At 41.7% G+C, this 144,179-nt stretch overlaps 1 protein-coding gene across 1 annotated transcript; it reads left to right on the top strand.

Moving 5' to 3' along the window:
- The first annotated feature begins 38,679 nt into the window (after window positions 1-38,679).
- Window positions 38,680-123,139, top strand: LOC126335614 (farnesol dehydrogenase-like). Its single transcript, XM_049999067.1, has 4 exons — window positions 38,680-38,816; window positions 67,343-67,525; window positions 106,879-107,031; window positions 121,299-123,139. Exons 1-4 carry the CDS (start codon window positions 38,685-38,687, stop codon window positions 121,341-121,343), a joined length of 513 nt encoding a protein of 170 aa, XP_049855024.1. The 5' UTR covers window positions 38,680-38,684; the 3' UTR covers window positions 121,344-123,139.
- Window positions 123,140-144,179: the final 21,040 nt, after the last annotated feature.

Genomic DNA, 144,179 nt, shown 5'->3' with positions numbered 1-144,179 from the left:
TGACAGCCCGCATCCCGTGGTCGTGCGCTAGCGTTCTCGCTTACCACGCCCGGGTTCCCGGGTTCGTTTCCCGGCGGGGTCAGGGACTTTCTCTGCCTCGTGATGGCTGGGTGTTTTGTGCTGTCCTTAGGTTAGTTAGTCAAAGACTCCCAACGACTGTATGGGCTCCACGGATATTATTGCTCATCACCACAAATGTATTGACTTGCAATGACAGCCCGCATCCCGTGGTCGTGCGCTAGCGTTCTCGCTTACCACGCCCGGGTTCCCGGGTTCGTTTTCCGGCGGGGTCAGGGACTTTCTCTGCCTCGTGATGGCTGGGTGTTTTGTGCTGTCCTTAGGTTAGTTAGTCAAAGACTCCCAACGACTGTATGGGCTCCACGGATATTATTGCTCATCAGCACAAATGTATTGACATGCAATGACAGCCCGCATCCCGTGGTCGTGCGCTAGCGTTCTCGCTTACCACGCCCGGGTTCCCGGGTACGTTTCCCGGCGGGGTCAGGGACTTTCTCTGCCTCGTGATGGCTGGGTGTTTTGTGCTGTCCTTAGGTTAGTTAGTCAAAGACTCCCAACGACTGTATGGGCTCCACGGATATTATTGCTCATCAGCACAAATGTATTGACATTCAATGACAGTCCGCATCCCGTGGTCGTGCGCTAGCGTTCTCGCTTACCACGCCCTTGTTCCCGGGTTCGTTTCCCGGCGGGGTCAGGGACTTTCTCTGCCTCGTGATGGCTGGGTGTTTTGTGCTGTCCTTAGGTTAGTTAGGTTTAAGTAGTTCTAAGTTCTAGGGGACTGATGACCATAGATGTTAAGCCCCATAATGCTCAGAGCCATTTGAACCTTTTGAACATGCAATGACAAATTACCAGCAGAATTAACTGTTTAATTTGCAGTTCACTTCAGACATCAATAGATCATCTGTAAAAGAGACTATGGCAGCGTGTTACCTGTGTTATGGAGTATGAAAACACACACCAGTGCTAGTGACATACACACCTAACTTGGGGGAGCTGAATTTATGCGCTTGCTTACTTTTTTTTTTTTAAGATGTAAGGACGTCTTAACAGAGTTTCCACTAATGCTTTCCTTTTACCTATGATTTCCTATAGATACTGGCACACCTTCCAATTAATGTCACCATTAATCGCAATTTACGGGAAGAAGTGATTCTTGCGTCAGCTTCAAACTGTTACCCAGGCTGGAGAAGGCGTTTGGGTTGGTGCATTTCAAGGAAGGCCTTAGACACAAGGCCTGTTGTAAGAACCAGGAGAGTAATTTTATCAGTAAATAATTTACGGTGTCGACCTTTTGGTTCTTAGTGGACTTGTTGGTCAGGGGTGTTTTCGGCTTCAATCATAGTATTACATCATTCCAATTCAGTCCTTATTACTTTCACATTTGTAATCACAGACACGCTATCTTTATTGAGATCGCTTCAAATTTTGGGACTGTGCGTCGCAACTGGTCGACAAACGCAGCAGCAGTACTTCAAGTACGTAGCCTCTCATCCTCTACTGAAAAAGAATACCATTCCACGATGTTGGGAGCCTTACTGCTGACTATACGCTTGTTGAAGGCAGTTGTAGTCTTCGCCACTTCTGATGAAATGTCTGATGGAATATCTTCGTGCCATACGGTAATATGCATTGTGTACTTCGACTGTTTGATGACACTGCCATTTGCTTATGCTGGAACTCGAGCTATGGGCGAGACTGCTCTTCGTACATTCCCACTTTCTTAATCTAGTCACAGCGCGCCTCACATCAGTCTCGCTGGGTCGGCTTATGACCTCACAGCTACCCCTTCCAGGCAGACTTCGCGACCAGTTGGTGGCGTATGTGTCACAGCACCACGCTGCACAGCTGCTGCAGCACCACTCTGGAGCCCCAGAGGCTGGCGTATCGCTGGCTGCGTGTGCTCACGCTGACACAGACGTGTGTAGCATTGTAGTCGCTGCTACCACTGAAGACCTGAGGCCTCCTTCTCAACTGAGGCCCCGCGAGGACATAACTTTCATGCCGCTTGTCACACACGGTCCGACATTACGCTTTTCGTCGCTGGATTCTTCATCGTCGATCGCCAGCTGGCAGTGTCTACATTAGCTACTGTCTTCACTTATTTTACTATCTTGGCAGAAATTACCCCTGAACAGCAAGTTCATGTGTGCAACGTATATAGTGATCTAAACGACAGGAATTTAGTTGTGCTGGACATTCATACTTATGTGTGGCCATCCTTTTTACTGTAGGTTTTCGAGGAATAATTCTGTTCCATCTGTGGCCACCATAACTGATTTAAGCAGTCTAACAGTAACTCTGGATGCTTGGAGTGCTGATACGACAGTTACAGTCTTTGTAAACCAGTTATGCTGGCCATTGATGCTGTGTATACATGGAACTTGAAATCCTCCTCAGCATCAACTACGGCGTGGAGATGGTGCACTAAAGCACCGAAACTGGTAGATACATAATAAATAAAACCATAAGGACGCCTTTAAGCGTTTCATTTTGTTACGTTAATACTCAAGTATTTCTTATGTAATGTAACCTTTGCCAGTCAGATTAATTAAGAAACAGAAAAAATTCGAGCCCTCATGATGATGAGTTAAAATGTCATAAAAATTTGTTGCTGCCTCTACGTGACCGTAGACGTGAATGTAAAAGCCAGTAAAAATCAACTTTCAAATGTTATCTAGCGATTTCAACTAACTGATCTAGGTAAGACACTCCATTCCACTGATCTCTGTAGATGATGGCAGTAACTGATAAGTAACAATGGTAGATGAAAATCTTCCCAAAAACCCATCTTGCTCGCAGTTATTATTGCAATAATGGTTAGAAATTTCAGATTAATCGCTGAAATGTAATAAACAGAAAGTAAGAGTTGTAACAAGAAGCAGCATTCGTCACTGGATGAAGAAACCACCGCCAGACCTTTTTCTCGTGAAGAATGTTATAAGCAGAAATAAAAAGTTACTGTAATAGTAGAAGAATCTCAGTCTTAGTTTAGATGTTTTCGTAGCCAGGTCGCGAATTTTTTTCCACACAAGCTACTTATCAATTTTCGTCCCCTTCCTCCATTTTTCCACACAAGCAACGTCTCAGTAGGCGCCCATGTTTCCAATGCCTCACATACTTTCACCTGCTTCAGTTTCCGCTACTGTTAATGATACATCGTCTACACAAGCTATGCGCTCTGAGACCTCTGGCGCCCCCCTCAATTTGGCTGTCCAAGCAGCTGCTTTTGTTAAACGGAGCTTAAACCGGTCCTGAATGTTAAACTTGTTTCAGTTCTGCTGCTCCAAAGAAGGTATTTTGAGGCCAACGTAATTTTTTTGCCGTAGTTTCTTAATTCAGATCGTGTTCCAGAAAGATACAAAGGAAATCATGCTTAATGAATTGTGTAAATTAGAAATAGCACTTATTTTCTTACTAAATCCTCTTTACGTTACTGTCAATCATCGAATTTCACACGTATTAATGGTCTGATCCCTATGTGATATTGCTGTCATTTTATCAAAGAAATGTTTCATAGGTAGTTAACGGACTACAATGGAAGAATACAAGTTAGTGAACAGTAAAGTCAATCTGATGCTTATGATCGTGTTGCTGACATAACAAATTTAAAAATGAGATTGGTGTTGGTTCACTGATTAAACCAAATGTCGAAAAGTAAATCTTCAATGATTTATAAATGATCTGTACATCATTCAGTAGGACATGTTCTAATGTTTGTCGAGAAGTGTAATAATCAATGAATAAAGTCAAGTAACGTTAAATCAACACACAGGGTTTAGCATTATACACATGGCAGTGTGAATATTTCAGAAATTTCTGGGCATTTGAAAGAGATTGCAGTTTTTTATTTGAACACAATTCTTAGTTTTGGCAATTATCTTAACGATTAAACACATACCTACACTGTGAGAACAATACTGTAAGTCTGTACGTAAATCACGTCACACGAAAACTATTGAGGTCTCATGCGGCTGTAATACATAATCAATGAAAACTTGTTTGAATTGCGTCAGAAAATGTAAGAAATTCACGAGAGTGTAAATTCTGAACTATTACGCAAACATTTAATAATTTTACTTTTATTCAGGGTACCTGTTACTCCTCACTAAGGATAGTTAAATTTTTTAAAATTTTTTGTTGAGTCATCAGTCTTCTGACTTGTTTGGTGCGGCCTGCCACGTATTCCTCTCCTGTGCCAACCTCTTCATTTCAGAGTGCCATTGCAGCCTACCTCCTTCATTATTTACTGGATGTATAACAATCTCTCTCTTCCTCTACAGGTTTTGTCCTCTACAGCGCCCACTCGCAAAAAGGAGTTAATTCCCTGATGTCTTATTACATGTCCTATCATCCTGTCCCTTCTCCTTGTCAGTGTATTCTCATTCCTTACCTCATCAGCCCATCAAATTTTCAAAAAATCCTCAGTAGCACCACATCTCAAATCCTTCAGTTCTCTTCTGCTCTGATTTTCCCACAGTCCATGTTCCACCAACATACAAAGCTGTGCTCCAAACATGTATTTTCAGAAATTTCTTTCTCAAACTAAGGCCAATGTTTGATACCAGTAGACTTCACTTGGCCGGGAATGCCCTTTTTGCCAATGCTAGTTTGCTTTTTACGTCCTCCTTGCTCAGTCCGTCATTGGTTATTTTGCTGCTTAGGTAGTATGTTTCCTTAACTTTATCTACTTCTTTTTCGCCGATTGCGATTTAAGTTTCTTGTTATTATCATTTCCGCTACTTCTTATTCCTTTCGTTTCTCTTCGATTTTTCGATAGTTATGTAATTGAGAGAAATTCCGTACATACCTAATGCCTGGTAGCCATTCATTGACGCTTAGTTTTTCTATTGTAGTACCGTCTCAACTTATCATACCGTCTCATTTCTCATAGAGATTACATCTCATTTCAATAATTGTCGTATTTTATAATCGTATGTATATATTTTACTTCGTTACTTTGACTACGAAGGCAGAACGTGAACCATTGCATGAATGACGTAAAGGGCCCAGAGATTATTCCAGACGGCGCTCAACATCACTGTTTATTTTATAGATACCAGAGACTCACAAATATGCTCAGCGAACTGCAGTTAAAACCCGTAACAGAAGATCGCTTTCAGCACATATCAAAATCCTGAGAAGACAGCTTCCTATAAGATTTGAGAACTAATAAGTTCCACCAACGTTGGTTTCTCGTATTGAGCATGTTTGTGAAGTTACAGAAACGTAGCCTTTACTGCGGAATATAGACCGACTCTCCTACTATGACTCAGCCAAAGTGGAATGGGCTCCACGAACTGTGAGAGATGTAACTGTAGAGTGCTGTTCAGAACGTAGTTTCCGTTTCCATTGAAAAAGATGACTTGTAATAATATCTGATCTGCATTAGTACAATATGTGGCTTTGGCTAGAGCGAGGTGCAATTTGACTCCACTGTTGTATTTTGTATAATAAACGTTAGGAAATGTCTGTTTTATTGACGTGATGACAAAACCACACGCCACATGTTGTTCACATGTATAAAGAACTTAGTATTCCAGTTTAAGCAGTTATAATGAAGACAGTTGGCTGACTGTGATCTTCGAAACAAATATACATACATTCGCGTCTATTATGGCTTGCACCAGTTCAAGGTTTCCCTCTATGATACACACACTCATCAGAGTTATGTTTTCTAATAAATATGATTTAGGATGGATAACAGTATAATATTATTACCAGACACCTGGTTCAGTACTTCATGATTACTGTAGCCTTTCTTGTAGGAGTTGAGCATTCAGTGCCAAGATGGTTTCTTTGTATACCAAAACCACCCGAACACCCGTTTGAATTTCCCTCATATTCTGCATTTTCTAGCATCAGAATACATGATCGAGAAAGAATCTTCCACTCTAGAGAGGAATATTTTATGTTATGAAGCTCCTTGAGACATTAAAACTGTGTGCCAGACGCAGACCCAGGCCATTCCCGTTGTAGGAGGCAGGAGTGCCACTCTCGCAAGGTATGCAGGAGGAATTCTGTGACGCTTTGAAAGTATTAGTGGCGAACTGCGGAAGTGTAGCTTTGACGGCGGGCCGTGGAACGTGTTTTCAGAGCTCACTTAGTGTCCACGAAAGGCCATGTTCTGGGTTGGAATCCCTGTCTAACACACAGTTTTAGTTTCCCAGTAGTACTTCCTTTCATAGCGTTGTTGGAGAGTTGTTGGTGTAGATATTTGTCTCCGCTAGAAAATTGATTGAACAGTAGAGCATCCTGAAAACCTCAGAATGTGAAGATTCTGGGAAGAAAAAAGCTGTTCATCCTGAGTTTAGAAAATGTAAAGAGGCTTTGGCATTATCTTTAGCAAAGCAAGAGCAAAAAAGGGGCTACCATATTTTTTTCTAGAAAACCTTCCATTTTGTGCAGCGCTATGTAGAACAAGCTGACTAAAATTATGTGAATAACTCGAATAACATAAAGAAACAATCGCATAACATAAATAAACCAAATTCGAGTAAGGTAAATGAAAAATTAAAAGATGAAACGGTATTATGAATGATTTAAGATTTACTTCCCACTCATCAAAGCTGTTGTTAATTTTATTCTGCACAACGCTACAACTGAGGTGAAAAATTTGTCAGGTCTGAAATAGTAATATAATGGAGACTGATTATATTGCTAAATTTATAGCTGATATACCTTGTGGTCTACAATGAAAAATAATTTGATGAATTCTGCGAAGTGGACTAAAACTGAGTGCCACACTGGGACTCGAATCCAGAACCTGAACAACATGCTCACTAGGTGCGCTTTGGAAGCACAACTCAGGCCCGTCTTCAAAGTTATACTTACGCCAGTTCTTCTCTACTACTTTCGTAGCGTTAACTTTGTTAAGTCACAATTTAAATCAACTGCAAGCAAATAAAAAAATATGTACTGCGAACTAATGGAAAAGAGATACACAAAGAACAGATGACAGATGGGATATTAAGGAATTCAAAACAACATATACTGTGCGAGGGATACATCAGTACTGTGTTACCGAAGACGGATTTTTCCAACCAAGTAAATATATTTCTGTTAAATGATGACATAAAGCTCAGAAAAATATGTTATGAAACTCTTCACTGCTATAGAGTACTTAATGACCATGAATTTAAAGTCTTAATTTTATTGAGTACTAAACAAGTGTATGTATTTAATAAATGTTTCAGAAGAAAAAGTGTGAAGAAATAAATCTGTAGATAAAACAAGAAATTTCCTGGTGTTACGAAAATTAGGAGTGACAAGGATGAAATAGAAAGTTCCTAGCAAACATTGAGGCAGATCTGATCATCATGTGGTACGTCATAGAATTATCAATATATGTTATAAAGTATAAAGCCAACCGGATCCATAAATTTAATGTAAAAACCTTGATCGGGTTCAATATCGCTGACTACATCTTCTCCAGAACGAAAGTCATCTGTGTTTAATATTTTTCTTCCGACCTCTTTGAATGTTGTAACAGCCTTGGATACTTGGCCAAGAAGAGATTTCACAATTTTAACAATGGCTGACAGCAGCAATCGTAAATAATGTTTCGATTCATAAACTATTCCGCCAGCCATTTCCATAAGCTTATTGTTAAAATCTTGACCAGGTTTCAATACCGCCAAGGATATCTTCTTCAGAAGAAAAGTTACCTATGGTAAGTGTTCTTCTTCCGATGTTTTAGTATTTGGTATCAGCCTTGTATACTTGGGCAGGTATAAATGTCACAATTTCCAATATATACAGTATCCAAGGCTGTTACCAAATCCAAAGATAGCACAAGATAAATACTTAACACGAGTGACTTTGCTTCTGAACAAGATACTTTCAGTATTCAAACGTGGTCAGGGCTTCTACATTAATTTTACGCAACAGGTTGGCTGTATATTTTAAACATTTTACGGTTGCTGCACTCAGCCATCTTAAGAACTGTGTCACCTAATGATATTTCCTGGCCAACGACATCAGCAGCAAAAAGTAAGCTGTGTACTGTCTGCCATCAAACTAAAGATTGGTTTGTAGCAGTCCGCCATGACTCCCTCTCCTGTACCGCCATCTTCATCTCAGAGTGGCACTTGCACCAAAAGTTTTCAATTACTTGTTGCTACATTCTAACGTATGTCGTTACGTATAGTTGTTACCTTCAACTGGTCCCTCTGGCATCTTGAAAGTTACTCTTAGATGTCTTAAAACATAACTCATCACTCAATTCCTTGTTCTCAGTGTTAATGCTTCCCATATGTTACTATCCTAGCCGACTCTACTAAGAACGTCATCGTCCTTCTCTAATCAGTGTACCAATTTTCAGCATACTACTATTGCACCACATCAAAAACGCTTGTACTTTCCTCTTTCCCATTTTCCCAGCAGTATTATTTGCTTCCATAAATATTGTGCTCGATACGTACGTTCTCGGAAACGTCTTCCTCAAATTACTGCCTGTGTTTCATACTTGTGCATTTTTAGCGCCTGTGCTGTTCTGATTTTCTCGTCCTCCTTGCTTTGTTTGTCACGTGTAATTGTACTTTGAAGGTAGCATAATTTCATATCTTCCTAAGTTACCGTAGGCAAACAAGTACTATAATATGCAAAATATATGATCGGTATGCATGCGACACAATTCGCTAGCAATATCTTACAATACGTCACGAATATAAAATATGATTTTTTTTTTCAGGGCTGGTACATCGGGTTTTATTGGTGATAGAATGGTACTGTGAAGTGTTTTGAATAGTCCGTGACCCAGGGACCATTTTTATGTCAAGCATATATAGAAGTAGAGATCAGAAGGAAGATCCAGCCATTTCATGACACACTTGAATACCCAACCACACAGCTGTTCGCACCGGGTCTGTTCATGCTCGGCGACACGCCTAGGGCGTGCATTTCTTTCGGTCGGTGATATCTGCTCCACTGCGACACAAGGAGTGTTGACAGAGCAATGGGTGGTCGTCAGTATGAAACAGGAGCTGCCACATCAACTTGTGCCAGCAGCAGAGGTCTCTGTGGGCAGTGGTGGACAACCTTTGGTATCATCATGTTGGTCGGGTTTGTCTTGGTTATCGGCATGGCTGTCCAAGGAGTTGGCCGAAGTTATTAGCATAGTGTTTAACAGCGAAGCGGTTACGCAATATGTTGACGCCAGATAAAGCTGACAGGCCCTGAAGATACAGAGCTCCACGGGACCACGAACAGTGCGGAGGGAGCAAGCAGCTGCAAGCAGTCTGACTGCAATGGTCCTCAGTCGGGTGACGAGCCGTAGCACAGACCTCGTTTAGCTGTGGTAGCAGAAGGTGTTTTTATTCCGCCATGAAGAATAGACTACTCAAAATCGTTCAAATGGCTCTGAGCACAGTGGGACATAACATCTGAGGTCATCAGTTCCCTACAACTTAAACCTAACTAACCTAAGGACATCACACACATCCATGCTCGAGGCAGAATTCGAACCTGCCACCGTAGCGGTCGCGCGGTTCCAGACTGTAGCACCTAGAGCCGCTCGGCCACTCCAGCCGGCCAAGGTGACCTTGTTCCCATTTCCCAACACACCAGCCCCGAATCCAATATCACTCCCAATGTCGTCCTTGCCTCCCCTAACCTCCTTGGCCGCAAAACAGTGGACGTCCTCGACCCTATTGGCAGTGACCATCTCCATGTCCTCGCCGTATCAGACGGTCGTCGCCCCCGTCTAGACCCTCGCATCCACATTCTCTGAAATATGTCCATGACTATTCCTTTGCAAACTGGAATGCCGACTGGGATACCCTCACTACCCAGATCGATAGCGACCCCCTCGCCTACCACCAACCTGATGACATTACCCATGCCACCTCCTCCCTACAGCAGGCCTTGTCTGAGGTAGAGGGTCACATCCCTACCATTGCCATCCACCCGCACTGTCCCACTTTCCCCCACAGGCCGTCCACCTCCTCCTGTAATCTCACCATCTATACCGTTCCTTCCTTCACACAGGTGACCGGGACACAGTATGACGCCACCAGCACCTCCGTCAAAACGTCTGTAACTTGCTCACAATCAAGACATGCGACAGACATGCACCCATCTTAATCCTACTCTACCTATCAACACATTTAAGTACTGGTCAGCCTTTCACTGCCTCTCCAGGCCCCCCCCCCTCCGCCCCCCGTACTACTCTCTCCTTCATGATGAGCACCTCTTTCCTGACAATCTTAGTAAGGCAAACCATTTTGCCTCTTACCTCTCCGATATCTTTTCCCTCCCTGACGATCCCCATTTTGATTACTCCCTCTTCCCTGATGTCATCGATCGAACTGACACCTCTACCCCTCCACTCGCTCCTGGCTTCCAGTATTTGGACAGCATTACACACACCAAACTCAATGCCCCGATCACTACTCAAGATATCAAATCTACACTCCACACAAAACGCAACACCATTCCTGGTCACGACCGTGATACCTATCGTCACCTCCGTGAAGCTCCTGCCTCCTTCCTCTCCACCCTGGCTAGACTATATAATGTGGTCTTGTCCACCGGCTTCTACCCAGACCTGTAGAAAACCTCCTGGATCCAAATGTTCCTCAAACCCAACAAACCGCTATCCGCTGTCTCCTCCTACTGTCCCATCAGCCTTACCTCGGTCTTAGCAAGATGCTGGAATTCATCCTCAACCAACGCATCCATCAGCATCTCCACCAGTACCGCCTCCTTCCCACTAACCAATGCGGCTTTCAGCCAGCCTTCTCTGCTGCTGACCTTCTCTTTCACCTCACTCACCTCCTCTCTGAACAACTCAACTCCCATTGCTCCGCCGTCTTCCTCTCCCTCGACCTTGAACGTGCCTACGTCTGTGTATGGCGTTCTGGTCTCCTCTTCAAGTTCCAAGCCTTCGCCCTTCCTATTAACTACTTGTGTCTGATCACCTACTTTCTTTCCCACCGCTCTTCCTATGTTACCATTCATGACACAGATTCGTACATCTTCTACCCCTCCACCTGTGTGCCCCAAGGTTCTGTCCTCTCGCCTCTTTTCTACCTTCTTTACATGGTGGACGTGCCATCACCTTCAACCCCCTTACACCTTCTCCAGTACGCCGAAGACACTTGCCCTCGCCCCCACCCTGCAACACTCCAATCCCATCTTGACCATTTCACCACGGTGTAACCAGTGGCTGCTGTAGGTCTCTCCTTCCAAGACCCAGGCGATCATTGTAGGCAAAACCACCCCTTCCTTCTGTCTCCTCGATTTCTCTCTCACTATCTACAGCCGTCCCCTCAATCTCATCCCCACCCTCAAGTACCTTGGCGACACTCCTGGCTGTTGCCTCTCCTGGACCCCCACCTCCGGGCAATCCAAGCCAAGGCATGCTCCTCACTCTGCCATCTCAAGCTCCTTTCTGACCACACATGGGGTCTGGACCGCTCCACCGTCCTCCATACCTATAAATCCCTCATTACCCTATCCTCTTTCATGCTCATCCCGCCTGCATCGCCTCTCCTCCTACCTTTTACTAATCCCTTCAAATACTGGAATGCCACGTGTTCCGCCTTGGCTATCACATCCGCCTCCCCTCTTCCATGTGGATACTCTACGACTTAATTCTGTTCCCACACCTCTTCCTTTCCCTCAAACGAATACGGATCCTTTACACATCCCACAAACTTGGTCCCCCTTACCTGCTTGTCTCCCCCATCTCCCCCCCCCCCACACACTGTCTGCTGCCACGCTTGTACTCCTATATCCCAACCGCTCCCACATCCCAACCACTCTCGCCCAAGGTGGCTTCCGCCGACTCCTCCTCCGTAATGATGCCCTCATCCCCTCCATCTACCCCTCCTACCAACCTTGAACCTCCCCTTCCTCCCCCTATGTTTATCCTCCAGGGCACTCTCTTTCCCTTCTCTCCCTCCTCCCTTTCACCCCCTCCTACCCTCTCCCCTCCCCCTCCTTTCTCCTCTCCCACTGGCATCAAAACCCTCCCCTCTCCTTCCTACCCTCACCTCTTCCCTCTGGCAGGCTCCCAGCTTTATCATGTGAACGGTGCATCTTCGTGCGCCGGAGATCGTCGCCAGTGCTCATGTTTGTCTTCGTATCGGTGCTTCAGTGTCTCTCCGTTTGTGCTTCTCCATTCACGTGTGTATACACTGTCTTCTCTGTCGTGTACAGTGATGAACTTTTTTATCCACACATTGCGCCCGTGAACGGTTTCATTTATTTTACTATGTCTGTCTCTCATTTTTATCCACCATGTTTGGGTGTCTTTCTGTCTTTCTGTTTACTGTATGTGTTCTCTATGGCTGAAGAGTGTAAAGGTTTCAAAATATCACTAAATAAAAAAATTACACCAGACTAGCTTCAGATGAAAATATTTCCACCATGATATCAGCCACAAGGGATTTGTCATTTATTTACCTACAAAAATTACGATAAAATTCCTGTTGTTACAAATACAGTGTGACCACAAGTAATATCGAAAACTGGCCGATGTGGAAGTAGACGATAACAAAATGGAAATGGTCCCGTCCGCGTTTGCGATATATAAGGAGTAGTCAAATGAAAACCGAATAACCGCAACAGCGGGACAATGGAATGGTTCCGTTCAAAAGTAATTATCATACGCGTTAAGATGTTTATCCCTCTGGGCGTCGAAACGATCAGTTCCCGTTCCGTAGAAGCTGTCGGCCTCTAGAGGATCCACAACCGCACCCACTATTGCAGTCACTCATCCGACTGAAGTCGATATCCACGCATGTCTTGCCGGCCGTAGTGGCCGTGCGGTTCTAGGCGCTGCAGTCTGGAACCGCGAGACCGCTACGGTCGCAGGTTCGAATCCTGCTTCGGGCATGGATGTGTGTGATGTCCTTAGGTTAGTTAGGTTTAACTAGTTCTAAGTTCTAGGGGACTAATTACCTCATAAGTTGAGTCCCATAGTGCTCAGAGCCATTTGAACCATGTCTTGCTTCAGATCTCCAAAGAAGTGAAAATCGCACGGTGACAGATCCGGGCACTACGGAGGATGTTGCAGTGTTTCTCAGCCAAATCGTAGAAGCGCAGCCTTCGTCCGATTGTGGTTCCGTGTAATCGTCAGAAGCAATACAGGCCACATCTGCTACGCAGCTGTTTGAAGCATAGGCGGACCATAGGCGCTAGCCGTTTGATACTACGACGGCTGGACGACCACACTAGACCAGTCACCAACAATTAGGTTCATAACCCAACTGTGATGTGGCACTATGCGGTTCCCCTACCACAGCGGTGACAATATCGAAAGAACGGTGGCCACACCCGACGCGCCAACAGAGTGCTGCGGCAGGTGTCCGCTTTTCATTTGAGTAATCCTACTAGCTACGAAATACTTGTGTTGTTAGTACAAATGTCTTTGAAATGTTACCTGTTCGAATAGATTCCCATAGCACTTGGCTCAAATTTAACCATGGCCTAGCTCTAGCACCAATCTCAGTACGTCTCAAGCGTCCTCTTCTGTTTCTTGCGCCTTAAACCTGAGTGTGCATAAATTATAGCAAAGTACAGTCTCACCTACAGTTTGATGTAACATGTGAACAGTTTATTACAATGGAGCCCTTAGTTGGTGTAAATTCTGGGCAGCGTTGAGGTGCGTATAAGAAAAAAAAGCAGTGTATAAGTTGACACACCGGAAGTTCTGTATTTATTCTAGTAAAAGTCAGTGTTAAATAACACATGGAAATCGACGTTTCTTGAATATTTCGCAAAAACAAAGATTACGGTTCTCCTGTGATATCCGGTAGATACTCCAAAATCATTTCTCCAGCAAGCATATTTCTATTTCAGAGCATCCACTTTCAGTAGAGGAAACGTTGAATTAGCACTCGGTGAACATTAAGTGTGTGTCCGACTTTCTTGGACGTGTGGTGGGAGAAACGTGGTTGACTTCAGGTAACTGGTAACAACATTTACAGAAGAATTTGTGTTAATGAATAGCAATTTTTTTCGTGTTTTCAAGCACAAAATGCAGAAAAGACGCCACTTTGTTTAATACTAATATTTGGAATGAAGCAATACTTATTCGCTGCTGCCATTACGTACTTATGGTTAATGGAGATCTGTAGTGAATTTTATAATTCTCTTCAAAGTTTATCTACCTAATTGTTCAGTTTGTATGCTTTTGGCACATAGACACAGGTAGCTTACTAAAGCAAAAATATTCCTTATGCATACTTGTGTGCCATGTTGTAAGTAGAAATGGTGTCTATCATTGTTGGTCATTGTGTATAGTGTGTGGTTCAGTTTAATGTCATGTATTTCTGTCAAAATATAAATCATGCACTATTATAAGGACGAACAAATTCGTGGACACACAATTCCAAAGCCAAAATAGGTAGGTAGAAATGGTGATTGCCAATATCGACAGATACACGACTGTTAAGGTACAGTGACGTCACATGTACACGTATTCGGTAATGGGACTCGTGTAGATAATAATTAGATTATTCTTCAAAAATGCTATCATTAGGACGCCATACACTGGAATAACTTTCCACTAATTGTCTGACTCGGTTATAATAATCTAAACTGCCTGCCGCATACCAAAATAAGAATATTTCTTGTTGATAATTCTTACTACCACACAAATACATTTAAATTCAAGTTATGATATATACAGGGTAAAAGGTTGACAGTCGTAAATATTGTTCTATAACTATCGCCGTTTTATATCACTGTATGTGTGTATCTGTCAGTGGACGGCACGCTGATTTGTCATTGACAGTTTGTTAACTAAGCTGTGTTACGTGTCAGAATTCTAAAAGGACTTCATAAATCCCGATTTGTATAATGTGCTATGAAACAGTTAAGATGAACGGAGGATACACCATACTTTACAGAAGCCTTGAGGTCAAAACTTTTTTTGAATGTAATGAAGCCGTGCTAGATCTAGGCGGTAAGTTCAGACAACGTACTTCATCTTCTGCAGCGCTTAATTTGCACATAACAAGTAAGTAAACTGTTAGTCACATTTCTTTTTTTAAAGTTATTTATCGATTTGTTTAATATTTCAAGATTAAATCTGTTACATTGAAACAGCCTTCTACATGTTTTGAACTACGTTCTTAATTATAAATTTGTTACGAGATGTACAGAAAGAAGAGAAAGATACATTTTACAACAAGAAAGACAAATTACGCAAAGGCATATTTAAACTAGGGGCTCTGACAGCAGTGGACATACAAAAGGGTTGGAAAAGGGAGAAAAATAGGAATGTGATAAAACACTATTAATGTCGACAGGGGAAAATAAGGTGACTGCCTGGGAAATGACAAAAAGAATGAAATGTAACTGGGTGAAGAAAAGACCATTTGCTTTACTTATCGAAACTGAACACACAGTGTGTTTCTAAAATCAATTTAAAAAAGAGAGAGCCTTTAGACTGGGCCATAACAAGAAACTTTCATGTATCCACCTATGTGCGCATCTCTTAGCATTCGGCGATAGCCGTCATTTTACAGTGTCGAGCTCCGCTGGGAAGGTACGCATACAGCTCGTCATCGGAGTCGAAACGGTAGCAGGTATTCAAGGCGGGAGAACGCCACCGAGTTTCTTCCGGCACGCGCTGTGGAGTGAACGCGTTGCGTCTGTCAGCGCAAATGCCTGTTTATTTCAGCGATTTAGGTCTTGCGCAACTCCTGCAGGCCTGAACGTGACTGACCGGCTTGGACATGTATCAGATGAAGTGCGGATTTTCCCGTACGAAAACTTCACGAGTGTATTGGTGAATATCAGCAATCCGGTGAAACATCAAATTTCGAACATCGCTGAGGCCGGAATAAGATCGCGCAAGAACGCGGCCAACGAAGACTGAAGAGAATCTTTCAACATGACGGAAGTGCAACCCTTCCGTAAACTGCTCCAGGTTGCTATGCTGGGCCATCAGCGTCAGCTTGCGAACCATTCAACGAAACATCATCGATGTGGGCTTTCGGAACCGAAGGCCCAGTCGTGTAACCTTGATGACTCCACGACACAAAGCTTCATGCTTCGCCTGGGCCCAACACCGACAATAGACTGTTGATGACTGGAACCATTTTGCCTGGTCAGACGACTCTCGTTTCATATTCTACCGATTGTATGGACATATACGGGTATGGAGACAACCTCAGGAATCCATGGACTCTGCATATCAGCAGTGGACAGTTCAAGTTGATGGAGGCTATATAATGGTGTGGGGCTTATCTAGTTGGAGTGACATGTGACCTCTGATATGTCTAGGCACGACTCTGATAGGTGACACGAACATAAACGTCCTGTCTGATTACCTGCATCCATTCGTGTCCACTGCGCATTCCGACGGATTTGTACAATTCTGGCAGGACAATGTGACACCCCACATGTCCAGATTTGCTATAGACATGCTCCAGGAACACTCTTCCATGTTTCAACACTTCAGCTGACTACCTAACTCCCCAGACATGAACATTATTCAGCATATCTGGGATGCCTTGGAACGCTCTGTTTAGAAGAGATCGCCACCCCCTCGTACCCTTACGGATTTATGGACACTCCTGCAGGATTCATTGTTGAGTTCCATCCAGCTCTACATCAGACATTAGTAGGGTCCATGCCACGTCGTGTTGCGGCACTTCTCCGTGTTCTCGGGGGCCCTACATAATATTAAGTAGGTGTGCCAGTTTCTTTGGCTCTTCATGCGTAATATATCTACAATACAGTGATGTAAACAGCGGTAGAAGATAAAAAATAGTACCACTGACAATTGGCACTTACGCAAGTCTTCCAGGCGTTCATAACGAAACAAATGAGATGCTATGATTTGTCTCGTTGTATTAGTGCTGCCACCTCCCCACTGGACATACACAATCCACTTGTCAATAGTGCTGTACCTGAGTATAATATGAACTGTCCACAGCTCGACAGATTTCGGGTTCACTAGCGCTTTCGGTCACCGCAGAGTAAGTGAGTTCTTTTGTTACTATCTACATTGCGTGTCATAGTATTATCAATATACTATGGATTTTAATGATAAAAACTACCATTAAATACGTACATCCGTGTTTATAGAGCGCAAGTCATATATAAACACATCAAGTAGTAAGTAAGTGAATGACCAAAACCACGATTCAGTATAATTCTCAAGCTTTAGCTCGTTCTGTGGTACTATCTCCACAAAGGTCTCGTAATGGTATGTTATCGCTATCGCAATTACAGTCAGTTTAATATAATTTGTTTCATTTTTTAGGTATTCAGTTTGCAGTTAATTTTCTTTCTTGCTTGATTTGAATGTTCGCATCTTCTTTTGAAATTTATTGAAAGCCGAAAACTTTTTTCAACGTTATTCTAATATGTGAACATGTATCGAAACGCTCATTTCTAGCTCACTTGGCACAATTACTATGGTCTCCAACAACCAAATAAAACGTTGTAGTGATTTGTGATGTGCGAACAATGCTTTCACCTTTGACTGTTAGCTTTATTCTATGAGAAATCCACTTGCAACAGGAGTTTGTATGCTAGTAGGAATTTTAGGATTTCCACCGGTGATTCCCTCAACTGTCAGGTTTTAAGCAGTACTACCGCTTGTTGATGCAACAGTCCTAGCGAGTTTCGTTTGCTCGGCCCTACGTTGGCATTGTTTCGACAGACTAACCACAACTACCCACCTATAACTGATATAGCTGCTTTTATTCTGGCGTCTTGTGAGCTCGCTCCCATGACGACGACAGGTTATACTTCATAATTAAGAGTTTTTTAACAAGTCACCTTATGATTTGCGTACGTTTAAGACAAGCAGATGGCCATTTGTGTGGATAGTTCAGTGTGTATAAATAACATCTGGAATCAGTCACTAATAGCCGGTTTTGTTATGTATTTGCTGAACTCGATTCAAAGAGCGCTGTAAAAGCAAAAAATATACAAAAATATTTTCTGAATAATTCAGTGATTTGCCGGTTATTTTAATCAAAAAATGGTGTTTATAATATAATGATTGAACTAGTTTGAAACGGATTTGGGAAAGTAAATAACATACTAACGCCTACATAATGTCATGTGTTCTATTATATTGTACTATGATGTTGAACCCCCATATACATGAATCATCTACATCTACCATTAGTCACTGCATGCATTGTTCAAGAGTGTGGTGTCATAAGACCACTGTAAGTAGAACTTACTTATTTATGCAAGATATTTTGTTGTAATTCTATTGCGAAACATGCAAATGCAACGAAAACATTACTTTTCTTTGCTAAACTGTGTGCTAGAATAGTTCTTGTTACAAATGACATTGGAATGCTAGCTGTGCTGTTTTTTATTTTTATTAATCTACTTACAAAATTATAAAATTTGCTAAATGCATGTAGGGTCAATTGCAGTAAAGTAGATTTATGGGAAGGGGTGGAGGAGGGAGGGAGAGGTACACACAACTTCAGCAGTTATGCCAAGGGCACATAAACGCTCCAGTATGAAACTGCTTTAGTTATTCATATCTTATGTCCTTTGATCAATGTACCGTGCACCAAAATTTAGGCTTTATAAATCAATACCAACGCTTGGGACGACATTGTCATAAATTAATAAAACTCAGTTGAAATAGACACTTCTGTATTTGTTAGAAGCACTTAAGCAAAGAAAAAGTATTTAGCTACTGACAGTCGATTTTCAGTTGGTAACGTGCTGTCGGCCGTGTACCAGCGCTGTATGAAAATTATTCCTCAACCAGTGATTATTCGTGCAACTCAATGATTCCTTTTTCCAAATATATTATGTACGTATCGTTCAATGGCTGTCCCTCGAACGACAGCACGTGAAGCACAAAATTGAGAAGCAAACATCAAATATGCATAACGATACTGCATTAATTATCAAACCTTCTGAAATTAATTTGCAAGTGCAGTACGTAGTATGCAGATGTCATTATAATTCTTCATTTTTTCCCCTTTTCTTCAGGCCACAAAGCTACGAGGGCTGTCTGAAATGTACGTGACCTCAAGCACAGATAGCGGTAGTCGTATCAAAAGAAGGAATGTTGTAGAAAGTTCCATCTCTTTGAAGCTTAAGTCTGAAGTTTGTGCATGCTTTAGTATCTTATAGTGAACGCGCTGAGTCATTTTGTGTACATGGACAAAATTGGTCTTCGTTATATGATATATTTCCTTTCTCTTGAAATGTCTTAATTCGATTAATAATCAAGCTTAGCAAGAATCTGCTCTGTGGGAGACTGATCCTTGTTTTGCAACAGTAAAATATTTCGTGAAAGACTTTTAATGAGGCCACCTTTAGAGAAGGAGATTTGACAAAAAAATATACCAGTTCACACATTCATTACAACCGTGGCCAAAATCAATGAGTTAAAATTTCCATTTGCTTTCTCATGCAACCTTTTTACTAGATTTAGCCTTCTCATTATATTTTATGTTACGTAGTTCATGAAATGTCTTGGAGGTAAAAGGTTTGACAAATATTAAACGATAGGACTTGCGGTTGATGACGTTTTGTAGAGCTCGACGATTGTCACATATGCGGAGCTCTGAAGCTGTTGAACTGCGCTTGGAAAACCATATCTAGCGCTAAGAAGACATTGTAGAGGAATAAAGAGTTCGTTCCCAAAATTTTTATGTTTTACGTTGTTAGCTCGGGGCTTCTGAGACCACCCTCCTATGTCACTGCCTCAGTAACTGTCTGTTGCAGCTACTACTCTGAATAACTATCAATAAACTTACACGGCACTCACTGTGGTTCACAGAAATGACATGTGTAATTACTAGCTAAATATATCGATTATTGTAGCTTTATATGATTACAGTCTTGAACAATAAGTTACGTCTGTTAGGCTCAGATGACTGCAATTACACATGCCCACATTTTAAAGTTATGCTCCAGACAGACCAACGTAACTAAGATATCTTTACCCCAACCGGAAGTTACATTTTAGTCTATACTAAGACACATCACACTTGACAAGAGCGACATCATTATATTTACGTAATATGCTGCTGATATTATCCCATAATCAACTGACAGTATATCATTGTCTCTTCCCCATTTCAGTTGACCGACATCCACTATACCTAGATTGAGCCTTAGCATTTCCATTTTCAGAGTTTCTAGCTTCCCTATCACTTTCAAACTTGTGGGTTTCACGACTCGCAGAACATTAACCTTTCACTTGTTATTTTGTCTTTTTCTCACAGTCACCTCCCCCTTGACAATAACCTGCCAGAGATACGAATGGAGGACTATTCCGGAATCTTTTGTTAATAGAGAGGCCACCATGACACTTTTCAATAACAGGCCACTTGTCCAATGGATACACATTAGGTGTCTTTAATGCAGCTGTTTATACTGTCTTCTACACCCTCATGTCGTTGATCACTGATGATCACTCCCCTTTAGTCATAGTACCCCAAGGGCAAGAGCGTACCCTGAAACTCCTATCCCTACACCTTATTCGTGGAGGGATGGAGACTGAGCTCTAATGCCATCGACTGATGCGTCAATGGTCTGGGGGCCCACGCCGACTGTCTGAGAACATGAAGACATTACTTATTGTCACAGACAGGTGCGAATGAAGGATGGACGAAGGGGGGAATTCTGGTGTATGATGGAGGGAGCCGAATTCAAGCGAATGGGAGACATGCAAGTAATTTCCAGAATCTTGATGCTTATGTCATCGATTCCAGGAATTCTGATACTGGCACCAGCAAGTTATGGTCTGAGACCTACAGCGGCCTACTATCCTCCACCCATCAAAGAATTTAAAACATCCACAGAAGCTATTACCCACTTCTGTAAAATTCTCATACACTGCATGTAGTTCCACACTATCGGAATGGTCAAATGTGGCAAATCTCTCCGGTATTCTTCTAGACGAGAGGTTCATATACTTCTCCTCTGACGAATCACTTTGAGAGTCCTGGTACTTTGATGGAACACCTTGTTTATTTTGAAGGTTGGTGAAATTTTAAAAAATTAGAAGAACTTATTTGTTCAGTGGTCACATTAACTTTGACTCACACCTAATAACACAGAAATCATAATAACATTTTAAAAAATAGCTAGTATCGTCAAAATGTCGAGAAAATGCTTCCTGTTGTTAACAGTGTCTCTCAGAGCACTTATTTGCTTTCCTAGCTAGTTTCTAACCACACAAAAAAGTGTTTCATAGTATGCGCTTCCGTCAGAGCGTGATTTGCCAACCTCTCTTCCCAGTGACTGTGTTTCCAAAATAGAATCTGGGCCACACTTCCAGTTACTCTGAAACTACGAACAGGACGCTTTCAAGCAGCGGAACCATGTTACAATATTCACCATGGTAAATAAAAAATAATAACAACACTCATTAAAAACTGCCAATTTTTAGTCATTTCTTTGATCGACTCGATCCTTTACGTATTTATAGAGTTTTAAATTGAGAGGTTGCAAGCCAGTCTCTCATTTTAACAACACCATCAGTTAAATTCATATTAATATTTTAGATCATGATCTCGCTGTTCCCCACTACTAAACATGGAATGTGTGGTTTACCACATTTTACGTAAGGAAACTATGGGTAGAATGGTCATATAAATGCTTGTGTTGCCTGTAGAGAACTTATACCTGAGGGGCCATAATGGAGATGATGAAGAACATTGAGATAAACTGCTAGCGAGCCATAAATGCTGGGTCGAGCGACTTGGCTGTGTGAGTGATTCTGGGAAGCAGCGCTCTGTGGACTGTACGTGCAGAAGGACTTTGGGCCGTGGCACTACTTTCTTCCCATTTGGGATTGGAGCAGAAGTGCGCTGGTTCACAGAAGATTTTGTCTGGACCAAGTGATAGATCTTCGTGAAGGTGACCAGTGGGTGGAGGAAGCCATTTAAGAGAGACTGCTGCAATCTGAGCTTTTATGCAAACAGTGGGACAATCATAAAACTTCAAGCACTCTCATGTTAGAAACTGGGATGACATAGACAGAGCCGGTGGTGCATGTGTTTAGTGAAGGCAAGACTGTAACTCTCTGGCGCCAGGAAGTGGCCAGGTTCTTTCAGTGAGGGACAAAAACATATGTTTCACAGGCACGAATGTCTGGTAAGTTTAACAGCCTTCTTTCAGAAATTGATCGGCCTGGAAAGATTAGATCCCTCTTTACATGAGGGACTGTGGTCCCGTCTAGGTAGACGTTTTCTGCTGATACATAGCCACGGTCACCTTGACAACGACGCCGCCCTAGTCTAAAATCTTTCTTCAGACAAGAGAGATTTTAGGTCGCAGACTCCATTCGTTCAGAATATGCAAAGCAGACACTTTCTCCCCCGGTGTGGGAACCCTGACGCTGTGTCTGGATTGGCTACTAGGCTAATAGAACAGTCAAGAGGGGATTCAGGGTGTAGAGGGTACTTTGATTGATACTTACAACGTAGAGGTGGTTTTTTTGATAATTCGGCTCCCGTGCCTAGGCTTGGTGGAATGTGGTTGTGATTCTTTGCTGATTCGTCTTCTGGTCCTTCCCTGGTGGAGAACCTCAGATCTATCGCTAGTGGGTGAGACTTGCAGTCTGGAATTGTCGTCGGACTGAGATCCAGTCTTAGTTTCCAACTGTACTGACATTGGATCTGCGTATAATCTCAGACACATCGTGTCTCACAAGGGTGAACTTATTCATCCTGAGTAGGCCATATAACGATTAACAATTCCAGCACGCACCGTCGTGCCTGTGAATCATATTGGTTAGGTTGGACAAGCGAAAGGGTGCACTTCACACTGAAATCTGCCTGGATTTCAGAGCTCTGATAGCTAAGTTTTCTGTTTGCCAGTAATCGGAACGCCAGACCGCTTAGTTTGAAAACTTTCATGGACTTGTCAGAACATTACAGCTTCCGCAGCGTGCCGTTTTCTGCTGCCGCTTGAATTAAGGTGAAAGAGTAAAGTATTTCTGTACCAGCATAGGGTTGTTAAATGATATTCACAGCCCCCTGTTCTCCAGTGAACCATAGTTTGGGGTGTATCTGATCGTCGTTCATTCCATTTTAACAACATCGTGCCCCACAACGGATTCATGCAAACGAAGTCAGATTGCGTTGTAAAAAGGATTAATTCAGGGAGTGTCTGTTTTGTTTCCACTGCAATTAATTCTTTGTCAACTAAACACCATCGCTTTTCTGAGTTGTTATTATCATTTTCCCTGTAAGTGTTATCAGTTCGTAGAGTTATAAATAGATGAATAAAAACGCCTCATTATCTTCGTAAACTTTACTACGCCCCTATTCTCATTCAGACTCTCGCAACTACTCACAGTTTTCATTTTTTGTCGTAATACCTGGGTACATGAGCAATCCAAGGTATAATATTACTAAATTAATTAATTTGATTATAAACTGAGTTCTGAAAGTGACCGCAGACATAGGCAGCAAAAGTGCCATGAACAAATTTATTAATTTCATATATAAAAAATTCTAGATGTAGCTCACGTTTTGCAGGTTACAGACAGCATACTTCTCTTTGTGTAAAGATAATAACATTTAGCATCTTTCTGAGATATATTTGTGATTAAAGCAAGCGACAGCTTGGAATTAACGCTCCGTGGCCTGGATCTCGAATGATGGCACTTTGGTGAGTTGGTTAGTGCGTTAAGTTACGTAACAGGGTCGGGTTTTTTGTTCAATGTGACACTATGGTACAGCGATGACATGTAGACTCGGTTTTGGCGCTATGCGTTGTACCTCACAAACTGGTAGAATGTTATAGTGTATGTTATTCCAGTGTATGTATTGTCTTTGTCATCAATTTTTGTTTCTTATGGTGTCTTGTCAATGACTTCTGCGTCATTTACTGTCTGTTGCGTCGTTGCTAAAAGCCTCTTGCAACCTTCTGTGGAGCTAATTTTTTTATATTTATGTGTACGGTATTTTAGAGTAGGTTTTGTTTTAAGGGCTTAGGCACAAATATGTACATTGTTTGAAAAAAAAAAGTCTGAGTAGAGTTGTGGCGCGCGCTGTCTGTATTGGAGCCGGAAGCTTGCAGCAGCAGCAACTGATTTGAATGCTTGCGACAAGCAAAGCCCGTGGGCGTAGTGAGAAATGCTGCTCACTATTACTGTCCAAAAGGTACACGAGCCAGTCATTGATTCAGAATAAGACAGGACGGTGGAAGGAGGTAATTTAAATCACTCTGGAAGCGGGGCACAAATGAGAAGTGCAGAGCACTCCGATGATGGGGGTTCAGTTCAGTTAGGAAAACGATGCCGGGTTGGCAGATCACGTAGGTTCTGTAATTACAGAAATAGGTACAGTCTTGCAAAGTAACAGTCCTATATCGCGGGAAATGCGTCATAGAGCAGCTGATCGCGTGCGTCCAGTCCAGGACACATTACTGAAAGTATGCAGTTAGAATCCATCATTCGGCAAGAGGCAGAAAAGAGAAGACGACAGGAAAAAGACCAAAGATAGGAGATCATCACTATCGAAATTACGGAAATTCACAAGCTACAAGACAAGGAGGAAAAGAGACAGAACGAAGTAATGAAAGGAATTAAGGAAACTCAAATGAGGGCTGATGAGATTGTCGAAAACGGAATTCAGGTTAAGAATGAAGTTAAGGGTGTAAAATCAGAGGCTCAAGACTGTAGGCAAACGTCAGATCAGACGCGACATATAGCGATAGATTCCAATCTTGAGACTGGGACAGCCAGATCAGTAGCACGAGAGACGCAGAAAAATGGCCAAATTGCGCAAGACCAGGCAGCGCTGGTGAAGGTCGAAGAAGGCTATTTCTGCTCTTAAAAATGTGGAAAGCTGAAAAGACACAGGAAGAAATGTTAGAACTCAAAGACGAGCAAACACGTCTCACTACTCAGCAGAATAAGCTGGCGGTTGGGATGGGATGAAACAAATATGTGAGCGGGTCGCTCGAGTAGGAAATCAGCAAGAAGCAAAGGCTCGTCGCAGTGAGCTCATTGGTCACCAGCAACGTCAAAGACGAAATAGTGAAACCTAACCAGGAGCCACACTCACGGCTCACGCCGATGTACGGCGGAAACGTTCGCCTAAGGGGGCACGACGGTCTGCCCAGTGTGCGCTGTCAATGGCACGCAGTACACAAAGTACTGAGCCGGATCACAATTGCACGCGACTCAAACGTACGGAAACATTTCTGTATCACTCTGATGACACGAGACAAGGGTACAGCAGCATTCACGGATCGGTTGGCCAAGAAATTCAGGGAGCACGCGTGTCAGAATTTAGAGAAAATTATGAATATTTCGACTTAAGGCATTTTCCCGCAATTAAAAATTTTCGGGTTTACAAACAAAACCACAATTCATAACATCCCACGTCATGGATTGACCAGTATGAGCCATGGCCTCTAGTATACAAAATGGAATTTGTCTGTGGATACCAGGAAGGTTTAATAGCAGGACTCATCCGTAGCGTCGCAGCAAACTGCCGCTGTTACGGCGAATTCTGAGAGGCTTTCCTGAATACCTGCTGGTCACAGGACATCCAAGAAACGATTAAACATGAGATAATGTTAGGGAAGGATTACGAAGCATCGGGGTACCGCAGTCCCGTAAAGTTTTTCGAGATGCCTGTCGGCAGAAACCGTTACATGGAGCACCAATATAGTAATAAGGAGATAATGCGACGCAGCTACATGAAACTGCCATTGAGGTACGAGAAGCTGATCAGTCGCAAATGTAATGATACAACAGAGTCACTCAAAGGCGCTCTACGAGAATTAAACATTGTCAAGAAAGCATAGAATGCGAGGGATCGAAAGAAACATAATGAACGAAATTCGCAAGGCGCATTTAGAGGAAATAATGACGGTCAAAATACAAACAGATAAAGGCCAACAAGCAATCAGTATCAAGGCCAAAGTTTTAATAGTGAGCCTCAGTGGAATGATAAAAGCAGACGGGGAACGTATGAGAGTATCTTTCACGAAAACGGAAAAGTAACAGCACGGAAATGCAAAATTCTAAACACATAGTGCTGCCAGTCTTGAAGTGACGGCTAACGAAGAATAATGGAGGGATTGGTAGGGGAAGTCCGCAATGTGATCCCCACACCAGCTAACCTCACAAATAGAAATTGCCCTTAGGAATTGACAGTTGGCCGCTGCGGCCTCGTTATATCATTAAGCTAGTCTTAATAATCATTTGTTTCTAATTCATTTATGTAGTCGCTTAGAGTATTATTCTTTATTTATTCGCACTCGCACATTTTTGGCTGCTTTATTAGTATAATTGACGAACAAGATTTACTCCTGTGGTATCTGATCAATGAGTTCGGCATTCGTAATTTTCTGTTCAGCATTTTCATTTTCAAGATTCACCATAAATTTGTGACATATTGGTATCCTCTTACATGTCACTGATAGAAATTTATTAAGTAAACGGGAATGTGCTGATTTCTCGGCGGAAACATCTGGGGTTTGTGACAAAACTAGTTATTTCAACACTTGAACGGAGCTGTATCTATAACTTGTCACACCACAAAAAAGATATGTGTTAGGACAAAGTGAAAATTGCATTTTTTTCGTTCAGAAGTAATTGCACAAGTCTTGTAGACACAATTCATCTCAGAATATATCTTGGAATGTAGTAGTGGTTTGGTTTCTTCCGTTGATATTGTGTGCACTGCCGGTGGGGCGTTTGCACGGTCTGTTCCACCATTCGGAGAGAGCAGGCGATCGTGGTATCACGGATGTTGATTTGTAATCCGATAGTGGATTTATGCGTGATTTGGATCATTCCACGGATAGTTGTAGAGTCTCTTGCGAGACGGACATGGGTTGTCAGCGCCAGAGGCGTGTTAACGTTCAAGTGCGGTTTCTTTCTCGCTGTGGTTCGACTCGAGTTATCGCCAGAGGAGCGATGCGTTCTCGTTGTTGGTTCTCAAGTGTGCTCACTTATGGATAATCACCTTTTCGCTCATGGTACTTTTTCGTCTCTGGTTGTTCCTTGTGGTTATCTCCATTGGAGCCATGTGTTCTCATTGGTAGCTTTTTAGCGTGGTTACACTTATGAATAATCGCCTCGCTTGTGGTACTTTTCCGTCTGCGCTTATCGTTAATGGATTATCGCCGATAGATCGATGATGTTTGTCTTGAAGTATTTCGATTGTGGATTGCCAGCCCCAGAGGTGTGTCATCAGCAAAGTTTTGTATTACGTGGGGTGAGCACATGTAGAATGGCACCAGACGGAAACGAAAGATATATATCCTTAAAAAGTGTCGATTTTCGTGCGTTATTGGTCAGTTTCAGGGGGGAAAGGTGAATGGGTAGAATAACTAAAAGTTCAAATGCTCAAATGTGTGGGAATTCCTAAGGGACCAAACTGCTGAGGTCATCGGGCCCTGAACGTACACACTACTTAAACTAATTTATGCTAGGAACAACACACTCACACCCATGTCCTACGGAGTACTCGAACCTCTGGCGGGAGTATCCGCGCAGTCCGTGACATGGCGCCTCAAACCGCGGGGTCACTCCGCGCAGTTAATTAGAAGTAAGTGTTGCGTAGTAAAAGTGACTGAAGCATGAATGTGCAGGCTAAGCCGGCTTAGCCCATTAGGGGGCATGAGGGATGTTAGGAAACTAACATGACTTTGACATACACAAACGCAATGGCTTCACAACTAGAATATGATTAGTTTATGTCTTTTAGATAAGATATTAATTCTCTTGACGTATGGACATTTTTTAAACGAAAGAAAGCAGTAACGCCATTTTCCCTTAATAGTACAATTGTAAAGATTAATGACCATCAGTTCCTATTTTTATTATGATTTCCTTTGTATGTGTATTTGTAAAAATGCATTGTAAAAACACACCACTAGAACGTTGCTAAGGATTGTCCTCAGTCCCGTCTCTGAAACCCGCCACTGCTTACAATTTGGTTAATTACTAGCTCTGGTGTCCAAAGACATCCAGGATAAGAAGTCACTCTTATTCTGCCAACGGCCTTGTCAAAGAGGGCGGAGGAGCGGATACAGGTTCATTGTACTCTTTTGTCCTTGGAGCGGGAAATTGCCCCTAAAGGGTGGAAGAACTAGCAATGACCAACGGCACGAGGATGCAGAAAGAAATGGAAACAACTAAATTATTCCCTTATAACATGTATCCACAGAACATGTGGCCTCTAATTGACAGGGTATCATGATGATCGCTCCATTGGAGAAAGATTCCGATATAGTCCCCCATTCAGATCTCCAGGAGGGAACTGCCAAGGTGGAGGTGACCACGAGAAACAGATTGAATAACCAACGAAAGGATAACGTACTACGAGAAGCGGCGTGAAATGTCAGAAGCTTAAATGTGGTAGGGAAGCTATAAAACCTCAAAGGGAAATGCAAAGGCTAAATAATAGTAGAGGTAAGTGAAATTGAAGACAACGATTTCTGGTCATATGAGTATAGGGTAATATCAGCAGTAGCAGCAAATGGTATGACAGAAGTAGAATACGTTATGAATAGGAAAGCAGGGCACAGAGTATCTTACTGTGAACACTTAAGTGACAGCATAGTTTTTATCAGAATCGACAGCAAACCATCACCGACAACGATAGGTCATGTATACGTGCCGACGTCGCAAGCTCAAGACAAAGAGATAGGAAACCCATATGGGGATACAGAATACAGTATGTAAAGTGAGATGAAAATCTAATAGTCATGGGGAACTGGAATATAGTTGTTGTGGAAGGAGCAGAAGAAAATGTTACAGAAGAACATGGGTGCGGAACAAAGAATGAGAGGTGAGAAACACTAACTGAGTTATGTAATGAATTGCAGCTAGTAATAGCGAATACTCTGTTCAAGAATCACAAGAGCAAAAGCTATAAATGGAAAAGGTCGGCGATAAGGGAAGATTTCAATTAGATTGCATAATGTTTAGACAAGGATTTCGAAATCAGATACAGGATTGTGCGCCGTACCCAGGAGTAGATATAGATTCAGATCACAGCATAGCAGTGACAAAAGAGTCAGGCTAGTCAGCAACTTTATAAAACACATTGGTTGATCATAGCTCTGTTTTCTTCTTCGTGTTAAACAGTCTATGAGTTCGTCTAGCGATATACCGATCTTAATGTAACATAGTTGTAGGAACGCATTTTTAATGGTCCTCATTTACGATGGAAAACACGACACAAGTTACGGCGTATTTGTCTCAGAACGTTTTCTCCTAGTACCGTCGACTTAATAAAATCTCAGTGTGTAGGAAGACTCTCCTTCCGTTCCTCTCAGAAGTATTAGGCTACGATGTTACCCGATTTATGCCTCGTCATGGACGACATTGTATTTTCAGAGCCCTAACGGTATGTGAGTGGCTGATTCGTGGTAGGATCTATATGTGCAACATCTGCTGATATTATTGTGACCAGTACATCTGCTATCTGCTATCAGCTTTTTGCCTGCCGCGTGATCATCAACGTGTTTGAAATTATTACTACTTTTTTTTCAACTTTAAATACCAGATTCTTGGTCTATCTTACATTACCACACTATATCAAAGTTTTGTCGCATTCTTTATGTGATGGTAGTTAACATGTTTGAACTTGAAGTCATGTTGTTTGTTGTAGATGTACCTACTTTTTCCAGTTTGATTACGACATGAGTAGTGACCCTCTATTTGATGTGCAGTTGTAAAATGTTCTACCAGATTAGGTAACCAGTTGGTGATTGATTAGCCTCCAGTTTAATAAAAATTTGCATTGTTTCTGATTTCATCAATACACTGAGCAGCAGTTATATGTATAACAATATTCCTTTTGTGTAGGCTGAGCTGTGTTCAAATTCAAAGGATATTTGAGATTCATAATTGGTGAATGTATGGAGATATATTTGAAGGGTTTAAAAGTTCATACAGTATTCAATCAGAAGTTATTTTCAATGATGTTGAACTAGACTAAAAAGAAATATGTAACAGAAATAAAAGTATGCAATGTTTAGAGTTGCTTAAGAGGTGACAATTTGCTGACGATTCTGTTTTTTCCTGTGCAATATAAACACACAACTTCTGTACATTTCTACGAAGATACCGCAACATCAGTAAAACATGGTCCTTGTAATAGCAAATGTTATTGGATCGCTGTATACTGTAGAAATTTAAGTACTATTTTTATGGATGTCTTTACGAAGGAATTTTTATATTTTGATTGCTACTTTGGCTAGTTAGATGACAAATTTGATTTCTATCTGTGTTCAGTGCTGGCTTATTCCACGTATAAACAGAAATGTTAAGATAGTAATTTTTGGTGTATAATCATACCGTGCAGCCATTCACCCTAGCGGAGCCCCGGTTGGCAGTAATGGACGAATAAAAAATGGTGACACTTTACAGGCAGCTAGCATAGTATAAAGGTTAAGGTACTGATCTCACCCGCAAAAGGATGTGGGTTACAATGTTGATGGATGGTTTGAAATTTTTTTTTAAATCTTGATCAAAGTGACTTCCATCATTCTTTTTATTCAGTTATGTGGTTGAAAAATAATTTTTTGCTATTCCTTTGGCACGTCATATTAATCATCGTATGAAGCACATCATTTGCTTTCATTTTCCTTCCTATCAGTCGTTTCCCAAGTGGAATCCCTATTCATGTCATTTTGATTATTGTTATGCATTAACTTCAATTTAATTGCTTCCATTCTGTCATATTACATTTTCGTTCATGTTCATCATTTCTCTTTCTCATTTTGCTTTAATTTCTTTTTAATTATAACCCCTGCTTTCGTTCAAATCATCATCCACGTTATATTGCCGAAAGTGCAGTAACAGTTTACGTTTTAAATGTTCGTATGATGACTCCCATCCAAAAAAGTGTACATCTTGTAACGAAAACTAGGTTCGTGGCACCATTGCACAGTCGATATCTGTAGCTTATTTCATCTTTTGTTTTTTGACAGACAGATCGACATTTTCAAGTGTTTAAACATTATGGTAGATAAATCAGAATAATTAAATTCACATATACAAAGATTCCAAGTTGGAAAAGAATAACAGGAAGAAAAAGTCAGAGCAATTGAAGTTATATCACTGATTAAAATATATGACAAACGAATAGAAATAAAAAAATGCGTGTAAATGAATCACGTGAATAAAATTGTGGTCAAAGTCATTTCGGTAAAGATTTTAAAAAAATTTCGCGGTACCTGACGAGATTCAAGGCGATAACCTTTTACATATCAGGACTGTACCTTCACCATTATACAGTCGGTCAGTAGTTGATTACTTTTTTTAATCTTTCATAGCTTCAGGCTAAATTACGAAATATTTGTTCGTCGATTACTCGCAAACGAGGGCCCTTCGGAGTGAATGGTTGCAGGTGTGATTCCTTGGATCTTAACGTACATCAATGTACAGACTATTTCATAAAGTCGATCCCACAGCTGTGGCCTTTAAGAGTTCTTACATATGTGTCTGGGTTAGGACTCTGCTGGTACCTCCAAATATTAAACAAACAGATCACAAGGGACGTAATTTGTCATTAACAGACAGACAGGACTTAACCATATGGTGCCCAGCTCCAAAGTATCCCAGTTATATAAGAGGGGGTTGGGGAGCTGTGCGTCAGTATCTGTGAGGTCTAATTCTGCACTATTTCCTCCTGACCGTCATGTTATTGGTAAAAATAGATAACACTGTGGAAAACTCGGTGGATAAATGCAACATTTAAGAAAGTACGAAAAATACGTATAACTAAGAGTATTCAAATATGTGCGCAGGTGAGGTCTCTGCTGGTACCACGTAATATTGTCATTAACAAATAGACACTTCATCTCCCTAAACTGTCCAGCTCCTGAGTAACCCCTTCTACACAAGTGGCCCAATTATAAAAGATGAAAATGAGGAGGGGGTGCGTAATCGGCATTGATCCATAGTGGAAGTAAGGGGTTCACCGCCACTTTTTATGGTACATGATCTGACGTATTATAAGCGACAACTATTTGGGTGATTTCCCTACGTCACCTTGATCAATTGCCGGTGCTTCCACGCCAGAACAAGTGAGACCTCTTGTACGAAAGCCGCAAATGCAACCGACAGACTTTATAAAAGTTAAAGTTGATCCTTCCAATGTCTGTGAGAAGAAAATGTGTTAGAGATGTGGCTGTGGTGTTTACGATGGGTAAAACACAGGTCAGTAATATGTTTGGAAACAAAAGTGACATCCTGAAATACCTGTCGAGAAATGAAAATATCTCTGCTAACGCTCTTTTCCACGTACTGAATGACTTTGCCGTGTTGTAGCAATAGCACGCTTGTGAATGGATATCGTAATCATGCAAAAGCATCCTAAATCGTAAAACAATTCGAGTGGTAACAGTATGAAGGTATCGTGGACTGCATTGAGAAGTTCAGACTTAGGCACATCAGTCTCCGAAACGTGCGGTACGACTAAGGTTCACTTTATCAAAACGTTGTTTCAGAGTGGGGAAAGATATTTGAAAAGTATAAAGAAAGAAATGCCATTAACTGTGATGAGACAACACTGTTCTTCAGAGCTGAACCCAGTACGATAATGTCGTTTAGGAGTTTAAATGTGTGCGGAACGAACTTTTTTTTAGGACGTCTTATAGTCTTACCATGCCTCAATATAATAAGTGAATGTGAAAAGTCTGTGGTCATACTCTTCATTACTCCTGATCTCTTCAACTCCTATCCTGCTCTGACAGAATTTTCTGGAACCTGAAATCCAAGGAGTAGAAAATCACATCGTTGTCATCTACACAGTAACGCTACTTAAACAATCAACATCTGCATTTTTTCTGTAGTACTTCTCCAAAAGAAACAACTTTTATAGTATTTTAATCCAGCCATTTTAAACCCTATAGCTGTGAAACACTGCCCTTAATCCAAAACATTTTAATCACCATCCACAACGATGGAACACATCTTGCACGCTTTCGGGTGTCAACTCTCCGCCCAGCAATTTACAGGAATTTCGTAACCTGCGAGTAGAGATCGGGTCCCACATATCTCCGGGAACCTCCCAAGAAGTTGTTGAATGATTATAACGTGCAATAACTGCTGTATTGTGTTCGTCAGGCGGACCAATAATCTGCTAAGTTGGTGCGCACGATGTTTTGTCTCTAAATTTTAAGTGGCCGGGGAGTAACAATATGATACCTGCCAGCATGCCATCCTCAAGCAGCCCTTCTCTGCGGAGGGAATGACATGACCAAAAATGAAACTAAAATGCGGACATAGAAACTTCGCCTGTCGAATGAAGATTACAGCTCGGCGCCATATCGATCTTAATTTCTCTGCCTATCCTGTGTTTAGGACATATTTTAGATCGAAATTAAGGTGTATATCGACTGAGGGCGGCTGCCACGTGTAAGACAATGCGTGCATAAACGGTTCTTCTATCGGCCAACTGTTCTCGGCTGACCAGCGTGCAACGACGTTCCGTACATCATGAGATGATACTTTGCGTGCATTTGGAAAAGAACCAAGTGTTTGTGCTTTACTTACACACTTAAGCAGAAGAAACATTTGCCAAAATATTCAATACGTAGAGTAATATACGTAAGACACTGGAAACGTCAATTTAGGAGGTCAAGGCTACACCTTTCAAATGTCAGCCATCAGCTGTGATACGTTACTTATTATCATCTCACCTCAGGTTACATTATCACAGTGACATTCGAGTTAGTATTTCAAGTACAGAAACGGGTATAGTTACTTTAAGATAAGTAGATACACGAAAAAGATATTTACTCTTTCGAAAGTGAGATTTCCTTTTATAAGATGGCAGTTCAGCTGTTTGGTATACCCCCGACAGCTCAACCGGCCAAAAGATGCTACAGGCGCTGACCCTAGTGGCCTACGGAGATGGGAAGCTTCCTATAAGGTAATGAAAATTTAAAAGAAACGATGTCTCACAATGGATAATGGCTTATTAACTGAAAATTACTGGGGGTGTACCAATGAAGGATAAAAGTATGGGCAGCACATCTCACACAGACGTATAAACTAAGGCATCTGTCAAACAAGGACAGGAAAACAGTGCGCACTAAAACTGTCTGGTTTATTGCCAAGAGTCATCAGATACGTTGTACCCACTGGGTCAAGAACACAAACATTTAACAAATGGAGAAGGGATTTCGTACAGGATTTATGGCATTGGCGCAGGTGGGTGGATACATAAAAGAGCGATATAAGACTATGTTCCGAATACTGCCAATATCTGCCGTGGATCACACAGACAGTCGTGTGGAATGATTCCCGTATTTTACGATCCCGTCTGCATTGAAAATACTTTGGTCATGCTAAAACAAGATGTTCTCAGTCGTCCTGTCCCACCACTGTGGTGGAGCAATATCTGGACAGTTTGGTAAGGATTACGCCTAGCTGCATTCAAAATTGTCTCTACTTCGAGGAGGACCAACTGGATTATAAACAATGTGCTATGCAAATGAAAAGAAACTGTAATGTTTGAATGGAAGCTTTTGTACGATTTTTTTGTATTTACCAAGCGGAAATCTGTTTCCATTCTTTATTTTCATTTTGTTGTTTCCTATTACGCACAGTATTGACAATAAAGTCAGACGCAACATTTATTTTCACCACTGTACATTACAAAATCTGAAATAAACGAAAGCAATGATAGAGTATACTTAAATCATAAACAAAACATCTTTACAACTGACTGAAAATTATGAACAATATGAAATGTTGATGTTACAGAATCCTGGCAGAAGTCGCCAACTCTTCGGGCTCGTCTTACCAAACTGTCGCGTTCTTTTATATTTAGCCCCAGAGACGTTCTACAGGCACCATGACCGTGGCAGCTTCCAACGTTTGGTCGTGTTGATTTTCTGCCGAAACATATTGCGTTGCCGGTGGGACGGTAAAAATAAGAAACATGTTTCAGAATTTTAACGTAAATTAGCTCCGTATTTTAACAAGAATTAAATTCGAGATAATTTAACCATTGCAGGAGCCGCCAGCTCACTACACGGGTATATGAGTGTAAATAGTCTTTTTACACACGGGAAAGTATTTGCACTGAAAAAGAATTCAAGAGATAAAGAATATATCTCACTACAGGCAATAGTATGTTAAAATAGAACCACAAATTGCCATCAGGCAATGTAATCATCGTGCTTGGGTAGAACACAAAGAAAATAGTTCAAATGTCAAATGTGTTCAGTGATGGCCGTTGTTAACTAGCTATGAGACTTCCAGAGATTCGTTGGAAGAGACGGCGTAGAACATATCGCTTACCAGTTATCGATTGCTTATACAGGGTGTCGACAAATATATGGGAACACCATGCCTAGAACGGTTTAGGAAATTCGTTGGCATTCAAAGCAGCTCCACTCGTGCCGTACTGTATCAATACTGGTCGTGTATTATTTGCAACGGAATCTTACACCATTCTTCCCGCAAAGTAGTGACAAGTTCAGGTAACAATGATGGATGTGGACAGTGTTCATGCAACATTCTCTCCAAAGTAAACCGAAAAGTTTTAACAATACTATGATCTGGTGCCTGTGGTTCCTAGGGGAGATGCAACAGTTCATCCTCGTGCTACGAAAACCAGGCCTGGACGATGCAAGGGGGCGAACAGGGGTTCTGTCGTTGGGAACAAACATTGCACCATGGGATGGACAAGATCGGTTATTATGGCCACATAATCGTTAGCAGTAAAGCGATCTTCCTGAGTAACCATTAGGTTTGTGGAAAACCACGAAGGAAAGTCAATCCACTGTCTAAACGTTTGTGCACATCCGTCAACATTTTCGGTACCCAACGTGCGCACAATTTTCGGTAATTAAAGTGCTCGGTCACAATTCCATACAAAACACTACTAGAAACATTAGGAAAGTCATCCCGTAAGGAGGTAATCGTAAAGTGTCTGTTTTCTCTCGCCTTATTGTCCACTTCGTGCACCAAACTTTCATTAACGACCGAAGGGCGCCCACTCCGTTGTTCATTATGCACATTTGTGCGGCCATTTTTAAATGTTCTCACCCACTTTCTTACCATTCCAGCACTGCACAGATCTCACGATGAATATCGATCGCTTTTAGGCCTTTAGCACTAAGAAATCTTATAACAGCCCGTACTTCACAGTCGGCTGGACTTACGATTATCGGAGGCACCTCAAACACTCAGTACACAACGTAAACAAGGAAGAATCAGATTGTAATGGAGTCAGTGTGTAGATTAAGGTACAGGCTTTCATGTAAAAATAAAATTATTGAGATATCTTAGAACGTCTTTTTTTAAACTTCAAAACGGTACTTACTTAAAAATCACGCCTCGTATGTTTTATCCAAGTCAGTTGATCATTGTACCTGGACATGAATACGGCCATTATGTTTCTCTGTGTTATGTAACATACGACCGATATGCAATAACGTATACTGCAATGCTATGGCTGAAAAAGCATAGAACTGTTGGGGATTATTGCCATAATTTCTATATCAATGAAAGTTTTGAATCGTTCTACATATTTTCAGGAAGTAAAGCTTGAGTGATACTTTGACTGAAGTATATTACAACGAAATAGGTAATATCTGAGGAAAGTAATAGCTACGTGGACTGGAAGTTTATGTGCAATATTGTGCTGTTTGTGAAATGATGATATTTGATACAGAATATTTAAACGACTTAGTGAAAATATTAGTTGCAAATACTCTGCTGGTTCAGATCAAATGTGCTTAAAAATATTCTAAACCAGAGAGTTCACGATAGCAGTTGCGATCAATACCGATTTCGAGACTTTATGTAGGGCCTGTGGACAGCCTAGCGACTGATAACACTGAAGTTATGTCACACAAAATTCACATGAGGTGTTAAAAAAAATATTCCCATTAATGGCATCAGATGGGTTTGTTTCCTTCAACCGCTTTGTATATAGGACCTGTAGTGTTAAACTTTCTAGAGGAAAGACCGCCGTTGTTCTCAAGGATTAAGGCCTGCACGCTATAACGCAACTCGATTTTTTCCATATTCATCGAAGAGATAATTAATGAAGGATATCTTGAAATGTATCTGGACCGACAGAATTCAACATTGTGGAAATAATCGGTCCACGCAACTACTACGATCACCGGCGAGTATGAGACGAATAAAAAAAATGGCAACTGACACACATGATCTGCTAGATGCCCTATTAAGGGCAACCGCCGCAGAATACGCTCGGACATAATGCCCTCACAACTATACAGAACACTCTTCTAACCACGAGTGACATTTCCAACGTACTGTGCACGCTGCACAGATGAAGTTCGTGGTCAAATAAAACGGCGAGACTCGCTGCCTAGGCTACGATCTGAATTTGTGTTCAAGCACGCAGTTTTCGCGGATTTTTCTTATTTTTGTCCAACTCCTGCACAACAATACACACCAAATGCAAATTACGGTTGAAGATGACACTCTGCATTATTTACTGAGTGTGTTGAACATTGAAAAAGAAAAACAAACGGAAGTTAGGAAGGTTGTGTTCAACGTGTCGTCGACGTCATTAGTGACAGGTACAATGTCGGATTCTGTTAAGGATGGGGAAGGAAATCGGCCGTTCCTGGGCAAAGTAACCACCACTGCCTAAGTGGTTCAGGGAAATCACAAATCCTAAATCTGGATGGTCGGAAGCCGGTTTCAGTCGACGTAAATAGAAAAGAAAAAAAGGCGAAAGTGCTATATGAAGGAAAAATTTGTTGCTTCTCACTCCATTAATTTCTCCCAATGAGTTACTGTGCTTTAGTTCACTGCCAGGTTTCTGCAGACGGTCTACAAGCGCTTATAAATATCTTCGATGTTCTGGTTTTCCGCTGAAATACACATAATGGCAGGCTTTGCATGGAACGTACCTCCGTACAAATGCCACTTTGAAGCCTATGTACAGGGCCACAACATGTCGGAACTTAATGGAACTATAGAAGGTGAAGTGGGAATGTTCCATACTGTCCCTCAACAGATTCTTCATGTTTTCAACGGAAACTGACAAAGAAAAACATGTGTTCCATTGAAACTTCCTGTGTGACGGACCGAGACTCGAACTCAGGACCTTTGCCTTTCACGGGCAAGTGCTCTACCAACTGAGCTACCCAAGCACGACTCACGCCCCGTCCTCACAGCTTTACTTCTGCCAGTACCTCGTCGCCTACCTTCCCAACTTTACAGGAGCTCTCTGCGAAAGAGCACTTCCCCACGAAAGGCAAAGGTCCCGAGTTCGGGTCTCGCTCCGGCACACAGTTTTAATCTGTCAGGAAGTTTCATATCAGCGCACACTCGGCTGCAGAGTGAAAATCTCATTCTGGATGTGTTCTATTGCTTATAGAGCGCCGCTCGTAGAATGATGCCTGCACTTCGAATGTGGATTTTGCTCGTTCTGTAGCTTTACAAAATGGTCGTGAGCAAACAAACTGTTGGGAACAAATGCTGCTACATATTTATTTATTTACATACAGCTGCGGTCAAGTCGAATGTAGTGAAAAAAACAAAAACTGCAGTTGTAGAGTACAGGTCCTAGAAGCTATCCGTTAAGGATGAAACCTGCGGGGCAGTAATGCGTCTGACCGCAGCGTTTCACTGAAGACGTCCATCTGGCAAACAGATCTGTTTGCGGCCTGGCGGAGAGGAATGTCGACTGCGTTTGGGCGATAACGAACTGCCCTGCCGGCCAGCCCGCTGTCTGAAAGCAAACAGCCTACGCGCTAGGGGCTGCGCTGCGCCACTTGCTGTCGGGATGGAGCGGTACGCAGTTCGAGTCGCCCTGGTGACGGGCGCCAACTCCGGTATCGGCGCCGCCACCGCACGGGCGCTATTCGAGAAGGGGCTCAAGGTCGTCGGCCTCGACAAGAGGATCGACATGATCAAGGTAACTAATCAACCACCAGTCTCGGCACACTATCTAAAAACCGTACAGTTTCAAAAACTGCGCCAATGCTTCTGTTTGTAGCGTTGTTTAGCTAACTTTAATAGAAGTACTAAGGTTTTGAGCGCTAAAGAAAAATCATTTGACGTGTACGACTAAGGCATTGTTTTTCTCTATTTTTGAGTCAATCACTTTTGTATAATACAGTCGTAACCAGTTCAAATGATTCAAATGGAACTGAGCACTATGGGACTTAACTTCTGAGGTCATCTGTCACCTACAACTTAGAACTACTTAAACCTAACTAACCTAAGGACATCACACACATCCATGCCCGAGGCAAGATTCGAAACTGCGACCGAAGCGGTCGCGTGGTTCCAGACTGTAGCGCCTAGAACTGCTCGGCCACTCCGGCCGGCAGTAATTAATTTTCGAAGTCCATCCTCAAATGTTACAACAGAGAATAGAAAAGCTTAAAATAAAACCTGAAAAAGGTGCTATTACTTTCACTGGATTTACTTGGGAGCTTAGTAACGTACTACAACAATGCATATAGTACACACCTATGGGCGGCATTTGATGAACAAGTGCTCATCACTGTTCCCGCAAACGGCTGTCGTTTTTTCCAAAGTGTATTAACAACTCTTTCTGCTAAACAAAAAACCGACTGTAAGACTGTAACACTGTAAAAAGTAGTGTTGAAACATGTCGATATATTCACAGAGATTCTAACGCGCGTTTTCATGTCGGCAAACAAAGAAACTAAGAGTTTTCTTAACGTTGCGTGTGGCTTATACATTTACATTTGTGAAACCTTTACTTAGTTAGAGATTATATAATATTAAATTGTGATAACAAACTGCAGTGTAGCTCGCGGTCTAGGTTTGATTGATAGACGACATTATGCAGACAATGGCTTGTTTGTGAGACTGCGAAACCAACGAATCCATCCCGAAAAATGTTCAAATGTGTGTGAAATCTTTTGGGACTTAACTGCTAAGGTCATCAGTCCCTAAGCTTACACACTACTTAAGCTAAATTATCCTGAGGACAAACACACACACCCATGCCCAAGGGAGGACTCGAACCTCCGCCGGGACCAGCTGCACAGTCCATGACTGTAGCGCCTTAGCGTCGGTTAATCTGTCTCGAGTCGAAGCTTTCTCTCTGTCTTCTTTTTCTTTCTTCTTTTATGTGTAATTCTGCATCTACATACATTATCCTAGGCCACCGTACGGTGCATGACGGATGGTACCTTGTACCATCACCAGTATTTCCATTTTGTGTTCCACTCGAAAATTGAGAGAGGGGGACACGACTGCCTACGTCCCTCCACACGAGCCCTAATTTGCGCTATCTTCGTGGCCCATCGTTAAACGTGCGTTGACAGCAGCAGAAACGTTTGGAAGTCAGCCACAAATGGTCGGTCTTGAAATTTTCTCAGTAGTGTTTCCCGAAATGAACATAGTCTTCCGTCGATGGATTCTCATGTACTTTCAAGAAGCACCTCCGTGATACTCGCAATTTGCTGTAACCGATCCTGACAAATAAAGTACACCGCCTCGGAGTTGCTTCTACATCTTTCTTTAATGTGACATGCTAGGGGTCCCAAATACTGGAACACTATTCTAGAATTCCTCTCACAAGAACTGTGGTCGTGGTCTCCTTCATATACGAACTAACTTTTGATTCGAACCCCCCCCCCCCCAAAAAAAAAATTATCGGCAATAGCCTGACACAATATGCTCGTTTCATGTCATATTGTTTTGCAACGTTACACGTAGATATAGCGAGCATAACGGATGTATGTGCAGATATTTCTATTCGTGGCTCAGGACAGTGCACTGAACATTACATCAGTATTTTGTCACTGCAGACTAAAAATTATAGTCAATACAAATTACACGTTATAAGGTTGGATAGCGCCTTAAAGCACATGATTCAAGAGCAAATCGCGAATGCCTGCATTTCTCCTGGGCAGCAGGTCTGGTGTGAAGTATCAACGTCAGGATGCTAAACGGTTAGTGTATATTGACAGGCGTAGTCCACTTAGTAGTGCGATGTGCCCATGCAGAAAACATCAGGTCGTGAAGTTTCTGATGTGTTTGTGAGAAGACTTTTCCACACAAAGAAGAAACAACCAAATGTTATGTGAACATATTCAGGTGTCTTGTATAAAAATATCTGCACCTAAACCTGTTACAACCTGTATAATAGCGTGCCTGTGTCTAGCAGCACAACACCAACACGGTGTCCGAATATTACAGGGTTGTTTTTCCTACTCATTCGCATTAACAGACATTCTTTGTGCAAGGTGTCATTCATAACACCAAATTGAAATTATCTCTAACCTATCCTGTAGCCTCTAACAAACTCAACGAAAAACTATTCCTTACACTGCAGTGTCTCCAGAAAATAGTCGCCCTATGCGTTACATCGTTTATCGACATATAGATAATTAGACCGGTCCCGTCACTCGTCCCTGGTGTACCTGGCGACAATCTCGTCTCATTTGTCGCCTGAGGAAACCTACTGGGTACTATTACTTAAAACTCATCGAGTCAGTAAATATCTGGGAACCCATTCCATGTTCTCGAACCTTCGTTAAGTACACAATAGGGCACTATCTGGAATGCGTTCTGTAAATGTAGGAAAATAGAATTTGCCTGTTGACTTTCGTCCGTGATTCGCAGGTTATCGTGCGAGAAAAGGACATGCTGAATTTTGCACGAGCGATGCTTTCTTTGTCTCTGCTGATTTGCCGACGGAAACTTTTCTGTGCAGAAGTAATTCATCCTTTTGAACTCACAATACGTTCATCAATTCTCCAGCGACGCTACTTTAATGATATTGGTCTGTAGCGTTGGGGATCCGTTCTTTTGCCACCGGCTCGGGTGGCCGAGTGGTTCTAGGTGCCACAGTCTGGAACCACGCGACCGCTTTCGTCCCAGGTTCGAATCCTGCTTCGGGTATGGGTCTTTGTGATGTCCTTAGGTTAGGTAGGTTTATGTAGTTCTAAGTGCTAGGGGACTGATGACCTCAGAAGTTGAGTCCCATAGTGCTCAGATCCATTTGAACCATTTTTGGACAGTTCTTTTGCCCTTCTTACACACAGGAGTCACCTGCGCATTTTTCCAGTCTCTTGGGACTTCGCTCTGGGCGAGAGGCTATGCAAGCTAAGCACCGGACCAGTGCCAAAGAGTATTCTCCGTAACTCCGAACAGAGATTCGACACGGACCTAGCGTCTTATATGTTTTCAGCTTTTTCAGTTGCTTCTGTGTAACAGAGATGGCTATTATATTGTCTTTTATACGTGAGTCTGTGCGATGGTCGGACGATGATGTCTGTACTATCTTCCTTCGTGAATTACTTTTTAAACGCCAAATTTAAAAATGTTGTTCATATGACTGCGTTCTATTGTCACACCAGACTGGACTGGTCCAGGACCGACTGCATAGAAGCATTCTAATCAGTTACTGATTTTATGTACGGCCAAAGTTTTCTCCAGGTCTCTTCAAATCTGCTAATGTATGAAGGTGGAAGTGGCGTGCCTCTTGTACCTTCTTATAAACACACGGTTTCTGCTAACCTTTGCCTGGCATCAGTTCCGTTTCCCTTTTTGAACCAAATGCAGCCTTCGCTGCTTCCTAGGCATTTTCCGAATTTTGTTATTAAATCTGGGTGGCTCTTGTCGGTTCCTAATCCACTTAGTATGTGGCTAGGTTTGTTGTGGTGATAGATTGACCCGTAGCGCGCTGCGACGTCTTGGTTAAGGTGGTAAGGTAAGAGGTTTGTTGTGTAGTGAACAGCGGGAACCAACAGTAAAAATGTTTTAAGTGTATTGCTACGTGTTGCGTAATTGACGTCTTCATTGTTTTTATTTGTAAGTCTCAGTTGTAGATGTCGTTCGTGTGTTTTGTTGATAAAGCCTCCATCCGTTATTGTGAATGTGGCTTGCTCGTGTTGCTACAACGACGATGTTATTAACACGGCGAAATTCGCAGTCGCAAGAAATAACCAACGATCGTCGTCACTCATATGAAAAACATTTAGAAAACCGAAAACTGAGAAATGGAACATTCACCCTAATCAGCGGCCCATTACGGTAACTGATGCTTGTTGTTTCCTAGGAGTACAATATAACACATGAAAAACACAACATTGTGTATGTTTTAAAGGATTATTTTATATAGTCAGCCGGTGTACAAGGCCATCATCAGACGTTAAGCCTCTATCGTCGACGAAGGTGTTACAATATTTGTAAACAACATTCGAAAGGCTGTTACTAATTCAGACCGGGACAAAATACATAGTACATGTAACGCAGTTAAAAAGGTAAAAATTTGAACGGCAAATAGATTTAAAGGGAGAAAACGAGGTAAAGCATTAACACTAAGCTCCAGAACACTGCCTATGTAACAATTTACATTAATGAAATGAAACTTCATGGTGCCAAAGATATTTTTTCCAGTCTCATACATCTGTGATGTATATGTGCAGACAGACGTAACGGACGATAATTTCTACCATGACTGGGGTTCAAACGCAGTTCTCCTGCTCACTAGGTACATGTGATAACCATTACGCCACCCTGGCATAGTGGCTCTGCGCAGCTGCAAGGACTACCCTAGCAAGCTTCCCTCCTCTACGAAACTCCCATTCGTTCCCTAGCCCACTTGGTATATGCTCTTAACTCTAAAGGTATAGGAACCCAGGTTGGAATTCCGGCCTTAACACAAATTTTCTTTCGTCACTTTAGTCTGCATATATACAATTTACATTAAATTAACAATCCCAATAACGTTAGTAGTTAACAAGGCTAATAAGAAATAGCTTGAAGAGGTATTAAATATGAAAAGTGAGACATAAACAGAGTAGAATATAAATTGGACAACTGTAACAACAGAATTTATAAAGTACATAAACAATCACAATAAAATAGAAATCAATACAGGAAACTGGACGAGTAGAAAAGACCAGGCAGCGCGAGATGGAACGGAAAACTGAGAGAATTAAGAGATGTTTAGAGGAGGAGAAGTATTGAGCTGTGTTCTGTCATTGAATATTAAATCAGAATTGGGGGCCAGATACTTGTTGATTTCCAGAGCTTCCAGTAGACTGAGTTTGTGGTCTTCATCTGCTAAGTGCCATGGGACTGTGACTGGTAGCTGTGATCTTAACAGTACATGCTCAGGTAATGAGACGTCATCATTTTACCATCACTAGCTGATTTTATGTTCTACCAGTCAAGTTGCTACATCTCTGCCTGACTGACTAATACAAAATATATCACAATCAGAACAAGTAGTTTTGTGTATCCCATTTACGTCAATACCTGGGTATTACCTTTGCTGTACATTGGGCTTTAACATTCTTCACATGGTAGAAAATTCGAGAGTGGAGAGATGTCAGTTTTTCCGCTACATCTTTTGATGCCTCTCCTAGGTATGGTTTTGTACATCATTCTTGCAGTCAATGCATAGACCAGCAGAGGGAGCACAGAAGAGTAGAATTTTTTATTCTTTTTTGCGACGAAGAGCACAGGTTTGTAGCTACTGAATGTAACAAGAAATTTGTACCTCAGTCTACATGATTGACATCTTTTCCAGTTTTAGGATACAGCAATGCCCTGTTGTTAACAAGAACAATGTTGCTTCGGACATGCATGCATGTCAGGCACTGTGGCGACTACAGCCGTTATCATATACATGGAACGTATTAAAATTTGTGAGTACGAACGACCATCAGCTGAATAAGAGAAGAATGACAGTGAAAATTTGTGCCAGCGCGCCACTTGAACTTTCAGCCTTAGTTGTGTAGTCACATTAACCGCTTTCCCTTCCGTGCACGACTCACATCCAGGCGTAATCGTCCATATGTTGTCGTTGCTGCAACACAACCTTTACTCATATTGTGTACATATTAGGGTACCCCAGTTGTCGGTGTCTAGTGTAATCCATCGTATACTGCGAACGTTTTCAGATGTCAGCGAGTCTTGTAACAGAGGTGGGATGTGGGGAGCACCCCAGTATTCACCTAGTGGTATATGGAAAACCGCCTAAAAACCACATCCAGGCTGGCTGGTACACAAGCCTTAGTTGGTAATCCGCCAGGCGAATTCGATCTGGGGCCGGGGCGCCTACCTGAGTCCAGGAAGCAGCTCTTTAGTGCTCTTGGCTAACCTGGCGGGTAATAATACTCGATCACCTATATCTACTAAATCGACCACTGTTTCCTCTTGTATCACATTAGACAAATCTTCCCCCTCATAGAGGCTTTAAATGTATTCTTTCCACCTATCCACTTTCTCCTCTGCCTTAATGATATCATCCTGGCTTTTGATGTCACCGATGGTAGTTTTGGCTTTCCTGTATGCTGAGTCTGTCCTTCCAACAGTCATTTCGTTTTCCATTTCCTTGCATTTCGTCTTAGCTTCCATGCACTTCCTATTTACTTCATTTCTGAGCGATTTGTATATCGGTATTCCTGAGTTATCCAGAACATTTTTGTGCTTTCTCCTTTTATCGATCAACTTAAGCGCTTCTTCTGTTAGCCTTAGTCTCTTCACAGTTACCTTCATTGTACTGATGTTTTTGTTTCCCACTTATATGATTTTCCTTTTTAGAGATGTCCATTCCTCTTCAACAGTACTGCCTACTGAGCTATTCCTTAATGCTGTATCTATAGCCTTAGAGAACTTCAATTGTCTTAAACGTCAGCCTACTCTTCCTCACTTCTGTATTCTGATCTGTGTCAATATATGCTTCTGGGTACCTCTTAGAATCCAGTATCTGATTTGGGTGTCTATGTCTGACCATGATGTAATCTAACTGAAATCTTCCCATACCACCCTGTCTTTTCCAAGTATACCTCCTCCTCTGGTGATTCTTGAACAGATTATTCAGTAGTATTAGTTGAAGTTTATTATGGAACTCAGTCTTTCTCCTTTCTCATTCCTTGTACCAAGCACATATTCTCCTGTAACTTTCCTTCTATTCCTTCCCCTGCAGTTGCTTTCCAGTTCCCTATGACTATTACATTTTCATATCCCCTTACATACTATGTCACCCTTCCAATAACCTCATATACTTCCTCTGTTTCTTCATCTTCAACTTGCAAAGTTGACACGTATACCTGAATTATCATTGTCGCTGATGGTTTGCTGTCGATTCTGATAAGAACTAAACTATCACTGACCTGTTCACAGTAACATTCCCTCTGCCCTAGCTTCCTGTTTATAACGAATCCTACTCCCATTATCCTATTTTATTCTCCTGTTGATATTACCCTATACTCATCTGACAAGAAATCCTCGTCTTTTTTCCCATTTCACTGTAGTGGCCCCTACTATATCTAGATTGAGCCTTTTCATTTCCCTTTTCAGATTTTCTAGTTTCCCTACCAGATACAAGCTTGTGACATTGAGTGCACAGGCAAAGAAAACTTATCCTTTCGTTGATTATTCAGTTTTTTTGTCATGGCCACCTTCCACTTGACACTCCCCTCCTGAAGATCCAAATTAAGGACTATTCCGGAAATTTTTATCCAATGGAGAGATGATCATGACATTTTCTTCAATAGCATCATGAGACATGTTTTGTGGATACACATTACGTGTCTTTAGGGCAGTGGTTTCCATTGCCTTCTGCATCCTCATAACATTGATCATTATTGATTCTTCTGCCTTCAGGGCAGTTTCCCACCCCAAGGATAGGAGAGTACCCTGAACCTCTGTCCTCTCCTGTGCCCTCTTCACAAAGTCTTTGGCAGAGTGAGGGTGACTTCTTATGCTGGAAGTCAAAGACCTTCAATGCTGATTACTAATTATAATTTAAGCAGTGGCGGTATTTGAACCTGGAACCGAGAACGTTTTGTAACCGTAGGCTTCCGCGGCCGTTGTCAATGTCAATACACCCTGAGGAAGGCGTCTTGCAACAGACGCCGAAACGTTGGAATTTTATAAATGACAATGCGGTCTCTAACCCAGAAGAATTTTATTGACAAGAACGTTTTGTTTGCTAATCAAAGATGCTACCCCTAGACCACAGGTTAATTACGTCGTATTAAACCATGTGATGCACATTGGAGTGGACCTCTAACTAGTGAAGAAACAAATGCATCAACAGGCTGTGAAAATTTAGAATCATGTTAGAAGAGATTGCTCCCATGTGAGAAACCAGAAGCAATAAATAACGGGTGAACAGGTGACGTTACAGGTTACAGAGGTAGTTGGGCAGCCTTCAATATGGTGCATATCAAATTGATGTGTAAATTAATGAAATTGTAACAGCTTATTGATTTATGACCTTAACCTAATGTTCTGCTAAGTGGTTTTTCATGAAACTCCTCCCCTTCTACATCCCCTTAAACTGTTGCTCTGTTAACTGATTTGTTACTAAAATGTAGACTTTCACGGCCGGAAATATAATGTCCATTATACGAGGTGCATTCAAGTTCTAAGGCCTCAGATTTTTTTTCTAATTAACTACTCACCCGAAATCGATGGAACTGGCGTTACTTCTCGACGTAATCGCCCTGCACACGTACACATTTTTCACAACGCTGACGCCATGATTCCATGGCAGCGGCGAAGGCTTCTTTAGGAGTCTGTTTTTACCACTGGAAAATCGCTGAGGCAATAGCAGCACGGCTGGTGAATGTGCGGCCACGGAGAGTGTCTTTCATTGTTGGAAAAAGCCAAAAGTCACCAGGAGCCAGGTCAGGTGAGTAGGGAGCATGAGGAATCACTTAAAAGTTGTTATCACGAAGAAACTGTTGCGTAATGCTAGCTGGATGTGCGGGTGCATTGTCTTGGTGAAACAGTACATGCGCAGCCTTTCTCGGGCGTTTTTGTTGCAGTGCAGGAAGGAATTTGTTCTTCAAAACATTTTCGTGGGATACACCTGTTACCGTAGTGCCCTTCGGAACGCAATGGGTAAGGATTACGCCCTCGCTGCCCCAGAACATTTTTTCAGCACAGGCGGTTACCCAAAATTTTTTTGGTGTCGGTGAATCTGTGTGCTTCCATTGAGCTGACTGGCTTTTTTGTTTCTGGATTGAAAAATGGCATCCACGTCTCATCCATTGTCACAACCGACGAAAAGAAAGTCCCATTCATGATGTCGTTGCACGTCAACACTGCTTGGCAACATGCCACACGGGCAGCCATGTGGTCGTCTGTCAGCATTCGTGGCACCCACCTGGATGACACTTTTCACATTTTCAGGTCGTCATGCAGGACAGTGTGCACAGAACCCACAGAAATGCCAACTCTGGAGGCGATCTGTTCAACAGTCATTCGGCGATCCCCCAAAACAGTTCCGTCCACTTTCTCGATCATGTCGTGAGACCGGCTTGTGCGAGCCCGAGGTTGTTTCGGTTTGTTGTCACACGACGTTCTGCCTTCATTAAACTGTCGCACCCACGAACGCACTTTCTACACATCCATAACTCCATCACCACATGTCTCCTTCAACTGTCGATGAATTTCAATTGGTTTCACACCACGCAAATTCAGAAAACGAATGATTGCACCCTGCTCAAGTAAGGAAAACGTCGCCATTTTAAGTATTTAAAACAGTTCTCATTCTCGCCACTGGCGGTATAATTCCATCTGCTATACGGTGCTGCCATCTCTGGGACGTATTGACAATGAACGCGGCCTCATTTTAAAACAATGCGCATGTTTCTATCTCTTTCCAGTCCGGAGAAAAAAAAGTCGGAGGCCTTAGAACTTGAATGCACCTCGTAATTATCCGGGCAGTTATGCCGTGGCCATCTGGTGAATTCTTTTTCAAATCCCAACGTTTCGTCCCTGTCTGCGGGAGACATCTTCAAGGGGGTCTGTAGCTCGATGGAAGGTCCAACACACCCACTGGCTCGCTACTGACTGCTGCTAAATTCCATGTCCGTGCGCTCCCGCGCCGCGGCGTGACGTCACGTGTTTTAAAAACATCAATGGAATTTGCCGCTGTCCGTTGCCGTCGATCGCCATTGCCATCACCCAGTAGTGGACGGGCGTTACACATCTTCCTTAACACCAGCATCCATATACCGTTTAATTTCACGCCCTCCCCCTTCCGACTGAAATTATTAGGGTGTTTAGAGATTTCGATTGCCTCCATGTAAAGCCTTTTGTAATATACGCTTGTGGCCGATAGTACTTGCGTCTCCTCGAAACGAATATGGTGGTTCCCTGGCTGGAAAGCATGCTCCGCAACAGCTGATCGTTCCGTTCCGTTTCTCCTCTTCTACAATTGCCCTTGTGCTCTTCCTAACGTTTTGAAACCGTTCTTTTAGTGGTTTTCACATAAAGATCTCCACAGCTGCATGGGATCCTATACACTCCAGCTTTTCCAATTGGTTTGCGAGCGTCCTTGGCAGGCTTAAGTTATTTCTGTATCTTCCTGGTGGGCTTGTAAATTACGGTGATATTCCGCTTCGTCAAGATCCTCCTTTTCTTTCCGTTACATTTTTAACAAACGGTAGGAAAGCCTTAGATTTTGCAGTAGCCTGTACTAATGAAGAACGGAAATTCGTCCGCCGAAATAAAACGTGCGTTGAGACAGCCACGCAGCAATCATAGTGACGTACGCGGACACGGAATTTAGCGGCAGTCAGTAACGAGCCAGTGGGTTTGTTGCACCTTCCATCGAGCTACAGACCCCTTTGAAGATGTCTCCCGCAGATGGGGACGAAACGTTGGGACTTGAAAAAGAATTCACCAACCGACCATGGCATAACAGCCCGGATAATTATAATGGACGTAACTGATTTGTGACACCCTTGAGTCTGATGTATGACGCACTGTGAACAATCCGTTATTCTGAGAAATCCCTACCCCTCCCTCCTCCACCTTTTCCTCCTCTTCCTTCTCAACACCTCTGGGAATTCCCCTCACCAATACAAGCACACTATTGGCATCAAATTAATTGAGTGATTAATTAAATTGATCATTTAATTATCCCTCCCCCTCTGGGAAATATTCCAGCCCTCCTTCCCCCCCCTCACTCCCCTCCCCTCGTTCACCCACCAGGAAACTGGAGGGAAGAGGGCTCAGTTGATTTGAAGGGATATTGATAGCGGTGTATGGAATATTGCTTAATCAACTTCTGTTAGAGAAACCAATGTGTGGAATGTAATTTATTTTAGCTGTTTATGGGAAACAAGGCGGTGTATGGAAAGTAGTTTGTTAATTTATTTATTTAGAAAATTTGGTGGAAAATCGATTCCATTGTATGGAACATTGTCTAAACAATTTCTGGTAGACAAGGCAAAGTGTGGAATATTGTTTCTTTGAAAAATTTGTGGGATACAAGGTTATGTGTGGAATACAGTTGACATATATATGTAAAGAATTTGTTGGGAATTGATTGCAGAGCGTGGAATACCGTTTATTTAAACAGTTTGTGGTGACAGGGCAGTATGGAAAAATTAAGCAATTGTAGCCCTTGTTGATTCAGATCACGCAAGGAATACAGTCTTGAAACACACACCACATGTAACTGTACTGTCACAGATCGCCCTGCCGGCCGCGGTGGTCTCGCGGTTCTAGGCGCGCAGTCGGGAACCGTGCGACTGCTACGGTCGCAGGTTCGAATCCTGCCTCGGGCATGGATGTGTGTGATGTCCTTAGGTTAGTAAGGTTTAAGTAGTTCTAAGTTCTAGGGGACTAATGACCACAGCAGTTGAGTCCCATAGTGCTCAGAGCCATTTGAACCATTTGAACAGGTCGCCCTACACATATGTAGATAAATCTCCCCATTGTGTTGCTGACTGCCAGACCAGGCTAACCCTGCAGAAATAAAGCGTCAGGTAGTGGCATCCCTTTCAAGTCCGATATCAGACTCAATTCCTGCCTCCCTCCGTCCCTCTCTCTCATTCTCTTTCTCGCACTCTGTGTCAAGTGTTTACTTCATATTTGTGTGAACCAACGTACACAAAAACACAAAGACCGAGATGTCAACTCCACACCTCTCTTAAATTCCCCCTCCGCCAATCTAGTGCCGCACATTTATCTGGCCTGGGTCTCTGCATGTAGACATCCACGCATGAGCACTCTGTAGGTATGATGCAGCCATCTCTGACATCTAACAATAACAACTGCTACTTGGGACTAGAACATTGTTTAAGTGGGCGATGTTCACTGCTTCTCAGTGTTGTCCATTGGACTCTTTCTTGTAGGGGAAAGTTGGGAGTGGTATTAGTTGTTGTTACTATCCTTCATGAGGTAGACACTTCCTCCTCCTCCTTCACCCTGTTGTAGCTGAGAGACTCATCTTAGGGATTATATAGTGCTTTGGAAAACCAGTTGCAACTCTAAATTCTTCATTGTTCGATTTATTGATTCTGGTAGTGGTATTGCAAGCATGCACACCATTTCAAAGCGTCCACAGATTGTTTAGGGACATAGCATGCAACTGATCTGAAATGTGAAATTTCAGCTAACTTCAGTGTAGTGGACTTCCTACCACATGACCTAACCATGCCAGTACACACCAGTAGGAGGCAACAGAAAAAAACCGGAAGGGTTTGGGAACTGGGCAGTTGTGGGATCGAATCACATTAAATATACAAATCCTAGTATCCACCAGTAGCGTGCAAGTAAAAACTGACTACTCACAAAGAGTATCGATTTAATTAATTAGTCAATCAATCAGATAGAATTAGAGAGTATTTCCAAATCACACACAGCTGGGGGCTTATCACATATCCATTACTCTGTTCATCTCCCTTTCTCCATATGGCACAGGTTTCCATAGAAGTGAAAGTGTAAGAAGAAAGCGTCAGGTAAGCGAGAATGAGGGAGGGGGACAGGGGGATAGAAGGGAGAAGGGGTGGGACAGACATCTTCGTCTGGCAGAGAGAGAGAGAGAGAGAGAGAGGAGGGAAGGAATGGAGGGAGAGAGAGAGAGGCAGGAATTGAGTCTGGTATCAAATATAATAGGGATGCCACTACCTGATGCTCTGTTTGCAGCAGATTAGTGCGATACTACAGATGCAGCAGTCCCTGGGTGGTGGCCTGCAATGTGCAGAGCGACCAGTCCGCCAGTAAGCGACATGACCGGAACAAAAAAGTGCAACAGTTCTTTAAATTTTCCATATGGCCATATCACCTACTAATTGTTTAAATAAACAGTATTCAATGCAATGCAGTCAATTTCCAGACAAATTCTTTAAATAAATAAATAAATTGTATTCCACACATTCCCATGTTTACCATAAATTATTTAAACAATATCCCATACACCCTAATCAATTCCCCATCAAATAAGAAATGGCCAATCAACTGAGTCACTTTTCCGGCAATTCCAGGTGGGGGAGATGATGGGGAGTGGGGAAGGGTAGGAGCCTGGAGGATTTCACAGAGGAGGAGGGGTTAATTAATTGTTCAATTTAATTAATTACTTACTTAATTTGATATTAAGTCTGTGTTTGTATTGGTGAGGGAGTTACCAGAGGGGTCCACAGCTCATGGTCTCGCGGTAGCGTTCTCGCTTCCCGGGATCGGGGTCCCGGGTTCGATTCTCGACGGGGTCAGGGACTGGGTATTGTGTGATGTCCTTAGGTTAGTTAGGTTTAAGTAGTTCTAAGTTCTAGGGGACTGATGACCATAGATGTTAAGTCCCATAGTGCTCAGAGCCATTTACCAGAGGGGCGGTGGAGGAGGAGGGGAAAGGGGAGAGAAGAGGGGTTTCTCAGAAGGATAGGAGGGCTATAAAATACCCTGAGGGTTCATAAATCAATTAACAGAAAAATAGGATAAGGGCAGGGGAAGGGGGACAAATTACATGAAAAAACACCTAGCAGAACAATAGGTCAAAGTCATAAATCAGTAAGCTGTCATAATTTAATTAATTTTCATATCAAATGTATGTAAGAACGAAGGTCGCCCTAATACAAAAGTTCTGTACAGAAATTTCGCAACAATGTGGAGCAAAAAAGTTGTCGATATACACATATGAAATGCTTTTACCGCAGTCATGTAGGAAGTAACAGGAAATTGTAAAATTCCCAAATGCTCTCGCCTACAAGAACTGAAGGAAGGAACAGAGCTTATAGTTGAAACCATAAAACAAGTATTTTGTAGGAAGATAATTTGATATGTATTAGAATTCGAGAGTATATGTTCTCTGTATTTGTCAAATTTTTGGATCCAGAAATAATTAAGATATGGTTTGATGCTATAAGCTAAAAATGAAATTGGGTATTAAAAAAATTACACCTGAAAGAGATAAGAAAACAGAAACAAGACGGAAACTGATTGAGAATATACACTCCTGGAAATGGAAAAAAGAACACATTGACACCGGTGTGTCAGACCCACCATACTTGCTCCGGACACTGCGAGAGGGCTGTACAAGCAATGATCACACGCACGGCACAGCGGACACACCAGGAACCGCGGTGTTGGCCGTCGAATGACGCTAGCTGCGCAGCTTTTGTGCACCGCCGCCGTCAGTGTCAGCCAGTTTGCCGTGGCATACGGAACTCCATCGCAGTCTTTAACACTGGTAGCATGCCGCGACAGCGTGGACGTGAACCGTATGTGCAGTTGACGGACTTTGAGCGAGGGCGTATAGTGGGCATGCGGGAGGCCGGGTGGACGTACCGCCGAATTGCTCAACACGTGGGGCGTGAGGTCTCCACAGTACATCGATGTTGTCGCCAGTGGTCGGCGGAAGGTGCACGTGCCCGTCGACCTGGGACCGGACCGCAGCGACGTACGGATGCACGCCAAGACCGTAGGATCCTACGCAGTGCGTAGGGGACCGCACCACCTCTTCCCAGCAAATTAGGGACACTGTTGCTCCTGGGGTATCGGCGAGGACCATTCGCAACCGTCTCCATGAAGCTGGGCTACGGTCCCGCACACCGTTACGCCGTCTTCCGCTCACGCCCCAACATCGTGCAGCCCGCCTCCAGTGGTGTCGCGACAGGCATGAATGGAGGGACGAATGGAGACGTGTCGTCTTCAGCGATGAGAGTCGCTTCTGCCTTGGTGCCAATGATGGTCGTATGCGTGTTTGGCGCCGTGCAGGTGAGCGCCACAATCAGGACTGCATACGACCGAGGAACACAGGGCCAAAACCCGGCATCATGGTGTGGGGAGCGATCTCCTACACTGGCCGTACACCTCTGGTGATCGTCGAGGGGACACTGAATAGTGCACTGTACATCCAAACCGTCACCGAACCCATCGTTCTACCATTCCTAGACCGGCAAGGGAACTTGCTGTTCCAACAGGACAATGCACGTCCTCATGTATCCCGTGCCACCCAACGTGCTCTAGAAGGTGTAAGTCAACTACCCTGGCCAACAAGATCTCCGGATCTGTCTCCCATTGAGCATGTTTGGGACTGGATGAAGCGTCGTCTCACGCGGTCTGCACGTCCAGCACGAACGCTGGTCCAACTGAGGCGCCAGGTGGAAATGGCATGGCAAGCCGTTCCATAGGACTACATCCAGCATCTCTACGATCGTCTCCATGGGAGAATAGCAGCCTGCATTGCTGCGAAAGGTGGATATACACTGTGCCTGTGGTTCTGTCAGTGTGATCATGTGATGTATCCGACCCCAGGAATGTGTCAATAAAGTTTCCCCTTCCTAGGACAATGAATTCACGGTGTTCTTATTTCAATTTCCAGGAGTGTATAAAATTAGGGAAAAAATGTCATGAAATGAGTACCGACTGAAACCAATATAACTGCATGTTCTGGAAGAGAATGGACTGATGGTACATATACGGGCCTTAATAGTGGAAACAGGAGGCTTTCTAGAGACGTGGTGTCGAGGTGAAATACCCGTAGTATCCTGCCCATGACCGGTACAACCTAACATCGGACCAGGACATCAGTGTGCAAGAGGAAAGATACCAGGAGCGATGGTAAACTGAGATAAGACTGTTACATCTTCTCTGGCTACTGATCGTTATGTTTATTACCATGCAAGATGTCGCTGTTTCTTCATAAGCATTTTCAGCTGCTGAGAATAATTTTATGGGACTGTTGTGAACATATCATAGCTCTTGAACCGTATTTAGGCTAAAATTTCTGAAAGAGCAGGCGTCCTATAACTCCGGAAAACTGTTTAGTGTTTGTGTTGCAAAGAAGGTGTGCATAGTAGTTGTTTTATGACAGTAAGGAGAGAAACTTGGCAGAAAGAATGTGTGTCACACGCTGGAAATACATTTCTTCCACATGACTAATAGGTCGGAAACCGCACAGTCGTAGCATTATGCTTGTTTAAGTGCAGAACCGTGCAGCCTTTGGAATGTGTTTGTGTTTCATGATCATTTCTCTCTTTCCCATAGCTTCTCGTACGGATACCACATAGCGGAAAAATACTCCAGAACTACCAGCACAAGTGATTTACGTAAAATATTTCAAACTCTTTGTCTCAGTCACTGACAGAGGTTTCTGTGGTACTGCAAACCTTGTGTGTGTTCTTTCGTCTTACAGTTGACCTCCTTACAAGATAAGTGAAGCATGATGTGTAATTTCACACGTTAAACACCGCTCTATGAATTTGTATATTTCACATAAGACTTATTTTCCATTGCTGGCGAACATTTTATCGGACTGATGCGAGCGTAGCATAATTTCTGACCTGTAGTCAGATGGGGGCACTGGGCGCTATTCACCTCTTATTATTTTGCATGTATCACAAAGACTGTTTTTCTCTGGTATAGAAGGAATCAGTTCTGCCACCTTACAGTTTATAATAGCCAGTGGAATAAAAAAAAATTCAGGTTGGACATATATCATACAGATGTATGTTGGACATATATGCCCTGAGTTAAAGTATTAAGTACTTTGCACTCCACATGAGTAATATTACAGAAATCAAACAATTGTAACCTTAGCGTGCAGAACTGTGTAGCCTCAGGTGTGCATGTGCTTATGTTCTATGACGATTTCTTTTGCCAATACCTTCTTGCTACTGACTCCAGATACTAGAAAAATACGTCAGAATTGTAGCACAAGAAACGTCCCCTTAAAAAATTATACAAAACTGTGCTTAAACTGACACACAATATTTTTAGCGCAACGCAATCTGACTTTCAAAAATCCCTACAAAAGAATGGCCCTAACTAACATTAACCTATACCTTTCACAAATCACTTACTTCACCAAAAATCTTCCTTACTCGAACTACTGCAATACAGCGAGCACCACTACTGCCAGCTAAATAAAAGATTCGAACTACGGAAGGCACTAAAACTGATAGGTATAGTTAGCACATGAAAGATTTTAATAGAAAACAAACAATGTATTTACCTTAATAGTCATAATATATATAGCAGTTCCAGTCTTACAAATTTCAAAACTCCACCATCTCTCTCCCCACGTCCACCACTGCTGGCGGCTCACCTCCAACTGTGCAACGCTATGCGCTGTTAACATCCAGCTGCCCAACACTACAGTGGCGAGTATTACAACAATACCAACCAGCCACTGACTGCACACAGCACAGCCAGCGATTTTTCATACAGAGCGCTATGCGGCGTTACCAATGAAAAAACCTTAACAGCCTACTTACATAGCCCCCATGCTCCCCACAAAAAATTTTACAAATTGCTTTGGGCACTGGCCAATACATATTTGTAAATCAAAATTCACAATTACAATAACAAAGAAATCATATGTACACACTTATTGATACAATGTTGGTCAAAAGCTAAAATTTTCTCACAGTCCACAGAGACAATCCTGATCGTTCAGCACAGTAAAAGTGGAGTGTTTTTCTGAAAGTCTGAGCAGCAAAAGAGAATGTACACGGAAGTAGTGGATTTCCATGCAGTCTTGAAAGAGTGGTGTTGTCCTTCCAATGGAAAGACAGTGCTGACTCTTGACATGCAGACAGGTAATGGGCCACAACAGAGCAAACCCACAGTAGAGTCAGTCGAAGTTATGAAGAATATTGGTAGGTAGCTCATCACAGAGCAGACCCACTGTAGTCCTGGTAGAGATTATGATATTGGTGGGCTACCAAGGGTGCAGACCCACAGCAGTCCTTGTAGAAATTGTGGTATTGGTGGGCCACCAGAGGTGCAGACCCACTGTAGTCCTGGTAGAGATTGCCAGCAGCCATCTGTTGTGACTGTGCAGATGCACAATCACCATTGAAGAGTCTTGTGGAGAATATAGCAAATCCATAAACCTCCACTTGTCCACTCACAAAGAATTTGTTTGAAATAGAACCAGCAATGCTGTTATCCAGTCCCTCACTGAATTATTAACACATGTCCAAACACTATCAGTCCATACTTATCACATACTGTGCATATATTATAACCAACAGAAATGTGTGCAGTGAAATGATACTTAATTTGAAGAACTGGTGTCTATACAATTATAAATTTACAACATAAGAATACAATTACAAACATAAAAAATATATCATTAAAGAATATAATAGTACAGGTAACATTTGTAGTAGCACAGGATTTACACAAGAATCGAAATAACATATACATCAGTGTTACAAAAATTATGACATAAGTACATACATAAAAGATCAGAATAACTTTTGAAACATCAACTTCACACATGAGCATTAGAACAAAACAGAATAAATAATGTGTAAACATCTTTACACAGTAAATAACATGTTATTAGTGCAAAATATATTTGAGGATAACTGTATCCCTCATCATAGTGAATGTAGCATAGTATTAGAATAGAAAGAATTCTATGAAAGAGTACACAGAGACAGGAAGAAAACAAATACACAAGGGTACACAAACACATAGTGGGATATCACAAAAGGAAAGGACAGGGTTTGTTTTCAGGGTAAAATTTGGTACTGCAGTCCAACCCAAAACTTCATTCCATAGATCGTCCCTCTTATTTCAACATTTGCTCCAACCCAAAAAAATCCTATCCAAGCATGCTTTCTGTATTCTGTTCACATCCTCTTCCAAAAATAGTTTTTCTCCACTGTACACAACTTTTTTGGGAAAACCTTTTTCTTATAGCTTCTCAATGCTTTTCTTCCAATTCATCATACTTAGTTTCTTATATAGTCTACCCCCTCTTAAGCTACCTTAAACCTACTTAGCTCAGATGGTAAACTAAGGGACGACGCAATGCAGCAGCACAAAACAATTAACACAAACAGCAATGACAAAAAAATACAAATTGGCAAAAACGGCAACAATATAGGGCTTAGCAAAGCATATTCAACATTACAACTAATATGAAGCAATGAACAGGAACAAGAAAAATAAATCAGTAGTAAAACTGGCTTAACAGAGTAATACAAAGTGAAATTCAGTAACACTATGCCTAGCAAAGAGCAGCAGCAAATGCAATAATTTATATCTAAACATGAGAAAGCTCAAGCAGAAAAAATACAGTAAAGACAACAATGCAGAAGAGGGAAATGTCTATTCACATATATTAATATCTATGTCATTAAATTGGTGCACCGCTAAACTAATTCTACAAAAGGTATTACCAAGTAGTTGAAAAGAAAATTAAGTATGCAGTAACATTTATTAATCCCTTCTCATTGTGCTTTCCTTTCCATGTGCTCCTTTTTCAAAGTACGTGGATCATAAAATGGTTATTTAATAGATCTGTTGACAGAAAGTGTTCACATTTGCAAATGCTTTAATTTTTATTTATAAAACCAATGCTGCAACACAGCTGGAAACCAGATATCAAATGAAATAAGCAACTACGAAAGGCAAAGCATAAAAATATCATTCAATACTCATGTGACATTTCATAAGTTAGTAGAAATTCTCTGAACTCTTGTAGAAAGACGCTTGTCATAGTCAGGTGTGCAGATGTAAGTATCTTTCCAATTAATGAGCGTGTCGTTTTTGCGATGCTTTCTACAAAGGAATGTCAATAGCGAGGATAATGGCCTCCTTTTTTCCACCTAATGGCTTTCTTTTGTCAGGTGGCTGTCGCGCAGCTGGGTGCCCACGACGCATTACGTGCAGGTGGTCACGTAACTGTCTTACCGAAATATTTACGACACCAGTTTCCTCTACAGTGGCAGTCTCATATAAAAAATTTCACAGGTCAAGAATTTGCGTTAAAAAACTGTAGAAACAAAATCCTATTGATATAACAAATGGTTCAAATGGCTCTGCGCACTATGGGACGAAGCTGCTGTGGTCATCAGTCCCCTAGAACTTAGAACTACTTAAACCTAACCAACCTAAGGACATCACACACATCCATGCCTGAGGCAGGATTCGAACCTGCGACCATAGCAGTCGCATGGCTCCAGACTGCGCGCCTAGAACCGCGAGATCACCGCGGCCGACTGTTAATACAACAGTGTCCAAAAAAATTTTCGTCGGCGTTGTAATACATTCACGCATTTACATACATTTCATAACTCTTTAAGTACGATTCTTGGTTTCCAACCACCTTTTTCACAAACCAGAGTCCCTAACCACTACTCATTATTCCTTACCTTATTCGTCGACACTTCTTCAATACTTCATCATAACAGATACGTAGCATAGCCAAATAACTCATATAGCATCAGCTTAAACATACCTCAGCAGCATAATTCACATCGTAATAATATCATAATACCTCAGTCAAATCTCAAAAACCTCATAGCTTTCTGCAATAATTTCAAAACCAAAAAAAAAAAATTTCTGCTCATCTCAAAAGTGTCATCTGCCTCAAACTTACTTTAAAAATCATGATCTCATACCAAATACATCATTCAAAGCTCTCATAGTATCACAATGGTTCCAAAAAAATATGAACATTTCACATAGTACAGACAAAATACAATTTCTTAAGTGTGAAGTTATCCAACCGTGTAATTATGTAAACATCTGTCACCGATGTAGTAAAAAAAATATTTGTCTCTCTCAGTTAAATGATCACATAGCTGTGTAATACTGTGTTAGAGAAATATGGTACCAATGTGTAAACTTGTATAAGCAAATACCATATTAGCTAGGACTCCTCGTGTTTGCCACATACATAGTACACAATGTAAGCATGTAACCCCCTGAGGATTAATGTAATTATATCCTCAGGTGTTGCAGATTACAGCAATGGAATGAAATATATCACAGAAAACCTTTGTATCATTGTACTTCAAATATCTTTAAGTATAAATGTTTTAAGTACAAAATTAGTCACTCAAATACGTGTACTGTAGCGCTAAACTGTGCGTCTTGTTGTAAGATAATCTGTGTGGAAGTGTCGTTGTTATCATCCTCCGAAAGCTAAGTTCTGCAGAAGTCAATGTACTTACCTCATGATAAACAAAAGTGAAATGCTTTGCGTATAGATATCGTAGTTACTACGCTAATTGCCGTGATGAAGTAAGTACTGTACTGTAACGTATTGTTGTGCTACGGAAAAGGCTGTCTCATTGTAACTATACCACAAAAGTTACTACTAAAACTTGTTTTACTTTCCACAATAATTCAGAAAAACTGTGAAGATATAAAACAAGGTAGACCGCAAAAGCAACAATGAAAATTGTGTCACACATTAGTAGCGTCGTGATATAATCGTGTAGCTGTCACATATACTAACCACTGTGTCATCTGGTATCTCACAGAAAGTACTTTAAATCCAGAACGTATTTTCAAGTAAACCAAAATGTTGCATTAAAATCTCATTAGCAGAACTGGGAAATGTTCAAAGTATGTGAGCCTTATAGTCGTTACGTAATCGTGCAACTAACAAGCAAGAATATAGAAATAACAACACTGTGTCGTCTGTTCATTATAACAGCGCATTCGTAATATCTGTTTAAAAATGTTCCCTAGGTTCTCGAATGGATAGTTAACTTCAAAACATTCTTGCATGTTAACAGTTTCTCAGTGTGACAAATTGTACTAGTAGCGTGAAGTGAAAAATTTTATGGCAAAGACTAAGTTAAAAAGCTGATTATCTCTCAATAAACGGTCTTACATGTGAAATATGGTGCAATCCTTTACTCTTCATAGTACTCAAGAGTTTCAACTTGAACGCAATTATCATCCGGTAAACGTCGGTAAAGTGCACTGGAGTTTTTCTCAAGGTTAGCGCCTATGTTATTTTTCTCTGAGCCAGCCGGCGCACGTGGCTGCCTGCGGTGCGAGTCTTTGTCTGCTATCTCTTTGTTGGCGTGCGTCGTTATTGGGATTTGGAGACCTAACTTCTACAAATTCACCTTGTCGAGAGCTCCCTGCTCTGTTTGAATCCCGCCAGTTCTGCTGCAATTCAGGTCCTTCGTTACGATCATATCGTCTGTCATGTCGGCAGATTCCATAGTTTCTTTCTTGTCGGTCACGTGGTGGAGAATTTCTCCCTGAATCGTAGCTGCGCTCTGGACTGTTGCGTCTTAAGTTATTCTGTTTCCCTTGATAATAATTATTTTGGTTTCCATATTGTCTGTTTCTCTGATTGTCTATGTGATAGTCATTACCACGGAGAGGTGATCTTTCCCTGTTATTATTACTACTCTGCCAACGGTTGTCATACGGTTGGTGTCTGTTTTGGTCACGATTAAAGGTTGTACGAATAGCCTTGTCGTGCATTATTTCTGTCTTCGCGGAATTGTGACAGGTGTGACCTGTAATTGTTGTGCTCTTGTTTTCGCGTTCCGCGAACGTCAGTGTCAATTTCCAGTTCTTGTAACAGTCCCTGAAAAGCTTCAATGTCGCCTTTGCATCGTCCTGCTAAAATAATCTGTCGTAAATGTTGAGGTAAATTGATTAAGCAAATGCGGATGAGTTCCGAGGGGCTGTATAGGTTTGAAAGATACTGATTCTTATGTAACATGTCTTCGAAATATTTAACAAGACTGGAAAATTCAGATTGTTCGAAATGTTTCATCATTATGATTCTATGTTTTACTCGGTCTTGTGTAGCTTCAGACCAATATGCTGAGAGGAAGGCATGATAAAATTCTCCTTCACTGTGACAATCGTCAATGACCGATCGCATTCCTATAGCTGGTTCATTCTCCAAGTAGCCACACATAAATTCTAATCTGTGTTCGAATGACCAGTTGGGAGGAAAACAATGAGAGGATTGAGGGAGCCACGCTTGTGGATGAATGTCGTTGCCAGAATTCTTAAATGTTTTTTTTTTCGTGCAGTAATGAACAGCTTACAGTCAAAATCATCGTGACGGCGAGTAGCATATCGGTCATTGCTACGTCGTGTCGGCGTTTCCATCTCAAAATTCGGTGCGCTTGCCAATTTCTTTCATAATTTCCGAAATGCCCTGTGTTATTATTTTGTGGCTTTTCTGTATATCTAAGTTCCTCTTCCCGTGTTAGAGCGCGAGTGCCCTCTGAAATATGTAATTTTTGTATTACCTGTGTCAGCTGATCTTGTACTTCCCGGATTTCTCTCCGGTGTTGCGTATTAATTTGATTCTGATTTTGTTTGAATTTCTTCATTTTTTCGCACTCTTCTGTGTCATTCAGATCATCATCTACCTTTGCAGATAAGATAATGAACTGATCCGAAAGTTTGGCTTTTTTCTCCGATAGTGCATTTCCTCAGTGTGTTTTTCTGAACCAAATTTCAGAGTGTCCATTTGTGTTGAAATCGTATTTCCTGTATCCTTTAAGTTTTGCTGAGTTTTTGCAAGTTGCCTAACCGAATCGGTAGATGCAACTGAGTCAATTTTAGCTTGCAAGGTCTCATGATTTTCATGAACAATAGTTTGCAGTTCTTTTATGGCTGATTTGTGATTCTGTAATGTATTTTCATGCCTCGAAAAAATAGATTGGAAATGCTCACAAATTTGTGTATTTATGTCATTACAGACTTTTTGACATTTCGATTCGATTTTATGCAACTCAGTAGTTAAATCTTCACGTGTTTGTTCAAGTGTATGTTCCACTGAGTCTACTTTTGAAGCTTTTGTTCCACTGTGTCTAACTTTTGAAGATTTTGTTCCATTGTGTCTAACTGTTGCTGTGTTTGTCTCTGGTGTTGTTCCATTGTATCTAACTTTTGAAGCTTTTGCTGTGTTTCTCTCTGATTTTGTTTCATTTGTTGCATTAATTGCAATAATAATGTATTAGTGTATGGAATCTGTTCCTCTATGCTTTTCGGCAGTGCATTTGCACCGGCAACACTCACATTTTGACAATCAGAAAATGTGTCTTATTTGAGAAAACAGTGAGGACGCAAAACCTGAATGTACAGAATTTTGCAAGATTGTGTCCTGTCATATCGGATTCCTGATGCGAGCTGTTTCCGACCGATCGATCGATAATGAGTCTCTGTTCACTAATTGTTTCACTGCCTACACCATTATTTGCAGCCCGCTCCATTTCCCTATGCACTATTACCAAATTACTACTTTGAACATTAGTTAATTCATTACATGGTGTCACTAACACACTGCTTTCGTCTTCACTGTCATTTCGCAGTTTACTTTGGAGCCTAGTATTACGTTTTGCACACGCCATTACTGTCACAATATGTCACACGACAACACAGATAAACACAATTTGAAGAGCAAAAATAAGAGAACACATTAACATAGCAAATAACATATCAAATAACATCTAGTTAATAGCAAGCGCAGCTGCGAAATACTAGCTGCAAATGTACATGCATGCCACAACTGTTTTACTGTTCAACAATGAAAGACTTCAACTACAATGGAGATTGTCTCTACAACTACAAGAAAAAAATCTGGAGATTTTAGTGAGGTATCCTCGGCTAAGGGTCGACATATGAAACGTCCCCTTAAAAAATTATACAAAACTGTGCTTAAACTGACACACAATATTTTTAGCGCAACGCAGTCTGACTTTCAAAAATTCCTACAAAAGAATGGCCCTGACTAACATTAACCTATACCTTTCACAAATCACTTACCTCACCAAAAATCTTCCTTACTCGAACTACTGCAATACAGCGAGCACCACTATTGCCAGCTAAATAAAAGATTCAAACTACAGAAGGCACTAACTACTGATAGGTATAGTTAGCAAATGAAAGATTTTAATAGAGAACAAACAATGTATTTACCTTAATAGTCATAATATATATAGCAGTTCCAGTCTTACAAATTTCAAAACTCCGCCATCTCTCTCCCCACGTCCACCACTGCTGGCGGCTCACCTCCAACTGCGCAACGCTACACGCTGTTAACATCAGCTGCCCAACACTACAATGGCGAGTATTACAACAATGCCAACCAGCCACTAACTGCACACAGCACAGCCAGTGATCTTTCATACAGAGCGCTATGTGGCGTTACCAATAAAAAAAAACCTAAACAGCCTACTTACAATATATGCCCTGCGTTAGAGTATTTAGTGCTTTGCACTCCACATGAGTAATATTTCAGAAAACAAACAATTGTAACCTTATAGCGTGCAGAACTGAGTAGCCTCAGGTGTGCATGTGCTTATGTTCTATGACGATTTCTCTCTCGCCAATACCTTCTTGCTACTGACTCCAGATACTAGAAAAATACCTCAGAGTTGTAGCACAAGTGATTTACGTAAAATGCTTCATACTCCGTCTGTCTGGAGCTCTACCACGCATAAACCATCCTTTTCTTCTTAGCTGTGTGTTATATCACAACAACACTCTCATATCTATCACACGCCGATAAGGGGTGCCAACCTACTCAACATGCACGCACTTGGAGAGATCTTGTGCTCTTGGGTGGGTGCCGCGAGTAAGATTGACGTGTAACAGTCTTCACTGAACAGCAGTTACAGACTCAGCTCGCTCCCTTCCTTCACGGGATGCGGAATGTCGTGGTTACAGGACCCTTCTGGTCAGTTGCAAATTAAATTGGCGATAGTGTTGCAGGAAAGGTTGGTTGAAGGCAGTGTGAGGATATGTCACTCTCCAAATTTACCTTATGAATGTGAGAATACTCTGTGACTCCAACCCACGTACGGAGAGAACCGTAAATTCTGCACTATGATGCAAGTGCTAGAAATATGTACATGATCTAACAGCATTGGTATAGGACGCTGTCTTGTATAATTTAGTATGTATGTCCGAGAACTAATCATGAATAGACGTACTGCAGTCTCTACTTTCTCAAAATAGTATATGGTACTCACAAAGTAGTGGATCGGTGGTTTATCAATCATAGAAAAATTGGAAAGCATGCTGCCATGTTATTGGTTGGCTTTGAAATTACTGGAAAACTGGTAAAATTGCTAAAATTGGTCGCACCATCAACTTTGGTGCTAATTACAGTGCATCATCACACATCGACGATCTCTTTTCCACCCTAACCGTCCACTGGTGTGCTGTTCATTACGACTTAATCATTGACTGACACCACTTTTTTTATGTCGAGAGAGACTTGGTGGGAGCAACACCTTCTGAGGTTGCCCAGCACCGATTGTGTACATGGCTGCAATATGAAGAATAAATGGTCTTGATCTCTTTCAAGCAGAACACCGAGACATCTACAGTGGAAGATGAGATTAAATGTAGAGGTCATCACCTTCGCATGTTCCACAATGCCGCAAACTGTTCCAGTTTCCCTACGTCGCGAAGTCTTCCACATTTTTCTCAGTAAGAAACACCGCCTCTGTCTATTATTTCCACCATCCTGTTGTGGGAGTAGCATAGTTAACACCATGGGATGTCCAGCTTTCTGTGAGAGCCCATGGATCGAAACGTTTTCATGTCGTATTAGCACCTGACACAGACCTCGAAGTGATGTAGAAAAACAAAATGTACGGCTATGTATGCAGCTGTAGTCATACACTGCTTTAATGTTACAGCAATAACAATGTATCAAACTGCTTATGGAACAACAACACAGGAACCCTCTCCTTGTGACTGATTGTCAGTGCAAGTGAAAAACCTTTACGCAGACCCGTGGAAGCGATTTCGATCACTGATCGCCTTCTGCAGTGTACCAACACATGTGTATTTAATGGGGTCACCACATACGGTGAAAGTCAACACACAGATGATATTTGTTTCCCGAGATAATGAAAACCCTCTCTCAATTGTGATTACTGTTCAGAAGAAGAGGTGGTTGCATAGTTCTTGTGCACTACGTAAGACACAACAAGGAGCAGAACGCAGAGTGATTTCCGGTGTGCCGCAGGACTGTTGTAGGACCGTTGCTTTCACAACGTATATAAATGACCTTGTGGATAACATCGGAAGTTCACAGAGGCTTTTGCGGATGATGCTGTAGTATATCGAGAGGTTGTAACAATGGAAAACTGTACTGAAATTCACGAGGATCTGCAACGAATTGACGCATGGTGCAGGGAATGGAAACTGAATCTCAATATAGACAAGTGTGATGTGCTGCGAATACATAGAAAGAAAGATCCTTTATCATTTAGCTACAATATAGCAGGTCAGCAACTGGAAGCAGTTAATGCAATAAATTATCTGGGGGTAGGCTTTAGGAGTGATTTAAAATAGAATGACCATATAAAAATAATCGTCAGTAAAGCAGATGCCAGGCCGAGATTCATTGGAAGAATCCTAAGGTAATGCAGTCCGAAAACAAAGGAAGTAGGTTAATGTATACTTGTTCGCTCACTGCTTGAATACTGCTCACTGGTGTGGGATCGGTACCAGACAGGGTTGATAGAAGAGATGAAGATCCAACGGAGAGCAGTGTGCTTCGTTACAAGATCATTTATTAATCGCGAAAGAGTTATGGAGATGATAGGTAAACTCCAATGGAAGACTCTGCCAGAGAGACGCACAGTAGCTCGGTCTGGGCTTTTGTTGAAGTTTCGAGAACATACCTTAACCGAGGAATCAAGCAGTATATTGATCCCTCCTACGTATATCTCGCGAAGAGACCGTGAGGATAAAATCAGAGATATTGGAGCTCATACAGAGGCATACCGCCAATCTTTCTTTCCACGAACAATACGAAACTGGAGTAGAAGGGAGAACGGATAGAGGTACTCAAGTTACCCTCCGCCAAACACCGTCAGGTGGCTTGCGGAGGATGTACATGTAACTGTAGAAGTTCTAAAAATTCTTGGTTTCTCATTTTTATTTGATTTACGGTTTTTGAAGAATTCCGAAAATATAAGCTTTTGGTTCGTACATGCTTGGTGCTTTAATTCGAATAGTTTGCGTTAAAAGTTTAACATTGGATGACTTCGTTAAGTTTCTTTGTATACACGATCAAGGTAAGAGTGGCAACCTGTGCTCGTAAATATCACGGTTCTCTGGAAAGAAACAAAAATATTATTACCTTTCGTGGCAATAGGTTCTTTGTTCATGTAATTACGACTCTCCGATGTGCAGAATGGAAGTTGGTTAAATGGCAAACTTGATCTTTCTCGTAATGATAAAAATGGTTCACATGGCTCTGAGCACTATGGGACTTAACATCTGTGGTCATCAGTTCCCTAGAACTTAGAACTACTTAAAACTAACTAACCTAAGGACATTACACCCTTCCATGCCCGAGGCAGGATTCTAACCTGCGACCGTAGCGGTCACGCGGTTCCAGACTGAAGCGCCTAGAACCGCACGGCCACACCTGTCGGCCGTAATGAGAAAGATTTTGGTCCTGCTGTCCTGTGCAGATTCTACAAATCTGACGTTTATTTCTTGCAGGCTCATGAACTGAAGGACGCTCCGGGAAAGCTTTATCCATTGCAAGTCGACGTGAGCAGCGAGGAGAGTATTCTGTGCGCCTTCAAGTGGATAAAGGAGAATTTAGGAGGAGTCGATGTTCTTATCAACAGCGCTGGAGTTTGCGGAGAAAGCCTTCCAACAAACGAGTTCACCTCCATTCAAGTAATAAACGTGACAACTCATGATGCAGATAAATAGCAGGAAAGAGATTTAAATTTTATATGGACAGATGGTAAATTACGGACATAGCCTGTGATAAAAATACTTCTTGTACTATAACTGTTCTTCTCTTGCCACTATTGGATGTCTTGTTTGTCTAGTGCAGTATGTTGTTGTAAGAACTGCGTGTAGCGTAAGATTCAAAGTTGTTAATAAATACTGACAATTTTCGATAAAGCGTCGTTCAGTTCACTAAGTATGAAATGCTCAGTCAAGCTCGAAAGAACAAAAGAGGCAGATGATACAACAATTAATCATAAGCCGCCTTGTGGAAATGGCGAAAGCAAACCAGAAGTCTATAGCCGATGAGGCAGTTTCATGATGAAAGAGCACAGACAGTGCGTGATGATAAGCCAGATCATAAGACCAGCTATAGATCACGTATCCAAATCAAACCAACAGCCTTAGCTGTTCACAGGCGGGCAGATGAAGCAGTGCCATGTTGAAGCGGCAAACACAATGCGAGATAAGCCAGCTGTTGAGGCTAGCTATAGGACACGTAACTGTTGTTCGTAGCTCGCGGAATTTGAACGAAAAATAAAGAGGAAGAATTTCTCAGCTAACACACACACGAGAGCGCGCGCGCGCGCGCTAACAAGGAGAGTTTGCTTCGTCCTATATATGCATAAGCCCCAACTACATCGAAATGGAACACAGCCTGACATTTACAGTAACTGTAGTAGTGCAGTATAAGGGCTATACCAGCGTATTACAGTAAGCGAATCTGCGGATTTAACTTCAGGTAATGCTAATCAGCTAGTATGTTTTGTTTTGATCTGTAATAGTTCCGTAACATCGACAGTTTACAGTCATTCCATTAGACAGATGATGGTTGTCCATATACGAAATTGCGAATACATTTCGAGATACTGAAGACTGACGACCGTTGATCAACAGCGACAGTAGCGGCGTGACATTGGGACGACCCGACAGGGGTTTGACAGTGAGAATACACCGATTAATATAGCGTTACTATAGCCACAATAAACTCATTTTAGTTTTGATTATCTCTGATCTCAGACAGGTATTGTTTTCCTCGATTCCTTCCCAACAGTTGGCAAAATCATTAAATAAATATCACGTATTTTATTTACACTGATGAGGCAGAACATAATGATCGATTACTTAAAAGCGTGTTGGTCTACATTCATAAGGCAATATAGAAGCAGTTCTGCCTGCAATGTATTGTACAAGCCCATGATAAATTTCCAGAGGTTTTCCCCACTCAACTATTATTTTCAAGCATACGTGAAGAAAAATATTAATTCCAAATTGTTGCTTCGTGATTGTAGAAGTTCGAAAGTGAAGGAAACTACTTTTTAATAATGATTTCTGTAAGGATGTTTCTTCTTCTCATCAACAAAGAACTTCCGAGCCATCCTTTAACCACGAATTCTGGGGCATGGAGAATCTGGACGACCAGTGAGTGATCACAAAGTCCCATTACCCTCCATGCCGTGTCCATATACCTGTATTCGTATATGGTTGCATTAACATGGGAACATGACAGGCGATAACTATGAAGATGTGTGACTGTTCTTAATTGTTTACTCCAGAGTGTCTGCATACGCCATCGATTTCAGAAGAGTATGGTTCTCCTGCATGTACGATGTGAAATTCACCTCAACACTGATGGCATGATGGCAGTAAATGCACCTCCAACAGAATCTTTACGTACGTCAGTCTCTTCATTCTCTGCTTTCGTATGGCATCATATTCTGGGGTAACTCATCATTGAGTAAAAGAACGTTCATTGCACAAAAGCGTGTAATCAGCATAATTGCTGGAGCACATTCAAGATCATCCTGCAATCATCCTGCAGACACTTATTTAAAGAGGTAGAGACCTTCACTGTATATATATATATATAATCCTGGAAATTGAAATAAGAACACCTTGAATTCATTTTCTCAGGAAGGGGAAACTTTATTGACACATTCCTGGGGTCAGATACATCATATGATCACACTGACAGAACCACAGGCACATAGACACAGGCAACAGAGCATGCACAATGTCGGCACTAGTACAGTGTATATCCACCTTTCGCAGCAATGCAGGCTGCTATTCTCCCATGGAGACGATCGTAGAGATGCTGGATGTAGTCCTGTGGAACGGCTTGCCATGCCATTTCCACCTGGCGCCTCAGTTGGACCAGCGTTCGTGCTGGACGTGCAGACCGCATGAGACGACGCTTCATCCAGTCCCAAACATGCTCAATGGGGGACAGATCCGGAGATCTTGCTGGCCAGGGTAGTTGACTTACACCTTCTAGAGCACGTTGGGTGGCACGGGATACATGCGGACGTGCATTGTCCTGTTGGAACAGCAAGTTCCCTTGCCGGTCTAGGAATGGTAGAACGATGGGTTCGATGACGGTTTGGATGTAACGTGCACTATTCAGTGTCCCCTCGACGATCACCAGAGGTGTACGGCCAGTGTAGGAGATCGCTCCCCACACCATGATGCCGGGTGTTGGCCCTGTGTGCCTCGGTCGTATGCAGTCCTGATTGTGGCGCTCACCTGCACGGCGCCAAACACGCATACGACTATCATTGGCACCAAGGCAGAAGCGACTCTCATCGCTGAAGACGGCACGTCTCCATTCGTCCCTCCATTCACGCCTGTCGCGACACCACTGGAGGCGGGCTGCACGATGTTGGGGCGTGAGCGGAAGACGGCGTAACGGTGTGCGGGACCGTAGCCCAGCTTCATGGAGACGGTTGCGAATGGTCCTCGCCGATACCCCAGGAGCAACAGTGTCCCTAATTTGCTGGGAAGTGGCGGTGCGGTCCCCTACGGCACTGCGTAGGATCCTACGGTCTTGGCATGCATCCGTGCGTCGCTGCGGTCCGGTCGCAGGTCGACGGGCACGTGCACCTTCCGCCAACCACTGGCGACAACATCGATGTACTGTGGAGACCTCACGCCCCACGTGTTGAGCAATTCGGCGGTACGTCCACCCGGCCTCCCGCATGCCCACTGTACGCCCTCGCTCAATGTCCGTCAACTGCACATAGGGTTCACCTCCACGCTGTCGCGGCATGCTACCAGTGTTAAAGACTGCGATGGAGCTCCGTATGCCACGGCAAACTGGCTGACACTGACGGCGGCGGTGCACAAATGTTGCGCAGCTAGCGCCATTCGACGGCCAACACCGAGGTTCCTGGTGTGTTCGCTGTGCCGTGCGTGTGATCATTGCTTGTACAGCCCTCTCGCAGTGTCCGGAGCAAGTATGGTGGGTCTGACACACCGGTGTCAATGTGTTCTTTTTTCCATTTCCTGGAGTATATATATATATATATATATATATATATATATATATATATATATATATATATATTCACTTATGAAATTTATTATTAACAATCCGATCGAATTGAAAAGTAATAGCAGTGTACATGGTTACAACACTAGGAGAAAGGATGATCTTCACTACTCAAGGTTAAATCTAGCTTTGGCTCAGAAGGGGGTAAATTATGCTGCCACATAAGTATTTGGTCACGAACCTAATAGCATCAAAAGTCTGACAGAGAGCCATATAGCATTTAAAAGGAAATTAAAAGAATTTCTTAATGGCAACTCCTTCTGCTCATTAGATGAATTTCTGGATATAGTAAGTCGGTAATTTCCAAACCCCCACAAAAAATTAAAAATGTTGAGTGTCAAGTAATATTTTGTGTAATTTAATATCTTGTTTGGTCACGTTTTATTAACCTGACACGTTCCACATCATTACGAAGTGTCGTATTCATGATCTATGGAACAAGTACTAACCTAATCTAATCTAGTCTAATCTGTCCTGCAACGTGTGGCAACAATCTTCAATTTAATGAACACCCCAAAATCCATTGTCGCAAGATGACAGATCAGGACTTCGGAGTGGCTACTCCAAAAGGTGCAAGCAAATGGACAGAAGAACATCATGTCAATTTATGAAGAAATAGCTCATTGAGGCATTCTTTAACGGCGATAGCAGAATGGACAGACGGCCCAGCCTGCTGAAATCATATACGACCGCGCAGTTCCCGATCTTGCAGATGTGGAATAAACCAGGTCACCTTACATGATGAGATACGCAATGTGATTCACAGCACCCATGAAGAAATCTGGAGCTACCAAGTCGGTTTCCTGACATTGCAGCTAAGTTCATGGCAGGTTCTGTTCACGTTCGTCATAAAATTGTGAGTTTTCTCTACTCCAGAAAATTTTCTGGTTTTCCCCTGAAGGAATAGTTATAAAGACATCAATCATTCGTCCACTCAAGCTTGATGACTTTTTGCATGTTGATATCAACCAGTCCGTTCGCAAATGAAGGTTTACATGGCTTTAGCTTGATATTATACTTTATACGTTTCTGTGATGTCGAGTAAGGAACATACATTTCCAGTGACCACATCCGAAGGCATCTACTCCTTTTGGCGAACCTTCGACAGATGCTGCATCCTGCACACAGGTTTCCAGTCGTGTTGATGGCCGTCCTAAGTGGGACTTATCTTTTACGCATTCAGCTGAACAGAGCTTTTTCTTCCACCGTTAAATTTTTGGTTTTAGTCGGGAAGATTTATGAAGCTTTTCAATGAAATCAAGCCGAACAGTTCTCATTGATTTTGCTGTATGCGATTGTTCGTGAACTCACGTGCCCATTGCGATCCGTTCCTTCACGGCGTAAGTGGACTCATCTGTCATGATTTAGATAGATATCAGCTTCTACAACAGTTAGATAACAGTTGATTAACGTATCTGTAATACATATGGGGTAATGGGACTTTGTGATAACCCTATATATGTGGTCGAGGCGCGGAGCAGTGGCCAAGGAACAAGGGACAATGCGGCCCTCCCTCTATTTCCAGGCGTAGACAAAATTTTTTACGATGGTATTCATCCTTGACGTTTTCGTTCCACATGCCACACTCAATCATAGGTCTTTCAGATGCGCTTACGTATTTCAGACCAGATTCAACTATGGAGCTCCAGTCCGTGAAACAGAACTGAATTGTTTACAGTGTAATACATTTTGAGTTATAACTACAAAATTAATTATGTCAACCAGATTTAAGTTATGTCACTTGCAGTGCGTACAATAAAAACCTGTTCACTTTTTCTCGTTGTAATTTTTGTGAAAGCACTATTTACGTAGACTTTTATCTTCCCATGTGGTACATATTCGTAGCACACTACAAAGACAAAGAAACGAATGCACACGTGTTAGTTGTCCACTCAACGACTGTTACTGCAGCGCTGAACACTGGTAGATCGTATACTTTGGTAGAAGTGGCAAAAGGCACGAAACTGCCAAACTGCCAGCCTCACCTGCAGCCATTGTGTTCGTATTTTCGTCTTCGCTTGTCGCAATCCGTGCTTCGTAGGCCTCTCATAGTAAAGATGAACGTCTTTGTCATATCGCCTTCCCCATCTTGCTGTACTCAGTGGCCCCAACGTTAGGACAGATGCGATGGACATTCAATAAGTAATGCAACACCATTCTTTCGCAGCCACTTGCGATTAAAAAGATCCGGAATATGATGAGGGATACGGTGGAATATTCCCGCTTCAGACCTTGTAGTTTTAAGACGTTTCAGTTGTCGGCGACGCTATACGTAGCATTCAAAATGGCGTCTGTAACGAGGGGTGCGTTCCAAGCGCAGAGTTGTTGTTGGGTTTCTTTTGGCGGGAAACCAGAGTATGACAGGTATTCATAGCCGCTTGCATATGGTTCAGATGGCTCTGAGCACTATGAGACTTAATATCTGTGGTCATCAGTCCCCTAGAACTTAGAACTACTTAAACCTAACTAACCTAAGAACATCACACACATCCATGCCCGAGGCAGGATTCGAACCTGCGACCGTAGCGGTCACGCGGTTCCAGACTGAACCTCCTAGAACCACACGGCCACACCGGCCGACTTAGCCCTTGCAGAATGTCTATGGAGACCTGGCAGCGAAACAAAGTTTGATGAGTCGTTGGTCGAGGGATCTGTCCTCGAAGCAACAAGGTCGCACAAATCTTCCTACCTCCCGAGTTCCGGCCGCCCGCACTTAGCACTCCTCCTAAGTTGTAACTTGTGGCCAGCCTCATTTGACGTGATCGACGGATCACAATCAAACACCTCGCTGCTCAACTAGACGTTTCTGTAGGTAGTGCTGACACACTCGTCGTCCAATTTGGATAATGAAAGACGTGTGCCCATTGGGTTCCTTGACAACTAACAGAAGACTAAAAAAAGATTAACAAAAAATCATTTGTGCGGAATTGCTAGCGCGTTATAAGGTTGATTGTGGGAATTATTTCTTGAACATCCTGACAGTCGATGAAGCATGGGTCCATCCCTTCGTAACGGAAACAGGGCGTCAATCCAAGGAGTGACGTCACGCTACCTGTCTTCCCGAGGAAAACGTTCAAAGACGCATCCTGAGCCGGTGAAATCATAACTAGGACTCTGAAGGGGTTATTCTGTTTGCTGTCCACCCGCATTGTGCTACAATCAACTATGTACTACATTGTGATACCTTCAGGAAATAGAAGAAAAGACTTCAGTGTGGTCGTCCCCACAAAAATTCAAACGAGGTGCTCCTCCAGAACAGCCCAGAACCTTACATAAGTATGCACACTCTAGAGAACTCACAAAACCTCATTGGACTCTTCTTCCTCATCCACCCTGCAGCCCGGACCTATCCCTTTCCGACGTCTTTTTGGCCGATTAAAGAATGCCTTCCGCGGGAAGCAATAAGCTGATGATGGGGAAGTTTTTGAAGCAGCAAGACATCTGTATCGACTTTGTCCAGACCGTCGCATTGAACGGAGATAATGTTGAAAGATAGGGGTTTGTATCCAATAGAGTGGGGAATAATAATGTTTATTGGAATCCTGAATTAAAGCGACCTGGTTTCATTACCTATTGACCGCCCTTCGAATGTGACCATTCAAGGCTACTCAGCATCGCTTGGACGGAGAAAATAAACCAAAAATTTTTCTCACCAATCAAAAGAATGAAACTGCATCTTCCGATGCGTTTGCAGCATCATTTACTATCAGAATTAGGGAATGACTACTGCTGGGAACATGAATTGCTTGTGAATTTATCTAAAATTCCCGTTTGCATTCGTATGTTCTTGCCTTTCGTATTACAACCGGTATCATTGCCTTGCCGCTTCGAGTCCGCCAAAGATATTTTCATTTTTTTCTGTTTTAAGAGTAATTCTATAAGCTCCAAAATGATCCCATGCAGGTACTATGCCAAGAAAATGTTCACAATATTCATATCACAAATGTCATCAGCAGATACGCACTCTCATTGTCCTTTGGTCAGCACTAGAAATATCCAGCGTACAGCCGAAAACCATAATGTAATATTTAGCAATACAAAATCTTGTTTTTAGTTTTGTAATGGAAATTGCGAACTATGTCGCTTTGTGTGACTTTTGCGAGATAATGATAAGACTTATTCTCACCAGGTTTCATTTTCCTTATATGTTTGTCCAGAACTAAATCAAGTTTCCCAAATAATTCGACCAACTTTAAGAAACTACCGTAGGTGTGAGTAAACAGTTTGATTTTCCTCTTAAAGCCTTTCTATCCAAAAAAAGAAAAAAGAAAGAAAGTGAACAGTAGCTCTAAACCCTTTTGTTACGGTCTTCCGATGCGGGATTTTTTCATTTAATATCTGTAGGACTCCTACAACTACATTTTTGGGAGATTTTAATTTTATGGAGAGCTCCACCCACTTATTGTGCGACTTTGAGTGCACTTCGGACCTACCGTAGCTGACTAACGTCCGAGAAATCTACCGCCAGTTATTGTATGTACCTGAAGTGAATAATATTTTTAATGTTCAGAAGGAGTCTGTAGCAGAAACAGAAGCATTATCTGCAATTTTTGAATAAATTAAACATTGTCTCAGAACTCTGCACCGTTGCAAACTACCGTGGAGAAGCGGCGGTAGTACCAGAAGAGCTGAGTACTGCACTGTCGTTTCATAGGACTGCGGCTTATATATAAATGTTTTACTTGTTGAAGCAAAGTGTATAAATAATCAGTGCCCAATTAGTATCTCCGTAGCACATAAAGGTAAAACGGCTATAGTCGGACATCGAGAAGACGTGCTTTCCGACATACACGACCACGATTTAAGATTCAAAACACTCAGTTTTGAATGCACTTTCATTTACTGTAATGAAAATATGAGTTGAATCTTAAATGAAGTTGCCTGAATGCAGACAGTATGAAGCACGACGAAACTAGATAAACAATTTGTGCAGCGCAGTTTAGAACCAGAACAACTTTTGATACGCTTCTTCTGTATCATATTAACATTATCTGTTGCTTGTGGCTGCAACACCGAAAAACAAAAGGGAATGAGGGAAAATTTTAAATTATTTTTTTCTGCGTTGTTTGCAACTTCCTTTGAGCACCGTGGTAAGAGGAAGATTAATGTAAATGGTATACAGGGCAATCTAAAGGAGATGGAGAAATAGGAAAAGAACGCCACGCGTCATTCCCGTATAAACATCACTTAATCAGAATTTCTTTATTCATAAGAGTATAGTATGTGACGAGCACAACATTTGTAACTTGCGGGCTTTCAAAGAAAATTAATGGTGGCCCTCATCTACGTATCCTCGGACTCAGAGTTGAAACATTAAAAGTTGTGGTTGGTTTCGTTGTGTAGGGGTTGGGATACATAGTTGGCACATTACATTCCAAATACTGCTGAGTCCACAGTATACGATATGAATACACACATGAATCGAATGGTCGAAGGTTCCTATCAGTTAGCAATTTCGAATTTTGAATGTAACATAGGAATTTATGAGTGAAGGATTGCAGTTAAATAAAATCTGAAGGTACTATTTTAACGACTGTAAATGATGAGTACGATAGCAGAAGTACCTTTAAGAATGTCATTTATTACTGCAAAACACTTACTGGTGTCGATGGTCCAGCAACTAAATAAAATATAAGCTGAATAAAAGGGACACAATAGATTCCTTAGATTCCTATTTCACGTAATTAGCTATGAGTAACTACATAGCTAGCGAGATATTCTCTTCTAAACACATACTACATCTTCACTGCAGAAGCCACGGAAATCTGACAAGTGCGCCAGTCGCCACTACGAGCCATTTGTACCTCCCGCGAACACGCGCAAGCAGCTCAACACTCTCCAAGTATTTCCTGTGACAGTCCGTCGCGCCTTTCCATCCAGAACTCCATTTTCCTGTGCGACCTGATACTCCTCCCCCACTTCCATCCAGTCTCTCCACTGACTTCGGTAGTCGCCTACCATTGTAATGAGCGCTGTGATTGGCTAGAGCGCTCCAGCCATGTCTCCAAGCCAACGCACACTCACAAACATATTGCAACACATAGAATATACTGGATTTACGTTTAAGTAACGTAAAATTAAATAAATATTTCTACGACTGGACCATAAACACGATCTAACCCAAATTATTAAATATATGAAAAAATCAAGTCAGCATATTTCACAGGAGTAGAAACAAAAGTAGGCCAGTAGCTAAACGTGTCTGTGCTTTCTTAAACACAGTAAATATTTGACCAATTTGTTCATGAACAGTATGTATATAAACAACTGCTACCGTTTTTTTCCTGTAATTATGAAGTACTTATGGCCTGACGCGATCAACAGTAATCAGCCACTTTGAGTTCCAATAACTCATGTACTAGTCAAGTTACATGCTTCTAATACATACTAATTTAGGTTTACACTAATAGCTTTCTAAAGACACATCCATCGACAAAATCGGATGAATAGTTTAGATTATGTAAATTCGTTGCTGGTTGTTACTTGTATAATTTACAGTCAGATACTAAACTTTAAACTGATAAAGATATTTAAAATCTGATTACACCATCGGAATCGCTGAGCAAAAAACGATAATGTACATGTTTCTTTTTAAGGTATCACGATTTCTCTGGCTGTTATTAATTTCTGCATGAACTGTGAAAGGTCTGTCATTATGATTTCACAAAGCCCACCATCTTTGGTACTCCGAGCATACAAACCTCCTTCATCGACACAAAGCACAGTCCTCGAGACAGCATCAACACAGGGAGTCACAACTCGCTCGCTACCTCACAAACTTATTTCTTATTTATTGAGTACAAAATGGTTTCCTGAGCAATGTTGCTATAGGTGTTTGAGGTTGTTACGTAGGAACGGTTAGGTTATTATGCAATCACATTTATCTTTATTTTTCTTATTATAAAGTGTTTTGTTTCTATCGTGGCTTTCAAGGTGACGTAGGCACATTTCAAATGTTGGGTAGCGGCATGGGAGAAACAAAGCACTCAACATTGGCACTAGGAATATTTTCGAAATAAAAAAGACGCACCCAAGGTGAGAAGCTCTGTGCTTCATTTGTTATCTGTTTACATAGATAATTTACACTGAGACACTAGACTTTATGAATGATTTATATTTCCATGTTACCCTCAGATTTATTCATTGATGTAAAACTTTCATCGGCTGGTTTTATTAATCCTATTAGAGCTATATTAAAACTTACGATTTTGCCACTGTCAAAAATCTGCCGTCCAGGACAGCACTGGACAGCACCACAGATCACCGGATCACCTCCACACCGCTTCTATCTCTGAATGCCAATTACCTGTTCACCGCTAGAGATCAGACAAGAAAAAATGTGGAAATACGCACACGAAAGAAATGGAGAGAGCTAGTTTCATTTGTCAAAAATGTTTGTATATGACTTGGATACTTCCAGAGGTGTGACCACGAGACATTAAGATTATTTGATTTGACAGTTCTGGTTATTTCATAACGGAGAAAAGAAGAAATTTCATGCATCGAAGTACATTACAGTCACGCATACAGTATCATTTTACGTATTCGAGTGCTTCATAGTATATTCCACATATAATCGTGTAATGTTGAAGGCCCCCAGTAATTTCTGCTATATGTTCGGCATGCCCTTCATTTGAAATTCAGTCATTATCATAATAAAAGTAACCGCTACACTAGTAGGTACTAAACATAGATGCATTGTCTGAGCTTAATTTTGAAACTAAGCCCGTTCGCGCAGAAACGTTTAGTGGAATTTCTTAATAAAAAATGGCATAGTAAAGAACATTAAACCTAAAGAATAGTTAATGTGTGAAGTAAGATTGTAGACATTGTCGTAACCGCTTACGCACGGAGTGGATGACGCTTATTCGAATTGCCGGTCTCTATAGTAAACATATTAAGGGCCAGGATTATTCTCGGTCCCAGGCGTATAATCATCAGCCAGTTACCCCATTAGCATTGCTACCCTCGCTGGAATGATTCTTCATTGGTCTCTGCTCCATTTCTACACCCCTCTTACAAGGTCACGTGCCAGCAATACCACCAGGCGGAAATCAATCTCGCAGTGGGCAAGGATCAAAGTCAGTTGGCTCAACAGTGGACATAACGAGGAATGTAGGGCTATATGAAAACGAAACGGGAAGTAAAATAGCTAGATAAATATAAATCTCACGTATCAGATGATACCGTAATGATTGCAGAAGGTGAGAAAGAGCTGAACATCCTTTTACTGGGGGTGAAAGAAGAAACCACAAATACTAGTCGAGGGTGAACGTAAAGAAAACGAGAATTACGCAAATACACATGTCACTTCATGGCGTACAGGAGGAGAACGAAAGTAGATATTTTCTGTGAAGATGAATGCTACCAAGAAGTCAAGAGACCGATGTCACTTAGCGTGAAAGGTGACATACAAGCTTAACAGTGTTTTAAAGAGTACAGACGCAACTTTAAAAATAAAAATCCGTATTGTAAGGGATATTGCCATTCCAGTTGTGATGTACGGATGCAATATCTGGACAGTAAGAATGACTGAACGGCGTAGAATAGACTCGCCTGAATTGTACTATTGCAGGAAACTTCTTACGCTTCCATGGACTGCAAAGAGAACGAATACAGCAAATAAAACCAGACTGTTCCTTACGAGATATTGTTACGGCGGAAAGTCAAGTGACGAGAAGCCAGTCGGGAACGACAGAACAGAGAACGCTGTAAGAAGGAGTCAGAAAATCGCACGCTGAGCGGACCTCCCTCCAGGACAACACGACAGAAGCGGCCCCTAGGTGAAGAGGACAAAAGCACCGTGCCCCACAGTCGCGGCCCAGTCGAAGAGCACCTTCAAGATTAGACATTTGTCAGAGACTTATTTTGCGTGTCGCCCTTTGCTTGTGACACATCTGTGTAATCCAAGTTAACTACTGGAAATTTCATTTTCTAATAAAACACATTAATAAGATTTGTTTGTATGCGGTTTAACGATCCTAAAAAGCAGGTTTCCTAGACACCTCATATTTGACGACTAGACTGCATTTAACAGATATAATACTGAAGCAAAAACTGACCCACTTTGGAAAAGACGTTAATGCTGGGCAACATCGAAGACAGAAGAAAAAGAGGGCGACTAAGGATGGCAACTCAGCAGTGAGCGATTCCAAAATGGACATTCTGCAAGAGTAGATGCAGGGCAGAAGAAACGGGCATGCTTATGTTCATGGGTTACGGAGAGTCGTAGACAATTAATCAAATGGAGAGAGAGAGAGAGAGAGAGAGAGAGAGAGAGAGAGAGAGAGGAGAGACTAGAGACCAAGTCAATACCGTTTTATTTGTCGGATTGATTACAGAGTGCGAGCTAAGGCTTGTCCATCTACCCTCCAACTTTCATTGTTTTTTACCAGTGTTATACGATGAAATCATTCCCTACTGCATTCATTAGAAGAAGTCTGGTACAACCTCCCTTATTCTCAAACGCTATTTGTAAATAGTGAGGCGAACGAACATTCACCTACCAGACATTGAACAAAGGCAGGTAAAACTTCTGGATGTTCAGGTTGTGTGTTAGCAGTGCACGGCATTGGTTAACTTCTATCATTAATATTGTTCCTATTTACCATTTTGTACCGTAGCAATTAGGCATACTTTTGGTGTTGTATAGATATTTTACACCTTCGGAGCTTGTTTCAATAATTTTTGTTTAGGTGAGTCGTTTCAGTTAGGCAGCACCTTCCATCCCTGCAGAGCGACACAAGTCTACATCGTTCATCTGTGACTTATTTTTCGTGCTTCTAACTAGAAGTGTTTTTATTTTTGTTTTGCCTGTGTGCTTTGAAGTTTAAATTCACAAATTTGTTTCATGTTCGTTTATTTATTAGACATGTTTCTGATAATACACTAGTTCCAAACTGATTTATCAAGATTCCATTAAAACGTTTGTGCAACATTGAAACTAGGAAATAGAAAATCACATTAATGAAAAATGAGAAATTTAAATTTTTATAGTAAAAGAATTATAATGTTACATACTGTTTTATAGTGTAAAAAGTGGGAGAACTCAAAATAGAATCATTAACACAAATCCTTAGCGAGAGTAAGAGTCTATTTAGGCAGACAATGGTTCAAAAACCTGAGAGCTTTCTAAAAGCATAATCTGCACTTCAAAAGCAATACACGAAATGGAAGAAAATATGTAGTATTGGAAAGTGGAACCTATAGGTGTGAAATTGGTCAAGAGAAGTTTGGTGATGTTGGAAACCAATAAAGACATGGTTGCATCCCATCCAGTAGCCCTTTAAGTTACAGGCTGGTCAGGAACAGTGTGAATATTTGGTATTGGTGCTGCAGGGTAAGTTGTGCTGAGAAACAATGTGATACTTTGCGCCATGTGCGAGTAAAGTAAAACGGAAGTTATCCTGTCAGGCCGTTGCGACTCCAGAGACCGTGAAAAGCGTTCTTCGTGTGGTTCCCTCATACCAAAAAATAGAGCGGCACAATAACTGGACATGGGGCGGTGGTAAGGTTCGAACCCGAGCCAAAGGCTGAGCAGTCTCGTAAGCTGTCATCTGTGCTATAACAGTTGACACAAACTGTATCTGACGGGTTTTTCGACTATGTGCGCTCACGGCCTGATTGGCTAACTTCAATGTTTATTATTTCAGAAACGGCGCAACGTGTCGAGTACTCTTCTTATCGAGCAGTGGTTAGCACACTGGACTCGCATTCAGGAGGACGACGGTTCAATCCCGCGTCCGGTCATCCTGCTTTAGGTTTTCCGTGATTTCTCTAAACACTTCAGGCAAATGCGAGGATGGTTCCTTTGAAAGGGCACGGCCGACTTCCTTCCCCATCCTTCCCTAATCCGATGAGACCGATGACCTCGCTGTTTGGTCTCTTCCCTCAAACAACCCAACATTTTCTTATCAGTTATTTCTGAACTCAACCTACCCTGCAAGAACCTTAAAGGCTTTTCAGGCTTTTTTTCAGCCCCATGTATATGATGAAAAGAAATTGTAGGTACTTTAATTCAATAAGCAATAGCATTTATTCCACTACTTAGCAGTACGGCTCGTAGCTTTAGAGCCGTCGGTTGTGATAGAAACAGCCAGTTGTATCTTAGCGTGACTCATTCACACCTACTGCTAGCCTAATTGCGGGAAGAGGTACCTGTGTCAATTCGAGTGACAGAATATTCAAGCCCCTAAGAATCTAAACAAACTATATTAAATCTTGTTCAGTTTAGTTAAGTCAATATACTGCCCTTTGTTATTTTAAAGAATCTTGTGTATAAATCTCAGCCTCCTAGCTGGCATACTTTCTGAGATAGAGAAAATTACACCCCAAACCGACACTTGTAAGATTAAAGTCAGTTAATATTCAAAACAGTTTGTCTTTTAGTATCATTTGGAATCATTACTGAGGTTCTCACAATGGCAGAGCAATATGTTTGAATTTTCATATTAAAAACCTTAACTATTTTTCATTTTCGTAATATAAAATTCAGAAGAGATCAGTATTTATTTAATGTATTGTTGAGTAAGTAAATGAGAATGAGTGAGAGTGTGTATGTAAGACATACGAAAAAATTCTGTTTATCTCGTGTTAAACATTACATAACCATGTAATGGGAAAGTGTTAATCAAGCGAGTCGCAATGAAAAATGTAACTTCCCCACCAGTCTGAAGACGTATGTACAAGGGTATTTGCTTTGTAAAAATGGAGCCAGAATAACCATTTGCAGAGTAATATTTTTCTAAAGTTACTTCAAGATTAGTTTTCTTTTTGTTTGGTTTTGTTAAACATTTTATTAATATTTGCATGATGAAGTGACGTAAATGCATCGGTGAATGTGAGCAAGAACTCGAAGGGTTGTTTTGATTGGCTGGTTAGTTTGAACAACCAATCAGAGTTAAGCATTTACCGCGGACTGCAAGTAGTTATAGGCCTGGAAGGAGCGGTAGTAGGGAGTCGCTAGTCAGCTATCGGACGTGCTGGTCATGTTTGACGCTTCCGTCTTTATTATGTGTAAAATGAAGAAAGAACTGGCTTCTCGCGTTCAGATTGTGTGACCGTAATAGCAGTTGCATTTATGGACAGTTTTGTGAAGTTTGGAAGTTTTTGGATTGTTTGTTGGAAACAGAACCGCGTGTGAACTATCGGCCTTTGTAAAATTCCGCATGGCACGTTTCATATTCGTCTATGGAATATTTGGCGAGCATTTTCTTTGTCAGCAATCCGCTGAAAAGGACCGAATATGAAACTCATATTGTAGCAGAGTAATGACTGTAAATCGCGTAATAGTTCGAGTCGGACCTAAGTACATCTATGGCTGCCTTGAGTGTTTACTGAATTGTCTGAACTGTGAGCTGAGGACAGTGATATTATTCGTTAACTAAATATGAGCTGATGGCAAGTGTTTATCTTCAACCTAAAGAAATAAAAGAACTCGTTCAGAATTTTGACACTTTTCTGAAGAGATGAAGCAGTCGCCCTCCACCCGAAAATAGTTATATTACAGAATAGCTTGCTACCAAAGTTCACGCAGACTTTGCAAACATAAGTATTGACGGTGTCTTTCTTCAACGCTGCTTTTAACGCCGTCTGAACAGTATCTCCGTATGCAAGAAAACGGGCTGGTGGTCTGACGCCGTACTGAGGTAGGTGGAACTTTTGTAGTGAACAGTACGACGAGAGCTAGTGGTCAAACAATATACGCAACGCAACGCGACATTTAAACCCGCCCCGCAGCAATACCAGCGACGTATTTCCTTCTGAATGGTAAACAAGCAGCCAGCGGGAGAGAAACACAGTGTAACTATTTTTGAAACGAGAAGGACGTGTTCTTGATTTTCTGTAATGCAGCTGAAAGACTTCATAGAAGGAAGAGATTACACACGAACACCAAAGTGACCAAAATTTATATTGATAATGGTCAACCGTAATATTCGTTGGCAACGAATCTGGCACGTTCTTGTGCTGGACCAAACTCAGTTATCCATCGCACAGTCCAAATGTGAACCCCCCAACTTATACATATTATATCCCATGGCAGACAGCCTTCAACGTCCGCGATTTGATAATGTTGGCACCTTGAAGTGGCTGTGAAGAAGTAGACTTCTTTAAACGACAATCACGGAATAAGCTTCAACGGTTGTGATCAGTCACTACATTTAAAATGGTGACAGTGCTGAGTAGTATCATTGTATTCATGGACAGTAACTTTAATGGTATAACCATTTCGAAAAATGAGTCAATTAACACGGTTTTAAAACAGTCCTCGTCCTTCGCTTTGTTGCTGACTGATCGTGGTGGCACACTCTGTTCCCAGCTGGGCAGATAGCCGAGTGGAAGCGCATACTGGACGTCAACGTGCTGGGGCTGTCCATCTGCACCAGAGAGGCCGTCCAGGGCATGCTGGACAGGGGAGTCGACGACGGCTTCATTATCCACATATGCAGGTACACTTCAAAGCGTTTCTAGCGATACTTTTTCTTTTTCGTCTTATGATACTATATAGTGGTATTTATCAAAATACAGTCATGCAGCATGTCACAATGAAGATGTTTTATTAGGCTTCTGAGTTTCCGATAAACGTCGACATTAGTCACAGCGTGAGAATCATTAGCTCTGGTGACTCAGAAACTGACCTAAGCTTGAATTCTGCACTCAAACCTGCAATAGCTCTGACGTGTAGATCGTTTCGTGAGTTCGATTCCCGGCGGGGTCAGGGATTTTCTGTGCCTCGTGATGACTGGGTGTTGTGTGCTGTCCTTAGGTTAGTTACGTTTAAGTAGTTCTTAGTTCTAGGGGACTGATGACCATAGATGTTAAGTTCCATAGTGCTCAGAGCCATTTCAACATTTTTTTTCGTTTCTTGAGATAGCTTAGGGAGTAAGTAGTAAGTTTCTTGACTCTTCCCGGATTACAGAGCTCCTCTTCATCGTGTACGAAACATTTGTTTCAATGTACAACAGTGAGACTGGTTCAGAATTCTCCTTTGCTTGCTGGCTAAATTCACTAATGTCTAAAGAAGACACTCTTTTTAGTTTTTTCCCTGCCTTTCATTTAACGAAATAGGTAAGAGTCGTATTGGACAGACAGGCAGTTCCAAGGAACCGGTCACCTCTTTGTTAGTTATGTTTCTTTGTGGTTGGCCCATTGGCTTAGAATTAGAAACCAGCATCTGTCTTTTTTACAGTTAGCTGCTTGTGAAAATTTTACCTTAGATAGATTTGGAAGCATAATCAGAGACTGATAAGACAAAACATTCTGGCCACTTCCCATCGCGAAATTGGATACCACACGGTGGCGTTGCGGGCACGTGACGCGGAAACAAATTGCTTTACGCGGAGCAGCCACGTATGGGGAATCACCCCATTGAAGATATGGGCTGCCAATGGGGAAATACATTGAGTTAAGTGATTTTGAAAAAAGGCAGACTATTGTTATGCAGAGCCTGTGAACGAGTATCCCGGAAACTTACTACTGTCGAGGGCATCGGAGAGAGGTTGAGTGACGGTGAAACTACCACTAGGCTCTAAATTGTTGGACCTCCATGGCTCTACACAGCACCGGTGTTTGCTGACTTATCTGCTCTGTAAAGTAGGGAAGCTCGTGATCTGTTCCATCTCTGCCGGAAGGGCACAATCCTGATGCATGCACAAGTGTTTCGGAGCACACCGCACATCGTACAATACTGAACATGGAGCTACAAAGAAAACCTCTCCTACGTGTTGACATGTCAATTACTATCGCTGTGGGCAAGGGACAGTCTCGATTCCATCGAAGAAAACGAATCGGATTCTCGGCTGAATCGTATTTTTGGTACATTATTTCGCTGATCGACTCCACAAACATCGTCATCAAGGTTACGGCGTCTCGAAACGAGTAGCTCGCTACGGACGCAAGCTGCCGGGAATGTATTATGCTATTGGAGACAGTCTCCTGAGCATTCATGGTACATGTGCTAGTAATCTAAGAGATTCTAACAGCTGCAAGCCACCTGCACCCTTCATACTTGTCTTTCCAGACGGCAATGTTATCTTTTAGCAGTATAATTGTCCGTGTCTCCGAGCCAGAACTTTGCTACAGTGGTTTGAGAAACATTTAGTTCACATCTCGGCGACCAAATACGTCTGATGTATATCGTATTGAAACCATCTCGCTCGCTTTCGGGTGCCATCACCGCATACACAAATCAACGAATGCCACATACATCCACAAACCTACCAACAAACTATCGGAGCTCTCATGCGCGGTTTCAGTGACGTATTTCGTTCCAAAGACCGAAAAACAAGCTATTAAGCAGGTGGTAATAACGTTTCAGTTCATCAGTGTATATACAGAGGGGCGAAGGCGTAAAAGTGGTGATTGTGGAACTCTGGCTGGTGATGGCGAAATGCTAGTCTAACTAATTATTCTTGGGTGCTGCTTCATTGTTTAGAGTCATGAAGTAGTTATTAGGGACGACACTGAATGTTTTTAGACAAGCGCTGTTAGGACAGTAACACGTAGTAAAAATAAACAGACTGCTCTATATGGGTGCCTGCTGCATTTATATCAGTTTACCCCAACAATGATGTTACAAATAACAATAAATTGAGACAGTATTGCGTTTTTACTTAGCACTTCCGGGCTGAGATGATTTATGTATGGAACACGACGTCTCAGCCCGGAAGTGTTAAGTGATGACAACACCTGCTGGAAAAGCCTTCATTCTGTGATCAGTATTGCGTTTCTTTCTGTTTCTCGATGATTCTGTTATCTAATTCTCTCTTCCGCTTAGCAGAATGACGTATTTTCTCGTCATAAACGGGAATATGAACTATTATTTATTAAATTTTGCAAATGGAAAGATTTATATCTCTGACTTCTGATTGATACCTTTATTTCCGGAATATATCTTGCTAGTATCGCATGTACGAACGCATTCTGTATATACACACTACATGCCGGAGCTGCTGCAAAACATCCATAGGGCCATTGTTGTGAAATAAATCTCTAGAAATGTTAAAATCAGTGCTTAAGACAATGATGTTCTGGTAGTGACCAAAATTTTATTTTGATAATACCTTTTTATACTCCCTTTAACCACATAAAAATACTATTTTTCAGCTGATAATGTGACTTCTACTGTTTTTTGGAATTCACAAGTAATAATACTCATAGATTACTTGGAAAGTGGTAGAACCATACCTGGACGCTATTATGCTCCATTATGGGATCGTTTTAAACTTGTGGCACACAAAAAGCACTCTTTCAGCAACATAATGTACCATCCTATAAGCGATAACAATGGTCTGAAGTGGTTCATCACCCACTTAAATCATCAGTTCCAAGTGACTTCACGCGCAGGTTACTGCTTCCTGTTCCCCAACTTGAAACTTTGGCTTTCTGGGGAGAAATTTTCATTAAATGAAAACATTATATTCACAATCAATGAATATTACGTGGAGTTTGACAGAGGCTCTTTCTCTGATCGTATGAAAAAGTTGGAAGGTCGCTGGACCAAGCTTGTATTCCTCAAAGGAAACAATGTCGAGAAGGAAGGTGAGTTGTTTACCTAGCAAAGTTTTCTTCCTTATTTTTTTACGAGACATATTAAACCACGCTGGTACTGCCAGACAGGTTAAAATCTATTGTTTCCACTACGCCTAAATTGACTTTAGCGTTAGGTTGCAATCATGTAGTCTTGTGCGTTGTTTTTCACTCTTGTTTTGTGGTGAGCTATCATAACTATTTCCGACGGCTCGTTCATAAAATTCTCAGAGCTTGAAAATAGGACATATTTAAAACTATTTATTTTCAGGATACTTGGATTATCTAGCAAGTTAGAGACCTATAAATGCTTGTATTGTCATATAAAAATTGAATCTTTGTTTGAAAAACCAGAGGAACGTGATCTCGTAGATACACAGTTACAAATTTTCTTACGGGGTTATAAACATGTGTGAAACTTTTCCTGCTAGGCTTAACATTACACCGCATTCAGCTTTCATTGTCAGAAAACTATCTACTTTCCTTACAATTCATTAGCCGAGCGGTCTAAGGCGCTGCAGTCAAGGACTGTGCGGCCGATCCCGGCGGAGGTTCGAGTGCTCCCTCGGGCATGGGTGTGTGTGTTTGTCCTTAGGGTAATTTAGGTTAAGTAGTGTGTAAGCTTAGGGACTGATGACCTACGCACTTAAGTCTCATAAGATTTCACACGCACTTGAACATGTTGCCTTACAATTCACAGTGTACAAATACAGGGGAAAAAATAACTGTGTATTGCCGTTGAAGGGTAATACACACATCAAAAATGTTATGCATCACGACGGTTCCCAGAACTCCTAAAGATAGACGTTAACTGTGGATATTGTGTCACAGACACAGTCCCTTTGACTGGTCAGAGATGTCACTAAACCCACGTAAAGATTTAACCAACCATGCATGAGCACCGCCTATTACACGGAGGGGTCCGACAGTTGATAAGTTCCAGTCATTCCACCAGGAAGGAGGTACACGGCTCTTGTTCTCTGTTGGTTCAGTCATGCGTCGACAGTCAATACCGCGGTTCGATCGCGTCCTGATTGTTACTTTGTGCCAGGAAGAGACCTCAAGAAGGGAAGTGTCCAGGAGTCTTGGAGTGAACCAAAGCGATATTGTTTGGACATGGAGAAGATACAGAGAGACAGGAACTGTCGATGAAATGTCTCTCTCAGGCCGCCCAAGGTCTACTACGGCATTGGATGACCGCTAACTACGTATTATGGCTCGGAGGGACCCTGACAGCATTGCCACCATGTTGAATAGTACCTCTAGTGGAGCCACAGGACGTCGTGTTACGACTCAGACTGTGAGCATTAAGCTGCGTGATGCGCAACTTCACTCCTAACGTCAATGGAGAGGTCCATCATTGCAACCACGACACAACGCACCGCGGTACAGATGGGCCCAACAACATGCCGAATGGACCGCTCAGAATTGGCATTACGTTCTCTTTACCGACGAGTGTTGCATATGTCTTCAACCAGACAATCGTCGGAGCGTGTTTGGGGGCAACCCTGTTAGGATGAACGCCATAGACACTGTCCAGCGAGTGCAGCAAGGTGGAGGTTTCCTGATGTTTTGGGGTGACATTGTATGGGGCCGATGTACGCCGCTGGTGGTCATGGAAGGCGCCATAATGGCTGTACGATACGTGAATTCCATTCTCCGACCGATAGTGCAACCATATCAGTAGCATACTGGCGGAGCATTCGTCTTCATGGACGACAATTCGCGCCCCCATTGTGAATCACTTCCTTCAAGATAACGACATCGCTCAACTAGAGTGGCCAGCGTGTTCTCCCGATATGAACCCTATCCAACATGCCTGGGATAGATTGAAAAGGGCTGTTTATGAACTACGTGACCCACCAACCACTCTGAGGGATCTACGCCGAATCGCCGTTGAGGAGTGGGACAATCTGGACCAACAGTGCCTTGATGAACTTGTGGATAGTATGTCACGACTAATACAGGCATGCATCAGTGCAAGGGGTCCGGTGTGTACAGCATTCTGGACCACAGCCTCTAAAGGTCTCGCTGTATGGTGGTGCAACATGCAATGTGCGGTTTTCGTGAGCAATAAAAAGCACGGATATGATATTTATGTTGATCTCTATTCCCATTTTCAGTATGGGTTCTGGAACTCTCGGAACCGAGGGATGCAAAACTTTTTTTTGATGTGTGTAAATTAATTTCCGATTTTTTAATACCTATTTCTCGAGGTATTGGTACAATTTACAGCGGCCAAAAGAACACATTTCACTCATTTTACATAAGCAACATAATGTGTACTGTGTTAATATAATACTTCAAAGTTTGCAACTGATGTTTTATTTTTAATGCTCATTGCCTTCATTTCATCTTAACGATTGACAACCGTGTCAATCATTATTGTTAATCTGCTACTATTATTGTTGTTGCGGTTGGTGAAGGTGTTCATGGTGACGGTGGTGGTGGTTGGTGGTGGTGGTGGATGTGGTGGTTGCAGTGGCAGCGGCGGTGGCGACTTCGGCGTCGGCGGTGTGTGTGTGTGTGTGTGTGTGTGTGTGTGTGTGTGTGTGTGTGTGTGTGTGTGTGTGTGACATGCTGTCTATGATAGTCCATCTTGTCTGAACTTTAGCCTTCTTTGCACTTGATGGAAAGTTTAACAACTGCGCAATGTAGAAAAGATCCGCTACGAGTGTATTTCTTTGTTGTTGGGCGTTTTCGTTTACAATTTCCAATCAACGTTTCATGTTCGAGAATGGCTCGGAGTTTTTGAATTTTTGTGTGTATTGCTAAACCAAAAGTTCGAATCACATGCACACCCTCTAGTTTTCGGTTAGTTTTATTAACGAACATGAAAACTGACGCTGGTCTCGACAGACTAGATAAGACGTTTCATTTCCAGAAAAACATTTGGTACATTATATGTGGTTTTCCCGAATGAGGGAATCGTTAAAACGATTCCACTTCCACTCTCTTTTAAAAGACATCATCTGTGAAAGTAATGTAGCATCCTGCTACCATCTCGAAATATCATACATTTGCCGAAACGGAAAAATTCGTATTGAGCGAGACGGCGCTGTGGATAAAGATGCCAGTGTTGTGGATTTTACACTCCCCGTTCAGCGATCCCCACGAAAATTTCCTTTGGTTTCTTGGCTTATTTTAATGCTCAGCTCACTATGATTTCTTCAAGGTCACCGCAGGTTTCCAAACATAATCCGTGTTAAATTGAACCAGTGTTCTGTCCCTAGTTACCACGATATCGACGAGGCGTTAAGACTTCTTTCACTTCGAAAGTTGTCATCCGGCGGAACTTGATTGTGGCTTGATTAGGGGCAAGAGGTGAAACAGCGACGTCATCGGTCCCATCGGACAAGGGAAGGAATGGGAAAGGAAGTCGGCTGTGCCCCTTCAAAGGAACCATTCCTGCATTTGCCTGAAGCGATTTAGGAACATCACGGAAAACTTAAATCAGCATGACCATAAGCGGGTTTGGACCGTCGTTTTCCTGAATGCGAGTGCAGTGTGCTAACTACTGCGCCACATCGCTCGGTCATGACAGAAGGTATCAAGTCCAATACATAGAGAAGAGTTTAATACACAGCATCTTCCCCGTCCTATATTGGCCTATTCAGCATGACAAAACATGGAACGCAATCTTTCGTATTAGATGAACTATAGTAACGGAGGCGAGTTATTATTTCAACCTTCAGAACTTCATTACCTTCTCTCTGTACAGCATCATGTATTTTGTTGTATCTGTGTACTGACGTGACGATTGCGAAAACCATTGCCCAGTAGTACGAAAAACTATGAGTTGCTCACGGTTGTGACTAACAACATGCTGCAGAGTTGAAACTAACTTTCATAGGATTAGGCAACTAAAACGTCCACGGAAGAACTCAATCTACAGCACAACTGTTGTAACAGTTCCTGCGTGTAGAATCCATCAAAAACACTCCTCATACTTAATACTGCGTTTCGTTCCCATGGTTGGTAGGGAAGAATTCTGTAACTGAACTTTATGTATTTTAAGAATAGCAAATAATTATTGATACAGACCTGTGCTCATATAGGTGCTGTCATTTCGTTTCCAGCACTACCCCTCTAAATGCGAGGGTTTATGTGTGATGGCTGTCAATCAAGTGATCGCAACTACCTGTTCGGGCCTAAAAGGTGGATTAAATTAGTCCTGCATTGACAATCTGCAGCTGGAAGTAACGCTTGGATTAGTACTCCGTGACAATACTCCACTCAAACTTGATCAAGATCAATACTTAGACTGTAATCCTAGGAAAGGTAGAACAACTGGGTACTGAAAATACTTTTATTATAAAAACCACTCTTAAAGAAACAAAGCAAAGTGAACACTCACGGGGGGCGTGCCGGAGATAAGTCCGAGCAGTCGCAACGCTTTCTGTGTCCTATGTGGCTCAGTTACCAGCACGGTACCTGAGCGTGTTCGGTCAGAGGGTTAGCTACCCTCTGTAATAAAAAACTGAGTGAACGGATCAACCAAGAACCTGAACGGGTGTCATCGGCCGTCCGCCCCGAACATATTCAACGAACAACTTAGAACAAAATAAGAAAAAAATCGGTTAGAGTGTCTGCTCTGTAGGCTGGAGGTCCCGGGTTCGAATCCTGGTCGGGCCACACATTTTTCAACTGTCCCCGTTGATATTTATGAACGCCTGTAAGCAGCTCAAGGTCTGGATTTCATTATAATATCGTTATTGACATAGAACGTTAACTCCTGGTCATTCGTATAAATTTGAGATTTGCAAAACTTTTATGACGTGACTCTAAATCGCATACCCCATTATACAACAGAAACATTTAAGTCGTTGATATTTAAGATCGATTTCAAGAAAGCTTCTGCACTTACGGCCGGCCGGAGTGGCCGAGAGCTTCTAGGTGCTACAGTCTGGAACAGCGCGACCGCTGCGGTCGCAGGTTCGAATCCTGCCTCCGGCATGGATGTGTGTGATGTCCTTAGGTTAGTTAGGTTTAAGTAGTTCTAAGTTCTATGGGACTGATGACTTCAGAAGTTAAGTCCCATAGTGCTCAGAGCCATTTTCTGCTCTTACGGGCACTAAAAGTAAAGACTTCTGCGGTCAAGCAAATGGAGCTTAACACATGTACCCTTTAAGAGTACCTATCTGCCGACCCGTGGCTCGTATATCGACGAATTCAGTGCATTAAAGAGCAATTCAGCGGTGGTGATCTGGACACTGCTGCCATTGGTCGTCCAGGCGAAGTGCGTTGCGCAAATTAAGGTGCTGACTACGGAAAGGACGTCAAATGGCGTCTGCAAACTGCTGGAGTACAAGCTACTTCCGTACAAGGTAGCGGACACGAATCAAAAATTCCGCTTGCTCAAAAGCCAGGAGCAGAGACTTCTCTTACGTGTGCGGTAATAAAGAAGCACTTCATAGAGCTTCCGTCACCACAAAGAAGCACAGGTTGTATCTCTGCTCATAGGGGGACGAATGGCGCCATTTGTAATGGCGACATCAGCACTTTGGAACCTAATGCTGAGACTGTTATCTTACATCGTCCAGCAATGTCTCAAAACGCTGTCCAGCAAAGTGTGACTTACCGACACCTTGCTAGCAATGTCTCAGAACACTATCTAGAGAAGTGGTTCCTACTGACAGCAACCAGAGAGCTCTCAAAATCGCTGTCTAACCAAATGTGTCCTACCAACACCAGACAGAATGTCCACGTCGTAAGCGTGAACTCTCATTACAGCTAATCATCTTCCCCGTTGAAAGCGGAATACTTCCTGCAGCATGTATTCAGTCCAGTAGAAACTTCTAGAACAAATTGTGACCCCACCTCCATCTACAATGCAGCCAACCAAATCAGTTTCCGAATCTTTTGTCTTTTGGTAGCATCAGGGCAAAGCACCTCGCATGGGAACTTCTTGCGACCGCTAGCCCGCATTTGCGGCAGGCATTCCATTTGAATTTCTCGTGTTAAAAAAGCCTGCAAGTGGCCTTCTAAGATGCTATCATTACGAACACACGCTTCCAGCATTATATCGTCCCCGACTCCTAAGCAACCACAGGTTTGGTGTCTAAATCTTGCCGACTTGCACAGTACATAATTTGTATCTAAAAGTTCTTTCCTTTTTCTTGTTTCCAGTATATCTAGCCACATTATGCCATTCGATCCATTGATCTCGATGTACTTTGCCAGCAAGCATGCTGTCAAGACTCTGCTTGAAGGGCAACGGAAAGACTTGGTTGCCAGGAATAGCAAGATACGATGTGGGGTAAGTTTCATATACATTGCGTTACTACATTTCTAAGACTCTGAGCACGAATGATGGTGTAGATGTTGTGGTTAAGCAAATATACTTTTCAATCACACATAATTTTCTAAGCAGGTAAATACACTGTTCAAGCAAGGGCATGGAAATTTCAGAAAAGGAAACTGAGTGGTTTAAAAAAATAATAGTTATTACACACGAAAAATCTAATTATAAGTTTGATTTATGTCAAGACGGCATATGGTTCTACAGGTAAAGCAACGTTAAAGACCACGTCATAGGAATTCAGGCTTCGTGATAGATATAGGAGGTTAATTGAAGAAACCACCGCTAACACAATTCCACAGACGAATCATCCACCATACAGCAGACTACGTGAACCTGTAAAACTTACTGTCTCTCTGATAAACTGCTCAGAGTTTCTATCTCAGGATCTCAGCCAGAAAATTGACCTCCGCAGCAAAGCTCTTAGTGGCCGAGTTACGCATACAGAACCCCGTCTCCTTTGTTCCACAATCCCACTACCTCACGCCTTCGCTTCACCCTTCAATCCCCTCCTGCTATCCGACCTTGACACAAGCTCCCTTGGGTACCTTGCTTGACTGACCTACCTGAAAGAATGAATACTGTCAAGAAATGAAATGAAACGACACATGTTGGGCGCTAATATGTAGTAAAAATGATCAGACAATAAAAACGTGTGGCAGTAATAATACGAATTTCCGGGACTGGTATGATGTAGACTCTGCTCAGCAATTAGACTTGATGCGGGTAATTAATTATTTAGTCTCCCATGATGAAATCAGTTATACAGGATGTCAAAAGTGTCCTGACATGACTCGCCAGTCTGCAGCTAAGATAGCATGGTGCCGTGTGGCTGTTGACAGACAGATGGTGCCTTTTATCTTCGCATTTCTGTGTACCCGCTGCTTTATAGGCGACACCCAGAACAGTTTAACCCACTTCCTGTCCGCTGTTTCCCTCTTAATCGTTCTGCAGGTAAAAACCGTCACGCGATAGGTGCCAAAGAGCTGTTTTCCCATTCACATCGGCCGTTTGCTATCCCTCAGTGCTTGTGTCATTTCTTTTATCTGCACTAATTTCACTGCTAAGGTTGCTTTCAAGTTTAATTTTTGCAGTTGTAGGTAAGACAGCAAGAACACAATCGTAACATTGTTCTGAACGAGATGAATACAATTCTCATTCAGTCTGAACACTGAACAGAAGACAGACTGAAATGACCCATGAGTGCCAAATCAGAATTCCCACTCTGAAAGAGTATCACCTCATCACTTACAATGTCCTCAAATGAACCAAATCCAGTACTCAGTTTTCTCCTCGTTCCCCCAGTAATTTTTCTTCCTATCTACGTGATTATGTAGCTCTCAATTCGTTCGAGCAATCAATCATTCATGATAGGAAACACAGTCATAGCTCAGTAACTTAAAATGATTCAGATGTTTTACTTGTTAGAATTAAATCAGGCGATGATTCTACTTCTCTGCAGGCTCGTGCTTTGCGGCAGTCTGCTAATCTGTACAAATAAAATGCCTCGTAATTTCGGGAGCGTTGTATAATCAGTCGGGAAACCTCATATCAAGCGGATATTTGGCTTTGATGAAGTTTAACCTTCCGAAGAAGTAATGGAGATCTTGGATTATTAAATGCAGGTTCGTATCCAGTCTTTCGGAAGTTCCCTTCTGATTAACATCTACACAATATATCGATGAATATCATTAATTCTCAAATGTCAAATACACACCTTTTGTATGAAGGAGCAATATATATATATATATATATATATATATATATATATATATATATACAGGGTGATTCAAAAATGCATGTAAATATTTTAAGGGTGTATTTGTGAGGTAAATATAAGACAAAAATGTTCTATACAATTTTTGCTATACTTGGCTTATTACAGAGTTATGAACAAAACATGATAATACATTCAATACAACGTAAAGTATTTACTTCCCAGAGTTCACAGTTTAATTACAGTGCATTTGGACTAAAAACGAAAACTGGTAAATAAACGTGACGTAACAAACTGAAACAATTCCTCGCGAATACTGTATTACTTTAGTTCCTGTTGATTGAACTAAATCAATGCAAAATAACTAAGGAAAATACGTGAAGAATTTACGGACTGTACTGTACTGTATTTGCTCAAATCTTAATGCAATGCATGTTCAAAATGCTGTCCCTGAACTTGCAGACAGACCCGTGCTCGTCGCCGCAATGATCTCTGCACATTACACAGTCCGTTCAACTCTCCACGAATAATTTCACAACCACCTTCAATTCTTTGTTGTAGCACTTCTCTGTTCGGTACTGCAGAAGAATACACCAATGTCTTTAGTCGGCCCCATAAATAAAAGTCTAAAGGGTTCAGGTCAGGTGATCTGGCTGGCCAAGCAATTGGTCCTCCGCGACCTATCCATCGATGTGGATACGCATCATTGAGGTACGCCCTTACGTTGCGGCTGTAATGGGCAGGAGCACCATCGTGCATAAACCACAAGGTGGCTCGTATTGCAAGAGGGACATCCTGTAACAATCCAGGCAATTCCCCCTCCAAAAATTCGCGGTGAGCGTGCCCAGTCAGCCCTGGAGGTAGAACATGAGGTCCGAGTAAGTCATTCCCCACAATACCACACCAAATGTTTATGGAGAATTGATGTTGATATCCACGCACAATTCTCGCGCCAGGATTCTCGACAGCCCACTGGTGCATATTATGCGAACTGATTACACCCGCAGGAGTAAACATGGCCTCATCTGTGAATAATATCCGCCGAATGAACATTGGATCATTCAAATGACGCTCTTGTAACCACTGGCAGAATTGCTGACGGCGAGGATAGTCTGCAGGTGTCAATTCGTGCACTTTGTGCAGGTGAAATGGATGCAACTGTTGTCTCCGAAGCAGCCGCCATACAGTAGATTGTGGAAGTCGTACAGCTGCACTAATTTGTCTCGTACTGATGGCTGGATCTTGGTCTACCAGGTCCAAAACATGTTCCTCGACGTTCACTGCATGCTCAAGTGGTCGACCTGAATGTGGCCCAGGACGAATGCCATACTCCCGCATACGTCTGTCCACAGATACAAACGTCTGATGACTTGGTAACCGTCGTCTTGGAAACAGCTCACTGTACCTTCGTCTTGCTGCAAGTGCGTTTCCATCTGCTGCACTATACACAAGGTGCGTATCAGCATACTCACTGTTTGAGTACATCATGTGCACGAAACCTGTAGCCTTCCGACGATGAATGAACGACAGGAAGTACGTTTCCGTTACCAACAACATCAGCGCCATCTTATGTACAGTAGGAGTAAACAGCAATTGCAAACAAAAACAAACACTATTCATGCAGTTTCGAATCAACTGTTGGAAGATACGTATGTGCATTACGTACCAGAATATGGCATCCTGCTGCTTGCACTGACGTCGTTTTGATACGGACATGACTTTCGTATTTTAACGATAACTCTGGAATTAAACGTTTATGGAAAAACATTTATAGAACATTTTTGTCTTATATTTACCTCACAAATACACCTTTAAAATATTTACATGCATTTCTGAATCACCCTGTATATATATATATATATATATATATATATATATATATATATATATATATATATATATATATATATATATTCCTGGAAATTGAAATAAGAACTCCGTGAATTCATTGTCCCAGGAAGGGGAAACTTTATTGACACATTCCTGGGGTCAGATACATCACATGATCACACTGACAGAACCACAGGCACATAGACACCGGCAACATAGCATGCACAATGTCGGCAGTAGTACAGTGTATATCCACCTTTCGCAGCAATGCAGGCTGCTATTCTCCCATGGAGACGATCGTAGAGATGCTGGATGTAGTCCTGTGGAACGGCTTGCCATGCCATTTCCACCTGGCGCCTCAGTTGGACCAGCGTTCGTGCTGGACGTGCAGACCGCGTGAGACGACGCTTCATCCAGTCCCAAACATGCTCAATGGGGGACAGATCGGTAGATCTTGCTGGCCAGGGTAGTTGACTTACACCTTCTAGAGCACGTTATCTCTGTAACGAGTAGTAGATCAAACTTTCCTGGTGATTTTGTTTGTATTACGATAATCATGTACTTTAATGAACTACACAGTCAATTAAGATGCGGTAATATTTAATTTTTGCTTGCAAAGCGTGAGGCATCTTGATGTATATTATGGTGTACAGTTTTTTTCCGAGCTATCAACTCTGACGTTGTCTTTGGAACTGTCTCATATCCCAGTGCCACCTTCTTTGGTTGCCGCATGGAGTGACCGCGAGATTTGAGGTGCCATGTTACGGATTGCGTGGCCCCACCCGCCGGAGGTTTGAGCCCTCCCTCTGGCACGGGTATGTGTGTTGTTCTTAGCAGAAGTTAGGTGAAAATAGTTTAATTAGTGTGTGAGTCTGGGCACCGACGACCTGAGCAGTTTTGTCCCTTAGGAATTTACGCGCGCACACACCCTTCGGCTGCGTTTCCATATATTCTTCTATTGTCTAAGTAAGAGTTTTGGTAATTAAAAACAACTTATTCTTTCTTCCTTTTCTAATAAGGCAATTATGTTATGCTCGTGTTTGTGGTGGACAATTAATGGTTTCTATATTCGCAAAGCATATGTTGCAGAAATGCAACTGCTCAGATCGAATACTTACGGTAAGTATTTAACAACGTGAAAAGTGCTGTAGGCGTAGTTTTTAGAAGTTGCGGACAATACTATCCAACAGATACGGTCTATAAAGCTTTAAGAAAGCCCTCTGATTGCCAACTCCAGTTATTTACACAGAATTTAGTAGTGTCTTCGTTTATATTTTTCTGGTATATAACCCGATGCATTATCGCTGTCTCTCCAAGATCGGTGACATATAGCTAATCAAAAATGTTAAAATATGTACTTTGAGGATACATTGTGAGTAGTTAGATTCCGTCTCTCTCTTTGAATGCTTAGCTAACAAATTTTTCTGCAGTAATAAGACTGCTCAGGGTACTCATATGACAACGAATTTTATGGCCTAAATCTGAATTGTTGAATTCTAGCATTGGGGTACATATTTAAGCACTTGGCAACTACTTTGACGACTATGTGTACATGTGTAAGTTAACCGACGCTAATTTTTACAGTGCGACTTTTCTTGCGATTTTGTGACATCAGACAGCGATTTCCATGTGTTAACCTGAAATAGCAATTCAACCTTTGCCTTTTTTGTGCTGCTGATGCTGTTGCTGCCGCATTTTACAGACATTTTAGAATATCTGCCACATTTTAGATTCATAAAATAATTGAGTTACGATCTGCTGTGGCTTTTGATTGGTACTAGAGCCATCTATAGGTGAGGTACAGAGATAGACTGTGCAGTAATCTGCTGGTGACTGGAGAAACCGTGATATGCTATTATTTCGCGTTTTCTGGGTTTGTGGGATGGTATTTAAGGTAAAGCAAATGGTGGTTTTTAACTACACTCCGGGAAATTGAAATAAGAACACAATGAATTCATTGTCCCAGGAAGGGGAAACTTTATTGACACATTCCTGGGGTCAGATACATCACATGATCACACTGATAGAACCACAGGCACATAGACACCGGCAACAGAGCATGCACAATGTCGGCACTAGTACAGTGTATATCCACCTTTCGCAGCAATGCAGGCTGCTATTCTCCCATGGAGACGGTCGTAGAGATGCTGGATGTAGTCCTGTGGAACGGCTTGCCATGCCATTTCCACCTGGCGCCTCAGTTGGGCCAGCGTTCGTGCTGGACGTGCAGACCGCGTGAGACGACGCTTCATCCAGTCCCAAACATGCTCAATGGGGGACAGATCCGGAGATCTTGCTGGCCAGGGTAGTTGACTTACACTTTCTAGAGCACGTTGGGTGGCACGGGATACTTGCGGACGTGCATTGTCCTGTTGGAACAGCAAGTTCCTTTGCCGGTCTAGGAATGGTAGAACGATGGGTTCGATGACGGTTTGGATGTACCGTGCACTATTCAGTGTCCCCTCGACGATCACCAGAAGTGTACGGCCAGTGTAGGAGATCGCTCCCCACACCATGATGCCGGGTGTTGGCCCTGTGTGCCTCGGTCGTATGCAGTCCTGATTGTGGCGCCCACCTGCACGGCGCCAAACACGCATACGACCATCATTGGGACCAAGGCAGAAGCGACTCTCATCGCTGAAGACGACACGTCTCCATTCGTCCCTCCATTCACGCCTGTCGCGACACCACTGGTGCGGGCTGCACGATGTTGGGGCGTGAGCGGAAGACGGCCTAACGGTGTGCGGGACCGTAGACCAGCTTCATGGAGACGGTTGCGAATGGTCCTCGCCAATACCCCAGGAGCAACAGTGTCCCTAATTTGCTGGGAAGTGGCGGTGCGGTCCCCTACGGCAATGCGTAAGATCCAACGGTCTTGGCGTATATCCGTGCGTGGCTGCGTTCCGGTCCCAGGTCGACGGGGACGTGCACCTTCCGCCGACCACTGGCGACAACATCGATGTACTGTGGAGACCTCACGCCCCACGTGTTGAGCAATTCGGCGGTACGTCCACCCGGCCTCCCGCATGCCCACTATACGCCCTCGCTCAAAGTCCGTCAACTGCACATAGGGTTAACGTCCACGCTGTCGCGGCATGCTACCAGTGTTAAAGACTGCGATGGAGCTCCGTATGTCACGGCAAACTGGTTGACACTGACGGCGGCGGTGCACAAATGCTGCGCAGCTAGCGCCATTCGACGGCCAACACCGCGGTTCCTGGTGTGTCCGCTGTGCCGTGCGTGTGATCATTGCTTGTACAGCCCTCTCGCAGTGTCCGGAGCAAGTATGGTGGGTCTGACACACCGGTGTCAATGTGTTCTTTTTTCCATTTCCAGGAGTGTATTTATAGAGAAATGTTGATTTTCCAGTGCAGCCATCTGATAGTGACAGGAGCAAGGAAGAGAAAGTGGACTTGCGTCTATATACGTTTTCAGAGCTTGTGAGAAGGTGTTTATGGTACAAAACTAATTTTAGTGAATAAGAATTCCTACTTCGTCACTTATATTTTATAGCAAATGTTGGTTTTTAATTGTATATTGAGAAATATGCAATTTACTCGTTCCAGTATTAATGTCGCATGATATATAGCTTCAAATCAAAGTTACTAATGCGACGACTAATTAGTAAGTCCTTAAACGAACATTTGGAGTTAGTATTGCAAAAATATCAGCCGAGTGGAAGCACAAGGTTCGCGGTAGTGTTGGAGCGCAGGGTGCGGGGTGCTACATGCAAAATCCGTAGAACTGCTGGGGGCTGCGTAGCTGTGCTGATATCAACGAAATATGGCATGCATGTGAAATTCGCACCCGCGAATTCAGGGGGTGCTCAGATTGTGGGGCCTTAATGCAAAATCTGCGTAATTGTAGTGGGGATGAGGAGGCTCTCCCATCCTAGACCTTGGCACATGGCAGGATGTCGTGAGTCCTCAAATGACCGGAGATAGGGAAATCCTGATAATGGCATCAGTAAAATATGACATGAACAATTGCATGTGATTTTCCATAATGGTTTGTAGATTGGGTTCAAAGTTGTCTCGTTCTGTCCTTGCGCTATAGAAAGGACCAACTTAGTGTCGTGTGTGTGTGTGGTTTGGGAACGTATGAGCGCCCAACGTCGAGGTTATCAGCACCTTGACATCGATTAAAAGATACAAAGGTGGATAAGAACGAAAAATGACGTACACGCATGCACACGAAACGACCACACAATGACTATCGCACAGGCACTCTCACATGTATTACAACCAATGAGGAGGCAAGATAGCTAATTAAGAAAGTAAAACAGGGAAAACAAAACCACAAAAGAGCTAAAAGAACAGCAAAAGGAAATGAGACTGGTTAACAATTTACGAAAAAATTTGGGTGAGCCACCCACCCCGTTGACACATTAAAAATACCTCCCCAAAATCGTGTTAAAATGTGGGACAATCCACAGAACTTTAAAACCCGAAACACATTCATTTGAGCATTGCATAAAATAGACTGCAGATCGGCCGGCAAATCCGCTGCAGTCCGCTGGCCGGCAAATAAATTACAGTCCAATAAAATGTGGTGCACCGTGATCTGCACCACACATGTTAGGGTCCTCTCGCTGGAGTAAAAATCCATGCGTCATAGGGCTGTGGCCGATGCGAAGACGAGTAAGGAAGTACGCTACGGCCGAGTTTTGGGCTTGATAACACGGAGCTTGTTGTCGGTCACTTCTAGCCACTCATGTTCCAATCGACACAGGACTTTATACCTCAACAGCGAGGTGAGCGCATGCAGCGGGATAGCACAATGAAAGACCTGACGGTCACGACACGCCTCCTTGGCTTCTTGTTCAGCCCTTTCATTCCCCAGAATTCCCGCGTGCCCTGGTTCAAATGGTGCAAATGGCCCTGAGCACTATGGGACTTAACATCTGAGGTCATCAGTCCCCTAGAACTTAGACCTACTTAAACCTAACTAACCTAAGGACATCACACACGTCCATGCCCGAGGCAGGATTCGAACCTGCGACCGTAGTGGTCGCGCGGTTCCATACTGAAGCGCCTAGAGCCGCTCGGCCACTCCGGCTTGCGCGTGCCCTTTTACCCAGCACAAAGACACCTGCTTCCCCAGTCCCTCTAGTTGGAGGAGGGCGTTGTGGATAGTGTGGGTTCCTTTATCTGCTGGATACAAACGCTGGAGAGAGTAAAGGGCGCTCAAAGAATCCGAACAGACGAGAAATATAACACTGGGAGAAAGTCTCATCTGCTCCAGTGCCCACAAGATGGCATTAATTCTGCATCAAAGATGGGAAATCAAGAGGCAGTATGGCCTTGAGGACACGATCCGGGAAGACGACAAAGCAACTGAGTCACCCTGCTTAGATCCATCCATGAAAACAGCTACATGGTCGCCGTGCTCATATAAAACGGCACAAAAGACCCGATTAAACACGGAAGCAGGAGTGCTATCTTTTCTGTACCGCACCAAATCTAAAATCAAATTGGGGCCTCTCAAGTAACCAGGGTGGCAGGCGGTTAAAACCCTGGATTTGGGGTCTTACAGACTCCACACAAAGGGACACTAGCAGACGTTGCACACGGACCCCAAATGACAACGTTTGCCTGGGGCGGCGGGAAAACAGGCGGTCCAGAGGCGGATGAGCAACAATACCATGAGCAGGCGAGGTTGGAGTTGCAAGAAAGTTACAAACCTGGCGCACCAGTAGGAGCTGCCGCCGGATGGTAAGTTGCGGTTCCCCGGCCTCAGCACAGAGGCTGGGTATGGGACTGGTCCTGTAGGCACCCGTGGCCAGTCGAATCCCTGGATGGTGGACAGCGTCAGGGATCCGCAAATAAGACTGCCTCACTCACCCATACACTGTGCACCCGTAGTCCAGCCGTGAACGCACAAAAGCCCGTTAAAATTGGAAGAGACGCGCCCTGTCCTCTTCCCAAGACCTGTAGCTGAGGCACTTGAGGATGTTCAGTGCCTTCAGGATTCTGGCTTTCAAGTGTCGTAGATGTGGTAGCCATGACAACCTGAAGTCAAAAATTAGGCCCAGATACCACACTGTGTCTCTAAAATGTAGGACAGTATCACCTACGTGCAAGGCAGGCAAAATAAAAGGTCGACGAGAACGATTAAAATGAACACAAACACACTTATTGGCAGAAAACTGAAAACCCGTCTTTCCAGCCCACTCCTCCAATCGCCGCACTGTTAGTTGAAACTGATGGCTCACTGTTGCAACACTGTAGGAGGAACAGAAAACAGCAAAATCGTCCACAAATAAGAAGCACTGTGCTGAACTCCTCACTGTAGACGTTATACTGTTGATGGCTATGCCAAAGAGGGTAACACTTAAAACACTGCCCTAATGGACACCATTCTCCTGCTCAAATCTATCAGACATGTGTTACCAACTCTGGTCGGAAAAAGCCGCTGAGACAGGAAAGACCGTATGAAAATGGGGAGGTGCCCACGAAAGCCCCATTCATGCAGTTGTGCAAGAATACAGTATCTCCAAGTAATATCATATGCCTTACTGATATCAAAGAATATGCCGATACAGTGATGTTGACGGAGGAAAGCCTGCTGAACAGCTGCCTCTAGGAGAGTCAGGTTGTCGACCGTGGACCGATATTTGCAGAATCCACACTGAGAGCGGCTAAGAAGTTGCCTGCTCTCCAAAAGCCAGACCAGACGACGGTTAACCATCCGTTCCAGGGTCTTCCCTATACAACTCGTTAGGGCGATGCTCCGATAACTACTTGGAGTAGGGCGATCCTTTCCTGGTTTGAGCATAGGGACCAGAATTGCCTCCCTCCACGAGTTGGGGAAGTTATCTGTCTGCCATATTAGATTAAAACAGTAGAGGAGGATTTCCTGGGACGGTGTTGGCAAATGACGAAGCATGCAATACCGGATGTGGTCGTGACCGGCTGCAGTGTCAGCAGTCTAAGCCAGTTCCGATTCGAGCTCTCACATCTAGAAAGGGGAGTTGTAGGCCTCAGAACCGTTGGACCTGAAATCCAACTTTTCCCTGTCTACAGTTGCACGGTAGCGACAAAAAACGGGATCCTGGCTTGCATTGGCAGTAGTTTGCGCAAAATGCTCAGCCAGCGTCTGAGCAATGTCTCTGGGCACTGTTTGGAGGCACCCCTGTTTCAGTACTGCTGCAATCGGTAAATTACTGCGTGTACCTGTAATCCTCCGGATGGCTTCCCATACTTTTGTGGAACAAGTGGAACGGTTCACGGAATCCAGGAACTCCTGACATGACCTTTTTTTTTTTGCTCTCTTGACCGCTGTTGGACGGCATTTAAATTTAGGTCGTAAGATGTTTGCATCTACATTTCAGTTACTCAACTAGTAATGAGTTTGATATAAAGGAATCGCTTTTACATTTCTGTGAGGTAAGGGGCTAAGATGCTGAGAGTATTAAAAAGTAAATAACAAAATTATTTATCTCACATGAAAATACAGCTGGATAAATGCTGTGGTCAAGGATACAATCATGAAGTATCTGCGAATGGCAAATACAAAGGTTTGCAATCATAAAATGAAGCATGGGCGTACATTGTTCATCACACAACAAAATTTTGTACTAAATGATTACAGAATTAATGTATTGGAACTGCGACAATTTTACGAGAGAAGATCTTGTTCTTACGTGTTCCTTAGTGGTTCTCTGATTCAGTGGTGATAAAGAAAAGAAATTCATGAACTGACAAAAGTGTTACACTCTGAAGAAACTGTGTCCAACTAGATGGTCTTCCAGATTTGATACATTGTCTCCAGACAGAATTTCAAACAGATTTTGCTGAACTTATGCAGTACACTTTTGAAGAGAAGAATTTTAATTTGCTAATAGATGGAAACGTATGATTTTGTCCTGAATTTTTTATCCACATTAAGATTTAAAAAAATACTGATTTAGTTTTTAAACTACTGCATTCAGCTACTGCTGTTATTTCTGGACAGAGGTTCCTATCCTTGTTTTGTTCTTAAAGACGCTTTCAGCAACCCAACCCCCCACCCCCACCCAGGAAGGTGGTTGGAGTGTTCCTGGGACACTGTGTGTGTGTGTGTGTGTGTGTGTGTGTGTGTGTGTGTGTGTGTGTGTGTGTACACGCGAGTGCATAAAGGTTTGTCCCCTTATTTCGATTTCACCCTCTTGCCAGACCAGCTATCCAAAGGGTACACGTAGAAATGTTCAAAACGTTTGAGGGAGAGCTAACAAAGATCCTTCTCTTAAGTGTAACAGAACGTAATGGGAAACTGACAATGAGAGTTCAAGTGTCTAAAGTTAGCAAAAAGAGGCTTCATGTAACTTTACATAACCAGTAAATACGAATTTCTGATGACTTCCGGCTGAGTAATGTGAATATAAGTTTTTCCATTATCTAGGACCACACGCCATTCTATGAATTCGTTACACAACTAGGGGGAAGCATCTGTCTCAAAACACTTATGTACGGTTAGAAAAATAGTTGGCTTCTGAATGTGAGTGAGTGAGACCAGCCTTGAACTGTAGTGTTCATATGGCAAACATAGGCGACTCTAAGGAAGGTCAGACAAGAATTTACACGTTGTACTTATCAAACTGATCCAAGAACTTCTCAAGACTGACACCATCACCCAAATGAAGACAGTTAGTGGATTTAACTGCATATTTTCGATGGCGTCCTATGTAAGAAGTTTAGGGAACACTAACTGAATTAGGCCATAGAAATTGTTCTTGATTTATGAGTTTCATATTATTTGAACAGTGAAAATTACTAACAAGTCTACGTTATATTTTGTAGACTGTGCAAGTCCTGTAACGTAGCTGTAAAACCTTTACCGCTCATTGTATGAAAGCTATTCAGAACGTAAGGAGCAAATTGAAAACCACAGTGAAAATCCGATGGAACTTGTTTCAGATGTGTTCCGCAGTGTGCCTAGCATGCCCGCATATAGCCTCACGTCGATCTTTTCAGTTCTGAGCCCGCAGTGAAGGTGCAAAATGCCTAGAAAATATTCTCTCTGGCGATATGTAGGTCCCTTCCTGGAGGTTTACCTGATTTAATGCATTTCCTTCTTCATGACGATTCTCTGCCGCACACTGCAGGGGCGGTGACGCCGCTCCTGTAGCGTTTTCTATGAGAAGTGTTTGATCACTCATCATATAGCCTGGATTTGCTTCTTCTGTTTTCCATCTCTGCCCAAACGAACCGCCGGTTATGAAGACAACATTTTGCCACAGACAACGAGCTGCAGTCCAGCACAGAAAATTACGGAAAGCACGGAAGTCTGCCTTCCATGACGAGGGTATTGTACAGCTGGCACAATGCTAGGACAGATGTCTACGTCGGAGCTGCGACTATGTATAGATTTAGCTGGAACATGTAGGTAACTGTTGAAAATATAACATTTTTTATTTTCACTGTTGTTTCCATTTGGTGACTGATCGTTCCTTACTTGCTGAATAGACCTCGTGTATGTAAAATAGTTGAACTAGGATAATAAGTTCGAGAATTATATAAATGTTCGTTATGTAAATTACAGATTTCAAGGGGGAAATAAAACAAGTTGGAAAATCGAACATTATGTTTATTAACGTATGATTTTTGTTTTAGCAAATATCACCAGGACTTCTGAAAACAGAAATATTCAGTACCTTACAAAAGCATTCGACAGAAGCGCTGGAAAATATGCGATTGCCAATGATGGAATCTGAGGACATGGCGGATGCAGTTATCTATATGTTATCGCAACCTCCACGTGTTCAAGTACGTACAAATAACTGTCATAAAAGATGCAGATAGTCTTTTCTCTGTACAAAATATTCATTTAATTAGTCATTTCTTTTTCCTAGGAAAATTGCTGATAAGATTTCTATCACCGGTAACAAGTATGTTGCACAGATTTTGCATATTAAAAAAAATGGTGTTAGAAGTGTGATAAATGTTTAATTATGTATTTTAATGTTAGTAATGAAACATTCGTGGTTACATACCCCAATTTACAGAAATATTAAATTTATATTATAATAATAGAAGTAATATTAATAACTGAATAGTCACCTTGAAGTACGATAGTAGGCTTTAGAATATTGGCACTGTAGAATGGGCACGAAGAATTTATATGACACAGATGTTATTGATGTAATTGGAGAGAAGTGGTTGCTACGAAATAGTAGAAGCAAATTTAGTTTAGGTACTTGAAAAGAAATAAAGGAGAGTATAACAAGGATATGAACAATACGATATTAGAATGTTCTTGTGTTTACGTATGAAAACAATACTTTACTCGACGACATTACCAATGATCATACAGAAAACACTTCAACTTCTTGTTAAATACAGAATGTATGGCCCAGCTGGAAAACACTGTTTTGGGCACAGGGAAGGCGATTATGCTCATCTTTAAAATACTTTACGTGAGAAATTGGTAAGCAACTGCCTCTATCGTAATTCCGAATGCCTCACCAAAAATTTTCGCATTTGAACTGTTCGCAATATTTTATTACAGAACATTCTATTCCCTTTTACTCAGTCGATCTCTGTGCCGATGCCATCACACTTATTATGCCCCTCCCACAGCTACTGGCTGCATATGTATGCCTCCTTCCCAATGTGTATTTCTTCTCCCATTGGACTTTCTCCTATCTGTCTCTCTCCCACTCTCATTTTCTTCAAAAAAATCGTTTCAAATGGCTCTGAGCACTATGGGACTCAACTGCTGTGGTCATCAGTCCCCTAGAACTTAGACCTACTTAATCCTAACTAACCTAAGGACATCATACACATCCATGCCCGAGGCAGGATTCGAACCTGCGACCGTAGCAGTCTCACGGTTCCGGACTGCGCGCCTAGAACCGCGAGACCACCGCGGCCGGCTCATTTTCTTCATTTTCTTCATCAACTGTCGCTGATCTGGAGGGGGTGTGGGCAGGTTCCAGACCCCCAAGCCTATATATATGGACCCATTCATCTCTATTTTACATTTCCACTATCACCTGTATGCTTAGTTCCAACTTTTATTATCTTCATCGATCTCATTCTTTCTCGGTGCCAAATCCTGCCCCCCACTACCTCTCATTCTCTTTCGACGAAAGCATTTTTCAGCTAGTTGCATTCTTTCTCGTGTTACAGTGAATGTGCTGCTTATATAAGACGAATTCTGTAGCTCAGTATATATATATATATATATATATATATATATATATATATATATATATATATATATATATATATATATATATATATATATATATTTACGTACTTCTACATATGTAAACAAAGTTAAGTACACTTAATGTAAGGCTAAAACCAAATCGTCTCGTGTCCAAAGTAAACTCATTTTGCACTGCTTTACATATAAATGCACATTAGTTTTACGCTACACTTATAGTGTACCAAACCACACGTTCGATTTACAAGTATAAAAATTTTCTATGATAAATAATTTTTTTTAAGGTGCTTAGCCTGTCAGCTTACACCATCAAATACTTTCCAGATCAAGATGACCAATAGAGGTGTGGTGTGAAGTGACCAGTGACCTCAGACACATTCCAATAACCCCAGAATCCTTGACATCTGTTCACTACTTCAGTTGAAACTACAGTTACCTATCAGTCCAAATATTATGTGCGTATTACACATGAACAAGTGCAGTGAATTTGAACCTCTGGATCTCTGTAACAGATAGTGACATCGAGAAACGGTTATGAGTTCCTAGAGAACATTATCTTATGGACATATGGTGAGAATTTTGACGATTTACCATAAACAGAAGTTACAGGAGTGGCCAGCCGCACAACTGGTAATCTAATTACATAACAACACGGCTTTTCGTGGTTTCCTGAAGTATAGCCCTTGAACAAATAGTAATGTTATAAGCTGTCTAAGGGTCACCCTAGGCTATAGATTAGGGAAACAACCAGACGATTTGCTCGATAATATCAAGCATTTGATTATTATCACCAAAATACCCTGTGCCACAGCAAAATGTAACCACAATCCACAGAGCGCTATGGCTCAAAAAGCAGATGAAATCATCTAAGAAAATCTTAAGAAAAACAAATTTTCAGTATCAATCCAAAGTAAACAGGTAATACAAGCATCAATAAGAAGCTAGCTGGGTGTGAAGCCCTTCTCAAAAAGGTAGATAACAGCAGCACAACAAATTATTATGTACCAAACAGACTACAGTTATTTATTTATTTATTTATTATTTACGTTTTATAGCCTTCATTGGACCACTCTAGCCAACTTTATACACAGAATTTTACTGTCAGCCCAGTACTTCTTCATTCTCTCAGATCTCATCCTTCTTCCTTCATTGGAAATCACCCTTCCGATTGTCTCTTTGCTGATTCCCGTTTGCAGTCTGGTTTGTTTGTCTGTGAATTTGCGGATTTTGTCAGTTTTGTTTCTTAGGTCTTCCACTGCAATCTGTACTCATCCATATCTTCACGGACTTCTGTAATGCGCTTAATGTTGCACTTACTATTCACAATTTTTCTATTATTCTCCTGATTATCCTGTTCCCTGGTATTCTGATTAGATGCCCAAAAAATGAAATGTGTTTCTTCCTGATTGTGCGCATTACTGGTTCTATTCCCTTGCAGATTGTTTCATTTGTAGCTACCCTCCCGTGTCCAACTTTGTGCACGATTTGTTGATGCATGTTCTGATGGGTTGGTTTGGGTTGTTTGGGGGAAGAGACCAAACTGCGATGTCATTGGTCTCATCGGATTAGGGAAGGTTTGAGAGGGAAATCGGCCGTGCCCGTTCAAAGGAACCATCCTTGCATTTGCCTGGAGCGATTTAGCGACGTCGCTGAAAACCTAAATCAGGATGGCCGGATGCATGATTGAACTGTCGTCCTCCCGGATGCGAGTGAAGTGTGCTAACCACTGCGCCACCTCGCTCGATCATGTTTTGATGATTCTTCTCTATTTTGAGTATTTTGTCTATTTGTACAGTACTAGTTGTTTTGGATATGGCTTCACTTGCATATGTTATTTCTGGTTGAGTGACTGTTTTGTAGTGTGTTAATTTTGTTGCTACTGACAGCATCTTTTTGTTGTAGGTGTTCTTGATTGTATATTCTGCTTTAGTCAGTTTGTTTGTTCTGTTATTCCATGTTGGCTCTTCAATGATGTTTCATGTTATGATTTCTCCCAGATATATACAATTTATCTACAATTTTGATTTCTTGGTTTCCTATGGCAATTTTGTTTATCAGTGGTGGGTCAGTTAATATGATGTCTGTTTGTTCAAAGGATATTCCAAGATCAATTTTCTGTGCTATTTTCTGTATTAAGATAACATGTTGTTTGGTTTCCTGAATACTGTTGGACAAGAGAGCGAGGTCATCAGCACATCCTAGACAACTTAAACTTATGTTGTCTTTGCGTCTTCCAATTTGGATTTTCTTTGGCTTAAATTTGTACCGCCGGCCGCGGAGGTCTCGCGGTTCTAGGCGCGCAGTCCGGAACCGCGTGACTGCTGCGGTCGCAGGTTCGAATCCTGCCTCGGGCATGGATGTGTGTGATGTCCTTAGGTTAGTTAGGTTTAAGTAGTTCTAAGTTCTAGGGGACTAATGACCACAGCAGTTGAGTTCCATAGTGCTCAGAGCCATTTGAACCATATAAACTTGTACCATTCCCTACAGTACCATAACCCTTGAATTTTTTGAACAGTATCATTGAACTAAAAACTGTTTCCCTAAGAAAACAGTGAAATATAATTGTAAGAAGTCTTGTAAAAAGCCATGGCTTACTAATGGGACAAAATATCTTGTAAACAGAAAAGGGAAATATATCTAATAGCTAGGAGTACTAATTCCGAACGTATGAAACATTATGAAAACAACTGCAGAAGTAGAAAACCTTTTTTATAATAATTTTTAAGTGTTGTAGAGAAAATTGATTCCAGCTATTCATTAGAAAATGCAAGGCAGTATATGGAAGAGGGAGTAGCTATGCAATTTGATAAAATTTAAATTCAACCCACCTCTCCTACTGAAATTAGGAAAATAATAAATTCACTCAAAAGTAAAAGTTCACATTGAATTGATGGCATTTCCAACAGAGTACTAAAAGCTTGTTCCCAACAAGTAAATAGGATTCTCAGCCACATGTGTAGTAGCTCACCGAAACAGGGATTTTTTCCAGATAGACTGAAATGTGCTATTGTTAAACCATTGCTTAAAAAAGGGGATACATGTGTTGCTAACAGCTACCGCCCAATCTCACTTCTGGCAGCTGTATCCAAAATTCTTGAAAAAGTAATGTAGCCAAGAGTAGCATCACACATGTGTAAAAATGAAGTACTAACAACATGTCTATTCGGTTTTCAGAAAGGCTTCTCAACAGAAAATGCTGTAGATGCTTTCACTGATCAAAAATTAAATGCAATAAATAACCGAGCATTACGCATTGGGATTTTTGCGATCTCTAAAAGGCTTTTGATTGTGTAAATAATGAAGTTCTTCTAGATAGGCTTAAATATTGTGGTATGAGTGGGTCAGTGCACCAATGTTTTAATTCTTACTTAACTGGAAGAATGCAGAAGGTTGAAATTAACAGTACAGATAGTCTACAAAAGCCAGCAGAGTCCTGTAACTGGGGAGTTATCAAGAATGGTGTCCCACAGTGTTCAGTCTTGGGTCCCTTATTGTTCTTAATATATATTAACTTCTTGCCACTCTCTATTCACGAATATGCAAAGGTACTTTTTGCTGATGATACAAGTATAGTAATCACACCTAAGAAGCACGAAACAGCTGAGGAAATTGCAAATGTCTTTCAGAAAATTATTAAGTGGTTCTCTGCAAATGAACTCTCACTAAATTTTGAGAAAACGTAGTTTATACAATTCTGTACAGTAGATAGCATAACACCATTAATAAATATAGACCATGAACGGAAGTCTGTTGCTAAGGTAGAATACTCAAAATTTCTGAGTGTGTGCATTGATGAGAAAATGAATTGGAAGAAACACATCGATAATCTGCTGAAATGGTTAGGTTGAGCTTCTTATGCTATTAGTGTTATTGCAAATGTTGGTGATAAATATATCAGTAAATTAGCCTACTCTACTTATTTTCATTCACAGCTTTCGTATGGCATCATATTTTGGGGCAACTCGTAATTAAGAGAGAAAGTATTCATTGCACAAAAGCGTGTGATCAGAATAATAGCTTTAGCCCACCCAAGACCACCTTGCATACATTTATTTAAGGAATTCGGTACATATGCACAGTACCTTAGCAATACATATATTCACTTATGAAATTTGTCATCAATAACCCATCCCAGTTCAAAAATAACAGCGAAGTGCATAGCTACTACACTAGGAGACAGGATGATATCCACTATTCTGGATTAAATCTCACTTTGGCACAGAAAGGGGTGAATTATGATGCCACATAAATCTGTAGTCATTTGCCAAATTGTATTAAAAGTCTGACAGATAGCCAACCACCATTCAAAACCGAATTAAAATAATTTCTGAAGGACAACTACTTCTACTCAATAGATGAATTCTTAGATATGAAGTAGTAACTGTAAAAAAATTATTTATTAATTAATTATTTTGTGTAAAGAAAACTTATGTTAAAGTGACACATTTTACGTCATTACGAAATGTCGTATTCATGATCTATGGAGCGAGGATTAATCTATGTATGTATGTATGTACTGAACTCCAAAATTATTAGTGAGACGCCCTACTCAACGCGCAGGACAGGACAGGTAACTTAAATTGTGGAAAGGGGACAAAATAAGAGGCTGTCAGTTACACTCGAACATACAACTTTATTTATTTGACCAAACATTACAAGAGCCAAGAAAATTTTTAAACAAACAGCATTAAGTTTTGGAACTTAATAACTGGGTGAACACGCCATACAATCTCATACCTTAAGGACAAGACCACTTTAATTTAAAAACGGCGTGAAAGCCAATAACTTAGCACTCAAACGAAAATCAGAAATTTAAAAGGCAGAAGGCCTTATCTTAAATTAGTTCTTGCAATTAGGCTGAAGGCCCAAACAATCCCATACCTTAAGAGCAAAACAACTTAAATTCTTTTAAAAAATCGACTGGAGGCCCATCTCTTAAGACTGGAACCAAATTAAATTTTTAAAAGGCAGAAGGCAATACTTGAAACAGTTCTTTAAATTAGGCTGAAGGACCAAACTATCATACGCCTTTAGGGCAAAACAACCTTAATTTAAAAATCGGCTAGAAGCCATACAAATAAAAACAGCAAAAACATAAGAAAAGGCAGTACGAACAACGGCGCTCAAAAGTTTCCGTAGGTCGGCCTGGAACTCAAACACTAAAGCTCGCTTAGGTGAGACAGGCAGTTGGCCCAACCATTCTCGATCTGACAACCCAACCGACAGTCAACGGACCCACCGACAAGTAAACTTCCACTCCACCTATCCAGCACACAACAGGATGTTCAATGGAAGGTATTGGCGCCCACAACCAATTATACACTGAGCTGTCAAAGTACACATCGTGATGGACCGCGACAACACAATGAGGAAAATATACTGCTAAATTTACGTCAATGGCCAGGGCAGGTAACCGGAACTTTAACGGCCACAAGGCAGAAGATTCCGCTGGTCCACTATAACTCAAAATAACCAAGTACAATTAAACTCTACCGGAGGGTGGCTAAAATTTGCCAACTTGGAAACTCACGTTGTTGCTCGCAGGAATGTCCCAACAGCCGATAACGAAATGCAAACGACACAAACTGAACAGTCGTGTCTTGTTGGTAGATTAAATCAAAACACAACTTCCGTGTCCAGGATCAGTGAGCCACGGACCTCGTAGCAATGGGAACAGGACCACGCACTGCGGCCTCGCATAGACGCCGCCAGCGGCTCCAGCCAAACTACGCACTGCAGAGATTTCCTCGCTGCTCCACGCCAACCGACCAACTGGTCACACACAGCACAGCCAGAAACTATCAGCGCTAGGCCAAAGGTAGTACAAGGTGCGAATATCGATACACACCGCTTCTGCAACTCCCAGAGAGGGAGGATAACAGCATAATGGCGATAAGCACGTGAGACTAAACAGAGAACAGCAACCAAGGTTGAATCCAAAGCATAATATGAGCCAGGCATGGCTCAATTAAGATAAGATGAAAAAATGTCAAAAAATAGAAACTTTCTACTGACCATTATTGAAGCCTAGTTCTGGGTTGTAATGAATCCACAGACTTCCAGGCTAAGGTCCCAAACTAAGATTCACATAAGTGGTTATCCTATACGTAGATGTCATATACAACCCAGAACATAAAATTACCAGAAACCTTAATAACATAATGAAGAAACATTGCAAATTTGCAAATAGCTTTTCAGTTAACAACGTTTTTTGTTAATCAGCAACATTAAAAGCCTAATAATTCTAGAGACAGCCATATTTTCCTCCGAAGTCATGGTAAACCCTTAGAAAAATATGCCAGCCAAAGACAGTCTCTCAGAAATACGAGAAAATTTAATAAAATACAGAAAAGTCAATCAATGCAGAAATTTGTGAACTCAGTATGTTGTTTGAATTAATATTATTAAATAACAATTTTTATTCAGTGTAAGTATGATGCAGAAACCCTGGTCTGTCAATAGACAGCAACATCATCGATTTCCTTACTCACGTAATTGTGCATAACGTAGAACAATAGTTATTAACTTATCCACAATTTAACGACAAAATTGTATATTATAAGAGATACATGAATTACACAATAATACTTTTGAATGGTCCAAAAGAAGAACTAAGTAACTTAGTTAAACACATAAATGAAATACACATAAATTTCAGTGTCACAGTTGAACATCAGATAAATGAAGGGATTTCTTTCCTTAATATGCCGATCTGCAGTATTCACAGTCACAAGAACAAGCTTACTTCCGAAATATATAGAAAATCCACTACTAATAGCATTGCAATTAGCAATACGTCATGCCACCCAAACCAACATAAAGTTTCTTTCTTCACGTCATCTCTTAAGTGCGTGATATGCATCAGCCTCAGCAAAGCACATGAGTGTAATCAAATGCCATACTTAAATTACAGCCCCAAATATATAATAATTCCCTCATTAACACTGTAGTTAAGAAATCCAAAGTACACAGAAGCAACTACCATCACAATTACAAGTCAAGAAGTAAATGACAAAATGGGCGAGTCTTAAATTTCTTGTCTGATAACAGTTCTTTCTGTGAAATCTCATTTTTAATACAGAGGACATAAAGCTAACTTTGCATGCGGCAAGGGCTGGAATAATAAAAGGAAGCACCTCTGCTACTGCTATTGTTTTATATTCTGTTACCTACCGCTAAGGTAGGCCTCAGAAAAGTTCGTTTAACGACCGCAGCCTAAACCGCCAATCTGAAGTAATAGTAAGAACTGTTCCTTCCTCCGTGGCTTTGTCGTTTTGCAGAAATGCTGAATTGGTTTACCACAATATCAACTATCGACATGGAGAGATTGGGTACTAATATGTCAATTAAAGTAACGAAGTTGTGGTAATATCAACCCTATTATGAAAGCTGTGTTTTCATGCCCGCAATGTTCACATGTTTGTGGCACATATTCAGCAATCAGTTTCACGACCAAACCACACAAGTTTATCGATCGCTTTTTCGCAGGCATTATCATTTTCTTCCTTTTTTTCATAATCATTTATAATGACTGACAAAATATATGAAGCACCCAGAATATACGGTCGGATTTCAATTTAACTTAGTACATGTACACTTCATCTGTAGGTTTGTAAGTCATAAGACATGCAAATTTATAAGCTGTAGAATGGACACTGGATTGCACTAGTGTTGTTCGTGATCAGTGTTGTCACCAGTCCTCATACGCTATTCAAAGAGCTAGAACAGCTTCAGATGTTCAGTGATCACTATGAAGGACAAAGAGATACCGCGTACTCGATTAAGACAGCGTTATCAGCACTTGACACTGTATCAAATGTCTCCTTTTGGCCGCTAAGTCGAATTGTTCAATATTCAGATTTGCGACTTGGCGTCTTGCTGGACTGCACTGGAACCTGTGATCAAGCATACTTATTTTCAAGATTCCGGTCATCTATACCTGACCGTGAAAAGGGAGGATCACTGAATTATGCACCAATGTGCATACTACCTATTCAGTTCCTCTCCTACCATTCCAGAAATGGACTGGACATTCTGTTTAATCCAGCGCTATTGGTCAGAGACTACCAGCAGGTAGACTAGGGAGTTACCGTCCCCTGCGTAGCGTGACGTTACCAACAAGACACAGAAGGGTGTGTCCGGAGTAGTGCCGTGAATAGAGAGCGTTAGCTGCTGATGAACGGCGTCACACTGCGCTGAGCGATGAGACGTAATTCTGCGCGACCCCAGGTGGCCATCCTCTGCCAATATGGCGGCCATCTTCTAAACATTCATGGTGGTGTCTGTTTGTGCTATATCGTGTCTCCCTACCACTTTCGCGCAACGACGCTCTGAGCGTGTTTTTTAGGGAATTAACTAGTTTGAACCTGGGACCTGTTGCTGGTAAGGAGACGCCAGACTACACATGACATGTAGAATTCAGAAGAGTTCAGTGAGACTAGCGATGATATAACCAAATACTTAATGATCTCAGCGTCAGCTCCACTGCACTCCCTGTAAAAGAATCTTAATACTAACTAAATTTAGTGGAAGGGGTTCAAGGCTTTCCTATTTTTAATTAGCTGGTAAAATAGCGTCGAAAAAGCAGTTACGTTTACCATTGGAAATTTTATTCTACTCACAAAACATCGTTTATAAATTGCACTATTGATAAAAGGAAATGTTTTAATACAGGATGGTGAAAACCAACTGCGTTCAACAAAAATGTGAACCAATATTCCCTGAGTGGGTTTCCAAGTTCTACAATGGAACGCAGGATGACCTATGCCATATCACACCTATAATCTAGGTTTAAATAAAGTTTCACAAAAAAGCAAACTATCAAAATGGTCTACAGTGACCCTCAATTATCTTTAATTACTTATCTAACTTGTCGTAAATTACAGTGGCTGATGTGGCTCCTCAATAACTATACAACAGAAAAATCATCGCGATTCAGATCTTTACTTCAAGTGGCAAATGTGAACACCATGAGCTTTAATTGACGATCGACACTAGTATTACGCAAAAAGGGTGTGTAACAGATGAGACTTCTGCAATTCTGAGTGAAGCCTTATACGCTCAAAAATGCGGCATCGCGTGCGTTCATTACCTTTGTCGGTGTTTAGGCAGCGTCAGGGCGACAGCGGGCAGCACAGCTCCGCTCACCTCGCCATCTCTGAAGTAATTCTCTCCGAACTTCTCCTTACTACAATTTACCGAAGTTGGTTTAAGAAAACTATATGGCTGTGTTTTCATCTGACCAATCAGGGTCTCAATGTTAACCTTAAGCTCCGCCTACAAAAATTCTGTCTATCTAATGAGAAACGTTGTACTTTTCGTGGTGGGGCAATGTTTTTAAAGCTTGCAACGTAGCAGAGACGCAAAAAAGTCTCACGCTAAAACCTGCAGCTGGTGTGGTCCTTTTAGCGTTATCGTAAGATCTATACTGTTATTCTGGAGGGCTCTATCTTTTAACATGGGCTGTGGGGTGGTCCTAATGTAACAGACACGCGAAAAGGCTCACGCTAAAACTTGCGGGTGGTAGTGGCCCTTTTTGTGTTATCGTAAGATCTATACTGTTTTTCTGGAGGGCTCTAGCTTTTAACATGGGCTGGGGGTGGTCCTTGACGTAACAGAGATGCGAAAAAGTCTCACGCTAAAACGTGCGGGTGGTAGTCTTAGAGGAAGGCTGGCGACGTTGGTGTCCAGTCCGTCCCTTATCGCAGGGCCTTCTAGCTTAACACGGTTCTGCTCTCGGTTTCTGTTCTCGTTTCTCCCCTCGGAACTGCGTCGGTCTCACAGTGGGAAGGTACGACATGCATTTAGGCATTCTTGTGTTAGTCTGTGGTATTCCATTTGCTTACTCGTTACTCGTATTACTTTGGTTAATTTAATGTCACGATTTATTCGGAGCTATGTGACATACTAATGGATTTGCTTATCATGTCAGGGTTTTCATGGAAGGTGTTGGATTTGCCTGACACCTTACAATCTGAGGAGAGATCCTATTCTTTCAATTATTCGGAGAGGCATAGTGGTTTTACGTCTGACCTCTTGGTGTGACGGGCCATCGGATCTGACTTCAAGTCAGGTCACTGAGGAAACTATGACAGCAGAGCGATACGTAAGTGATGTTGGGTTTCCTCTGATGCAACAGAATCGTAATGACATGCGATACATGGCAAGTGTCCTTAAACTGTCTAGGGGATACTGAGCTAGTCTGGTGGCCAGCAAGATAGTTAGATCTGTCCTGGACAGAACATGTGTGGGGCCAGCTCAGTCGTAAACTTCGGCTCAGTGTGAGTTTCTATGTGAAACGGTTGTGGGCCTGCTTTTCTCACGGTAGGATGCATTTTTGTGATACACTCCCTAAACGAACCTGTGACTACATCCATGTAAGGGGAAGTGAGGCTGTTATTAAGGCCATAGGAAGCGTTACTCGGAATGGGCATCACCGCGTCTTCTGGGCGAGGCCTAACTTTTTTGTCCAATGTGTTTTAACTGAACAGTCGCGAGAGGATAAAGCGGATTTTTCGGCCAAGTTTACAGCGAGTTTACCCTGGGCACCTGTGCTCATACAGTAATACGTATTTGCTGCTAATGAAGCATTTTAAATATGGTTCTTCGCCATTTACTGCCTATGAAGGACATATTTGATAGTGATTTCTATATTTATGTACACTACTGGCCATTAAAATTGCTACACCGAGAAGAATTGCAGATGATAAACGGGTATTCATTGGACAAATATATTATACTAGAACTGACATGTGATTACATTTTCACGAAATTTGGGTACATAAATCCTGAAAAATCAGTACGCAGAACCACCTCCTCTGACCGTAATAACGGCCTTGATACGCCTGGGCATTGAGTCAAACAGAGCTTGGATGGCGTATACAGGTACAGCTGCCCATGCAGCTTCAACACGATACTACAGTTCATCAACAGTAGTGACTGGCGTATTGTGACCAGCTAGTTGCTCGGCCACCATTGACCAGACGGTTTCCAGTTGGTGAGGGATCTGGAGAATGAGCTGGCAAGGGTAGCAGTCAAACATTTTTTATATCCAGAAAGGCCCGTACAAGACCTGCAACGTGAGGTCGTGCATTATCCTGCTGAAATGTAGGGTTTCGCAGGGATCGAATGAAGGGTAGAGACACGGGTCGTAACACATCTGAAATGTAACGTCCACTGTGCAAAGTGCCATCAATGCCAACAAGAGGTGACCGAGACGTCACCGAGACGCACCGCATACTATTACGCTTCCAATGTGCTTTCAGCTCGATGTCACCAAACGCGGATGCGATCATGATGATGCTGTAAACAGAACGTGGATTCATCCGAAAAAGTGACGTTTTGCCATTCCTGCACCCAGGTTCGTCGTTGAGTACAACATCGCAGACACTCCTGTCTGTGATGCAGCGTCAAGGGTAACCGCAGCCATGGTGTCCGAGCTGATAGTCCATGCTGCTGCAAACGTTGTCGAACTGTTCGTGCAGATGGTTGTTCCCTTGCAAACGTCCCCATTTGTTGATTCAGGTATCGAGACGTGGCTGCACGATCCGTTACAGCCAAGCGGATAAGATGCATGTAATCTCGACTGCTAGTGATACGAGGCCGTTGGGATCCAGCACAGCGTTCCGTATTACCCTTTTGAACCCATCGATTCCATATTCTGCTAACAGTCATTGGATCTCGACTAACGCGAGCACCAATGTCGCGGTACGATAAACCGCAATCGCTATGGGCTACAATCCGACCCTTATCAAAGTCGGAAACGTGATGGAACGCATTTCTCCACCTTACACTAGGCATCACAACAACGTTTCACCAGGTAACTCCGGTCAACTGCTGTTTGTGTATGATCAATCGGTTGGAAACTTTCCTCGTGTCAGCACGTTGTATGTGTCGCCACCGGCGCTAGCCTTGCGTGAATGCTCTGAAAAGCTAATCATTTGCATATCACAGCATGTTCTTCCTCTCGGTTAAATTTCGCGTCTGTAGCACGTCATCTTCGTGGTGTAGCAATTTCAGTGACCAGTGGTGTAGTTACTCACCTGCTTAAGATGATACATACTCCACAAACTGAAATTAAATTAAAATTTATAAATGACCGTAAACTTACTAACACGGCCTGCAGACTTTTCGTCCAGTGTACAGTAGCAGCAACAAACGCTAGGCACGCATTTTATTACTCTCACATATTAAACAAATTATTGCATACCAAATTACTGCAACGATATTAACAACTTGACATCGGGCACGTCATGACACGTCCTTCCATGCGGTAATTGTCTCAGTCATTGCCAAATTAGAAGCAAACTTATAATAAGATTTTAACTTTTCCCGTCACTGATAGGCAACAGGGTAGATTGGCGAAATACTGTACCAAGCGCTAAAGCTGAAGCAATAGGAAGGTACTGATGATGGACTCCGGCCGGAGTGGCCGTGCGGTTCTAGGCGCTACAGTCTGGAGCAGAGCGACCGCTACGGTCGCAGGTTCGAATCCTGCCTCGGGCATGGATGTGTGTGATGTGCGTAGGTTAGTTAGGTTTAATTAGCTCTAAGTTCTAGGCGACCTGAGAAGTTAAGTGGCATAGTGCTCAGAGCCATTTGAACCATTGATGATACACTCACAATATCCGAAATGCACTGCGAGCTAATAAAATGCCTTCTAGAGTTTAGAAAGTATTTATTTGGGACTGGACTCAATAACAAACTGTTGCCCTTGATTAACATTGCACCCGAAAATGATTTTAATAAAACTTCGTGGTATGTCTTTGCTTTGGTGCACTTTCATTTCTCAGTGGTGTGCTTGTGTCTCTTCTCGTCTGTCTGCTTGTACAGTTGCGAATAATTAACCTTTTTTCTGTTGCAGGTCTACGATATTATCCTTCGTCCAACAGGAGATTTATTTTGCTGATGAAAATTTAAGTGCTTTATAAAATTTACGGAGGAAACTAGGGAATCTCTTACAAGAGCCATAGGTGGGTATAAGAGATAAAACTAGTAGAAAATCTAAATGCGTAATACCTGTGCAAACAGCCAAGAAATAGTTTCTCGGGGTTGTGTTTAGTAATGGAATCCTACATATCGTAGCTTGTTAAACGTTCAGCTTTCATCACTAACAATGGTCAGATTGGAAAAACCTCAGAGTGCTACCGAGCGGGAAACAACATCTACGGTATCATCAGTAACACAGGAAAAAAGTACACAGTGCGAACTAAACTTCGAGCACACTACATCACGGAAAATAGAAGCAGTCTGTCTGAGTAAAACAGGCCTGTGAAATTTCAGAAGGTCATTGGTTTATTACTCAGATGTATATCAACAAATTTTATAAACACCACTCTCCTGTTATGAACCGGATCATCATAAGGGTCCCACAACACAGTACAAGATGAAAAAGTAAAAAGGGAATGAAATATAGGTCCAATGAAACGTCTATGAGAGATCGCTTACGAAACAATCCAGGTAAATGAATGGGATTGAAAAGTTTGGATCTATTTAAGGCCAAAGAAATCATCCAAGAGAGAAAATATATGTAGAGTGGAAATGAACGTTGTAAGTCCGCTTTGGTTTTCAAAAACGCATTTTCAGTGCAGGTGTTTCATTATTACCATGTTGCATGACCCTAGACTTGTTCCAAGATTAAAATCATGTAGAATATCTTGGAAACATTTATTACTGAAATGTACCTGCTCTTTGTGCGAAGCAGTGCTTACGTCAGCAGTTCCGTTAGCTAAAGCTACATACCCCCTTCCATTCGATTCAAATGCACAAAATTGACTTCTTTAAATCTAATGACGTTGCTGAAACTTTGTTGTCAATGTAGGCAGTAGGATGTGCAAATGCACTCTCATCGAAGTGTCTCATACTCATAAACCTGAAACACTATTAATAAATTCTTACTCTGACATAGAAGAATAGAAAAGTGTCATTGATTTCAAAGGTAAGAAGACCATGGCAGATCCATTCCATGCAGTACTTTATGTGAAAGACCAGCCAAGTTTATCAGTTGCAGCTGACTATGTTGCCATTTCTTCCTCAACAGCACAGGGAGTTTGCTTGTGAAGGATCGCAATAACTGAAGCAACAGAAGTCAACACCGAGGGACTTTATAATGAATTTAATTTTGTTATTTCCTTCTAAAAAAGTATGTGGGAGAGAGATGGTTTTTGATGACTACAGTGCGGCTAGGTTCAGTGTTATTGTTACATTTCTATACTGGCAGTGCCGCAAATAAAAGGTCTAGTAGCTTTTTATTAATGGCACTTAGAACAGATATTTTTAATGGAAACTTATAACCGTCAATTTCCTAGAATGGCGCTTCGGTCTTAATAAGTAACGTATTTTATAATTTGCCTCATTACATTTTGCAGTTGCGAGGTGGACAGCATAATTCTTTTCTACGAAAATGTCTTCTTTATTTTTCGAATAGAAATAAGTTATGTACAAAAAAAAGAGATTCCTTTTTTATCCTCCTGAAAAATGAGGTATTAGGCACTTACAATGTTCCCCACTTCTCCTTTCATGTGGTAGTTCATGTTCAAACGAAATGTAATTTAGTGATGTCTAACAAATCTGTAGTTGCATAAATTGTCCTGTATACTCGAGAGAAACATTATGTCGAATGTAAGTAAAATAATGGATTTCCAGATATGTATTAGAAGATTTTTAAGAGGTTTGTTGCCGAATAAACAATTTACACACTGTTAACATTAATTTAAAGTTTTTATTCGTCAAAAGAGGTGTAGCAAGGCCGAAAATATAGTTCTTCAGCTTGTCTACAGTATCGAGGGAAACACCTCAGCTTTTAAATGTTCCACTCCACAAACAGATCTGTGCCCTTCCTAAAGGAACATCTGCAGCGAGTTGCCTCAATGCAGCTCTTCTTCACTTGAACTTAGTTACAAATCACGTAACACACACTGACTGTCCCACTTACAGCCATGTTGCAAGCTTCATACAGAAAAACTCTCAAGACTTTATTTATATTTTCTAACTAAGATAATTACCATCACTCCCAAAGCAGTTATGATTTTGATGCTTATCCACGCTGTTCCCGTAATTATCTATAACTCTTTAAGAACGACTTCCATGCACTGCAGAAATAACATAAAAACCAAACGTACACATAAATATAAGAGTTCAAAAAGTTATCACTAGCTATGGATATCAAATTAGTCTAGTCCAACATGAGGGCGTTTCAGATGCAGTCCAATCATAAAATATAAATCCTTACAACTAAACACAGCTAGTTTTTGACTGGAAACATGAGTAGTGGGGTAATGGTGGCACAGCCCCAATTTTGATATCAAATTGATATGCTAATTAATTAAATGGATCAATTAATGATACCACCCAGCCCACCCCATCCCATCACCATGCCAGTTGCTATCATGTATTTCCCAGCTGGTATGTAGGGACACACCCCCTCCCTCACCACTGCTCATCACCCGTCCCCCCTCCCCATCTGCCCCATCAGTGAGAATTTCCAATTATGGCGGAAATTCAAAAAATTGATACGAATTTAAAATGTGGTGGGAATTTCTTTGTACCAGTGTTGTGCTGACTCAACACTCCACCCCAAAACCGGGATCTGGCGGGAAATTCAAAATACCAGTTCCCTTTCTGGGAGTCAAACCCTGGTCTTTCTGGGCAGTTAGCCCAAATGCACACGCAGCACAGGGAAACTATCCACTTGCAGAGATGAAGGTTAGGTTAGTGCACTTTGTTTTGGGTCGGAGACTGAAGTAAATATTGTGCCTAATTACATAATTAATCATGTATATAGGGCCTAATAACACATCTATATCCAGAGTGCCCAAAATTGCAATACAGATCAAAAGTTGACAATGTCAGTGTTTCCTACATGGAAAAAATTCAGAATATCACTTGCAACTAGTGGCACACGTACTAGAACTCTGCATAGGATAATCCCTTCATGTACAAGGTGGCGGGAAAAAGGCTGGGGTGGAAGGTACTATCTTTATATTGGAGGTGAAATGTGTTCGACTGACGAGATGTTGACATTTGATAGAGAGGAGTATAATAAGTGCATTACCTGTAAGCATACAGCTGAGGACTGTGTCTATCACTGTTTGACATTTTAGTTCGCTACAGCTGCCCCCAAAAACATTCACTGTTATTAGAAACACTTCATTGTAAGAGTTGTATTTATCTCTCATAAGCAAGCATTTATAATAAAAAACACACAATAGCCATGACCACGGAAATGGAGCAGTCCCTTTTCTTTTACATTAATGAGCAAAATCGATATAGTTTGAGAGCTTTCACTGTGTTCAAATTATAAACTGTCATGCATGATGGCTTTACAATCATTTATGATGACTGAACTATCAACATAGACCGGCATCTCTACACTCATTCTCTTATAAATGAATGCAGGATGCAATTCAATCTCTCTTCCTGTCAGCCATTATTTTGTGATGTCTGACGAAGTGAAGGAAAGCTATAGCACTGTCTCCAGTTACAAATGATCAAACTGCAGAAATCGAAGCTCTATACTGATACATATGACATATATTTTGACCTATCTTACATCTCCTGTACATCTCCACCTTACGTAAAATCGAAAATAAACTTAAACTATTTACTGCAAAAACTTATGATCACCGCAAAATGTCTTCATTGCTTTGAAAATTTCATTGGAGTAAAGAAAAATCCAGATTTTAAACTCCAGAATACATGATTTAGGAGCATCCCTGCGATTCAAACCAGTGTCAGTAAGTAGACCGTCATGCACTTGTGTATTGCAAGCATTTCAAGACATGTGAAATAATATTACAGAATAAAATCCTTCACGCTATCTACTCAAATGTCACAATCATTTTTTTTTCAGAAACAAGAATATGTAATTGAAGAGGATGTCGCTGTTTTGTTTTGTACAGGAGGTCTTGTTTACCAGTGCAAAGGTGTTTCATGCTGGCGTTTACGAAATGTAGAAACAAATCGTGAGAACATGCCTTGTAACAAAGCCACCTATCGTCATCTATTAGAGAAAACTATAACATTCCACTGAAACATTGAAAACAAATTCCATATACGTGTAGTCATCTGACATCTTAGCCTGTAGCGACCTTTGTCTAAAGTCACTCTCACCCAGCAGATCAACATTCGAAATTGCAGCAGATTCACTCACATGTCGGAAAAAACACTATCACTTCTATATTCCACAATGAAGCATAATTCAGGTTGAGTGTACTTTATAATGAAATGTTATGAAATATGGAATAACACAGACCTGCAGTAACACATATTTTTGAACGCAGGTAATAATAAAAAAAGTCATGATTACACAAGAATTTAGACAGTCGATATCTGTTAGTTTTATGAGCGAAATCGATGTATTTTGTAAGCATTCCGAGTGTTCAAATTACAAATTGTCAAGCACAAGGGTATTACTTTCAATTTACAGGTAAGAAATACCGATACAGATCAGCATCTATATTGTCCTTTATTACATTCGGCAACACTTCTCATCCTTATTTAGTAAAATCCCGAGGAGGTAAAAAAAAACCTGCAAGCTATATGCATCCAGACTAACCAGTCACACCACTACTTGTAATAGAACCACCTATTATCACCCTATAAAGTTTTACCGCGTCTCTCTCTGCCGATATATCGAAAAACAAATATTGTCTGTGTGTTGACATCTGGCATATGACATACACATGTACTGGTCCATAGCTGCAGGTGACCAGTGATCGGAGTCTCTTGCACAGAACTGTTTATGGTTTTGTCGACTGTACGGAACGAAGACCATATCCCACAGACTCTCACTCACAATAGAGCGTTCCTGTGTTATTTTTTCGTAAGCATTTTGATACATTGCTTTTCACATGTAACACATCTAAGCAGTGTGTGACTAAAGCTTTGCATACAGCCCATACAGTTTGTTTGCCGACTATGACTTCACGGTATGTGTCCAATGCTAAAACGACATTAACAAGTTTCAGTCCACTGGCTCTCACAGAAAGCTGGACATCGCATGGTGAAAATTATGCTGCTCCCATAACACACAGGATGGCTGAAACAAAAGAGAGAGAACATTGTTTCCTCATTGTGAAGTCTTGTACATGATCACTGTTCCGTTGGTGACCATCCCTTGAAGGTGCTGTTTACAACATGCATAGGGTTGTAGAAATAAACAGAAGTGCTGTTATCACAATCTATCGACATAGGACGAGTCAGCAACACTGAGGAACTTCTCCATACAACTGTCTGAAGGTAATACCTCCACATCTAAACCCATGTTCCAAAGCGACAAGTATGTGATATCCAGTGTTTCGCCAAGGAACTCTCCTTCTCAGACAAGTGGTATCAGTCAGTCGTTATGTGGTTATCAACAGTAGCCAGTGGTAAAGTTTGTGTATGGAACTATTCTTTGGATCCAAGAGCATGCTGCAGGATGTGTGGACTAGATCTTTCGTTCACAGATCATTGCCCAAGCAAGATGAATAATTATCCTGGCAAGCGCGATGTAAAAATCATTTACTTGAATGGTTACACCTCCGGCCTGCTCGAAAACTTCTTGAAATTTTCTAGCAAATTCCTGAGCATTTCCTGGACTCTCAGGTGTCAAGCTGGATGCGATCGTTGAGGTCCCACAATGTTTCGGCGAATAATCTTTCCTCTATCATCAGGTTCTTGTGATGGAAAGGTTATTACCTGAAATATCGTGGTACTTCAACGATCGCATCTGTCTGAACACCCGAGAGCCCTGGAAACAACACATATGCCGGGAAAGCCTCTGATCACAAATATCTGATTGGCTAAATCTCTTTCTGATATGACGTCTTTTACCACACACCAGGAGGTGCCGTATTAAAACAAAGCAAGAACTTTCCAAATGATTTATTTGTCTCTACAACACTGTTCCGTTCACCTCAGTCTGTGTCAAAGGCCCCACATTGCTGAGTTACACCCCAGCGGCCTCTGCAATGCAGCGCAGTGTTGTGCCTGCTATGTTCGCTAGCTGCAGAGTTCCGATTACATCAGGATGGTTGTGGCAGCAGCCCACTCAGCGACCACTGTCCCTGTTGTCTCCACACCACTCTGCCGGAAGCCGTAGGCTGGCACCGCTACTGCTTCTTCCTCGGCTGGTGTAGCTGGGACCGCGGCGGCAACGACCGCCTGCGATCTGGTGTCCGAATCTGCGGCCCTTGTCTTGGGAGTCTCCAGCGAATGTTGGGAGTTGAGACGACTGCCCTCGTTAGCGAGCCGAAGAGTGACCCGCCGCTGGCTGGCTGCGGACCCAGCATATACCTCAGAGGGTAGAACCAACGATCTACCTTGGACTGGGATGCTATCACCCCATCCGTTGCTGAGTGTAACTCAGTGGTGTGACACACGCCACCATCCAGGAGAGCTGCCACACTTCAATCAAGCTCGTTAGAAAACAACACATATCTATACTCAGCTGCTCACCCCTGTTTCACTAACGTGTCACTTCGCATCATGTACGCACCATGCCCCAGTTGCGCCAGTGGGCCCCTTCTGCCTATAGCTTGAGCCGTACGAACCGCTGTGTTTACTCTTTTCAGCGACACGATGGCCCTGTGGCCTCCATTCCACTTTTCAACTGCTGGTCAGCGTAACTTACTGCAATCCGGCCCACACCTGGCTGTAACTTGTGCTCAGAATATTGCACAAACTAGCTTTTCCTATGCTAAATGGTGGCGCCACTACAGCTGTTTGACTGTTCTGAGTTTATATTTGTAGCGCTGTTTCACTGTTTTACAATTCTGTTCTCAGTCCTGTTTCTAATTTTGCTGACATTTGTTCAGTACGTGCTAACAGAAATGTGATCGGATCAACAACCTCTTGCACATTCGCCTACAGAACATTTTGTTCGTTCTGTTCTGCCATTTTAGCTTACTACCTTGTTCTGACCATAGAATTATTAATATCTTACACAGAGTGTGTGAAACAGTTTATATTGCTTAAATTAATTGCAGTTGGGTCGTCAACAGTTTTAGGCAACAGCACTCCAGAAAGAATCCCACATCCGTTACTTAGCGATAATGTCGCACAGGTAGATAACACAAATAAACTTTGGTATTAACTAAGTCTACTCTACAATATGGAAACTGCCTGCCTACCCCTATTTCTTCAATACAAAACCAGTAGGAAAGTCAGCAGGCATAGACATGTAAATGTACACCTGTGTTTCGTAGACTGCTATGTAGTGGAGCGGTGTTACAATTCTTTGCTTTCCAGCCTTCTGTTAAGTACGACTCTCCGTCAGTAGCACTAGAGCAATGATACATGAGAATGTACACGATATTAGTTCCTTATAACAGCAGGATAAACAATATTTGTAAAATGAATAACATTATAATGTTCGTGTTTCTATGAAGACTCAAGTCGTGTCCTGTCTGTGGGCGACCACTATTATACAATTTTATTTGTTGTGGTATTTTACATTGTTTTATGTTGTGTTGGGATATTATTTGGACGAGATTTTGGTTTGTAATGTTGGCTTTCAAGTGATGTACTGTTAAATAATTCGTTGTTGGAGTAATATATTGAATTAAATGTTGGTAAAGCGGAGTTCACGCTATTGAACTGCAACTTATTGAATCTGCAAGGAATTGCGTGGTTCAACATGTTTCCAGCGTCTCTTCAAACGCACGTCAACGTAGATATCGTGAACTTAATATTTATAAGAATGTAATTGTATAAGATTAATCAGTTTCGAGTCTCGCCTACTAATCACCCGAGATGAGCTATTTTACGTCTTATGATACAGTAAAATGTATCTATAGACCTGAAGTAGTTTGAAGATAATATTTACGAGAACAGTAGTCCGAAGACAATAGTCAGAATAATTAACATTCCAGGTAACAAGCAAAATTATGTAGAAGTCAGAGATGATAGTATTTTTCATATCTTTGTGCAGGTTGTAGCGTCTTTGATTCCTGCGTACATCGGACAGTGTCGACAGTTATTTCACTAATAAAATTGTTCATATTAAATTAAAATATTATGCATACAGTCAATTTACCTAATTTTGTAAGCTTTCCGCAGTTTTGCACATTTTGACGTATTTCCCCTATCCTATCAGTTTGTCATAATTATGTAAGGTTTTCCTTGGTTTTTACCGATTTTATGTCGTTTTTCACATTTTTTCCATAGTTTTTCATATGTATATGGCCATATTGCTGACATACCCATACTTTGTTTGGTCTTATACGAGGATTTGTTCGGGCTTTATACTAAAAAATCCGTAGAATTCTCGTCTTCCCGATGATATACATGCATGCATTTTGGATAGGACGATCATGGAAAGTATAGAAAATCTTGCTTCGTATCTAGATGAGGTTCATACAATGGAAGCTAGAAGTTTGGAACAATTCCACGTACTGCTAAGACACATCAGTTTGTCTGCAGGCTCATGTAGGGATGCACTAGATGGAAACTCAAAGGCTGGAAACAGTCCTGCATGTTCAGTTGACTTCCACTCTATCTGCAACTGGAACTTGATATCTGTACAGAGTTGATTTTTGTTGTTGACCTAACGTTTTTCTCATAAGTATATGGTCAATTGCTTATCAGATGAGCTTCGCGACTTTTGTTTATATTTATACCTTCCAGCTCTCATACGTTCCCACAACCCTGTCAGGACCTCTACAAACTGTAGATTTCAGTTTTTTTAACTTAGTAATAAGTTATTCGTTCATTGACATTGTGTCCATCATACTTAGCATCCTGGACCATAAGAGTTTCCTGCTCTCTATGTTCAGATTGCGACTCCACGGCAGCATTATTTTCAGACAAACAGTTAGTAAGTTATGCATTCGAACCGCTACCGTCCGCCACTGACACCCCCACGCACATACACTTCGAGACTCTGCTTGCATATTACAAATCGCGAAGTCTCGATTTCAATCACTTGTATTTTATTTTCCAAAATGCTACAGCTCTGCAAATAGCGAAATACTCATCGTCAAACGGTTCTGAGGGCAGGTAACCACATTTAAATTCGGCCTGCTAAACAGTGTGTCATATTCCATGCAAGGTATATTACTAACATTTTGTAACAGATTTGTCTAGATTTTCCAGTAATAACAACAAAGCATCGTCTTGCGCCAATCATACCGCTTTTATATTCTTAAAGATCCGCGATGATGGCGCATGTCACCCCAGTCCCGATACTTTGTGTGCGCTAGATACTTGTTGGATTAAGGGAGACAGTCCTACGCGGGTAGCTTTCTTATGTATGAGATAGGACAGTGCATTAGTCAGACGGTATGGTAGAGCACTGTAATTTAATGAACCCAGTCGCATGCAACCACATATTCTACGAATTCAGCGCATTTGGTCTATTATCTATATTTCTGTGTCTGAGTCCTTCGCGAGTATTTTTCTTATGTATGAGATAGAACAGTGCATTAGTCAGACGGTATAATATAGCACTGTACTTTAATGAACCCAGTCGCAAGCAACCTCATATTCTACAACTTCAGTGCATTTGGTCTATTTTCTAAATTTCAGTGTCTGTCGGAGTGTCGCGGATTGCTTTCATAAACCATTCCTAGTCCAATTCTCAGAACAAGTGTTGCAATATGACCGAATGTTTACGAGTGCTGCTTTATTCACAGCAATTTCGATGTGTAAATAGAACAGTGAAGCATTTTCCATCAGGTTTTGTTGCATATATTAGCCTTCCTGAATTTCGGGCACCAAGGCTACAGGGTGACTGTCGAGAAACGCAGCGTGAGGCGTCTGTAGCGAAATCCAACGTCAAACAGTGATAAACATAGTCCTCAGCTGTTTGCGTGCAGGTAATACACTTATTAAACTCCTCTCTGTTCAACATCAACAACTCCTCAGTAGAGCACATTTACCACCAAAAAGAAAGATAGTGCCTTCCACTCCAGCCTTTTTCCAACCACTATGTAGGTAAAGGGGTCATCCTATGTGGAATCTGAGTATGTCCGCCACTACTTTTTGTATTGTGAATTTTTTCCCCAGTACGGTAACACCAGTTATATGACATCATCAATTTTTGATCTGTATTGCGATTTTAGGCTCTCCTTGTGTAGTACTATGTATATAGATGCGTAATTAGTCCCAATATTTATGATAAATAATGTAATTAGGACCGATATTTACTTGAATTTTCTGCACAAAGTAAATAAAGTACACCAACCTGCCCTTCTTTATCGGCATCTAGGCACTTCCCCTGTGTTGTGGGGTGTACTTGGGCTTTCCACCCAAAAGGACCAGGGTTCGAGTCCCAGAGAGCGGGCCGGCATTTTGTATTTCCGGCCATTTCCCGAGTGAGGGGTAGGGTGCACGTCAGTACAGCCCTGGGGCAGAGAATTTATTTAAATTCCCCCACTTTTTAAATTTCCTGTCAATATTCGAAATTCCCACCGAAATTCTAAATTCCCACCAATAGGAAAGATGGCGGAGGGGGAAGGGGGAGGGTGTCGAGACCCATATGCTGGCCGCAGGAAACCGATGGTGAGGGTAGAGGTAGAGTGTAGAGGTGGGTGTGTATGGTGTGGTGGGTTTGGTAATTAATCGATGAATATAATTAACAAATTTGCAGGTTAGTTTGATATTAAAATTACCCTCTACTAACAAGTTGCCTTGAAGGAAATCTGTTGTGTAAAAGCAAATGAGGTTGAAGTTACATCACACAACAGTGACACTCTTTTTGTAAATTGCGCTAGTGGGCAGTGTTTGCAGACTCTGACTGTGGACGTTGTTAGTGACAATTGCTTTAATTCGTACAGCATGTCAAAGTGGTAAACCTACCTTGTCACTCACACTGTTTTGGCATTAAGCTCAGTTTTACTTAGGGGAAACAAGGATATAAAGGATGCCATAACTATAAGCTACAGATAATTGTCGTTGAACTATTTTCAAATGACTTCGCTTCTGCCTGAAACTATAAACTTCAATAAGCAGGCAGTTCTGGTTCTTGGACACAGTAGCTCACTGATGGCGTCACAGATGGCATCATAGAATTTCGCTACCGCTCTTGCTCCACCCATTTGACGAAGTCCAGCTGCCCTATGTGTAAGGTGTTCTTACGATTTCTGTCTTCATAAATAATTCACCTTTGGTAGACTGTGATAAACGTGAATGATCGCAGCACACGAGTAGTGAATAACATCCTTGACTTTGTGATTATGTTTATCAGTGATTCGCTTGCTCGCCTGTCACTTGTTCAATTCAGAATCATTCTTATTTGAAGACGAATGGAATATTCCAGACTTTGAAACACGAACATCTGCTAGCATGAGTTTCTTAGAAGTAGATACCTTAGGGGTTGCGAAGCAACTCAAATCGCTTGATACGGGCAAGTCTTCAGGTCCAGATTGTATACCGATTAGGTTCCTTTCAGATTACGCTGATACTATAGCTCCCTACTTAGCACTCATATACAACCGCTCGCTCACCGATAGATCTGTACCTACAGATTGGAAAATTGCGCGGGTCGCACCAGTGTTCAAGAAGGGTAGTAGGAGTAATCCATTTAACTACAGACCTATACCATTGACGTCGGTTTGCAGTAGGGTTTTGGAGCATATACTGTATTCAAACATTATGAATCACCTCGAAGGGAACGATCTATTGACACGTAATCAGCATGGCTTCAGAAAACATCGCTCTTGTGCAACGCAGCTAGCTCTTTATTCGCACGAAGTAATGGCCGCTATCGACAGGGGATCTCAAGTTGATTCCGTATTTCTAGATTTCCGGAAAGCTTTTGACACCGTTCCTCACAAGCGACTTCTAATCAAGCTGCGGAGCTATGGGGTATCGTCTCAGTTGTGCGACTGGATTCGTGATTTCCTGTCGGGAAGGTCGCAGTTCGTAGTAATAGACGGCAAATCATCGAGTAAAACTGAAGTGATATCAGGTGTTCCCCAGGGAAGCGTCCTGGGACCTCTACTGTTCCTGATCTATATAAATGACCTGGGTGACAATCTGAGCAGTTCTCTTAGACTGTTCGCAGATGATGCTGTAATTTACCGTCTAGTAAGGTCATCCGAAGACCAGTATCAGCTGCAAAGCGATTTAGAAAAGATTGCTGTATGGTGTGTCAGGTGGCAGTTGACGCTAAATAACGAAAAGTGTGAGATGATCCACATGAGTTCCAAAAGAAATCCGTTGGAATTCGATTACTCGATAAATAGTACAATTCTCAAGGCTGTCAATTCAACTAAGTACCTGGGTGTTAAAATTACGAACAACTTCAGTTGGAAGGACCACATAGATAATATTGTCGGGAAGGCGAGCCAAAGGTTGCGTTTCATTGGCAGGACACTTAGAAGATGCAACAAGTCCACTAAAGAGACAGCTTACACTACACTCGTTCGTCCTCTGTTAGAATATTGCTGCGCGGTGTGGGATCCTTACCAGGTGGGATTGACGGAGGACATCGAAAGGGTGCAAAAAAGGGCAGCTCGTTTTGTATTATCGCGTTATAGGGGAGAGAGTGTGGCAGATATGATACACGGGATGGAAGTCATTACAGCATAGACGTTTTTCGTCGCGGCGAGACCTTTTTACGAAATTTCAGTCACCAACTTTCTCTTCCGAATGCGAAAATATTTTGTTGAGCCCAACCTACATAGGTAGGAATGATCATCAAAATAAAATAAGAGAAATCAGAGCTCGAACAGAAAGGTTTAGGTGTTCGTTTTTCCCGCTCGCTGTTCGGGAGGGGAATAGTAGAGAGATAGTATGATTGTGGTTCGATGAACCCTCTGCCAAGGACTTAAATGTGAATTGCAGAGTAGTCATGTAGACATGTAGATGTATGTCAGTGACCAGTTAAGTTTTGTAGAGAAGAAGGTTTGATACTTGCGAAACTGAGAAAAATTATCTGGAATACTTTGTTATTGAGATGAAAACTTGTTAGTAAACGTATGTTATTGATTCTACTCATAGAGAAGACTTTCGGAGAAAATTTTCAAGGTAAGCAGTACATATTCAGAAATGAAATACCCCTTAGATAAATAATAACAGTCATGATTTCAGTCAATATTATTTCTTTGTTTTAATTTTGTCACAGATAATGCACATAGTTTAATTGTCTGTAACTTTTGTAGGAATAGAATTTCACAATTATTAGCGTCTTCTTACTTTCTACAGTCCTCTTATCAATAAAACTAAGCTATATTTTTTGAAAACGATTTTCTTTAAAGTATAAAGAAACAGTCGCGGACTTCGATAGCATCCCCTATGGATTAAATTCATTAGAATGTTGTGCCATGTGTGCATTGCATCTTACCCTACATGAAGCCATAGATCGTTTCTCACAAGCAAAAACATATTTTGTGGTGAGTAGTTTCTTTGTTCTTCCATCTGCTGATTTCAATTTGATTTCCAGAACAACAGTACATCAGACGTAAAATAGCTTGCTGAGCAAGGGGTAAGTTACTTTTCTTTCCGGGAAGATTTCACATCACATTCTTATGAGGAAACAGTTTACCGTCAGAATTATCAGGTGCTGAGCTAAGCAACACGATAATTAACATCGCACTGCGTAGGTAATTTCAGAAAGTTAATTTTCTTCTGAGTAGGGTATCATTTTGTGGATATTTAAAGTCAGAAATTTCACCTCGTTTCAGTAGCTTCCACAATGCACTTCAATATTGAGTTTCTGTTGAATAGTTTGCGCTGAATACACACTTAGCTAATTTTGACATTTAATTCGATTAGTTTTCTTTATTTCAAATTCAGTATTCCACTAAGTTTAAAGTTTTGCTTCACGATATTGCTCAAACGTGCAACGCAGTGCAAACCAACTGTCAGTATTGCTAACATGTTACACAAGGAGAAATTCTTTTAAAAATGAGTATTCAGTATTTTCATTTACAGATAATTTTTATAGAAAGGCTACAGAATTAGGAGGAAATTTTTTTAAAAAAAATGTGATGTCACAGTGGAAGCAGGGCTGTTGTTGAAGCGTATGTTGGCAGGAAATTCAAAAATACAAACTGGTACATTGTCATATTGGTGGAAGTGGGTCACTTGTATTAAATATAGACTGCAAGATAGCCACTGTAAATTCCGCTTACGTCACTGTGGACGAAGGTCTTTTGTCCTAAGTATTGAACCCTCCGGGACATTGGTGCAAACTCTATGACGTCAGAATGTAGAAAATAGGAGAAATTGAAGTAACATGCCTGGTCACTTTTTTCTAAGGGTAGATTTCCATAATGCTCCTAGTATGCTCTACCAGCCTTGACAATTCTTACTGGAGCTTCTCAGGATGTGTAGTTCAGCCTATTGCCGCAAAGTGTTGAGTCCCGGCTGTTTCAAAATGCTAGTGAGTGCTGTTAAAAACGCAGCACCTTCCGATTCAGCAGTTTGGACATGAAAAACTTCTTGTCCAGGCACAGCTGCACTACGATTATTTGAAGCACAGCACAGCTCACCCACGGCTATACTCTGTTCCGTCCCCTCTTATCGCCAGCTCACAATGTAGCGAAGCTTCCGAAGATACAACGCCGAAGGTCGAGAGGTTTAAGAAACAACACGTACCCTTAAAGTAAATTCTTAGAAGCTGGAAATAGTAAGACCCCCGAAACTTCACCTCGTTATAACAAGGTCTTCGTAAAATTACTGGATTGTTCTAATGAGGGATTATTAACACGGTAGATACAGGAAATAGCCGACATCGTATTCAAAAATGACTCTGAGCACTATGGGACTTAACATCTGAGTTCATCAGTCCCCTAGAACTCAGAACTAATTAAACCTAACTAACCTAATGATATCACACACATCCATACCCGAGGCAGGATTCGAACCTGCGACCGTAGCGATCACGCGGTTCCAGACTGAAGCGCCTAGAGCCGCACGGCCACAGTCGGCGACCGACACCGATTTAAAAATTCTCTGTAGCCTGTCTTTATTATTGTATCGGTAATCATAGTGTATTGATTTGACCATGCTACATATCCACTATTCGCAGCCTACAAAAGCAAATCTGATTTTGACATTAACAGTTCTACTACCCAGGAATGCCTAGGAAACTACGTACGGGAAAAAGTCGTGAACCTCACCGTCTCGCTCAGCCGCATTGGATTACGGAAAATGCGAGGCTGTTCGAGCATGCCAGTGGTCTATGCTTAAACAGTATCCGTCTGACATTAAACTTTAAACGACCAACAACCCCGGTTCATCACTCTCATATCACGGTTTAAACAATTTAACCACCCTCACACGAGCTATCGTAAGTTACAAAAGCAAGGTCTCAGATCTCCTAAGATTAAAATGACGGAAAAATTCACAAAACTCTCTTCTCCTAAGGTTAAAAATGAGAGAAATTGAAAATCTTTGCCCTGTAACTTCAAAGAGATAGGAAGCTCACTGACTGTTACACAGCAGCACTTGAGGAGTACCCTACTGGATGTCGGAACTATGTATAACTCACTCATGCAGCCTGTATGGTTGTCAGCCGACATGTCACCGTCCTGCGTAGTAAAGGGGAAGGAAAATGAGAGTTGTTAACTTAGTCCTTTATTCAAATCCTGCAGCCCCCACACCGTGCAGCACCGTGCCGGATGATCGCCGACGCTGGCCGGAACAATACTACTGCCACAGCCACACTGCCATTTGAAGCGTCACCCCTCCTGCCGTAAGCCTTGGACAGTTACACTACACACTCCGTGTTCGCAACTGGCCTACTAGGCGCTCCAGCGGACCGTTTGGTCTGGTGCAACCAGCTCCTTTCACCTTCCTTGTACGAGTCTGATCTAGCCGGCGCCACAACATTTCGGAATGCCGGCAGCTGTTGGCCCGTCTCTTACTGTTCGATACGGGCTGCATACATCAACATAGTCTTCATCATTATTTGTTACGTAAGATCTCTTCGACGTTCCCTTGTGCTTCACGGCCATTAAGAGCAACACGCTACGATTATGACTGCCTTTAATGCTTTGTGCTCAGGTCTCTTTCCGTATTCACAAATAACAGTACCGTCTCATTGTATTTACTTCTTACATGTTGGGCCTGCAGTACATTCTAGAAGAGTGTCACACTTAGTAGGCAATCAAACACTTTCGTAACGCTTAAAAACACAACGATTTAGAATTTTTACATTATATCGAAGAACTTTCAGGGTACTCAGATACGAGCCAACAGAAGAATAACTTCCTCTCCACAATGTAGTCTTTTGATTTTTACAGCAAATAATGTAAATAATATATCAACTACACTGAGCTTTGATTCAAAACAACGAGCACTGTACCGAAGTCAATGGAACTGATACCCACTGCTGAGGACAACGTTCTTCACGTTAGGAACTCTTCAAACCAGTCATCAGCCCTACATGATATTCCTTATTTTGCTCATGTGGTGACATCTCGGAGCTGTATTGAACACCACACACACTTGAGATATCTGCATTATATTGGGACTATCCACAGTGATCTGTGTTGCAGCGCAGGTTCAACGCACTAGTATGCTTTCAAGTAACTTGACAGATAAAACAACCACTTAATGCACAAGGACACCTAATCTTTCTCCCGCTGCTCCACTTTTAAATGGAGTAGGACGGGAACTGACTAACACTGATGTAAGATGTACTCCGCAATGTGTCCCATGATGGCTTGCAGAGAATACATAATCTTGCATACATAAACGCTTTTTTAAAATTTGTATCTTGGCAGACACGCTCCTAAGGCGACCGACAGAGAGAGCCGTCTGGATACGCGACACTCTAACAACAACCAGCTGCATCGGGCCAAAAGTTCAGATGTCGTGTGTGCGAGCGAACGTCTCCCGCTACAAAATGGCAGTTTCGAGCCGACCAGCAGTTTCTATAGATCAGGGCCCCTAAATTGTAAAATGCTGTAGCTTCAGAACAAGGCTGCCAAATTAGCTTTACTTTCTTCTAGAGACCTACGGTACACCACTGCAGGAAGGGGGGCAAGTTCCTTAACGTACTATGCGTAAAATCGAACTGGCATCCCATCAGGTCCATCGGCCTTTCATCTTTTGAGCGATTTATACGGTCTCGGCTATTTCCTTTTTGTACCGTGTTTATTATCCCTCATTTTAACGATGAAGTTATTTTACCATCACCTTGGTATAACGAGACGAAGTTTCGGGATCTTACTACTTCCGGCTTCCAAGTATTTACTGTAAGCTTACGTACTGTTTCTTAAACCTCTCGACCTTAGGCGCTCTATGTTCGGAAGCTTCGCTACATAGTGAGCTGGCGGTAAGCAGGTAGCGAACGCGTATAGCCGCGGGCGAGCTGTAATGAACTTCAAATACAGAGTTATAGAGCAGCTGTTTCTGAACCATTGGTAACGGATTAGGTCTGTACTTTCATGAACTTGAGTTGCAGTCATGAATTATGGGTGGAAATCATATGCAGTTTATTTTTGTGAATTCTGCAGTCTGCGAATGTTATTAAGTTGTTCCTGATACGCTTTTGCTTTGGCTATTAATGTTAGGACAATGGTTGGGACTCGGTAACATGTAAGGTTAGAGACTTAAATGGAGGTTTTCAAAGTCATCGCTCAAGTAACAAAATAGCTAGAGTTGGCGAGGAAGGTATGGACTAGCACAATCAAGAAAAATGTTATAGGTGGTTACCTTAACCTTTTTATAAAATAATTAAGGTGGATGACGTGACGATGTGTACAGTGCTTTACTGGAGTGGTTTAATGAGGTGCATGCACAGAACTACCAATTAATGGCCCGTTGATATGTCAAAAAGCCTTAGATTGCTTGCCTATTCTAATTTTCAGGCAAGATATATGAGGAGAGATATGCCGTCGTTTTTAAAGTGACCTCAGGTTAAGAAAAATCGGCATCTTTAGGTGACGCAGAATGATGGCGGAATAACATCACGAGTAGACTGGTGGAACAATATAGCTCTGAATGCATGTAAAACGCAAAAGAGACGGTTTCTTTTCATAAGCTGATGGCATGAAAGACAATGGCCTTCACAGTAGAGAAGTGTGAAAGAGGGGACCAATCTAAAGTACGTCTAACAGTTCCTCTCTGAAGCAATTCGCCAGGGACACATAAGTTAATACCACTAGGGATCAGACGATCGACAAATTTCTGATGCTAAAAATTAGTAGGAAGCTTAGCAGAATAAAGTACATGCGTTTTAATTAACCTTGCTGTAATTTATAGGTAGTTTCAGTACCTTCAGTTCTAATACCGTGCGGATGCGTAAAGATTATGTACAGTACAGTATTTTATCGGAATAATTTTACACTTTTTTGTTAATGTAAACGTGATTTATTTTATTTCAGTCAATTTCAAGGCATATCGAAAAGCACGGATGACGTTTGCTTCCTTCAGTGAGTGGCTGGTACCGCACTCCTACCGCTTGATAACGAGATGTAAGGAAAAATAAGAAAATTGCATTACTGGTGGATAATTGTGGCGCGCATAACAGAAAGCCAGCATTGCAAAGTGTTGAATAATGCTACTTCCCCCTGAACTGTACTTTGATCAATCAGCCGCTGGAAATGGGGATAATTAAAAACTTCAAGACGCAATGCCGTTCACGGCTAGTTCTAGGCGTCATTGTCAACATTGAAAGATAAGTGGAGAGTCGCTCCAGTTTAATGTGAAGCAGGTGCGTGACGTAATTGCTAATTCCTGGAACAGTATAATGCAGTATGTGATTTCGAACTGCTGGGAAAAAATATTCGAATGTGAAGATGTTGGGGAGAGTTTTGTTATGGATGAAAAAATGCAGGACGATGATCAAAGAGATCTTGAAATGTATTCGACAGTAACTGATAAAACCATGGGTGTATCAGTAAATGGATAAGTGACATTGAATGATGAGGCTTTGGTGTTTGTAGCATACACCGACGAATCTAACATCGAAGAACTAAAGGGTAATTTGCCTGCTGAAGATTCTGATGATATACAGTGATGTGATAAGTGAGAATCCTTCTTCTCTGGCGAAATTGATAGGTCAATTGGAAAATAATCTGTAAGTAGCATCTTCAATCACCAGTGTTTCACTGGAACAGTTGATTGCCTTAGAGGATATGAACACAATATTTTCAAGAGAATTGTCAAGAAAATGAAACACAAGGAAGTAAGTGAATTTTTCTGTACACAGAAGTAAGATATTGTTGTGAGAAATGGAGTAAACAGAATGTAATTAATTATTTTCCTTTTCACGTCAATTCTCATCAGATAAGTGTTACATTTACAGTATATAACGATTTTTAAAGTACAATACTGTAGTAGTCACTATTAACAAAACCTTATTATAACAATAACCCTGTTATAACAATCTCATTTTCATTGTCCCATGAATATTGTTCTATCTAAGTTATACTGTATACAATTTGATATATTTGTTATGTTTGAAGGTTTCCCTCCATCTGTAGCCATCAACCAAGATATTCAAAAATTGTAACCAATAGAGACACCACATTAGTTAGAAAATATTGTTGTAGTACTAGCATTCGTATTACTGTTGTGTGTTGCAGATACTGATTAATATTTTTACATTTAAATTACGTTGATACTACGTTTTTGCGATACGTAGTTGTCCGGAATACACTCATTATATATTACAGTTGCCTGACTGCTGTGTGACGTTCTGTAAGAACGAGGATGCAAAAGCTAGTGACATACGTCATCACGGATTTCTCGTTGATAATGGCTTTAGGACTACGTGGTTTCGAGTAATTTCTTGACAGAACTTCAAGCAAAGTAGGCTATCAAATTTCAAATTTATCAGTAATTTCTGGTCAAGGTTTTACCGAGACAGATTAAAAATGCGTTTAGAAAAGAAAAAATCTGAAAACAGATACCACCCCAGTTAAATTCTTCTCTCCAAATAAACGTTAGACAACAATATCTAGACGAAAAATAAAAAATAATCTGGTGTGTTTTAAACACAAAACAAGTTAAAGCCCTATGGAAGAAAGGCACACAAATGAAGAAAAATTCGAAAGCTAGTAATGGGGACAATACGTATTGGCAGAGACACGGAAAAGAAGGCAGTTTTAGCATAAAAGAGTTCATATATATAAGAGTCGAGGGGTGTGAAAGGGAAGCAGTGGTTGCGAAGAGAGTAAGAAAGGGTTGTAGCTTCTCCCCGATGTTATTGAATCTGTATATTGAGCAAGCAATAAAGGAAACAAAAGAAATGTTTTTGAGGAGGAATTAAAATCCATGGAGAAGAAATAAAAACTTTGAGGTTCGCCGATGACATTGTAATTCTGTCAGAGACAGCAAAGGACTTGCAAGAGCAGTTGAACGGAATGGACAGTGTCTTGAAATGAGGGTACAAGATGAACATCAACAAAAGCAAAACTAGGGTAATTAAGTCGGGTGATGCTGAGGGAATTAGATTAGGAAATGAGACACTTAAAGTAGTAAAGGAGTTTTGCTATTTGGGGAGCAAAATAACTGATAATGGTCGAAGTAGAGAGGATATAAAATGTAGACTGGCAATGGCAAGGAAAGCGTTTCTGAAGAAGAAAAATTTGTTAACATCGAGTGTAGATTTAAGTGTCGGGAAGTCGTTTCTGAAAGTATTTGTATGAAATGTAGCCATGTATGGAAGTGAAACGTAGACGATAAATAGTTTAGACAAAAAGAGAATAGAAGCTTTCGAAATGTGGTGCTACAGAAGAATGCTGATGATTAGATGGGTAGATCACATTGAATAGAATTGGGGAGAAGAGGAGCTTGTGGCACAATTTGTCTAGAAGAAGGGATCGGTTGATAGGACATGTTCTGAGACATCAAGGGATCACCAATTTAGTATTGGAGGGCAGCGTGGAGGGTAAAAATCGTAGAGGGAGACCTAGATATGAATACACTAAGCAGATTCAGAAGGATGTAGGCTGCAGTAGGTACTGGGAGATGAATAAACATGCACAGGATAGAGTAGCATGGAGAGCTGCATCAAACCATCCTCAGGACTGAAGACCACAACAACAAAAACATATAGATCCATCCCCACCTCACAGAGATACGGAAAGCAATGAGAAACCTTTAGTCAACTATGACACTACTGCACTCAATCGTTATCAGAAAATCGTGGGATCGTTACAGCATGCAAGTATCGTGCTGGCTGAGAAAATTGTATCACACCTTGTGGGCTTTCAAGTCAGTTGTGGATACACTATCAACCCTCGTAAAGCGCTGACTCACGATGAGCCGACCGAAGCGTCATGACTACAGCGTGCAATAATCGTGGGGTCGATTAATACAGCTAGGTGCTCATATTGTCAGCGTACTACGTGCTATGTACGAAGTAGAGAATAAGTCTTTGTGCCTATAGTAATTCTTTACTGGAGCTCCCACCGGTATTAAACTAATCTGATATTACGTTCTTAATAACATAAATTTTACATTTTCCCCGAATAAATAACTGAATAGTAACTGAGATAAAAATCTAAATTTGAAAACTGTAATCTAAGCGTTCTCATGAACAGTTTTGGTAGTTTTTTTCCGGAGACACGCCCTGTCATCATTAAAGAACTAAAAGAAATTTCCCATTCAGCCTAACAACATATGATCTGAACAATTTGCATTAATGGATTTGGTATATTCGCATGACATCACAGGAAATAGCTAGTGTTATTGCCCTCCTTGAATATGCTAAACGCAGTGTCGTATTTTGTGGGGAGCTCTCGTTGTACTCGAAAGCTTTTGGTGTCCGAAGAACAGAAAAAGCAGAATGTTTCAGTTGTAACAGAGTGGAAAACCATCCGTCACCTTTTAGTGATCTATGTGTAAATATTTCTTACCAGTTATGCTTAAGCAGATACCTGCCTCTACTATGGAAGCTTAAGAAAACCCGAAGAATTTCATCTTGAAACCACTGAATCGAAAGGTGCTGCGTGTTTAACACTGTAGAATCTCCACCCAGTAGCAGCCCGAAACAGTCGGTAGTCAGCACTTTGCGGCAATAGGCTGAACTACACATCCTGAGAAATTCTAGTAAGAATTGTCGAGGCTGGTAGGGCATTCTAGGAAGAGTATGGAAATCCACCCTTGGAAAAAGTGTGAGCCATGTTACATCAATTTGGCCTACCATCTTTGATTCTGAAGTCATAGAGATTGCACCAGTATCCCAGAGGGTTCTATAATTAGGACAAAAGGCCTTGATCCACAGTGGCAAAAGAGGAAAACCCAGTGGCTATCTTGAAGTCTATGTTTAGTAGGAGAGACCTGCTTCCACTAATATAACTATGTACCATCTCGGATTTTTGAAATTCCTGCCAATTTACGGCGGACGACAGCCCTGTTTCCACCGTGACTTCCTAGGAGTGGGGAAAACATCCTCTTTTTTAAAAATTTCCTGCTAATTTTATAAGATTTCTATAAAATTTATCTGTAAACAAAAATATTGAATATTATTTTTTCAAAAACTTTCTCCTGGTGTAATATGTGAGTTACATTTTGTATTCAACTGCTGAGCAATACTGACTGTTGGTTGGCCCTGCGTTGCGCATTTGAATAGTGTTGTGAAACAAAACATAATACTTAGTGAAATACTGAATTTGAAATAATGAAAAATAATCGTATCGAACGCCAAAAATGTGTATTCAGTGCAACCTACTTACCTGAAACTCAATATTGAACTGCATTATGAAAGCCGCATGACACTAGGTGCTGTTTCTGACTTGAAATTTCCAAAAAATGTTACTGTTTTCAGAAGAAAAATAACTGTATTAATTTACCTGCACAGTGCACTGTAGATTAATCTGTGTGCTTAGCTCAATACCTGATAATTCTGGCTATGAACTGT

The sequence above is a fragment of the Schistocerca gregaria genome, chromosome 2, assembly GCF_023897955.1.
Source record: "Schistocerca gregaria isolate iqSchGreg1 chromosome 2, iqSchGreg1.2, whole genome shotgun sequence".
NCBI classification, from domain to species: domain Eukaryota; kingdom Metazoa; phylum Arthropoda; class Insecta; order Orthoptera; family Acrididae; genus Schistocerca; species Schistocerca gregaria.
Note: the sequence above shows the minus strand (reverse complement) of the source record. Positions and strands in the feature narration are given on the sequence as shown.

Excerpts from the sequence above, each read along its gene's own strand:
- LOC126335614 (XM_049999067.1), top strand. The coding sequence starts at position 38,685 with ATGGAGCGGTACGCAGTTCGAGTCGCCCTGGTGACGGGCGCCAACTCC. Across the intron at positions 67,526-106,878 it reads ACGAGTTCACCTCCATTCAA|CAAATATCACCAGGACTTCT; the intron begins GTAATAAACGTG and ends TTTTTGTTTTAG. Across the intron at positions 107,032-121,298 it reads CGCAACCTCCACGTGTTCAA|GTCTACGATATTATCCTTCG; the intron begins GTACGTACAAAT and ends TTTCTGTTGCAG.